Genomic DNA, 116809 nt, shown 5'->3' on the forward strand with positions numbered 1-116809 from the left:
AACATCAGAAATCTAGCTGGGCAGTGGTGGTGCACACCTTTATTCCCAGTGCTTGGAGGCAGAGGCAGGCGGATCTCTGTGAGTTTGAGGCCAGCCTGGTCTACAGAGTGAGTTTAGGACAGCGGGGCTACACAGAGAAACCCTGTCTCAAATAAAAAAGAAACCTGGCAGCCACAATGCTCTGACCTCAGGCACCTTTGAGAGTTGGAGGCCAGGTCCACTGTACCTGGGCCACACCGCCTCTAGCACCAATGCTGTGTGTGGTTTGTTTTTATTCATAGGGAAAAGGATCCCATCAGCCAAGTCGAGGCCCATCAGACAGGGATCCAAGAAGCCCTTCCTGGAGGATGGCCTGCAGGCTTTGGGGGCCTCGTCGGAGCCTGTGTCTGGAGACAGTAAGAGCTGCTGGGCTGGGTGGAGGCAGGGCCAGGCTGCTCCGCTCCCAGATGTGGCCTCTTGGCTCTTTGACCTGGGTACGAAAGAATAGAGTGAGTTTGAAGGGGATTTTCCAGTTTGAAGGGGTTTGAACCTCTGGAACTGGAAAGCTTCCTAAACATCCACCCAACTCTAAACTGGGCAGAATCTCTCCAGCCAGTGTCCTGGCTCCAGCTTCCTCCCCCGCCTCTTAACTACCCACATGCTCACTAAGGTGGGTGACAGGTTGGTAGGTGCAGGTTTCTGGCACAGTCTTCCTGGCTGGGGTATGCCTCGGGCCTTTTTTTTTTTTTTTTCCTTTTTCTAAACTTTTACTCATGTATATTGGGATTGCTCAAGTGAACCACAGCATACATGGAGCCGTCAGAGGACAGTCTACAGGAGTTGGTTCTCTCCCCGATATGGGTCTCAGGGATCAACCTCAGGTTGTCAGCTTGGCTTCAAGTGCCGTTATCTGTGCCTTTATCACTGGCTATGCCTGTAATCTTGGGCCTTTTCTCTTGCTGCTTCTGGGAGAGTGAGTGGGAGAGTGAAGGCCGTCACTCTGGCTCTCTGCTCCCCGCTAGGTCCCCTGCCCAGGGAAGCCAGCTCCCTGACTAGCCTGTCGTCTACCCCAGGCTATCACACCTTCACATACTCATCCTCTGCTCCCCACTGTTCTCCTCCTCAAGTTATTGCTGTGTGTGTGAAGGAGGAGCACCAAGACCTCTCTTCGCCTGACCAGTCACCTAGTCCACAGCTGCCTCTCCCCATCGAGCGCATCAAGCAGGAGAAGGACAACTGAGCCTCTTCCCTGGTGTCCTCCTGGACCCTTGCTGAAGCCAGGCCTGGCCATGGAGCAGAGAGGAGGCCCGGCTTTACTGCTGTGCAGTGAATGGACAGCCTGGGCTTCTAGGGCCCACCTCTGTGCACTGGCCAGGCTTACAGACTGGGCAGCTTGAGTTCTAAGCTGGCAGACTCACTGCACCCTCAGCACACTGGAAAACTGGACTGATCCACATGTGTCTACCCAGGCAAGTGGTGGAAGTGAAGCTATGGAGCAGCTGTGAGTGGGCAGCCCTGGTGGTCTGCCTAAATCAGATTGAGGGCCTTGTGCCTCCTGGGGGGCATCCCGCACTGCCCACTGCCCTAGGGCCCCACTGTGGCCAGTAATTGAGAAGTGACTGTGGTAGTAGGTTTGGGTGACTTGTGAGTGGCCTTGACCTCAGGGTCAGTGGGAATACGACTCACATTCTTAAAGGAACAGTTGGGATTACTTGCAGGGACCTGTGCTCCCAGGCCAGGCTACTTGCTGCAGGTATAGGCTCAGACAGCAGCTTGGCCCTGAGTTATGGGGATCCTGCCTGAGTTACGCTTCTCGAGAGCCTAGCTTGGACCCAACATTTCCATGTAACTGCCCAGCTTGCTGTCTTAACATCAAGTTTGATCTTTTGTTTTTCCCAGTCACACACTTTTTGTTGTAGGTTTTTTTGTTTTTGTTTTTGGAGACAGGGTCTTTCTATGTAGACCAGGCAGGTCTCAAACTCACAGAGATCCACTTACCTCTGTCTCCTGAGTGTACACCTGGCACTAGTTAGACACTCTTGAATCTGGTCATCTAACCCCCCGGTAATATCCGGGAAACTGGAGTGGCTCCTGCAGGCTGCCCTTTCTGTTTCTCTGTGTTTTGGAGAAGCAGCGTGGCCCGTGGCTCCATGTCCAGTAGTGGCTTTGCTCAGGACCCAGGCTGGGTACATCCCTGAGTGATCAGGCTACATAGACTGGTCGGGTTCAGAGAGAACTCAGTCCTGACTCATCTGCTAAAGACAGACCACCCTATGCAGAGCCTATGCCATGAAAGAGGCCTTAGTCACAGCCTGATGTCCTCAAAGGTAAAATAGGTTCAGAAGTAGATGGAAGTCCACAGCAAAACGCAGGTTTGAGTCCCAGCACCCACTCATAGGCACCTATAACTTGAACTCCAGGGGGAGCCTGCGCCTCTGGTTTCTGTGGGTACAAATGTGCACATAAACATGTAATTAAAAATAAAATCTTAAAAAAAGAAAAGAAAAGAAAAGAAAGAAAGAATCAGGTGAGTGGACATCAACCCCAGGTGAGGATTCTGGAAGGAAGATGGCCTGAGTGTGCCTGTAGGTGTCTGGAGCGTGAGATCCCGACAGGAGAGTGGATGTTTGGCCTTCATTCTAGGCCTGACCTGGCCTTCCTAGATTCCCTGTCCTTTTCACAGATGAGCAAATTGAGCTATGGTGATCATTTGGTGAAGCATCAGAGCCTGGGCTGCCTAGACCTTAGGTTTGCTTGACTCCAGATTACTGCTGTTCTATCAAGACAACAAAAAAGGTCTCCTGTAGCCCAGGCTGACTTCATTCTGACCTGTCACCTCCTGAGTGCTAGCCCTGCATGTGTGCACCACACCTGTATGAGAGAAGGCCCTTGCTGCAGCCCAGCCTGCAGAGTCTGTTCTTAAGTGTGAAGACAGTTACCACACAAGGGACAACAAACAAGACTGCCCTCTGTCTCCACAGCAACCATAGCTGTCTTGTCATTGGTGCTTCTGGGATCTCACCTGTCCCTAGTTCCAACCCTGGCACAAATCTGGAGCATTAGTGTTAGTGAAATGAAGAAATGCACGTAACGTAACGTCGCTGTTTACAATGGGTCAGATCTTTGGTCTCACTATATTGCTCAGGCTGGCCTTGAACTTAACCATGCCTGGGTTCTCAAAGTTATGGGACAAGGTCTGTGTCTCCCCCCCCCCCCCCCCCCGGGGTTTCTCTGTGTAACGGTCCTAGCTGTCCTGGAATTCACTTTGTAGACCAGGCTGGCCTTGAACTTGCAGAGATCACCTGTCTCTGACTCCTAAGTGCTGGGACTGAAGGAAGGATTAAAGTTCCTTCTACACACCCCACTTCATCCACTGGAGGCTTTGCAGGGACCATTAGACCAAATCTCAACCCTTCACGAGGCATCCTCTGCTCAACCTTCCTGGAGACCCAGTCTTCAATCCTTGGAGGGAAGGCGGGCCTTTAGATGCTAGGCTACACATTGAGAATAGCTAATTCATTCTGTGGCTGCCCTTGTGAGGTGCATCCTGGTTTCATTTACAGCCGGGAGAAAGGAAGGCTCATGAGATATACATATGAAGGGTAAATATCAGCAGTGGGAGTGAGCCTAGGTTGGTTTGCAAAGTTACCATCGTTACTGGGACACTCCTTGGTAACCCTTCATATACCACCAAGCTTGATGGGCTTCCTGCCAAGCGCAAGAGCACAGCAGGTGTGGTCCAGCCTTTCTCAAGGCACTGGAGCCCCAGGGGGCATACAGACAGTTGGACTCAGGATTATGACCTCCCAAGAGTCCCCCTCCAGCCAGCATGTACTGGGAAGGGGTGTGGTATGGACCAGCAGGACAGTTAAAGGCACTTGCCACAAAGCTAAGGACCTGAGTGATCCTGGAATCCACATAGGTGAAGAAAATACTCCCTTGGATTGTCTCAGACCTTCTTGTGCACACCATGGCACATGTACCTGCACACATGTAAATAAACATAGAAAGCATGTGTAACTAAGGGATGGCCTCCAGAGGAGTGTGGGGACCTCTTAGGCTCTTTTTTCCATTTTGATTTTATGGAGATAATCTCATGTAGCCCAGGGTGACCTTCAGTTTATCCCCCTGCCTCCTCCCAAGTCCTAGGGTTACAACCACTTGTGGGTACCTCACTGTTTATTCATCCACTTCTAGTGCTGGCGCCTGGGTTCTAGGCTACTTTGATGTAACTGTTGACCAACACAAGCCTGGAGGAAGGGTGTTGCCAGTGAGGGTCAAGAGTGTAATTTTGCCACTGTCCCTAGAACTAGCTCCAAGTCTGGCTCCTGAGGAGGATTTTGTTTCCTGCAGCTTGAGATCTTGCCTTTGTTTGTGCACACGCTTACATGTGTGTAAATCAGAGGGCAGCCTCGGGTGCCAGTCCCTGCCTTCCACCTAGAGAGAATGCCTGCCTGCTTCCCATCACCTCACCTCTGTCTCACACATACCCATCTCGTTTGAATGCTGGTGGAAGCCAGAGCAGTGTTAGGTCCCCTGGAGCTGAGATTGCAAACCTTTGTGAGCCAGTCCTCATGGGTAATGGGAACCAAACTCGGGGGCTCCACAAGAGCAGTACATGCACTTAGCATCTCTCTAGGGTCTCTGCTGTTTGCCGTGAGCCCAGGCTAGCTGGCTCCAGTTTCTCCCTCAGGAGCGCTGGGATTACAGATGTTTATGCTGTGTGTCTGAGAAATCAAGCCTGGGCCCTCAGGCTTGTGTGGTGAGTACTTTACCTACTGAGGCAGAAGTGAACCCCAGCCGCATAGTGAGGTGTTCCTTCCTCATTCTAAACCTGCCTCCACAAAGAACAGTCTGTGCTCTAAATTGTGTTTCCTGGAAGATAATTGAACTCCCAGTAGCTCAGAATCTGACCACTTGGAATTAAGGTTTTCATAGAGGTAATAAAATTGAAAGGTTATATGTTGAGCTGCTCTCCTTAGGAAGAGAGAGATGTGTACAAAATGATAAACGGAGGGAAGAAAAATAGTGCCATACTGGAAGAGGCAGATTGGGATTAGAAAACGTCACAGACCACCTCTGGCCAAAAGCAACAAGACGGGAGCCTTGATTTCCAACCTCAGAGCTCCAGAACAGGCACATTTCTACCCAGTTTGTGGTCCATTCTCATGGCAACCTCGGGGAACTAATGTAAACGCCATGTAATTGCCTCAAGTCTTCAGACTCAGAGCCGGGGAGACACAGCTTTCTCCCTGCCTTCCCAGCACCTGATTTCCCTTTGTGACACAGTCTCCTCCCTTTGGACTCCACACTTGGCCTCACCTGTCTGCATCGGGGCTCCTACATGTAGGTGCTCACCTTGCAGCTGCCTGCCAGCCTGCTCAGGCTTCCTTCACTGAAACATCAAGACAGCTACAGGTGGAGAGGGTAAGGTAAGCCTTCTGCAGGCCAGAGATGGGAACGAGATGCGGAGTTGGCGAGAAAAACATCCATACTTCTTTACTGAGGGATAAAAGTGTCTTCAGTCTTCTTGCCCTTATTCCATTCTGGTCTTTTTTGGTCTGTGCTTTCCTGATGACTTCCCTCTACCCTACTTCCTGGTGTCTTCCTTTTACATCCTTCCTGGTGTTTTCCTCCTCTGTTTTTTCCCTTACAGCTTATATACCTCAGCAAAACCTCCCAAGAAGTATAAAAATTACTATGTGGTTACATTCTTTTGTTTTTGTTTTTTTGGTTTTGGGGTGGTGGTGGTTGTGGTGGTCGTGGTGGTCGTGGTTTTTCAAGACAGTGTTTTCTCTGTAGCTTTGGCGCCTGCCCTGGAATTTGCTCTGTCGACCAGGCTGACCTCGAACTCACTGAGTGCTGGGATTGAAAGGTGTGTGCCACCACCGCCCAGCTTTATGTTCTATTTTTTAAATGAATGATTGACTACAAGTAAACATGTTTTCCATGTTCCTACAGGATTAAACATTTTACATACTACAAGTGAAAACAATTTGTCCTAAGAACACACATACATTCATGTCCAAGCAACAGAGTGTGAGCAGGCAAGGTATTTTTCTCAGCCAGTTCTTTTACTGGCTGGCTGCATTTTGCAGTTACAAAGAAAAGATCATTTATTGTTTATTTAAGACTATTTTAGTCTTGAATCACAAACCTAAACTTTTATATATGAAAACCAGTCAGCTCTACTTAACTCCTAGGGTGCAGACTCATTCATCAACAGTTTTTTTATATCAGAAAGCTGAGGGCAGAAATGGGCATGAGGAACCACCACCATCGATCACCAACTCATCCTAACTAGAAAGGCACATCAGCTAATAATTACCGGGCTGCTTTATTCTTGTTCCCTGACCTTAACGAGTGCCTCCCTCAACTATGTGCCTTTCTAAACTTTGGGTTGTTTCTTCAGGTTTTTCACCTCAAAGCTATGAACAAAAACATCTCAACCTAATTCTTATTAACAATTGGACATCTCTAAATTCTCTCTAAGGGTGGTGGTTGAATCATTAATCTGCTCCAGCAGCAATGCTTGGAAAAGTCAATGACTATTATAAGTACCAGTAGCACTGCCTGGTGAGGGGTTAGAGCCCCCAGAGAGTTTTCATACAACCCATAGATGACGAGGGACGGGATGTGATGGTCACTAACAGCACGAGGTCCTCAGGACACATAGTCCTGGGGCTTTGCCTCTCCAAGGCTCACTCGGGTGTGGCTTTGCCAGCTGCCCAGCTGTGCTCCATGAGTTCCAATGGTGCCTGTTGGTCCCCTCACATGACCCCCAACATTCAAGGACCTGACTGTCACATCAGGTGATATCTCAGCCTGTGACTGGCAGGTGCTGGGAGGCAGAGCCAGCACCTGAACTTCCATTCTCCTGCCAGGTCTATGAGGTTGAGGTGGCAAAGGGTGGAGTCAGCACCTGTGAAAACAGGACTGGGAGAAATATGCTTGGTGTCCAGTGAGGAGAGGGACATTACTGTTTAGATGAACAGTCTTGTTAAATAAGAAACAGAGCCAATGCAGAGTTAATAGCCAAGAGGTCAGAGCAGTAGCTAAGAGCTGAAAACCTTATAAACCCTTCACTGCCCCTGCTGTCCTTCCCTCAGCAAGAGACCTACCTCCTGTGTGTCTGTCTTTTTATTGTCTTTCTGTTCTGCCTTCTCATTGGTTGCAAACTCAACCACATGACCTCCTCATCACTGCCTGTCTGTACAGACCTCCAGGTCGTCTATGGTTGGTATTGAGATTAAAGGCGTGTGTCCCCATGCTGGCTGTGGTGTGTCCTTGAACTCACAGAGATCCACCTGCCTCTGCCTCCCAAGTGCTGGGATTAAAGACGTGCACCACCACCGACCAGCTTCTGCTATTAGCTCTGACCCCCGGGCAACTTTATTTATTAACATACAAATAAAATCACATTTCAGTACATATAAAATATCACCATATGACTGTATCATGCAGCAGGACCATGGGTCATTACCCAGTTCAGGAATCACAAGTCAGGACCAAGAAAAATCAGGGCTGTGTCTTCCCAGCAGCTTTGGGACCCAGCCCCCCTCCCACTAAGGGCCAACCTTGTCTGCTCCTCAGTGTCTTCTGCTGATAGGGTTTCTCCTGGCACTGAACCTGGAGGTTGGTGTCCTCTTGGCCTTCCTGGCAGTCCAGCCTGGGCAAGCTTCAAAGACAGTAGCTGCAGCCTTCACCTTCTGGCCACGGACACTGGGAGGGGTGGTACAAGTGGCCCCCACCCGCAGGTTCAGCCCAGTGAGCCACCTGAGGAGGAGAGAGATGGAGAGCTCACTATGGGCACGCATTGGGTGAGAGATTTCCTGAGGGGTATGAAGGGGTCTAGAGAAAGTGTACAAAAGAGGAACAGTTTCTACTGAGTTCTGCCTGGGTGGCTCGCCTCCAAGTCACTTCTGCATAAAAAAGGGGAATAATAAAACAGTAGCAGTGCTTACCACGTACCAGACACTAGATCATCAATTTGTAACTGCTAACATTAATTATCCAGCAGCCACAATGATGTGGATTAGATTGCTCATCCTTTTCACAAATGAGCAAAGAGAGCTGTGGTGGTCGTTTGGTGAAGTGTCAGAGCCTGGGCTGCCTAGATTTAGGCTCGCTTAACTCCAGATTCCTGCTATTAAGACATCAAAACCAGGCAAACAGGGTCTCATGTAGCCCAGGTGGACCTCAACTTCTGATCTTCCAGGCTCCACCTCCTGAGTGCTGAGTTACAGATGTGTGCACCACACCCGGTACTTAGAAGCACTAGAAACTGAACCCCGGGCTTCGGGCTAGGCAAGCACTCTACCAGCTGAGCTATGTCCCCAGTTTGTTTTCCTTTAGCCCAGGCTGACCTCAAAGTCCTGATCCTCCTGACTCCACTTCCCAGGTGCTGGGATTACAGGCATGGTCACCATGTCCAGCTTTTTGTTGTTTTATGTAATTGTGCCAAATGTACATGTGTATTTCTTAGGTCCCAGCACACCAATCGAGGACAACATCCCAACTTTATGAAGGTTTGGTCAAAGCTCGGTCCACCTGTGCCACTGAGTTCTCTTCAGCCTGACTTAGATTGGACCCATCTGGGAAGATGGGACCTCAGTTGGAATTGCCTCCACCAGATTGGCCTGTGGGCATGTCTCCATGGCCTTATCTTGATTAATGATTGATGTGGGAGGCCCAGTTCACTGTAGGCAGTGCTAACGGAGGTAGGTGGTCCTGGGCTGTGTGGGAAAGCCAACTGAACAAGCCAGTAAGCAGTGCTCTCCCCTTGTTTCCCCCCAGTGCGGTTCCTGCCTTGAGCTCCTGCCCTGGCCTTTCTTAATGAACTGTAATCTGTAAGCTAAACCCATGCCAAGTTGCTTTTTTTGTTTGGTTTTGGTTTTTCAAGGCAGGGTTTTTCTGTTTAGCCCTGGCTGTCCTCTTGCTCTGTAGCCCAGGCTGGCCTCCAGCTCAGATTTACCTGCCTCCCAATTGCTGGGATTTAAGGCTTGCACCACCACAGCCTGGCTGATTGTTTTGAGATAGGATTTCACTATGTAGCCCTGGCTGGCCTGGTCTATATAAACCAGGCTGGCCCTCCATCTCACAGAGGTCTGCCCGCTTCTGCCTCTTGAGTGCTGGGATTAAAGGCTGTGGTCAGCATGCCCAGCTCCCCTGTTGCTTTTTGGTCATGGTGTTTACCACAGCAACAGAGATGCTAACATCATTAGGTACTCAGGAATAGTAATGACCTGGCAAGGGCGCATTCATGCTTGGCTCTGAGAAACCTCACAGCCACCCAAAGCTGGCTAGTGGTGCGCAGCCACGGTTCCTCCAGGGAGATAGCTGGACTTGATGGCAGCAGTTGGTATACCTCTGGTGGGGGTGACTACCTGTACAGTGGGAGCAGCTGGCAGTCACAGTGGAAGGGATTACCACTGAGGTCGATGAGCTCCAGCCCGCTGAGCCACAGCAGCGCAGGCAGGGACTGGAGTCGGTTCTTCTGCAGGTACAGGTTCCGGAGCCCTGTTCCCAGGCCTGAGAAGGCCCTGGGAGAAATCTGCAAGGAAGGTGCCAAGCCTTGTTGTGAGTCCCTGCCAGGTGGGCTGCCCCCCTCCAGCAGAGAAGACGGAAGGCCCAAGGTGGTCCACACTGGAAGGGTAGTTCTTTGGTTAAAACCCAAGTTGACAAGTTGATCCTATCCCAAGTCACACAATGCCCAGCCGCTTTCAGTTAGGCCTGAACCCCACCTTATCATTGCTATGCCTCTTAGGCAGGCCTCTAGTGCACCTGGCCTGACACCCACACCTGAATTCCCTAAGGTTTGAGGGGAATTTTTGGTCTATCTTGGGGTTCTCATGCCCTGCCTAAAATGGCTTGCCGAAGGAATGTGGACTGTGCTTCCTGCCTGCCCCTCACCCAGCACCCACCTGCTCCAGGCCACTGCTATTCAGGAAAAGCTGCTGCAGGGAGCGCCCCACGGGCTGAAAGGCCCCATCTTGCAGAGCCCTGAGCGGGTTCCCCGAGAGCTGCAGCTCTGTGAGCGCAGGCAACCCCTCCAAGGCTCCTGTGGGCACCTCTCGCAGCTGATTCCTGTCAAGATGCAGCTTCTCCAGCTCCCGAGCCGGCCCCAGCGCCCCAGGCGAGACCTGGGTGATGAGATTTCCGCTCAGGTAAAGGCAGCGCAAAGCCCGCGCCCCCGCCAGGTCCCCAGGTGCCAGGCGCTCCACCGCGTTGTCCTGGAGGTGTAGCGAGAAGAGGCTGGGCAGGGCACGCAGAGCAGCCCCGGGGACCCTGGGGAAGCGGTTGTGCTCCAGGTACAGGTAGGCGAGGCGGGGGGCCCCTTCGAGGGCTGCCGCGCTCAGGCCCGCGAGCTGGTTGTCGGAGAGGTAGAGGTAGAGCAGGCGGTCCAGGCCCGCCAGGGCGCCGGGCTCCAGCTCCGCGATGGCGCAGTGCTGCAGGTGCAGCGACACCAGCTGGCGCAGGCCCGGGAAGGCCGCGCGGGGCACCGAGGGGAAGTGGTTGCGCCTCAGGTCCAGGAGCTGGGTGTCGTTGGGGAAGCCGCGGGGCACGGCCTGCAGGCCGCGGCCGTCGCAGGCGCTGTGCCGCGTCTCCCCGACGCACACACAGGCCGGAGGGCAGGGCGCGGCCCTCGCGGCGGCGGCGGCGGCCTCCGGGTGCGGGGAGCGAGGAGGGACTCGGGGCCCGGCCGGCCGCTCCTCGTCCTCGTCCTCCTCCTCCGCCGCCGCCGCCGCGTCTCCCGGGCAGCGCAGGTCTGAAGGCCGCAGCGCGTCCAGGGCCTCGCCTCGCAGCCTCCGCGGGCCCCGGCACGCGCCGTCCGAGCGCACGCGAGCCCGCACCAGCCACTCGAGCAGGGGCCGCGCGTGGCAGGCGCACCACAGCGGGTTGCCCTGCAGCCGCAGGCGGCGCAGCTGGCCCGGGCCCTGCAGCGGGGGCAGGGTGGTGAGCTGGTTCCCGCGGAGGTCGAGGGTGTGCAGGCGCGGGCAGTGGGCGAAGGCCCGGGGGCCGAGCGCTTGCAGGGCCCCGTGGTCCAGGGCCAGCTCCCGCAGGCCGGGCAGCGCCAGGCCGTCCTCCTCACCCGTGTAGGTGAGCGGGTTGTGGCCCAGCTCCAGCCGCGCCAGGCTGCGGGCCTGGGACAGGGCGGCCCCGGGCAGGGCCTGCAGCTCGTTGTGGTGCAGGCTGAGGCGGCGCAGAGCCGGCAGGCCGGCCAGGGCCTCGGGGGCCAGCACGCTGAGCGCGTTGTGAGACAGTTGCAGCCAGCGAGTGCGCAGCAGCCCCTGGAAGGCCATGGCGGGCAGGTAGACCAAGGCGTTGTTGGCCAAGTTGAGCGTGGCCAGCGAGCCAAGGGCACCGAAGGCCCCCGGCCGCAGCTCCTCCAGCATGTTCCCCTCCAGCTCCAGCCGCCTCAGGGAGCCTAGCCCGTCCAGAGCCTCCTGGGGCAGCATGCTCAGGCGGTTGGAAGCCAGGTTGAGGAGGAGCAGGCGGCCCAGGCCTCGAAAGGCACCCTCGGCCACCAGCTCCACCTGGCAGTGCTGCAGGTCCAGATGTGTGAGGTGAGGCAGGTCCTGGAAGGCGGCTGGAGGGATGACCTTCAGCATGTTGCCCTGGAGGTCCAGCCTCTGGGTCAGCTGGGGACAGGAGCCCGAAAGGAGGCTGAGTTGCACAGGGCCCCCAGCCTTGGCCTCTCTCCCTCACCTCTGGGGTTCGCTTCAGCCCCCACCCTCACTATGCTCTTTCCATTTGTCACTGCTCTTGGCTTTCTCGCCCGTGGATTCGGAACCCCGTAGGGCAGAAGAAGCGTCTTATCCCGGCACACCCCGGGTTCACCCCAGGACCTGTCATGAACGCAACATTTATAGCCACTCAGATAGCTTAGCCAACACAAAATGGATTTTAAATAAATTATGTCGTTATTGGCTTGCTTGGTTTTGTTTTTGAGACACGGTTCTGCCTGGCCTGGAACTCACCTATGATGACCAGGCTGGCCTAGAACTTCAATGAGACCCACCTGCCTCTGCCTTCTGGGTACTGGGATTAAAGGTGTGCTCCATTGGACTTGGCTGTTACTGAGGTGTTTCCCTTCCCATTGTAGATGTGGATACCGAGGCTCAAGGTAGCGGGGACTTGACAAAGCAGAACCACTGGTGTGAGCCCCGGCTCCTGCCACCCTTATCCTCTCACTACACTGCTAACCCATGCCGGTATTACCCCTCTTCTGACCTCAGGGATGGTGTTCGGCACCTCGGTGAGGTTCTGGTGCCGGCAGGTCACATGCCGCCTGGAGTTATCACAGACACAGGTCTGTGGGCATCGCTGGGCAGCTACGTGCCAAGCTGGACCCAGCGGCAACACCAAAAGCAGCAGCAGCAGCAGCCTGAAAGCAGGGGTGGAGCTCTGGGGACTGGCAAGAGAAGGAGAGCTGATGTCCATGGGGCCTCAGCCCTGGTGGGCACTGAACCCCCAATACAGAGAGGAGACAGGGCGGCTCCTGCCTCAGGACTCCTCCAGGCCTTCATTCTCTGTGGGGCAGCTTCTGTTGTCAGCTTTGGTTTACTGGGGGAAGATGCAGAAAATCAACCCGCTCCGACCTGACTCTGGACTTGACAGTGGCAGCAGGAGGGGAGAGCCCCGGCCTTGCCCGGGTCTTAGGCTCAACTGGGAGGTCCAGATGTTGAAGGGCCTGAGGTCCCCGAGTCTGTCTGCTGCTCAGAGACAAGCTGTCTTGGTAAGCAGGCAGCTCAGGCCTGTTAACGTCCCCTTGTCCTCGTGTTACCTGAGTACCACATGGCTGACTGGCCTGATACAGGGGAGGGGAATGGAGGGCCTGGGGCTTGGACTGCCCCACCACCCACCTTTCCATCCCTCCACCTCACACTACAGCCACTGCAATGATTGTTGCCACCGTGGCTCTCCTGGCCTCCCCTGTGCTCCACCGAGCAGCCAAAGGGAATTTTCCAGAATACAGATAGAATCCTGATACCTCCGAGGGAAACCTCCTAGCCCCTTTATCAGAAAACCCTGATTCTCGGTGCCCCGGGGACAATGTATCCGTTCTCCATGGCATACTCAAGAGGCTCTGGCACCATCGCACATTCCAGCATCAGCTAATTCTCTCAGCTCCTTTCTATATACCCGGGTCACGGTGTGAATTCTGAGCTGCCTTCTCTGATGCTGGGCTGAAACCTCACCCATGGGCCTCCTCGTAACTACTCCTAGGATTGTTACTGTCTGCCCTTTCTTGGTGTTGGTGGCTTTCTCTAGACTCTGGCTTGAGAGGTAGGGCAGGAAGGGGACCCATTAGCCTGATTCCTGAAGAGACGAAGTTCCAGAGCATAGAAGGCTACCATAGGTATCTCTTCATCTGGCCCCAAAAGACTAACCCACAGGAGTGTACTGGAACAGCTACGTCCCCTATTCTTCCTTAGAGCCACCTCTGGAGAACCTCAGGTACAAGGAATATCCCGTGGCCTCTGCAGTCAACTTCCCAGAGGCACAAAAAAGGTGGCCACCTAGGTCATCCATGGCTCCCTTGCACCCTCAGGGCCCCAAAACTCACCCCTCCATGCCGCCTGGAACTGCCAGTCCTGTCTTGGAGGCCCTGCACAAGGGAAAGACCAGGGACAGTCCCCGACTGGATGCTGGCAGTACCCCCCTCCCTGCCCATAGGCTTGGCAGCAGGGGCAGAGCTGAATGGGAGGCATTGTCGGCAGTGCAGCCGAGCTGGGGCTTCCCCAGGCTGCGGGCAGGGGGCGGGAGCAGCGGCTGGAGTTACAGGCTGCCTGCCTGTCCAGCCCAGGCTTAACAACCCGATCCAGGCCTGAGTCCTTGGACTGGTGGGAGTGGATGGGGGCGTGGAGGAGCCCTCGGGTGGGTCAGCATCTCCGAGCTCTTGCAGGCTCTGTGGGCCCCTAGGAAGAACCCGGCAACTGGGAGTTAGAAACTAGCTCACTGTGTTGCTGCAGGAGTTAAGGTAGGAACCCCAGGCAGGCGCTCGCTCAGACCTTAACTCCTTCCTTTCTACCCCTGCACTCACGCCCACACAGAAGCTGCTGCCCACACTTTCCCTTTTCACTTTCACAGCGGGTTACTGAGGATCATCCGAATCGATGCCTAGTCATATCCGTATTTTTAAACTGTTATATGCTATTCTATAAACGGACCTAAGACCTAAAGCGGTCGGTGGGGTGCACCAATAGTCCCAGCACTCAGGAGGCCCAGAAGGATGGTAACTTCCAGGCCAGCAGGAGCTACACAGGAAGACTGTTCCCCCAAAGAAGTAACAGACTTACTGATGTCAGTTTTTGTTTTTTTACTTTTTGTTTGTGCCTACCCTGTGTGTGTAGTGCACTGTGTGCATGCCTGGCACCCACAGAGGTCAGAAGAGAGCACCAGATCCCCGAAAGTGGAGACCTCCATGTGTTCACTGGGGACCAAAGCTAGGTCCTCTACAAGAGCAGCTGGTGCTCTCAATCCATGAGCCACCTGTCCAGCCCAGTCTTTTTTTTGGGGTGGGGGAGGGGTTGTATTTCAAGGCAGGGTTTCTCTGTGTAGTTTTGGTGCCTGTCCTGGAACTCACTCCGTAGATCAGGCTGGCCTTGAACTCAAAGCTCCGCCTGGCTCTGCCTCCCGAGTGCTGGGATTAAAGGCGTGGACCACCACAGCCCAGCAAGTTGTTGTTGGGTTTTTGTTTTGTCCAAGGTTTCTCTAACCTCAGGGTTTCCCTTGACCTGGGCTGTTCTGGAACTCACTCTGTAGACCAGGCTGGCCTTGAACTTGAATTATCACACATTCAAGCTTGTGTGTGATGTGCAAACAAGGAGAGTTTGATATTTTATTCAGATACCTTTATTTCTTGTCTGACTATTCTAGCTGGGACTTGTACTCCATTGTTGAGCATAGTGGCTTTTTTTTGTTTTTTGGAGACAGGGTTTCTTTGTAGCTTTGGAATCTGTCCTGGGACTCACTCTGTAGACTGGGCTGGCCTTGAACTCAGAGATCCACCTGTGTCTGCCTCCTGAGTGCTGGGATTCATAGCACACAGCCTGTACTTCCTCAAGCTGGTAGAATCCTTCTTGCCTAATTCATCCATGTAGACTACCATGCCTAGCAGCTGTTTTTCCTCGTTAGGATGAGCTGTGGGCCTCCTATGGCTTTTACATTAAGATGATTTCATTCTTTTCCTAACTTGTGGTTTTTATCATGAAAGGCTTCTAAATTGTCAAATGCCTTGTGTGCATCTATTGAGATAATCTTTTTTTTAAATTTTTTTATTTTATGTGTAAGTGTCTGAGTATGTGCAGACCATGTGCGTTCAGGAACCCATGGAGTTCAGAAGAGGGTGCTGAATGCCCTGGAACTGTAGTTAGGGGCTGTTATGAGCCCTAAGTGGGTGCTGAACCTGGGCCCTGTGCAAGAGCAGCATATTCTTAACTACTGACTCATCTCTAACTCTCCAGTCACAATTTTATGATTGGTTTTAGTTTGGGGGCTGTAGGAGCCACAGAAGTTTTGTACTCACGGATAATCACTAGAGCACCCTGGAATGTTGAAGGAATGCATAACCTGTTATCGACCCAGAAGGCTGGGAGCTGATGCCTAGTGACACGCTGTCTGTGTGGCTCTGACCACAGGGCTCCTCCCCCAGACCCTCATTATAGGCCTGTTTTCTTCAACCTCTAGAACCTATCTTTTTTTTTTTTTTTTTTAGATTTATTATGTATACAGAAGAGGGCGCCAGATCTCATTACAGGTGGTTGTGAGCCACCATGTGGTTGCTGGGAATTGAACTCAGGACCTCTGGAAGAGCAGCCAGTGCTCTTAACCTCTGAACCATCTCTCCAGCCCTCTAGAATCTATATCTTAATGGAAGGTGTCTCATGTACTTTAAATAGTTTCCATAGGCTGATCTTTATTTTGTTCCTCAAGATTTATGTGTGCTTTATTGTACACATGGAGTTGAGTTTATTATCACCAGGAAAGTTTTCACCAAACTGTGTTGTGCTTGAAAATGCTTAAAATAGCCGGGTGGTGGCGGCACACACCTTTAGTCCCAGCACTTGGCAGAGGCAGGCAGATCTCTGTGAGTTCCAGGCTATCTGGGCTACAGTGAATTCCAGGATAGGCTCCAAAGCTACACAGAAAAACCCTGTCTCGAAAAACAAAACAAAAATGCTTCAGATAAATTTGAGATGAGACTCCCTGAGTTTGAACCAAACTGCCTTCCTGCCTCATGTGGTTTGTTTCTCTGCTGGCCATGGTGGCCAGAGACCACGTGGTGCTGGCAGCTGAACTCGGGCCCTTTGCAGGGATGTCTGTAGCATGAATCCTAAAGGTAGTTATTAATGAAATCAAACCTGAGTTATTAATGAAATCAAACGCTGGAAGATCAGAGAAGCAGAACAAGCCACAGCTACCTCACCTTGCCAGTTCTTCAGCTGGTCTTGTTTCCTCAGACTGCAAGCTTCTGTGTCCTCATCCCAATGGCTCTCAGCTGAACTGTGCTGCTCCAAAGCCTGAAAGCTTAACCAGCCAAATGCTTAACCAGCCAAATGCTGCTAGTTTCTGGTCTTAACGCCGTATATATCTTTCTACTTTCTGCTGTCACTCCCTGGGATTAAAGGTGTGTGTCACATTGCCTGGCTGTTTCTAATGTATTTCTGTCTCTGGAATGGTAGGATTAAAGGCATGAGCTACCACTGCCTGTCCTCATGTTTAATATTGTGGCCGTCCTGCTCTCTGACCCCAGATAAGTTTATTTCGGGGAACACAATACCACCACAGATGTCAACCTCTGAGCCATCTCTCCAGCCCCCTTTTTGTTTTTTGATACCGGGTTTCTCTGTGTAGCCCTGGCTGTCCTGGAACTCCCTCAGTAGACAAGGCTGGCCTTAACACCGGGATCTGCCTGATGGATTAAAGGTTTGCCACCACCCCCTTAATATGCGGCCTATTATCTTTTTATTTCAAATCATGTTGTGTGTGGTGGGTATATGTTATATATGAATGATGATTCCCTCAGAGGCCAGAGGTATTAGATCCTGAGTTGGAGCTACAGGCAGCTGTGAGCCACCCAGCGTGGGTACTGAGAACTGAACTCAGGGCTGCTGGTAAAAGCGGCATACACTTAACCATCTTTCAGCTCGTTTTGAGAAGAGTTTAAAATGCAGCCCTGGCTGGCCTGGACCTTTCTGCCTCTGCCTTCTACATATTTTTGAGATAGAATCTATGTAGTTTGGTGCCAAGTTTTTAGATTTATGTACTTTATTGTTTTCATGTGTGCCTGGTCTCTGCAGGTTAGATGAGGTCACCGGATTCCCTAGGACAGGAATTACAGATGGTTGTGAACTGCCATGTGGGTGCAAAGAACTGAACCAAGTCCTTTGCAAGAACAGCAAGTGCTCTTAACCACTGAGCCAACTCTCCAGCCCTGGCTTCATGTTTTCAACCCTCCTGCCTCAGTTTCCTTAGTGTTAGAGTACTTTGAATTCTCTCATGTGCCAGTGACAAATCTTACTTTGGTCATGGCTGTATGACCCTTCTGGCTTTCACTTTTGTTTGGGCTATTTGAGATAGGGTCTAGTGTAGCTCAGGCTTGCCTTGAACAATATGCAACTGAGAAAAGCTTTTTTTTTTTTTTTTAAAGATTTATTTATTTATATGCATACACATGTTTGACCTCAGGCCAGAAGAGGGCGCCAGATCTCATTACAGATGGTTGTGAGCCACCATGTGGTTGCTGGGAATTGAACTCAGGACCTCTGGGAGAGCAGTCAGTGCTCCTAACCTCTGAGCCATCTCTCCAGCCCTTAACTTTTAACTCATTATCCTCCGGCCTTCACCTGAGGTTAAAATGCTGCAGATACAGGCTTCAAGCATAAGAGGCAAACCTCTAACAAACGACACCCTTGTTCCCTTTGGCCTCTGCTCTTATGGGACAGCATGTGCTGTTGGATATCATCTTTTCCTTTTCTTTCTTTTTTTTTTTGGGGGGGGGGGGAACACACCAGGGTTTCTCTGTGTAACCCTGGCTGTCCTGGAACCTGCTCTGTAGATCACACTGGTCTCAAACTCAGATCTGCCTGCCTCCGCCTCCTGAGTGCTGAGATTAGAGGCATGTGCCACCACCTGCCCTGGCTTATCTTTAAGTTTAAAAATGTATTGGAGAGTGTGTGTGCATAGGAACATGCACACCACAGCATGCCTGTGAAGCCGAGAAGACAATTTGCAGGGATAACTTTTCTCCTCCCACTACACGGGTCTCAAGGATAGAATTCAGGAGTCAGGTTTGCAGGTAAGTGTCTTTACCCACTGAGCCACCTCACCAGCTCTTTAACTGTAATGTATGTATATTAAAATGCTAGTGCAGGGTTGGGGATTTAGCTCATGGGTAGAGTGCTTGCCTAGCAAGTGCAAGGCCCGGGGTTCGATCCTCAGCTCAAAATAAATAAATAAATAAACAAATAAACAAACAAACAAATAAATAAATAAAAATAAAAAATGCTAGTGCATATTTTTCATACTTGGGGTGGTGTGTGCAAAGGTACCACAGCATATGTAGAGGTCAGAGGTAACATGGGGGAGTCAGTTCTTTCGAGCATGTTAAGTCCTCACGATTAAACTCCGGATGTCAGGTTTGGCGGTGGCCACCTTTACCTACAGCACCATCTTGCTAGCCACTCTTTTTAAAGATTTATTTTTTGCTTTTTAACATTTTTTTGAGACAGGGTTTCTCTGTGTAGTTTTGGTGCCTGTCCTGGAACTCACTCTATAGACCAGGCTGGCCCTGAACTCAGAGATCCACCTGCCTCTGCCTCCCGAGTGCTGGGATTAAAGGCGTGTGCCACCACTGCCCGGCCAAGATTTATTTTTTGGGTGCTAAGAGTTGCTCTTCCAGAAGACCTGGGTTCAATTCCCAGCATCCACATGGTTGCTCACAACTATGTAACTCCAGTTCCAGGGGACTAGACATACATGCACATAAAATAAAAATAAATTAAAAACTGCTGTTTAACAATACAAATGTCAGCTGAGTGGTGGTGGTGCATGCCTTTTATCAATCCCAGCACTTGAGGCAAAGACAGGCACATTTCCATGAGTTCCAGGACAGCTAGTGCTGTTAGAGAGATACCCTGTCTCAAAAAAAAAAAAAAAAAAAAAAAAAAAAAAAAAAAAAAAAAAAAAAACCCACAAAACAAAACAAAACAAAAAACCCTAGCTGGGTGGTGGTGGCACACGCCTTTAATCCCAGTACTCAGGAAAGATTACTGAGTACTGTACTCAAAGCTACACAGAGAAACTCTGTCTACAAAACAAAACAAAACTCCCCAAAAACCCAACCAATCAAGCATACAACACAAATGTCTAATACAGGTTCCGTAACTAAAAATGTTTATTGCAGCCGAGTGGTGGTACACGCCTTTAATCTCAGCAGTGGGGAGGCAGAGGCAGGTGGATCTCTGAGTTCAGGGCCAGCCTGGTCTACAGAGTGAGTTCCAGGACAGCCAGGGCTACACAGAGAAACCCTGTCTTGAAAAACCAAAACACCATGTCCACTTGCGGAGGACAATAGTTCAAGTTCCAGCACCCACATGGAAGCTCACAAAAGCCTGTAACTCCTGTTTTTCAAGGGATTCAACTTCCTGGAACTGGAATTATGGACAGTTGTAAGCTGCCATGTGGGTGCTGAAAACGGAACTGTGCATCACCCCGAACAGCAAGTGCACTCAACTGCTGCGTCGTCTCGCTGTCCCCAGAGACCAGCTGACCAGCACCCAGGTTGGGTGCTGATGGCCTGCTGTGAGGGAAGATGAAGGTTTTATATACATTATATAGGAAATTCAGCCTCATGTCATCTACTGGAAAGTAACCAGGCCTCTCAGCCCATCTTCCTGTCACATGCTGCCACCCTCCTGCCCTCCCACCTGACCCTCTAGACGGACTGAGTACTAGAAGGGAGTCCCTCTCCTTCCTGCTCACTGCTCACATCCCAGGCAGACAGAGAGTCCAAGGGCAGGCAGGCAGAAGAGCCAACTCAGCACCATGGCTCACCGCCCTGGAGCGGAGGGGGCAGCATCGAGGGTCCAGGAGGAGACCCAGGCCGCCGGCCCTCGACCGAGATGGGACATTGCACTGGGGCGGAGCTCCATGTGCTGCACTTTTTCATGTGTACGTACGTGCATGCACATGGCCCAACCCAGCTTTTTACATGGGTCTTGGAGATCTGAACTCAGGTCCTCATGCTTGCTCAGCAAGTTGTCTTAACCACTGAACCACCACCCCAGTCCAGTGATATACCCACTTTTGATGAAAAAAGCTTCTGGGTCTCTGCAGCTACCACAGGTGACTTTTATTTGTGAAGCTCCCAGGCACAGCCCAGACACACAACACAAAGGAAAGCAGGAGGTGGCCACACAGCCACTAAGGGAAGGCGCAGGGCATCTTCTACCCAGCACAATCCCCAACACACTATCCTGCCTCAGAAAAACCTCAAAGAGCAACCCAACATGTAGCTCTGGCATTAGGGAGACCTGCCCTTCCCTCCCCAGGATGAACAACGGGTCTGGGCCAGCCAAGGTGCTTCCTTTGGGTATAAGAGCCAGGGCACCCCAGGCCATTCCCACTCCTGGGCTATTTGGGGTTGGCCCTCGACTCCTCCTTTTGGCCAGATGGCTGAGGCCCGAGTTTGACTTTCCTATGACAGCCCCACCTCTGACAGTTCCTTAGGCATGGTAGAGACAGCAGGACACAGTAACTCCCCAGGCTTTGGTGGGACAGAAAGGCAGGGTAGGCAGGTCAGCCAACAGGGCCTATAGCTAAGCTGGCGGTAAGTTTAATAACAAAGCAGCTTTCAGCCCTTTCCCCTGGGTATCAATCCCCCACAGTGGACCTGGGTTAGTCCAGCAGGGAGAGATGAACATCTGCAATCCAGACAGGAAGTACATACCTACACACACCACACCGACACACGAGACAAAGACCCTCCCCTGCCTCTGGTCCAAGTCCTATCCAATGGAGACGTTGGCTGAGCTCAGTCCATCCAGGCCCCTCAGTCACTGGTGAGAGCAGGGTGAGGGACAAGAAGACGGGTTTAAGCCTCTACGTTGTGCAGTGTCTGCAGCAGATTGTGGCGGGCAAGGGAGCAGGGTTCCAGTGCGCCATTGGGCCTGCAGAGAAGACAGCTCAGTGAGGGTCCTGGCAGCATCATGCTTAGAAAAGACGGTTTCCCAACAGGTGGGAAGGGGTGGGGGTGGGGTACATGTGCCAGCCTCTGCAAGGACAATGTCAGTAACTCTGGCCTTTACCCAGCATCCGGTCCGGGAGCTTAGGCAGAACAGTAAGGTCACACTCACTTTGTCACAAAGGCCAACAGCAGGGGTGCAAGAGCCTTGGGGAAGTAGTCCTGTTGTACCACATGGTTCAGCACCATCAGGGGGCCATGCAGGCTGGGGATGGCCTTGATCTTGTCTTCGCTCTGCAAAATATGTGGGCAAGCTCCACAGTCACCTGAGACCCACATCTTCCCCCAGTGACCCACTGGGAGTGACCGGGAACTGCCTTCTCCAGACCCGCCACTCCCTGAAGCCTCACCTTGAGCAGACCCATGTGGATGAGCAGCCTGGTGAGGAAGGTGTTGGAATTGAAAGATGAGGAGCTGAAGGCCTTCTTCATGAGGGCATCTACAGGGGCAGAAATGGAGCGTGGCAGGATGCAGGCAGCAGGGGAGGGTTTGGCAGAACTCAAGGGTATCTATCCTAAGCCCTTGAGTTCTGCCCTGTCAACAGGTAGACATGGGAGGGATGACAGACAGGTATAGTTGACTGGGGGCAGAGGGGGGCGGCATGAACTAATGAAAGGCTCAATTTACCCACTGGAAGGCCCTGTCCACCTGGTAGCTTATAAAATGGGTGTGGTGACAGTATCCATTCTGTCTACCTTGCCCATGGGGCCAGGGAAACCTCCAAGCGAGGTTTTAGATATCAGGAAAAAAATGAGACCTGATGGAGCCGTGCAAAAGAATTTGGCCACTTGCATCTGAAGATGTTCACGGTTCCTGGAGAGCAGCCATAGAGCTGCGTCTTTGTGAGGCTCCCTTCTCACTGAACAGCCAGCCTCCCTCCCTCTGCAGAGCAGCCCAGCCCAAGAGGCATGTGTTTCTGCTCCTGCTCTTGCAGTGAGCTAGCCCTTCCTGGGACTTCCTCTCTTCTCTGCCTGGCCAAATCCGACACACCTGGAGGTTCTAACAGATGTGACGAGGTACAAGGTGACAAGGTTGGACTGGATGCAAACAATGATAGACAGAGCTTGGAATGTAATCCAGGAAATGTTATGTAGGTGAGAGAAGGTAAGGTGTCTTCAGTGTGGGCGACCACATGTGCAGAATCTCCCACACGGCACAAAGGCTTCTGACAGGATTAATTCATGGAGCCCTGCAGATTTGACTCTCTGCCCCGACCCTACTTGGCTGAAGTTTCTAACTCCATACAACCACATGCAGAACACAGGAAACCATCCGGGGTCTACCAGCCCCACCCAGCTCACATTACCGACGGCATCTAGGACTGCTGTCTTCACTGAGGCTTCGTCTCGAAACACAGACGCCACTTTCAGGAAGGCGGAGACAACCTTCTCAGGGTCAGAGGTATCAGTCTGAGGACAGATAATGGCTAGTTAGGGGCACAGCCCCCTGGCTCTGACTTCGTGGAAGGTAACTGCAAAAGGCTTTAGCACTCTGGGGGGCAAGGAGGGGCCCCGACTCATCCCAGATTATCCCCTGGAGTCTGGCGAAAAGCCAGTCCCCAACAGGAGCAGTAAACCAGTTAATGCACTAAGTGCCACTATCCCCAGGGAATGGCCACCAGCATCTGACTAACACTAGAAATCCGCCAGAGGGAGCCAACGTTCACACAGGAAGGCTGGCTCTATCCTGTTAACAATGAAGAAATGTAAAAAGTCAATTTCCTAAAATAGTGGCTCAGTTTCAAGTGTTAGATCCACTTACTGGAAACCTCTGAGAATTCCACTGAGCCAAGAAAATGTAGAATAGCGTGAAATGAAAATGTTTACACCATACAATCTCATGTCATGAAAACAACAGTTCACAGGTAAGTTTCTGGTTGCAGTCAGCTGAACTCCAATTTTCTCATGTGTACTAGAAGTAGAGCTAGCAAGACAATTCAGCACATAAGGAATTTGCCACCATGCCTGAAAACCTAAGTCTGACCTTTGGTAGGAGAGAACCAACTTCTGTGAGCTGTCCTCTGACCTCCACACACATACAAAATAAAATGCTTTTTAAAAAACTGACAGGTGTGTATTCTTGGTGAAAGGCAGTGCTTTTTACAACTAAGAGGACACTGAAATGGAGCACTACAATGGTAAGGGGCTGCTCCGAATGGATGAACGGCCATCACCGGAGGCTGGTGGGCAACTGAGTTGCACAGATGCTCCAGAAAGGGATTGGCTCTAGAAACAGCTAGACAGGCAGAAGCCCATGGACCATAAATGTGGGCATGCACGAGTGTGAGTCTGGAAAAATTCAAATTCCCTAACTGGAGTATTTGCTGGGACACGGCAGGGACTCTTATGACAAATCTATTTAAGGACTGTGGGTCCTGGAGCTGAGCGTGTTCTTACCTGCTGGACTATCAGCACGGAGACCTTGGGCCCAAGCCGCAGCAGCTTCTCTGGGGAGGGGAATGACAGGAAGGTGGAGAGGTCTGTGGGAGACGGGGAGGACAGCACGGGAGCCGGCTCCTGAGAAACAGGCGACATGGGCTCTGTAGATTCCAAACCCCAGATTCCTCCACCCGGCTGTGCCCAATCCCGCTGCAAGAACACTACTACTCCAGAGTCTAGGCCTACAGTTAGCTTGCTCGCTCGCTCTCACTCACAGGTCCCCAAGCACACGGGTTCTACAGGTGCTGACCCCAGTGTTCCTGAAGCCTTGGGGTATAACAGGATACCGCCACCTGAGCACTCCAAATGGAGCTCTGCCATGTGAACGAGGTCAGTGCCTGTGTCAGGTCAGTGCAAGGACCGGGTGCCCAGGGAAACCCAACCCTGAGAGGTACTTTGTCAGGTAACTGCTCCCAGAGCCCAGGAAAGCAACCCCATTCTGCAGTGGTGTGGGCAGTCTAATGGCGCCACCCAGACTCCCTGGGAACTTTATCTTGGAACCTAGGAGACACAGATGAACAGATTGCCAGTGGGGTCAGGCAAACTCAAGTCTCGGTCAACCCCAAGTCTCTAGACTGCCCCTAGGAGCCCATTGTGTGGGATATTTGTACAGCTGCTGTGACTGGTGTAATAAAACGCTGAACGGCCAATAGCTAGGCAGGATATATAGGCGGGATTTCTGGGGAAAGAAAGAGGAGATGAATCTAGTTGCTGGTGAGGGGTGCCAAGAGACGTGAAGAAGTAGGATGGGCAGTACGTGACAGGACATAGATTAATTCATAAAAAGCTAGCTAAGCCGGGCTGCCATGGCACACACCTTTAATCCCAGCACTCGGGAGACAGAGCTAGGCGGATCTCTGAGTTTGAGGCCAGCCTGGTCTACGGACCAAGATCCAGGACAGGCACCAAAGCTACACAGAGAAATCCTGTCTCAAAAAACAAAACAAAAATCTAGCTAAAAAGAAGCCTAAACAGCCGGGCGGTGGTGGCGCACACCTTTAGTCCCAGCACTCAGGAGGCAGAGCCAGGTGGAGCTCCATGAGTTCGAGGCCAGCCTGGGCTACAAAGTGAGTTCCAGGAAAGGCGTAAAGCTCCACAGAGAAACCCTGTCTCGAAAAAAACAAAACAAAAAACAAAACCCAAAAAGAAAGAAGCCTAGACTAAGGACAAGCTTTCATAATAAGTCTCCAGGTCATTATTTGAGGGCTGGCTGGGATAGAGGTATAGCAGCCACCAGGATAACCCGCAGGCGTAAGGAGCAAAGACTGAATTGTGTAGCTTTTCAGCAATCGCCTACATCAGTCTTCTAAGTGCTGGGATACAGGCATTAGTCATCATGCCCAGCTATGCTTAAGTTTTGCTGGTCTTCTGTTGTTGTTTAAAAAAAAAAAAAAAATGTACCAATAGTACTGTATGTTCTAAACACAGGCACACACGTGCACTTACTCACATTCTGGTAGAACACTCAGACACATACAGAAAGGTCTCTCGTAGCTATACACCGCAAACAGGCTTTCAGGGACCAGGGCTCTGCTCTATCCCAGCAAATGACAACAAACTTACCCCACTGTTAGGGTCCAGAATCTTCCGTGGGGGTGTAGCTGACTCCTCTCCTTGCCCTCGCTGCTGTGGCTCTTCCTCTTCATCCTCCTCCTCCTCCTCTTCCTCCTCGTCATCCTCCTCTTCCTCCTCCTCCTCCTCCTCTTCACCTTCCTCATCTTCCTCCTCATCATCCTCTCCCTCATCATCACTACAAAGAGAAGCCAGCTGAAGCCCAGCAGCCCCTGCTGCCTCGTAGACCTAACTGTCCCAGGCTCTGGCCAGGCCCAGACTGCTCACAGACTGGCACTCAAGGGTCAGCAGGGGGTCATCTTTCATTCCCCAGGGATACTACCCATGCTATTATAGACACAGAAGAAAAGAAATGGTCTCTGCCCCAAAGGAGCCTGAGGATCTGCCCAGGCTGGGATGCCTGGGGCAGTGCCAACTACACGTCATGTGACCCCAGGAGGCTATGGAGGTGGAAGAGCAATGGGCCTCTAGTTCCCCTGGATCCTGAAGCTCTGGAGATCTGGCCTGTACCAGAGTCCCCAGCCCTGAGAACACGTTTCTGACACATGAATGAAGCCTCCATCTTCCCTAGGGAGACCTCCTACTGCTGCCCACCTGGGCATCTCCTTCTTGTCTCAACCTCTCCCATTCCTACCAGTCAGAGAACTTCTTGCAGAAGACCAGAGTTCAATTCCCAGCATCCACACAGTGGCTCACAGCTGCCTCTAACTCCTGATCTAGATCTGATACCTTCTTCTGACCTCCACAGGGACTAGGTACACACAAAGACACATACATGCAAGGCAAAAACATTCATCCACTTAAAGATTAAAAAAAAAAAAATGAGACAGCAGCCCTTTAGGGGACTTCCAACATGCAGGTCTGTATGGTTCTCTGCTGAACACACGAAAGCTTTCCATCCTTTTCTCTCCAACACCTAGCACAGGTGCCAGCTACCAGACTAGCAGATAGAGAGAAACTACTGGAAGCAAGTCAAGAGCAGGCCTGACCCCTGGCCTCTGGGGCCGCCTTCCCAGAGTTCCCTACCTGAGGGATGCCAGCACCTTGGCCATATTGAAGCTGCCCAGTACCTCCTGAAGTTGCTCACAGCCCTCTTCTCCCAAGGCATTGCCTGAACCAGGAAGGAAATGAAGGTCAGGGAGGTCAGTGCTGGGGGCCAGCAGCCAGGGCTGAGCCAAGGCCGATGCTCCAGCCCCACAGCCTACTCACCATTGAGGTCCAGCTTTTCCAGCTCAGCCTTGTCGGCCACGGCCTCGGCAACCACCAGGGCAGCATCTCTCTTGATTTCACAGAAGGACAGGTTCAGCTCCTAGGAGCAAGAGGAAGGAGTAGAGAGGCATGCCAAGCCTGGGCTAGGAGACAAGCCCTGCCCTCCCAGCTTCCCCACCAACAGTAGCAGCAGGCTTGGTCTCCCAGCATGGGCACGGGGGTATGAAGAACAACAATGAAAACAATGCTATGAACCCGGCACGAAGTACTTGAGCTGTTTACACAAAAGTGAGAAGGCCAAGACCTGGCCCAGGCCTTCACACCAGACCACCCCCTTCACACCAAACCCTTTGGACTCATACCCTACCACCCCGATGCAGGAAGCCCTGAGCATGGGGACAATTGGCACCTTCAGCTTGGGCAGGCCCCCACGGACAGCATCTGCGATGGCAATGGCCCCCCTAGAGCGCACGAGGCAGTCCCCGAAATTGATCACCTCCACTTGCCGCAAGGTCTTCAGGGTCTGACGGGAGGAAGTAAGGGTTGATGGTGATGCTACCAGCCCTACACTGGCCTGACCACCTCACCAGTTCTTGTTATCACTGGCATCTGAGGCCAACCAAACCTCAACCACACTACTACTCCCCACACTACAGACAGATTTCTTCCTGAGGCATGAGTCAAATCTAATTGCATCCCATCACATCAGGGCTTAAGACTCTCCATGGCTCCCTATTACGTACAGATAGTCTCACAGAGCTGGAACACGACAAGGTCTCCAATCCTTCTTTTCCCTTCATTGCCCGTCTCGACACCCATTGAGCCTCAGGCATTTCAAATTAGGAGCAGCTTAGGAAGGCTCTCGTTGGTCTGTAGACCCTTCCATTAATCACTGTGCCTGAACCCCGCCCCTCACCATTAGTCAGGTGACCAGTCTTTATCCTTAGCCGAAAAAGGCAAGCTACCACAGAAGCCTCAAGCCCAATTTGACCTTCCATCTGATGCTAATACCTGCATTTGTGACATTTATAACTCATCTTCCACGGGTCCACCCGCCCAGAGGCCATAGTTCTGAGGTAACTACCACTGTGCTCAGAGCCTGTACAAAACTGGTCAGCAGTTCCTTCCCGCCTTGTACAGGATCGATCTCCCTGAAGTAGGGACCCTGCTTGCCACAGCTCCACCTAGCACATACGGCACAGACACAGGCTCAGTATGCCAGTACTGAACACATCAAAACAAGGAAGGGGGGGGGGCTGCCCAAGGCAGCTTCTTTCTGCCTTTGTAGCTTGAACAGAACCAGCGCTGGGGAGGAGCCAGAGGTCACTCAGCATCAGGGACTTGTAACTATAACCCTGCTCTGTACAAATGGGCAGGGCTGTGAGGTATTGAACATGGAAGGACAGAAAGGGGGGTGAAGAGCTATGCTTGCCAATGAACTTCCTGAGACCCACGAGCCCCTGCCACACCCTCACCTCAGCCATGGCCACTGCACCCTTCTCAGTGAAGGTGTTATCATTTAGGTTGATGGCTCGCAGCAGTGGGTTGATGGCAAATGCCTGGGCCAGGGCTGTGACACCGGGGTGGTTAATTCCATTCTGCGGCATGTGGACCTCTTCCAGAGTGCCAATGATCTGCAGGGGGAAGAGAGTTGGCAGTGCGACCTGGCGCTATAGCAACATGCAGCAGGAGGAGGGTAAGGAGGTGCTGCCATCAGCATCAACCAAAGGCTGGCTGACTTCCCAGGGCACAGATCACGTAGGGGCATCTCGAGCCCACAGCTCTCCTTCAGAACTCCAGATCCCAGGGAATAGTTTCATTTCTGTTGCAGTAAAAAACGCTTTGACCAAAAGCCACTTAAGAAAGGAAAGGTGGCAGGCATGGTGGCATGGTGACATGGCTTGCTGGGTGGCTGACCCCCGAAGCCCTCCTCCTCCTCCTCTCGATCTTCCTTTTTCCAGATTTCTCCTTCTATAGATCCTCTCTGCATGCCAGCCCCCCCCCCCCCATCCTTTCTTCTGCCTCGCTATTGGCCAGCTCCTTATTAGACCATCAGGTTTTTAGACAGGCCCAGTCACACAGCTTCACTGAGTTAAACAAAAGTAACGCCCCTGAAAAGAATATTCTGCTACAAGGTTTTATTATTGGCTGTTGTTTTGGGTTTTGTGAAACAGGACTTCCTTTTGTGTGACAACAGCCCTGGCTGTCCTGGAACTGATTTTGTAGACCAGGCTCAAACTCACGGAGACCTGCCTGCCTCTGTCTCCCGAGTGCTGGGATTAAAGGGTGTACCACCTCTGCCCGGCTGAAAGGGCTTTTTTTTTTTTTTTTTTTGCTGGAGCTGAGGACCACCGAGCTAAATCCCCAGCCCCCACCCCCCCACCCCCGCTGGCCTCAAACTCACGGAGATCCACCTGGCTCTGCCTCCCGAGTGCTGCAACTAAAGACATGCGCCACCACCGCCCGGCTTGGGCTTTTTTAAAGACACATTTTAAGTGAAGGTACTGAGGTCTGTTAAGTCCAACCAAATAGTCAATATCCCTTTTTTCCTTAGTCCATCATCTTCAAACACTCTCCTTTCTCAACTAGGAAAGATGGTAGAGCTGTAGGGAGAAGCCCTGAGGCAAATGGAAGACAACCTGTCTAGATGGGCTAGCCTCTGCTCATGGTGTAGCACCGTCTGTCCCCAGACTAGCACCAAGCACTAGCAGGAATGGGAGATTCAAGTGTGGGAAAGCGAGGTTTTTATTCTGTTTCTGTTTATAGCTCTGAATCAAAGTCCTTATTTCAGGGGTATCAAAGGCAGCCACTGAAGAGCATGCCCGCTGCATCACCTCCATGGTGAGCAGAGAGAACAGCCTCGCTACTTGCTCTTGCCAGCTGCTCTTCACTCACACAGTAGGGCACAGCCCATGAGCAGTGCTGCCCCCATTCAAACTAGGTCTTTCCACCTCAATTACAACCAAGATAGATCTGCAGACACGTCCACAGGCCAACCTGATCTAGACTAACTCCTCACTAGGACTCTCTCTTCCTGGGGCTAGAGAAATGGCCCAGGTCTGGTTCCCACAATCCACATTGTGGCCTCACTGGCACACGCATACACATGCAGCTGAAACACTCACACACAAAATACAAATAAAGATCCTCTTTTCAGGGACTGGAGAAATGGCTCAGTGGTTACAAACACACACTGCTCTTGCAGAGGACCTGAGTTCAGTTTCTAGCATCCATCTAAGTAGCTCACAACGGCCTATATCTCCAGTGCCAGTGATCCAAAGCCTCTGGTCTCTGTGGGCATCTGCACTCACATGTACAAACTCACATATAGACACTCTCCCCACGTAATTCTAAGGTATTAAGCTGATAATAAAAACTAATTTGCACACCTGGGAAGACTTTCTGGCTCCTGCTAGCCAGGAAACCTGTGTCCTCAGAGTCCCAGCCGGTCCGATCACTGGGGCAGTACCTTGTTAGTCCCAAACTTTCAAGGAGAGGCGCCATCTCCAGGCAGAGCAAAGCACTTCACACAGCTGGGATAGCACTGTCTCAGGGCATGAAGCCTGGGTTAAAACCCAGCATCCACAAAATCCAAAATGTGGGCTCAGTCAAGTGCGGGCCTTGCTGTTAAATAGGAGGACCTGAGTTCAGTCCCCAGAATCCACATGCAGATGCTGGCTGTGGTGCTGGAGGGGTCAGGCCCTGGAGCCCTGACCTGCAGCCGCTGAGACCCTGCCCCAGGAGCTGGATGGGCACGATTGAGGATGATACCTGACTTTGTTCTCTGATGTACACACCAGAGAAAGGAATCCAAACCAAAACACCCAAGAGGTTCGTATGGGCTTGAAACTGCCCATGGCAAGAGCCCCCACAGCCCACAGTCCAAGCGAGACTGGTTAGCTGCATGAGGATGAACCGTTTTCTCATCTACATTGAAAGATCACCCACAGACTCGGGGTGGGAAACGGTGGGTGGAGAAGGTGGGTGGAGAAGCCCATTCTTAGCAGAGCAGAGGAGTGAAGGCTGCAGGCTGAGGAAAGAGTAGTTACCCTCCAGCCCAGAACTCTGTAAGGGCCAATGCTACCAGCATGGAGGAGGAGTCCTTACTGGCAGCTCACAGGCAGGGCCTTCAGGGCTGCTGCTCTGGCAGTCTGGATAATGCTGGTGAAATGGTGTTTGTTGGGAAAAGGGGGGAATGGAGACCCCAGTTTCAGTCCTCACCATGTACACCAGAACCTACAGTGTCCTAGAATATGGGGACAGGAGAAAGGAGACAGGGGACAAGCTGGTAAAGTGTGCTGCAGGGGCCAGTGAGATGGTGCAGTGGGTAAAGACACTTGGTGTGCAGCCTGAAGACCTGAGAGATCATGTGCAGTAGAAGGCGAGTGTACCAACTCTGCCAAGTCACCCTCTGACCTCCACATCTGCACTATGGCGCGGGCACCCACACATCCACAACAAATACTTCCTTGAAAAATTAAGCCAGGTACGGTGGTATACGCCTTTAATCCCAGCACTCAGGAGGTAGAGGCAAGCAGATCTCTAAATTTGCAGCGAGCCTGGTCTACATACAGAGTTCCAGCCCTGGCTACAGAGAGATAGACTATCTCAACTACCAAACAGCAGCTTGTCAACCTGTTATGACCCCTGTGTAGGGCATCGTAGGGTAACAAGAAACAACTCACCCCAAAAGCTTCTGCCAATGCAGTGGCTCCATCATTCTCCAGGCGGTTTCTGCCAGCCACAAAAACCTTCAGGGCCAGTGGCTTGCCCTGGGCACTAGACTTGCGGTGACACTCAGTCAGAGCTGCTGCCAGGATCTGTAGGGAAAGGCATGGGGTTGTGTGCAGATCTTGACCAGGTCCTCACTCCACCTGCCTCTCAAGTGTTCTCCAGTGAGTTAAAGGTTACATCTACACCACCTCGTCCAGTGGTGGATCAGGGGACATTGCTGCAGCACAGTGGACACAGCACTTCAGTTTACACAGGACCTTTATACTTTCTAGCCAGAATCTTTCACGGAGACAGGGTCTCATTATGTAGTTGAGGCTGGTCTGGAACTCATATTGCTATATATAACTCAGACTTCCGAGATCCTCCACAGTCTTGCCATGTTGTCCAGGCTGGTGATCCTCCTGCCTCAACCTCCAGAGTAATTGGACTACCAGCATGTGCCACAGCAACCAGTTAGATGCTGCTTCTCATGGTCACTAAACCAGAAGGCTGACCAGAACCCGGAACCTCAAGATTCTCCCCCATATTCTGTATGGGAAGGAGCTTCCTGTCAGGCCATGGTCCCCCGCCACCACCTGACGACAGCACTTGTTGTGCTTAGGCAACTTTTATTTTCCTGAAGAAGAGCCACAGCTTTGATCCCACACGCCTTTAATCCCAGCACTGGGGAGGCAGAGGCAGGTGGATCTCTGTGAGTTCAAGGCCAGCCTGGGCTACAGAGTGAGTTCCAGGACAGCCAGGGATACACAGAGAAACCCTGTCTTAAAACAAAAAGCAAGGAGTAAAAAAATTACAAGTGGGGCCAGAGAAAAGTCCAAAAGTGATAAAATAGATGACGAAGCCAGCCCGGGCTACAGAGCGAGATCCAGGACAGGCACCAAAACTACAGAGAAACCCTGTCTCGGAACCCCCCTTCCCCCCAAAAAAACAAAGCCCTGGGTTCAATCCCCAACAACAAAATGGGCATCATACGGCATGCCTGTAATCCCAGCATTTAGGAGGCAGAGGCAGAAGGACTTAAGTTCAAGGCCATGCTCAACTAGATACTGAGTCTGAGGCAAGACTGTGCTATAAGATACCTTGTCTCAAAAACAAAATACAAATAAAAAGCAGCTCCTTTTAAGTTACTAGATCAGGGAAGAAGGCACTTAGGGAAGGATTGGAACCGGCCCCCCACTCTCCTTTATAGAATCTATGGTGAAGACTATAATTCTGTATGTCCCAAACTACCACTACCACGTGAATGACAGACATATGCCACACCTCCAAACCTGTTTATGCCAATAGAAAAATGGAGAGATGGGGCTGGAGAGATGGCTCAGCTGTTAAGAGCACTGACTGCTCTTCCAGAGGTCCTGAGTTCAATTCCCAGCAACCACATGGTGGCTCACAACCACCTGTAATGAGATCTGGTGCCCTCTTCTGGCCTGCAGTCATACATGTTGTATACATAATAAATAATCTTAAGAAAATAAAAAGTTTAAAAAAAAATAATAAAGAAAAATGGAGGTAGTACCAGCAATGTACACAGAGGCTTCTTCACAAGCACACCCCATCCCTGTTAGTGTTCTGTTACCCAGCTCAGTGTGATGGAGCCTCAGAAAGAGGGAAACAGGAGGGCCAGACTCCCTCACTGCATGGCTGGTAGCCATAGGGTGAACCTGAGTGAGGTACAGTCCTGTCCAAAAATAAAAGTGAGCCATGACTGCGGGAGCAGTTACCATGGCTCTTTCCTCTCTGGGGCTGTTCCAGATGTTGTGAGTAATAAGAGGTTTGGTACAGGGATATCCCAACCCCAAATTCTGCACAGCAAGCAGGTCAGGGCAGGTTAGGCAGCAGCACTGCCTCTGTGTTGCCAAGGCAACCCAGGACCGGTGGAATGGTTGCTTAGCAACCCAACCCTCTGGCCTGCTTTCCTCACTGGTTGCAGGCTGCTGTCTTTGAGACATTGCTTTCTCCTCTGAAGTGAGACCACAGTCCCCATGGTGGGGGCCTAAGGGCTGGACCACACTGCCCAGTGTGGATGCAGGGGGATCAAGGGCTGGCAACCCACCTTGCCACCTCCGATGCCCATGCCACAGTTGTTAAGCTTGAGTTCATGCAGGGTGAAGCAGGCGGGGCTCTTGAGGAGGGCCTCGAAGCCGCGCACTCCATCAGGCCCAAATGCGTTATCACTGAGGTCAAGTTCCACCAGCTGGGCTCCTGCAGTGATGAGCCCCTCCCCGAGTGAGATCTGGACACACAGAGAACTCAGTCAGCTTCCCAGACACCTACCAGATGCCTCTTCTGGGCAGGGTCATGGCCAAGCCAGTGAGAATGGGGCACAATGGATTAAAAATTGTAGACTACTGTTGTTGTGTGTTGGGGTCTAGGCACATGTGTACTAAGTGTACTGTACAGAGGTCAGAGAATAACTTCTGAGTCAGTGCTCTTCTTCCACCATGGCATTTATTACCCGAAGGAAGCCTGAACTGAGGTGTGCACCCCAAGTATCTTTGTCCACTGAGCCATCAAGCTGGCCCAGAACCGGCTTTTACAGCAGACTGTTTATTACTACGTTCCTACACTGGAATGGGAGTGAGCGGCACCTGGGGACAGGAAGATCTGGGAAGACTGTAGGTGGCGGCATTGAGCTCACTGAGGATGAGTGCCAGCCAGTCAACACAGAAGGATTCCAGATAGCAATACAAACCAGAGCAGAGAGATAAAGACGGGGGCCTGCCTAAGCTGGGGTTCCTTGGATATGCAAGAAGGCCTATAAACACCTCAAGTTTCAGGATAGTAGGAGCTGGATGCTGCTGGAAACCTGGGGGTGGATGGACAGGCATAAGAGCGGACAATGGCCGGAACTCAAGAGTGGACACCTTGCCTTTGCCCATGCCATGCACAAAGTTTCCTATGATCCTCCCGCCACTCACCAAACCAACCAGTGGCTGCCCTGCCACCTGAAGGTCTAGTCCTCCTCCCCACGCTGACCTCCAGCCCTCTGGTGGCCACACTGTGCACTGCATCTCCTTCAACAGGTTCTCTTACTTTCCTGCCTGAAGAGTCATTCTCAGAACTTGGACCATGGAGACAAAACATGCCTTCAATGCTGGAGCAAACTACTCAGGAGGGGCTCAAGAAAGCTGCTCCACCCAAGAGTTCAGTCTGCTCTCTGAATCCCAGACTGCTTATCCTCCAAGGGTTGACAGCAACTCCACCATCTCAGGAGCTGGCCCCGCACAGTGGGCCCTCTCTGGGACCCTTTGAGAGTCCCCGTACCCCCCACTGTTGTGTTGTAGTGAGGGCCTGAGGAGAAGGTAGGACCAGGGCAGCCAGCCACCCCAAACACCTTCATCCTGAGGCCCCGTGCTAGGCAAACAGACCCAGGGTAATATCCTAGGCCGCCGCCCCCAAACTTGGCCCTAGGAACTGGAGCCACTGTGGAGTAACTATTGAGTATCACAGCAAATGAGTGACAGAGAAGAGCAGCCACAAGGGACAGTGCAGACTGGGTCCTCCTGAGGAAACAGGCCAAGAGGAAGCAGGTCCCTGGGGGCACAGGGACCATGATACCAGGAGAAGATGGTCACAGCCTGGTTTTCACCTGTGGGGCTAACCTGATTCTCCAGAGAAAAGATGTGTGAGGGGGTATCTGACAGGGTTCCTGTGCCTGCAGGGAATGACTACCTGGTCCTTACCAGAGCCGGTGGGATCTCAGACCGAAGCCTTCCGGTGAACATATCACTCCAGTGGCATCGCTGTGTGGGAAGAAGGGAAGTGTTAACTGGGGAACCCAGGAGCAGCCTCACGTGAAGTCTCACACCACCAATGCCTCCCTAAGAGCCTGGGCACCCAAGAGGACTACGAGATTCCCTAGTTTTGGCTTTTTTCTCAGCATTGAATTGGACCAATTCTGTCTGTTAGGTAGAGGGACCTGGAAACAAAGGGTGTTCTCTCTGATCTGTCCAACCCTTTGGTGGAACATGGGACAATTCTGGGTGACAGAACAGCACAAAAGTAGACAGGGGCCTTAACATGGGGAAGCAGTACCTCCCAGCAGCCCTTCAGACCGCCTCCATCTGGGACTTGTTCCTACCCACCTCCATTGCTTGCCTTTTCCTTTTTGTTGGCTTCCAGACAAGAGTCTCACGTAGCCCAAGCTAGCCTCAGACTATGTAACTGAGGTGGGCCTTGATTTTCTAAGCCTCCTTCCCCACTTCCCAAGTACTAGGACTCCAGGTCTGCACCACCACACCCACCCACTACCTCCTTTAACAAAGGGAGGACAAGGCTCAGACTTAGAGCCCTTAGGTGGCAATAGTGTCACACTAAAACTCACGCTACCCAGTTTTCTTTCCTTTCGTATTGCACCTGATAACTTCCCATTTAGAGGAGTGGGGCTTGCCTTCGATTACTTTAAGAGCTAGTTCAGGGCTGCAGAGATGGCTCAGCATTTAAGCGCACTGGCTGCTCTTCCAGACCCTGGTTCAGTTCTCTGCACCCACAGAAGCTCACAACCACCCGAGGCTTCCGTTCCAGGGGATCCTATGTCCTCTTCTGCCAAGCCCCAGGCACATACATGGTGCACACACACACATGCAGGCAAAATACCCATACACTTAAAAATTTTTCAAATACATAAAAAGCACTACATTTCACATTTAGTGAAAAATGATCAGATAAATGTCACAAAGGTAGTAGCCATTTCCACTTTGGTTACAGAAGCCATATCCCTAGCTCTGACTGCTACAGGAGGGTCTGTTAGAAGCATTGCTGGCTAATTTTCATGCTTCTGGGGGGGATGGGGGGGAGACTCCCCTAGTTTGTCTTTCACGACACGGGTCCAACAGGCTCTGGACGGAGGCAGTAGCTGTAGCAGTCTGCGGGCGGCTCTTGTCCTCATGTGGCACAGACCCCCCCACCCCCCCCCCGTCTGTCTCTCACCTTCAGCTCCGACTTCTTCTCCAAGGCCTTGGCGATGACTTTGGCCGCTTCCACACCCACCGTGTTACCCTCCAATCGTAGAGCCTCCAGGCCGTCAAATTCCTCAATCTCCTTAATTACGTCTTTAGCTGTGTGAACAGAGCATCTTAGGCTTTGGCAGTTTCAAACCACTGGGCAGGGGCAACTCAAGAATCACCTTACCTCATTTCCTTCAAGGCTATGAACTGTGCACCCCCAGAGACAGGAGAACGGGACAGGCTCCCAGCTAGGCAGGGCAGGGATGTGCAGACTATTCGTCCATGCTCAAGCGAGCACAGGCATTCACTGTGGTGCTTAGCACTAGTGACATTATGAATAGTTTCTTTTTTCATTTGGTGGCTTTTAAAGATAGGGTCTCACCTAGCACAGTCAGGCTTTGAAGTTTACTATGTAGTCAAGAAAGACCTTGATTCTCTTGCTGCCATGCTTGGGACTAGAACTTCCTCTACAGCTGTCCTTAGCACAATGTCCTTGCCTTTTCAAGACTTGCTCCAAAAGGTGGTCCCCTCTAATGCCAGGAGACTGGCCTTCTCAGATGGCTGTTCAAGAAAACACTTATTCAAGCCTTAAAAGAAAAAGGTCAGGGCTAGGCCTGGTGACACACACCTTTAGTCCAGTACTTAGGAGGCAGTGGCAAGAGGATCTCTGAGTTCGAGGCCAGCCGGGTCTACAAAGATAATTCTAGGGCAGTCAGGGGTACGCAGAGAAACCGTCTCACCAAATAAATAAATAAAATCAAAGATAAAGTGACCATCACTTCTCAGGTCCTTTTGTTCAGATCTCTCAAAGATGCTCACATTCTGCCTCCAAGTACCTCGTTCCCACTCAAAGTTTTAGGAGCTCCTTCTCAGAGGCTGGGGTAAGGGGGGGGGGGGGCGCGTTCCTAGAGACCTAAGAGAATGCTGGCAAGGTGGAAAAATAACCACCTGAATTTCAAAGGCAAATCCAAGGCCTTTGTCTCCTTTCTCCAGTGCTAGGCATCAGATCCAGGGCCTAGTACACTCAACTGCATCCTCAGCCCAAAACCTGAATTCTAATTCTATCTCTACTACTATGCCCTTAGCAGAGTTATATCACCTCCTCAGTCAGTTTTCAAATCTGCAAAATGGGGATAAAGCCTTCTAAAGGGAAAAAAATCATACGTTATTTATTGTGTTAGTGTGAGTGCACACAAATGTGGGGTCAGAGAACAACTTGCGGTGGTCAGTTCTCTCCTACCACATGGGTTCCAGCAACTAAACTCAGGTCATCAGGGTATAAAAGTGCCTTTAACCACTGAGCCGCCTCTCCGGCCCAACAAACAGCAGCGTTTTCAGATTTGTATTACTGAATTAAGCTCAGTGTCTATTCAGAAGCACGGGAGCAGGGAATTCAGCTGAACCCCATTAATCTTGCTATTTGTGAAATTTGTGATCTTGAGGGCTGGAGACGGCTCAGAGGTTAAGAGCACTGACTGCTCTTCCCGAGGTCCTGAGTTCAATTCCCAGCACCCACATGGTGGCTCACAACATCTGTAGTGAGATCTGGTGCCCTCTTCTGGCCTGCAGGTGTATATGCAGACAGAACATGGCACATAATAAACAAATAAAGAACTGTGTGACCTTGAATGAGTGACTTAGTCTCCCCTGTAGAACAGCAGCACTTCTACCCTCCCCCACAGAGACGACAGCACAAACCCCAGCAGAGCGCAGAGGCAGGAGGGTCAGGAGAAGGTCAAGGCCATCCTCTATAGCTAGTTTGAGGCCAGCCTGGACACATGAGACCCTATCTCAGAAAAACAAAAGCTGTTGGGGGCCAGCCTGGTCTGCAGAGCAAGTTCCAGAACAGCCAAGTTTACATAGAGAAACCCTGTCTCAGAAAAACAACAGGTCAGATCTAGTGGTGAGTGATTTTAATAATCTCAGCAAGAGAGGTAGAAAGGTGGGGGAATCTTTGAGTTCAAGGCTAGCCTCATCCACTTAGAGACCCTGCCTCAACTAAACAAAATAAAAAACCCACAATAATAATAAGGAACCAAAACAAAGCAGGTGAAGTTGGGGGTCAGGTATCCATCCAGGAATCTGTACATTTCAAGGTACAGTGAAGTTGTGAGGGACAGACATCCACACCCTCCTCTCAAAGTTCACAAAATCCCCTGGAGCAAGTTTAGTGGTACATGAGACAATCTGACAAGTCCAAACCAGTTTCCCTGGTTGGGTCAGAACTCCAAGAGGTCTCTCTCACAAGGTCTGAAGGCAGATACCTTCATTTCTAGGCAGCGAGGGATTCAGGGTTGTCTGTGCTGCCTGAACTTTGGTCACGGATAGTAAGGCAGGAACCCTTTCCCTCTCCCAGTGATGGAATTTCCCATGAGGACCCAACACAGTCTTTTAACACAACTCCCTCAGGGCCTCCGCCATAAGGAAGGCAGCTAGCTTGGGGTGGTGAGGGGACAGATAGGGGTGGGAAGAAGCTGGCCCTGAAGTCAGGGGCAAGGCTAGATGGACAAGTTTGAGACGAGTCTGAGCTATACATTGATGAGACCCTGTCAAAAGAAAAACACACACACAGACAGACACAGTAACAGAAGAAGCCTCACTGTTAGAATGGACCAGTGGCATTGGCCTCACCTCCCAGGCTGCCAGGACAAATGGTAAGGAGATGCTCAGGAAGCCCAAGCAAGCACACACTAACACCCCTCCCTCCCTCACACAGCTAGCCCAGGAACTCACCATCTTCCGCGGTATTCAACTTGAGACTCTTGCCCTTAAAACTCAGCTGTCCTCCAGCCACCTGGGTTTTGGCCAGGGTCTCTGCCAGTTTGGCAATGTCTTCAGAAGCCATGCTGGGGAAAATGGTGGGCTGCCCTGGAGATCTGCCAACTGAAGATAGAAACTACATTTAAAAAAGAATCTTGGGTTGGGGATTTAGCTCAGTGGTAGAGCGCTTGCTAGGCCCTGGGTTCGATCCTCAGCTCCAAAAATAAAAAAGAATCTTGTGAGGCTGGAGAGATGGCTCAGTGCTTAGACAGACACACTGACTGCTCTTCCAGAGGACCAGGTTCAATTCTTAGCACTCACATGGCAGCCCTCGGCTATATGTGACTCAGTTCCAGGGAACCTGACACCCCCACACAGACATACATGCAGGCAAAACACAAATGCACATAAAATAAAAATAAATTTAGAAAAGAGAGAACAAAGAATCTTGGATCTCTGGTCCACCCGTTCCAGAGACAGACGCACCTCCTTGAGCAATGCAGCTCGTCCTAAGACATGATGGCAAAGGTCGGAGATCTAGGCAGCGAGGGATTCAGGGTTGTCTGTGCTGCCTAAACTTTGGTCATGGATAGTAAGGCAAGAACCCTTTCCATCTCCCAGTGATGCCTGGTTGCAAGGACTGGAAACCAGGCATCATGTCTGACAAAGTGGATGTTGCGGCCATCAATGATCCCTTCACTGACCTCAACTACACGTTCTACATGTTCCAGTGACTCCAGTGTAACTCCACCCATGGCAACTTCACTGCCACAGTCAAGGCTGAGGAAAGAAGCTTGTTATCAACATCGCCTTCTTCCACAAGGTAGACCCCCCAACATAAAATGGGGTGATGCTGGTGCTGAGTATGCTGGAGTCTACTGGTGTCTTCACCACCATGGAGAAGGCCGGGGTCCATTAAAAGGACCATCATCTCTGCCCCTTCTGCTGATGCCCCATGTTTGTGATGAGTGTGAACCATGAGAAGCATGAATATTCATTCAAGATTGTCAGCCATGCTTCCTGCACCAACAATTGCTTAGCCCCCCAGCCAAGGTCATCCATGATTACTCTGGCACTGTAGAAGGACTCATGGCCACAGTCCATGCCATCATTGCCACCCAGAACATCATCACTGCATCCGCTGGTTGCTGCCAAGGCTGTGGGCAAGGTCATCCCAGAGCTGAACGGGAAGCTCAGGGCATGGCCTTTTGTGTTTCTACACAGATCAATGTGTCCACTATGGATATGACATGTTGCATCCTGGAGAAAGTTGCCAAGTATAATGACATCAAGAAGGTGATGAAGCAGGCATCAGAGGGCCCGCTAAAGGGCATCCTGGGCCACACCAAGGACCAGGTTGTGTCCTGTGACTTTAACAGTGATCCCCCCACTCTTTCACCTTTGATGCTGGGGCTGGCATGGCTCCCAATGACGACCTTGTAAAGCTCATTTCCTGGTATGACAATGAATTCAGCTACAGCAGCAAGGTGGTGGACCTAATGGCCTACATGGCCTCCAAGAAGTAAAAAGTCCTAGACAGACCACCCACCCCAGCAAGGACAGGAGAGCAAGGGAGAGGCCTCAGCTGCTGAGGAGGGCTGAGCATCCCCCTCAGTTTCCATCCCAGACCCCCAGAAGATGGGGCGGGGCTTAGGGAGCCCTACCCTTTGAATTCCATCAATAAAGTTCACTGCACCTATAAAAAAAATCTTGTGAAAGGGGACTGGAGAGACGGCTCATCAATTATGAGTACTTGCTGCTCTTATAGAGAACCCATATTTGATTCCCATCACCCATACCGGACAGCTCACAACTACCCATTAGTTCAACTCCAGATCAGACATCTCTGACCTCTCAGGGTACCCACATTCACATGCATATATTCACACTCGTACACACATTAAAAACTTGTCTTTTGATACCTGCCCCCCCAGCACTCACACATACACCATAAATATACAGTGAATTAAAATTTTAAAACATTTTTTTAAAGGGGCTAGGGCAGCAGTTATCAAGCTGGGGTTACCTAAGGCTGTCAGAAAACACAGATATTTACATTACAACTCATAACAGCAACAAAATTATTACTTTAATTATGAAGTAGCAACGAAAATGATTTTATGGTTGGGAGTCCCCACAACACAAAGAGCTGTATTAAAGGGTTGCAAAATTAAGAAAGTGAGAACCACGGGGCTAGGGAGACGGCTCAGTGCTGAAAAGGCTGCTCTTCCAGAGAACCGGAGTCAACTCCTGGCATCTACATGGTGCCTATGGCCTCTGTGGGCATTGCCAGTATACCATACAGACATATGCAGGCAATATACCCAACATGTTAAAAAAAAAAAAAAAAATCACCTATCAAACCAGGCATAGTGACACAGGCCTTTAATCCCAGCACATGGGAAGCAGAGGCAGATGAATCTCTGAGTTCAAGGACAGCCTGATCTACAGAGTGAGTTCCAGGATGGCCAGGGCTGCACAGAGAAACCCTGTCTCAAAAAACAAAAACAAAACAAAAATTTAAAAAATAAAAATAAACAAACAAACAAATAAAAAATATCTTTTAAAAAGTATTCTTTTGGGGGGCTGGAGAGATAGCTCAGAGGTTAAGAGCACTGACTGTTCTACCGGAGGTCCTAAGTTCAATTCCCAGCAACCACATGGTGGCTCACAACCATCTGTAATGAGATCTGACGCCCTCTTCTGGCCTGCAGGGATACATGTAGACAGAATACAGCAGACACAATAATCTTTAAAAATAAGCTTTTGAGAAGCTTAAGGCCCTGGGTGTGATCCCTAGAACAACCCCAAAGTGTGTGTTGGAGGGTGTCCCTTGAGATCTCTGGCGGAGGTGGGGTGGGTGGATTAGCCCTCTCCCTACCCTGGAGAATCCAAAAGCTAAAGCACCAGGAGAAGTGAACATGGGATTAGAAAGACCAGTCTGGAAAGGAGGAAGTGATGACTCCCTCAAGTCGCTCTCCAGACTGCCCCAGCAGGACACCCAGTGCAGGGCAGTCAAGTCCCAAAGCCAGGGCTGCAACGGTCACACACCTGCCTGATCATCTTGGGAGCACTCTGCCTGAGGGTCCTGCTCCTCAAAGAGGACACAGATGGCTATGGGATCCAGGTCATCCATCCCAGGGAATGCCCCACTGCCCATGCTGGCATGACTCGGCGTGGCACACAAGGCTAAGGCATGTCTGGTTTCAACCCTGGTTTCAATGCCACAGTAGCCTCTCAGAGGTTCCTAGGAGACCAGAGGTACCTACATCACAAGGGTTGCCATGACAATAGATGAGTGTGAGGAACAAACTCAAGCTTCTCCACAGGGTTTCAGACACACAGTGCACACTCAAACAAGCAAGCACCACAGGGCACTAGCTCCAACCTGTCCTCTACTTCAGTCCCTGACATTCTCAGATCCCAGGGGCTGAGGGCTCAGTCTACGAGGTTGCCCCAACCGGGATGCTAACAGGAACCCCAGGCTGTTTACCTGTGTTTCTAATCTGCTGGCTATGAATTAGGGTTGCCATGACCCTCCCCTTGGGGGCCAATTAATTTCCTAGAACAGCTCACAGAACTCAGGGAAAACACAGTATCTACTGATTTATTATAAAGGATATGTATGTGTGTGTGTTGGGGGTTACCCCAGACCTCTACCATCATACTTCAAACCCCAACAAATGACTTAATCATTTATTTATTTATTTAGAGACAGGGTCTCAATGTGTATCTCTGGCTGGCTTGAACTCAATCTGTAGATGATGGCCTCAAAGTCAGAGATCTGCCTGTTTCTGCCTACCCAGTGCTGGGATTAAAGGTGTGCACCATCATACTGAGCCAGGCAGTGGTGGTGCGCCTTTACTCCCAGCACTCAGGAGGCAGAGCCAGGCAGATCTCTGTGAGTTCGGAGGCCAGCCTGGTCTACAAAGTGAGTTCCAGGACAGGCTCCAAAGCTACACAGAGAAACCCTGTCTCGAGAAAGAAAAAAAAAAAGAAGAAGAATGTATAGGGAAGGTATGAGAAAAGGGGCCAGGGCTCCCATGCAATCTTAAGGCCTGTCATCCTCCAAGAATTTTGTGTTCAGATGTCTGGAAGCCTTCCAAGCTTGTCCTTTTTGGAGGTTTATAGAGAATTTGTTATGTAAGCATGACGGTTATATCATAGGTGTCGCTGACAAATCAGCTTAGGATACAGGACAAGAGTAAGAGCCCCAACCCTGTAATTGTTTAGATTATTCTAATGACTACCCTCCCTATCCAAGCACTACCTAAGGGCCTGAGAGCCAGCAGTCAGCATTAGAATACAAAGACTTGAGAATTTTAGTTTTCTATGCCAGGAAGCAGAACCAAATACGTATTTCATAATCTGACCACCAGCAACAAAGCTGCCCACAGATGGGAGCTTAACAGATTGGCAGAATGGAAAAGTGGGTTATAGCTAAGTGAAGGGGACCTGTCTACCATGCAGGAGGCTCTATGTTTAACCTCCAGCACTACTCACAGAGAATGGGTAACTCCATGCCCCAAGAGGATGTGGCAGGTAACTAAAGGGGGTTTGAATAAGAATGGCCTCCGAGGAGGGCAGAGGTGGCCCATGCCTTAAATCCCAGCACTCAGGAGGTAGAGACAGGCAGATCTCTGTGAGTTCAAGGCCAGACTGGTCTACTAGGGTTTCCATGACCCTCCCCTTGGGGGTCAATTAATTACAGGGAAAACACAGTATCTACTGATTTATTATCAAGGATGTGTATATGTCTGTGTTTAAGGGTATGTATGTGTGTGTTGGGGTGGCTGGTACCCCAGACCTCTACCAGGACAGGCTCCAAAGCTACACAGAGAAACCTTGTCTCGAAAAACCAAAATAAGTAAATAAGAATGTCCCCCACAGGCTCATATATTAGAATTCTCTCTCTGCCTTCAGATCAGGTTGTAATCTCAGGTACTGCTCTAGCCCATGTGGACCATCATGCTCCCCAACATGATAATGGATTAAACCTTTGAAACTATAAGCTCCCCCCCAAATTAAATACTTTTTTATTTTTTAATTTTTTGGTTTTTCAAGACAGGGTTTCTCTGTGTAGCTTTGCGCCTTTCCTGGAACTCACTTTGTAGACCAGGCTGGCCTCACAGAGATCCGCCTGGCTCTGCCTCCCGAGTGCTGGGACTAAAGGTGTGCGCCACCACCTCCCAGCTTACTTTTTTATTTTAAATAAAAGTAGCCTTGGTCATGGTGTCTCTTCACAGCAATAGAACACTGATTAAAATATGGGGACTAAACAGTCACCTTCTGAATGCTAGGTCACATGCAGACAGTGATCCTGGTAAACACAGGTCAAAGCCTGATTCTCAACAAACTAGGCATTAGGCAAAAGCCCCACTAACCTCCTGGTCCTTAGATATCCTGCCCCATACCAGGGTTCCTCTGGGTTCGTCCTGCCTCCCATCACTTTCCTTATCGTATCCCTGAGCACCCTGATTTATCTAGTTTATCAATAAGCATAAATTACTACTCAGAATAAAACATCAGAACATTCAACAAAACACTGTATTGAACACTATGTACTGACACTGTTCCAAATACCAGGAGATCTGCAGTAAATCACATACCCTTTGAAGCTTATATTCTAAACAAAGTATTTTGCATGCCAATGAAAAGGTACATGGAATTGAGGAAGGGGCAGTTCAGTGGCAGAAGTCTTGCTCAGTATTTGTTGAAGTCCTGGTTTCAATCTCTATCACCCCCAAAAGACCAGGTGGTGGGTGCACACCTCTGATCTAGTACTTAGGAGATGAGGCAAGAGGATCAGGAGTTCAAGGCCATTCTCAGCTACTGAGGGAGTTGAGACCAGCCTGGACTACAGGAGACCCTGTCTGAAGAATACAAAGAAAAAGTCCACATAAACCAACCAAGAAAGGGGCAAGGAAGGTGGTTTTGGTTTTTGTTGGATTTCTTTTTGCGGGCTGAGGGTTCCGATTTACAGTGGAAAAATTAAAGGTGTTTTCTGCAAAGAAACTAAAGATATCACAGATAGAGCCATGCAAAAGCCGAGGGAAGAGCATTCCTTCCTATAAAGGGAGCAGAATATGCACAGGCTCGTGGGAGGAGGGACCTGCAAGGCCAGTGGGGCTGTGGCTAGAGCAGAGAGGCGAAAATGGAAACGTTAGCGAGAAAAGATAAAAGGGCTTCCAGTCACCAAGGCCATTTTAAAGACTGTGTATCAGTATGGGGGTCCCGGGGGAGTTTCCAGCAGATAACAATGCATCAAGCTGCTCTGACAGAACAGTGTCCCGCTATAGGGTCTGATATTTAAGGGCTCAAAAAAAAAAAAAAAAAGACAATAGGAAGAGGAATCACTCGGCAACCTCTTATAGTTCTTAGATGAGACAATGAGGTTAAAAATGTGGCGGCGATGGTGGTGGTGGTGGTGGTCCACGCTCCAGGTGGACGGGAGGCACATGCTCAGTCCATGCGACGGGGACACCCAGGCACACACAGGCCCTCTCCCACTCCCCTTAAAGAATGACTAACCAAAGCACAGAGGGATGGAACTCATCTATCCAAGGTCAGCAACCGGCCTGCGAGGGCGCAGACACAAACGGTCAATACACAAACGCCCTCTCCTCCTGGGCGGGCGGCCGCGTGGGAGACGACGTCCTCCAGGGGCACATCCATCCATCGACCCGGCAAAGCGTCAGCAGTGACTCACGCCGGGCTTCCCGCGCGGGCGTGGGCCGACTCGGGTAGGCGGCGATGGCCGGTGGGGCCCCACCCGGAACGCCAGGCCGGCCTCGCACCGCCTCCAGGTGAGATGGAGGCCACCGCGGGCAGCTGTCCCCTCTGGGCCTCCGTTTCCCCAAATGTGAGAGGGTCAGCGCCGCCCAGCGCCCCACCCCACCACGCGGGGCCGCGGTGGGCGCAGCGAGGTCAGATGGTAGGCTGGAGGCGATCGCTTCGCCCCACCCAGGCCCTGGTGGCTCAGGCAGGTGACAGGACAGCATGAGGGCCCCCGACTCACCGCAAACAGGCGGCGGCGCCGCGTGGGGCGACGGCACGCGCGCGTCGGACACGGCTCGAGAGCTCGCGTGGGGGCCGGGCCGGTCACTGCGCCTCCGTACGCCGGTCCCAGTGCCCAGTCGGCCCGAGTGTCCTCGCTGCAGCGGCTGCTCGGCTAGCTTGTGCACACCACCTGCTCCACGAACCCCAGCGATGATGGCGGCGGAGGAGGATTTTTGAAAGCCGGCAGTTTCTTTCCTTCGATTTGATTTGTTCAAGTCGGAGCGGGGTTTTGCCGGGCCCGCGTGCGGGGCCTACCGGGAAGGGAAGTCCTGCCCGCCGGGCCGGCTATGACTGGACTCGCCTTATGAACTACAATTCCTATGAAGCACCGCGCTCTGAATTCGCAACTCTCTTTCCGCCCTGGCTTCTGGCTTCTTCTCAGATGGCTAACATAGGACGGTGTTGGAAGGGAGCACCGGCAGACTACAAATCCCAGCAGACCATGCGGCAAAGCGGCGCGCCCTTCCGTAGAGGTTTGCGCTCTCATTCACGCAACTTTATTGACAAAGGCGATGACGAGAAAGGCGTGCGGCTGGATGTGCGGCTATTTTTTTTAAATTTAATTTAATTTATTTTTTTTTTAATTCCAAGGAAATTGAAAGAAAACTCCGCCAGGCGGTGGTGGCGCACGCCTTTAATCCCAGTACTCACTCGGGAGGCAGAACCAGGCGGATTTCTGGACTACAGAGAGTTCCTGGAAAGGCACAAAGCTATAAAGAGAAACCCTGTCTCGAAAAACCAAACCAAAAAAAAAAAAAAAAAAAGGAAAAAAGAAACAAAAGAAAACTCCAAGGATTCCAAGATAGTTACAAAAAAAAAAAAAAAAGCCATTTTGTAGTAGAGACAACCTGCAGGCATCACCTTAAGCACCTGGTCCATAGTAACATCAACAACAGAACAAACACAACCGTCATAGCATCACACCGTGGCACACTGAGGACGTGGCATCGTTGCCCATTCCTCAAATTCATAAAATTAATAAAATCATGGGGAAAAACGAAACAAAGGAACAAACCCAAGGTCGTCTTCCAGAAAACTAACTGGTCTGTACTGTTCCAAAATTCTGTGTGCCTTGCAAATTGAAGAACATTACTGATTAAGAGAGATGGAAGGCCGGGCAGTGGTGGCACGTGCCTTTAATCCTAACACTTGGGAGAAAAAGAAAGAGAGAGAGAGACACGAGACACGGAAGATGGTTTATAACTCAACCTTAAGTGTACGCACAAGGCCCTGGTTTCATCCCCAGCACTGATAAATATATAAATACATAAATAAACAACAAACAAATAAATAAATGAGAAAAAGACATGTTTATTAAGTGAAATACCTGGGCCTGGATTTCATCGTCCACTTGGAGAGATTTGCTAGAAAGGACAATACCGAGATAATTAGCAAAATTTGTCTGTATACTAAGTGCAAGTACCAATACTAAATTTAATTTTTTTGATTGTACTGTGGGTTAATGTGATATTGTGAAATAAAATAACAATAGCAGTCTTCTAATCCTCTTGCTAGCACTTATTCCTAAAGTCCTAAGAGAACACCTAACCATTATCTGCTGCAGAGATAACTGTATGCTGGGCGAGTGGGGAAAAAGTGTATGGAATCACAGTGGTTTGTGCTGATTGTTGAAGGAGAGATTGGGGCACCAGGTGTTTCCCTCTCTGTTTTCAAAGACTGTCGTTCTTCTTGGAGAAAACTGCTCAAATGATTAGAGATAAAGGAGCATGATGTCTACAGCTCACTCTTTTTTTTTTTTTTTTCTTGTTTTTCAAGACAGGGTTTCTCTGTTTAGTCCTGGCTGCCCTGGAGCTCACTCTGTGGACCAGGCTTGCCTCAAACTCACAGAGATCCACCTGCCTCTGCCTCCCAAGTGCTGGGAATAAAGGCGTGTGCCACTACTGCCCTTCCTACAACTTACTTTTTTTTTTTTTTTTTTTTTTAGCCAGAGCTGAGGACCAAACTCAGGGCCTTGTGCTTGCTAGGCAAGTGCTCTACCACTGAGCTAAATCCCCAACCCCCTACAACTTACTCTTAAAGAGTGTTTTTCAAAATGTGTGAAGTAGGGCTCAGCAGGTAAGAGCACTGGCTCATTCAGAAGACTCTGGTTCAATTCCCAGAACCCACATGGTGGTTCACAGCAGTTTGCAGCTACAGTTCCAGGGCACATAAAACCTTCTTCTGGCCCCTGCATGAATTGCATGCATGTGGTATACAAACATACTTGCCAGCCAAACACCTATATACTGTTAAAAAAAGGTAACTTTTTGTTTGGTTTCTGTTTCTGTTTTTGTTTTTCAAGACAGGGTTTCTGGGCTGGAGACATGGCTCAGAGGTTAAGAGCACTGGCTGTTCTTCTAGAGGTCCTGAGTTCTATTCCCAGCAACCACATGGTGGCTCACAGCCATCTACAATGAGATCTGGTGCCCTCTTCTGGCTGCAGGGTGCAGCAGGCTGCAGAACACTGTATAAATAATAAATAAATATTTAAAAAAAAAAAAAAAAAAAAAGACAGGGTTTCTCTGTGTAACAGCTATGGTTGTCCTGGAACTCATTCTGCAGACCAGGCTGACCTCTGCCTGGTCCCAAGTGCTGGGATTAAAGGTATGCGTCGCCACCACCTGGTTGGCCTTCTTTAGCTTGTTTTTAATATAACTCTCCCAGTTGAGATTCTGAATTCAAGGGACCTTGAACTCCTGATCTTCCTGTCCCTATTCGAAAGTACTGGAATTATACAGACATGCCCTATCATGCCTGGCCTATTTATTTGAGATAGGATCTCACTGCATTAGTTACTTTTTGGTCATTGTGATTAAAAAAAAAAAAAAAAAAAACCAAAGCAACTTGTAGAAGAAAGAGCTCACTTGGGCTCACAGTTCTAGAGGGACAAATCTGTCATGTCAGGGTGGAGTGGCAGCAAGAAACAGGCATAACTTCAGGAATTGGGTGTTGAAAGCTCGTGTCTTTACCTACAAGCTCACAGAACAGAGAGTGAACTAGAAATGACAGGAGTTTTTAAACACTCTGATATTGGTGAAATTATTAAGGCCACTCCACGTGGTTAAAAGGGAGGTTTATTTTGTGGGGTAACTTACAAGTGAAGGGATAGTTTACAGGGTCTGGGAAAGGTATGGCGCAGTCCAGCGGTGTTCTCTGGAGAACTCTGCTCAGTCTACCTCCAGCGTCCAGGATCCAGGAACCAAGAGAGCCAGCATATCTGGATCTCGGGTCTTCAGGGGTTCTGTCTCGGCTCTACCTTGTAGGTGTGACAGTTACCAAAGCCTCAATGGGGGTGGCACTTCCGGGTCAAAGCTGGAATGGCCACTCACTACATCTCCTGCTTTTGTCTAAATCAGAAGGTTCTAACTTAATACAAGACTATATACAATAGAAATGATCATCAAATATTGTCCAGGAGTAATAAGGGATAATATCCTAGATAAGATGGAACTACAACCAACATGAACAATGTCAAACAAGAGACACGTACTAAAATCCAGAGAAGTCTGGAGCATAGGTAAATGACATGTTACAAAGATCATTCCAAAAGGTGTCCTATCCTAAAGAACCTAAATCTAATACTTAATATGTTCTAGCTAAGATATTATATATATACTAAGTTGTAACTATAACTGCTAGTCTTCAATCTCATCAAAGACCAGAGAAGGAATAAAATGATACCTGAGAAATGGAAGATGGATGCAAGCTACTTTCAGGAGTCTTGCAAGAGTAGACAGAGACAGCTGGCAGCCTGGACAGTCAGTTAATGTTTCTCAGCATTGTTGGTGCATTCAAACTGGCTACAGGCCTAGAGTATCTGACAGACCATTTTCAGAAGCAGGGATTCTGAAAGACCATCTTACCCTGTCTTGGCAGAGTATAGTGGTCGCTTTCCTTGTGTCCCACTTGTCCAGAAGGACAGCACTCGTACTGTCAGCAGTTGAGGCAAGGGCAGTTCTTTGCCCAGTAGGCCATTTTGTGCCAAGAAGACAAACTTCCAAATGGAAATGTCTTAGAAGCCCAACATTCTCTCGGGATCAAATTGGTGCTGCCAGGAGCAATTGTGTCTCATGTCAACAGAATTCTAAGTTATTTAAATGCCATATTCTCTAGGTCCATGAAGTGTTTGAAGATTACCTGTCCATCCGACCTATGTATTTATAAATCTGGATAACCTAACTAACATAATTATGGAGATGACAAGCATAGGTGACTATAAATCTATGTCTTATCTACCTAAATAACCTAAGGACTAAGGCTTCATGTAAACAAGGTAAACAGTCTATAAGTGAATGTATGGTAAAGGACGATGTCAAAATTGTGACAATACACAAGATATTATAACAGAAGTAGGAATGTATAGTGCAATATGAAATATGACAATAATCCTAAATATATATCAATATACAAAATAGCCTAAACAGAAGTAGAACAGATATAATTTTACATTTGTATCAATATACAAATATTTCAAATGAGATTAGAAATATATGTGCATTACAATAAATATAGTTCTGTATTCATATCAACATAGAAATTATCTTATTTTATTTTTATTGTTATTTTTATTATTTTATTTATTTATTTATATTTTTTTATTTTTTTAAGATTTATTTACTTATTATGTATACAATGTTCTGTCTGCATGTATTCCTGCAGGCCAGAAGAAGGAGCCAGATCTCATTACAAATGGTTGTGAGCCACCATGTGGTTGCTGGGAATTGAACTTAGGACCTCTGGAAGAACAACCAGTGCTTTTAACCACTGAGCCATCTCTCCAGCCCCCATAGAAATTATCTTAAACAGAGCCGCGTGGTGGTGACACATGCCTTTAGTCCCAGCACTCAGGAGGCAGATGCTACAACCTGTATGGTCTTGCCCTTCTGCTGATTAGGTCCCTTGTCATGTTTACTGAGAGTTTCCTCCAGGGCTTGTAAATGAGCACCAAGGGTCTGTTCTAGGGAATGAAACACTGCTCTTACAAAGGACTCCAGATTTCTCATGGATTCATGGAACTTTTTATGTTCTTCTGAAACACATGATTCCACAGACCTTATCATCAGTTAATGATAATCTTTCTTTCTTATATAGTGTCTGGGTAGTTACTTCACTCTGGAGAGTTATTGTTCTATCCATTAAATATTTATATTAATTATCAATAAAATCAATTTTGGCTATACATTTATTATTAATGGACTGAAGTTCTTGTATTAAGTTAGATTCCAAAACTAAGAAGCCTGTTTTGTAAATCCTGGTTAGCAGATTCCAGAGAAAGAATCTTTTTATGTAAGCCTTCATTGCTATCTTTTTTTCTTTTTTCTTTTCTTTTTTTTTTTTTTTTAGCTGAGGATCGAACCCAGGGCCTTGTGCTTGCTAGGCAAGCGCTCTACCACTGAGCTAAATCCCCAACCCTCATTGCTATCTTTTAAAGCCTGTATCAGTCCCAATAACGCCTCATCTTTGTTCTTATCATTAAACTAGTATTTGAACACTGTGTGAATTATTACGGTAAACACTAAAAACGGTACAGGCCAGACATGCCTTAGGAAGGTCATATATTTCCAGGAAAATGTCATTCATCATACATGCAAAAAAGTTTTTAAACTCTTGTGAGGTAATGTTGTCGGCCATATACAAGAATTACTCAAAATTTGGTAGTCAGTTTTAAGGTGTAAAATTATCAAGTACTCTTACTTGAAATAAAACACAGGCTTGCCTGTCTTACCTTCCCTTCAGTGGTTTTGGGGGTGTAGTAGCGCTTCTCAGCCAGCAGGAGACGCTGGCATAGCTCCAAAGCAGGTTCTGTTGAAGGTCCTGGCTGGTGGCAGCTGCAGGCAGGAGCCGGGTGAGCACAGGCAGGAGGCAGTGGCAGGCAGTGTTTTTATTTTATTTTATTTTTGTGACTCCCTGGAGCTTCAGGGCTCGTTGAGCTCCAGGCCGCTCCAAGCCCCTCTCTGCCTCTGCAGGCAGGAGGTCTGCTGGCAGGCACGGCTCCAGGTCCCTCTCAGCGCCTCTGCAGGGTGCCACAGGGAACAGCGAGGTGTCTATTTTAACCAGGTGGAACTGTGGAAGCCTCGGGCACTCAGGGAAGAGGGGGAACGCCTCACTCACAGCAGATTTTCGCTGGTCCGTGGGCTAAGCTTGCAGGAGAACTGAGACCAGACTTAGCTGCTCCCTTTTTCGGGAATGGAACTCTGCAGGCGGTTCAGGTGCCCACCAGCCAGGGAGGAGGAAGCAAGGGAAGGGAAGAAACAGTTGGTCCCCAGGAGTGTGTGTGTATGGGTGTGGGGGGGATTTTACAGGAAAGAAGAGACAGGGAAGTGTCCTAAGTGTGGAAAGTGCCACAGCAGCCACGGAGGAGGCTGAGGGTGGAAGCCACCCAGGCCTTTGGAATTTGCCTCACATGAGCGACAAATATTGGTTGAAATATTAAGGCCACTCCACATAGTTAAAAGGGAGGTTTATTTTGAGGGGTAACTTACAAATGAAGGGATAGGTTACAGGGTCTGGCAAAGGTGTGGCGCAGTCCGGCGGTGTTCTCTGGAGAACTCTGCTCAGTCTACCTCCAGAGTCCAGGGTCCAGGAACCAAGAGAGCTGGCCCATCCGGATCTTGGGTCTTCAGGGGTCTTGTTGGCGTGACAGTTACCGAAGACTCAATGTGGGTAGTACTTCCAGGTCATGCTTCAAAGTCACACCTCTTTTTTTTTTTTTTTTGAGCTGAGGATCGAACCCAGGGCCTTGCGCTTGCTAGGCAAGCACTCTACCACTGAGCTAAATCCCCAACCCATAAAGTCACACCTCTTAAACCGCTCCAAACAGCACCGCCAGTTGAGGACCCAAGACTATGAAGGCCAACAGAGGTCAGAACAGGAATTCAGATTCCCTGGAAGTGAAGTTAATGATGGTCGTGAGCCACTGTGTGGGTGCTGGGGATTGAACCAGGGTCCTCTGGCAGAGCGGCCGTGCAATCAACTGCCGGGGCCTCTCTCTCCAGCCCTGACTTCTGATACCTCACCTCCAAAGGTCTTAGACAGCTCGGCTCCTCCAGCTTTGCTACCTGCTGTAGTGGATAGCCATCCCAGCATTGGCCTGGGAGTTCCAACCCCCATTGAGGCTTTGGTAATGGTCACGCCCACAAGGCGGGGCGGAGGAGGAAGTTGAAGACCCAGGATCAAGAGGAGAGGTCTCTCTTGGTTCGGGGACCCTGGATGCTGGAGGTAGACCGGGCAGAGTTCTCCAGAGAACACCGCTGGACTGCACTATACCTTTGCAACCTATCCCTTCATTTGTAAGTTTACCCCACAAAATAAACCTCCCTTTAACTCCGTGGAGTGGCCTTAATAATTTCACCAATAACCTGCAGTATACCACTCTCCCTCTCTTGGATCGTTCCGCTTGCTGTGTGTATCTCTTCTCGACAGATGTCCCACGGCTCTAGCATCTGCAGCATCTTGGGGTCTCCAATGCAACCCAGGCTTCACTTTCACAGCTTCTTTTAACGGCTGTTAACGGAGGCAGAGCAATTTCTGTCCCAATTGCTCAGTCCCAAATCAACACACAAAAGCTTATATTAATTACAAAATGGTTGGCCAATAGCTCAGGCTTATTATTAACTAGCTCTTATTTTTAAATTAACTCATTTCTATGTATTGCCAGGTGGTCTGTGGCTTTACCGATCCTCTGGCATCTTGCTTCTTGGGCTGCTCACTCAAATCTCTCCCATCTTTCTTCATCCCAGTCCTCAGTTTGATTGTCCCGCCTAAATGTATCTGCTTTGCTATAGGCCTAACAACTTAATTATTAACCAATGAGAGTAATACATATTCACAGCGTACAGAAGGATCATCCCGCAGCAAATGGCCTTCCAGGACTTTCTGTCTTCTCAGGGCCTTCCTGCAGAGACTCCTCTGTCACATGCTGCCTGACCTCAACGGCCCTTTGAAGCCACAGAGGAAGATTTACACTTTCACCCTTACATCCTTCATGCCTCTAAACCCAGCACCCTGTGGGCTGCCAAGGTCGGCAGACAGTTTGGGAGGAGACCCCCTTGAACTACCGTAGCAGGTAGCAGCAGCATTTGTTTGAAGTTGCTTTAGAAGAGCAACCCCCCCCCCCCCCCACCCCCACCCCCCCCACCCCCCAGGTCTTTTCCTTTCATAAATTGGAAGCTTAGCAGAGTGAGGGAGGTCTTACCCTGAGGGCATCCAGGCCTCTCCTTAACCATCTTGATCTCATCTCAGCACCAGCTATGATGCTCCTTTTTTTTTTCCCCTTAGGCCAGAAGGGGGCACCAGATCTCACTACAGATGGTTGTGAGCCACCATGTGGGTGCTGGGAATTGAACTCAGGACCTCTGGAAGAACAACCAGTGCTCTTAACCTCTGAGCCATCTCTCCAGCCCTCCTTTTTTTTTTTTTAAACAACATTCTAACTTTTTTTTAAAAAATGATTTATTTATTACATATACAGTGTTCTGTCTGCATGTCTGCCTTTATGCCAGAAGAGGGCGCCAGATCTCACTACAGACGGTTGTGAACCACCATGTGGGTGCTGGGAATTGAACTCAGGACCTTAGGAAGAACAGCCAGTGTTCTTAACCCCTGAGCCACCTCTCCAGCCCCCTCTTTCCTTTTTAAATTGTATATTTTGTATTTTTTCTGCCCAGCTTGTTCTTTTCCACTGTAGACCTGTCTAACAAGTCATCAATAAGAACCATGCACCAGGCATGGTGGCTCATGCCTGCCTTTAATCCTGGTGTCTGTCCTGGAGTCAGAGGCAGAAGGATCTCTTTGAGTTTAAGAACACTCTCCACTACATAGCAAGTTCTGGGCGAGCTGGAGCTACACCATGAGACCCTGTCTCAACAAAACCAAACATGCTATTGATTGAATATTAAGTCGTCTTGAAATTGTCTCTGCCCAAAGAATGAGTCCACTGCTTTTTAAGCAAATTCTTAGGTCAAGGGCAAAAAAGAAGCCAGAATATCACAGGAATGGCCTCTAGCCGTGGGGGGAGTATTTTTCTCTTCTGAAATCTCCTGAGCCTGCCCTCCACCGTGCACATTGCTCTCAGCACTAGACTTTCAGGCCCTACGACAGCACCCCATTAAGTTCTGCTAACAGTGTTCCACCACTTTCCTAGTCCAAAGTTCCACAGTCTTCCACATCCCTCCAAGAAACAGCATGACCAGGTTCTTTAAAACAATAGCCGACTTTTTTGTTTGTTTTAAGACAGAGTTTCTCTGCGTGGCTTTGGAGCCTGTCCTAGATCTCGTTCTGTAGACCAGGCTGGCCTCGAACTCACAGAGGTCCACCTGCCTCTGCCTCCCGAGTGCTGGGATTAACCAAGCGCACCACCACGGCCCAGCTAATAGCCGACTTTGTAGTATCAACTTGTGTACTAACTGCTTTTCTGATGTTGTGATAAATCACCATGACCAAGGAAACTTAACGAAAAACCCTTTATTTGGGCTTATTGTGCTTATAGTTCGAGAGGGCTATGAGTCTGTCCTGGCAGGAAAGCACGTCAGCACACACAGGTTAGCATGGCAATCTGAACTGACTGCTGGTGGCTCACATCTTGAACCACAAGCATGAAAGACGGAGAGTAAATTAGAAGTGGTGAGACTCCTTAAACTCACCGCCCACCCCCAGTGGCATACTTCCTTCAGCAAGGGCCCCCTAGCCCCCCCACATAGCATAGCCCCACCACCGAGAGGAAAGCAAGGATTCACATGAGACTGTGAGGGACATCTCATTGAAACCACTACACTCACTCACCATGTAACTCTAGCTGGCCTGGAATTCATATGGAGACTGGTTGGCCTGGAACTCACAGTGATCTGCGGGCCCCTGCCTCCTTAGTACTAGGGCTACAGACATGCACCACGATACCTGGTTCCATTTTTAAAAAATTTTTAAAAAATTATTATTATTATTATTATTATTATTATTATCATTATTATTTTGAGACAGGGTTTCTCTGTGTAGCTTTTGCGCCTTTCCTGGGACTCACTTGGTAGCCCAGAATGGCCTTGAACTCACAGAGATCCGCCTGCCTCTGCCTCCATTTTTAAAATTTTTAAATCAGCAATTACACAGACATTAGTGCCTTACCTATCCTTGCACTGGCCCTGCATAAGGCTTCTCCGGTGAAATGGAACTAATTAATGGAAGGATGGATTTGTTTGTAAGGGATTGGTTCACAGGAGTATGGAGACTGACAATCCCCACTATATCCTGGATGCTCTGATGGGGATCAAGCCCAGGACCCTGTAAATACTCTACTTTAAGCTCCGTACCCAACCCTGTGACAAGTCCTGAGATTTGCATTTAGCAAGTTGGAGACTCAAGAAAGTTGACATCACTGCAGTGTCGTGAGTAGGCTCAGGGAAGAGGTAATGTTTCAACTGGAGACCAAAGGCAGGAAACAAAATCCAGTGTCCCAGCGCGAAGATGCAGAGAGGCCTTGATGTACTGTTTAGACCTCCCACTGATTGGGGGCCTCTCCCAGGCTGGCCTCTCTCCCTTACACAGGGCAATCTGCTTTCCTCAGGCTGTCAAATGAAATGCTAACCTCATCTAGAAAACGTGCTCACAGAAATACCCAGAATGATGGTTGACGTTATTTTTTTGTCAGCTGTCTGGGCACTCTACAGCCCGTTCATGTTACACCTAAAATTCACCTTCACAGAGACAGAGTGTAGTTCAGTGATGGTGTATGACTCACATGCATAAGGCCTTATTTTGTTTTTGTTTTTGTTTTCCGAGACAGGGTTTCTCTGTGTAGCTTTGCACCTTTCCTGGATCTCACTCTGTAGACCAGGCTGGCCTCAAACTCACAAAGATCCACCTCCCTCTGCCTCCCGAGTGCTGGGATTAAAGGCGTGCACCACCAGCGCCCAGCTTTGTTCTGTTTTTTAATCCCCCAAACTACAACAACAACAACAACAACAACAACAATATATATATATATAAAAGTCATCATCAAGCTGGGTGTGGTGGTACATGCCTTTAATTGCAGCACTTAGGTATAAGTTCGAGGCTAGCCAAGGTTATATAGTGTGACCCTGCTCCCCCCCAAAATTAGTCATCATAGGCCCTATAGGACCAGAAGAGTCACCATAATGAGGTTTCCAGTGACAAGGAACAACATACGAGACAGCATATACCATGTAGTCTCTGTATGCTGTAGGCTCTGTCGTCTAGGTTTGTGTAAGTACACTTTACAATGTTTGCACAATGATAAAAATCACCTAACAATGTGTTTCTCAAAATGTGTCCCCATTGCTAAGCCATGCATGACTATGTGTTATCTTATGCGCCCCCACTCCGTGTTAACTCAAGTTGTATTAACAAGTACCATAGCGTGGAGGACTTTAGTGACAGAAAGCATTTATTCAGATCTGGATGCTGAAAGGCCAGGATCAGGTGCCACAGGGTCAGGCTTTTGGCGTACAGACAGCCCTTTTCCTAGCTTAGAGATGACCTCTTCCGGATGCACCCTCACCTGCAATCTTCTCTGGTGTCTTTTCTTATAAGGGCACTAATCCTGTTCGTGAGAACTCCACCCACATGGCCTGGCTATCGCCCAAAGGTCTCACCTCATGCTACCATCGCATTGAGGTTTCGATGTATGGACACATTCAGTCCACCACACACCCGGTTTATAGAGGAGGAGGAAGAAGGCTAACTCTGTGAACAGATCCTGATCCTTCCCTAAGTGTCACCAAGTTAAGATGTTTAGTGGGAGGGCTGCACCCTGGGACTGTGCTAGAATTGTGGGTACTGGTAATGAATGCTTGTTGAATGAGTAAATGAACCTGAACACAGCTTCAACTAAGGTTGCCATGTGCTCAGACTCTCCTAGGGTTAACAGGGTCTAAGTCTGATACAGAGGTGCTCACTGAAAAAATACATGAATGATATACTTGTCAGCTCCTCAAGGTTGAGAGCATGAGCCTTGGATTCCCCACCTCTCGTGGCTCACTCAACTCCTGGAGAGTAATGAGTGACAGATCTAGAATTAAGATGTCCCCATCATAGTACAGTGGTCATGGCTTATAGGAGAGGTAACAAGTCTGAAACTGGATCATGCCTCTGCCTCTCCCTTAGATGTACGTGACCTTGATCTAGTCATTAACTGCTTGTGTCTATTCCTCGCCTGAAAGTGGGAAAAACAACCTCTTGCTCACAGGGCTTTTAAAATGGTGAGACTCAATATATGCGCATCTTTGCTCAGGATAAATAGGTAGTGGCTACTAATGTTACTTCAGCTTTGACATGAGGACATACAGGCTCACAGCTGAACATCAGGACTCCTCAGAAAACAATCTCCTGGTGTGAGATGCTTGCCATTCTTCTTAAAAGCACCCCACCTCTGAGGGGGGGGTGTATCTGGCAGTTCAGTCTAACAAACTGATGTTTTATTGAAAACTTTAGAAGCTTGCATCCGGCCAAATCTCCCTTAATTGACAGACACTCCTCCTTGAAGGATATCTGGTATTTCACCAGTAGCTTGGGATGGCAGAATCTTCAGGCCTCTTGCCAGCTAATTCATCTGAGGTAGGATGTCGTAATCCAACTGGCTTCAGTAGCCTTATCCCTGAAATGAGCGTGCAATTAACAATGGTGCCTGATGTGGTGAGCTGGCAGGAATCCGTCCTTGTAAACTGCACAGGAGGTTTGGGAGTTGACACTGTTCGGTCTTTATTGTGGGCTAGAATTGGGGCTAGCTGAAGCTGGCCTTACATGCCTGGGTCCCTTGCTTCCTGCCTCCATCACAGGTATATGCCACACTCCCTAGCTAGTTCCGTTTTTTCAAATATTGATTCTAGATATGAGGTAATGGATACTGGAAGATTGCTTGAGGTCAGTCAACAAATGGCAGGTAAGCCAGGTGAGTCTCATCACGTTACCGTTACCCAGAATCCCCCACCTCCCACGCACACACTCAAGCTACCAGGCTCAAGATGGTCACTGGTTTTGAGCCCATAATCTTCAGTCTATCCCAAGTGACCCAGGGCTTGTTTTCACATAAACATCAGTGACATCTGAGAGCCACCGGACTACGCCTTTGCTTCTGAGATTGCCCCTCCTCCTCATCCCAGAGTCTGGTTTTTTGCTTGCTAATCTCAAGGTAGTGGGGAGGGGGAAGGCAGCCACACAGAGAAGAGCTGAAGATCTTTTAAACTGTAGGAGCAGGCAGGGCATGGTGGCACACTTTCAATCCCAGCACTCAGGAGGCAGGCGGATCTCTGTGAGTTGGAAGCCAGGCTGGTCTACATAGCAAGTTCCAGGACAGCCAGTGCTATATAGAGAAAACCCTGTCTCAAAAAGAAAAGAAAAAGAAAGAAAAGAAAAAGGGAAGCATATGAGCATTTGTTCCCTTTCCAACTTGCCCTAAAAAGACAGTTATTAGATTACCAGAGGTATCATGCATGATACCCAAAGTCTGGTGTCAGAGGTGCCCCCTCAGACAGCTTAACCTCAGCTTTAGTTACCCATCTACAAGATGGGCATGCTAAAAGCCACGTTCCGGGCTTCTTTTCTGAATTGAATAAGAAGACACAGCCCTAGATTCTTGTCCGTCTTGGGCACCTGTTCATGGCGTATTTTAATGTTTAAAAACCGTCTCCCTGTTATAACCGTAGCTCCCAAGGGTATGTCTGGTGCAAGTGTTTGTTGAAGAGATAACATTCGTAAAGATGAAGTCTGCCAGGCTCACGGCTGATCCGCAATAAATTAAATATACATCCACCTGCGTGTGCAGAAAATGAAGAGGAGGAAAGAGAGCGGCCGCTTACTGGGGCGGGTCCTTCAGGAATCAACAGGCCAGGTGCTCACTGTGCAGGAGAAACAGGATCTGGAACCAAAGCACCTGGACTCAAATCCAGCCCGGCTATTACCAGTTCTGAGGCAGGACCACGGATACTTACACAAGATCTGCTTGGTTGAACTCTCCTTTACCTCGGTCCTCTTGGCAACTTTTTTTTTTTTTTTAAGCTGAGGATCGATCGAACCCAGGGCCTTGCGCTTGCTAGTCAAGTGCTCTACCACTGAGCTAAATCCCCAACCCGGTCTGTTGAGGTCAGAGCTGGATCTTATCAGTCTTCAGTCTTGGCAACTTTAAGTCCCTTCTAGGAAGATCCCCAACAACAAAGAGACTTTTTTTTTTTTTCTTTCCTGGAACTCACTTGGTAGCCCAGGCTGGCCTTGTACTCACAGAGAGATCCACCTGCCTCTGCCTCCCGAGTGCTGGGACTAAAGGCATGTGCCGCCACCACCGGCAACAAAAAGACTTTCTATGATAGAATCCTACTTAGGCCTCCCTGAACTTTTCAACGAGGCCTGGACTTTTGGGCTTCTGTATTTATCTCTGAATTGTCTGAATTTTATTTTACTTAAAAAAATTATTATCATTATTTTTTGAGATAGCATCTCTCTATGTAGTCCTGACTATCTTGGAACTTGCTAAAATCACGCTGGCCTCAAACTCACCGAGATCCTCCTGCCTCTGCTTCTTTGAGTGCTGGGATTAAAGGCGGGTGCTACCATGTCTGGCCCAACTGTCTAAATTTTAGCAAGAATCTTGATAAACTAGAATAGGGATTTCTACCTCTCATCTCTGAATACCATGACTATCTATCTCTCAGGGTCCTCAGCTTCTCCTGTTCCTCAAGGTGACGGTCCAGTACCTGACCAATTTCTAAGAGGAGACAGCTCAGCTGTTACGAGCACTGGCTGCTCTTGCGGAGGCCCATCTTAGATTCCCAGCACCCACACAGCTACTTGCTCAGTGTTTCTAACTCCAGTTTCAGGAAGTCGAGGCCCTCTTCTGGCCTGTGCCAGGCACCAGGGACACGTATGGTACATCCGCCTACCTGCAGCCCAAACACCCATACATACAAAATCAAAAAACCAAAACACCTGAATTTAAAAATATTCAAAAAGAACCCTGTTAGGTGGGGCCAGCCAAAATCACATCTTGCCTAACTTCTTAGATTTATGTCTGCTGATCCTGCCTTGCTCCTTACCTATGAATTCCTACATGTTGAATTCACCCACCACAATGGTCCCTAAACCCACCATGATGGCCCTTCCTTGAATAAAATCAGTCTCGCTTTCTTAAACAAGTGTCCTTGTTTTGTTTTTTTTTTCCCTTTAACTTTTCATACAAGAAACCCCAGCCAAATGAGACTGACTGAATCCTTACCAACGAAAAGGGCACACCACCACCGGGGGCTTGGAGAAGCACCTGGAAAGCCGAGTGTGGCTTTTCCCTCGGATTAGGGGGGTGGTGATGGTGGTAATGGGAGGGTGGGGGAGACACACAGAGGCTCTGGGTTGGTCCAGCATCCGCCCAGAAATGCAGAACTGTCAGAAGGAAAGCCCAGAAAAGGAAGGGCATTTTGAAAAGAAAATCAAGGTGAATTCCAGGCATGAACCGTCCGCGGGGAAGGGGGGCTTCCCGACTCCCCACCCCTTCCCCCCCCCAGGTGCGCAGCCCGCGCCGCCCACCCCGGGCACGACTCGGCGAGGAGGAGCTGCGCTCTCTAGGACCCGAGGAGGGAGAGCTGCAGAGAGACGGAGCCTCCAGCGGGTGCTGCCGCGAGCGGCCGGCCGAGGGGGCTGGAAATGAAAGTAAAGCGCTCCGGAGCCACATGGACCGAGCTGCCCGGGCGGCGGCGCCGGGAGCAGGATGCGGCCGCCCGTAATTAAATAGCATTTACTCTTATTATTACTAATAATAATAACGTAATCATACCTCTAGTCATAGCATACCATTTATCGGGCTCGGCGCAGGCCCGCGGGGAGCGCAGCCCGGCCGAGGTGAGTGCTTTGGCGCGGCGGAGCCCCGCGGGGCAGAGGCCGAGCCTCCGCGTCCCCGGTGGCGCGCGAGGTTGGGGCGCGCGAGGCTGGGGCGCCCGGGCAGGGCAGGGCAGGGCCGCGCGCGGAGGAGGCGCGGGAAGTCGGGGCCCGGCCACCTGGAAAGGCGGCTTTGCAAGAATAAAGCAATAGCACCCCCATTACCATGAACTGTTTTTTTTGGGGGGGATCTCTCTGCAGATCCCCGTACCCCTACCCCAAAGTTTCAAAGTTATTGTGTGGCCGGGCACCTGCCGCCTGGGAGATTTGGGTCCCCACTGCAGCCCCCAGGGGATGTCTTGGGGTTTTCTTCCGTCGTGGAGGTGGGGAGCAGTCTCCCCTGGGTCTGGAGCTTTGGAGGTGCACGGATGCTTTGCGAATCCCACTGCAAAGGGGGTGGTCCGAGGCTGGCAGTGGGGAATCCCCCTTTCCTTTTTGTATTCGCTTTGGTTCCGCAATGTCTAGAGGTGGAGGGGCCGCGGCGAGGGCCAGGGACAATGGCCGGCTGATGGGTCGCCCCAGTCGGTTACAGCGGCCACGCGAGTCCGGGGATCCAGGGCCTGCGGGCCTAGCCCTGGGGGAGGGGGCGGCAGGAAAGGGGGGCGCGGTCTGGGTCCGCTGAGCAGGAGGGCATTTCCGGTCGTGGCATCCGTCACTGGCCTCCGAGGCCTCCGGGGTGGGCAGTTACCAGGCAGGGAATTCACGAGGAATGCAGGGTGCCTGGACCCTGGCGACCGAGGGGCGCCCTGGCAGGTCTGGGACCCTGAAGAAGCAGAGCCGACTCTCCCCCACCCCACACACACCCCACTGCCTTCAGCGGGCGGAAGGTCCCCTCTGCCACTCAGAACTCTTTTTCTTTCCCGCTGAAACCTTCAGGTTCAGGTGTTTGTAAAGTGCCTGGGTTGGAGGGGGGTCCTGCACAGAGACAAAGCACCCCCCCATACCCCAGGAGTGGGAAAGAGTTCGTTCTTGACAGAACAGGATGGCTGAGGTGCCAACAGGACATTGATAGGGAAGATTGGGGCCTGGAGGGCAGAGGCTTTAAGTCCGGGGGTGTTGGGGGCCCACAGCAAAGTGATGGGGGATTCTGTTTTTTTCAGTTGTTAGCCAGGACTTCGGTGTTTGGGCACAAGAATCAGAACAACCCCCCCCCCCCCCCCCCCCCCCCGACTTCTTGCCATTTTTCCGAGTGCCTGCATTTCATCCAGTTTGATGAAAATAGCAGAATGCAGATCCTTGAATTTTTACACAAATGCGATAATTATAGTACACTTAGCAACTATGTTGGACATGAAATTCCAGCAGAATCTTTCTCTTCTACTACCAGACTTCCCCACCACAGATACAACCTTACCCTCCCTGATGTCTTGGCAATTCTTTTTCCCATGGAAGTCTCCTGCAAGCTAGAAATGACTGCCAGGCCCAAACCTGGGTGAAACAGGTTCTAGACGGTGTGTGTGTGTGTGTGTGTCCTGAGCTGGGCATATGTGGGCTCATCTGCCCTTCATGGCAGTTATGCCTGGTAGACATTTTTCCGTCGGAGGAACTGAGGGCTTAGAGAATTGGGTATCTTGCTGGAAATTTCCAGCTAGGATTCCTAACTAGTTATCAGACTCGGAATCTCCATTTTCAGGAGGGAGGAAATCTGAGGATGAGAGCGGGCCTTTGTGATTCCTAGATTGCCATGTCTGTTTAATGGTCACTGTGAGCTGTAACCAACTTAGAGGACTGTTTAAAATGTGGCTTGTTGAATTTTTCGGGGGAGGCCAGTTTGATAGGATGAGTTCATCTCTTGATTCTTAGGTATCAGACAGTGCAGTCATTGGTAGGTTCGAGACCCTTAAAATGATAGTCTGTTTATAGCATTTTGTACATGTGTGTCTGTGTGTGTGTGTGCATGCATGTGTGCACATACACACCAGGATTTCTGTTACACACCTCCCAGCATTCAGGAGTTGGAGGCAAGAGAATTATGACTTACAGGTCAAGCTCAAGCTGGGCTACGTAGTGAGACCTTCTCTCTCTCTTTCTTTTCTGTTGTTGTTGTTCAGGGTTTCTCTGTGTAGACCAAGCTGGCCTTGAACTCGGAGATCTGCCAGCGACGTGACTTGAGACCTTTTCTTAAAGAAAAAGAAGGGTGATAGTGGCAATTGAGGTGGCTCAGTGGTTAAGTGCTCTTGCAGAGGACCTGAGTTGAGTTCCCAGCACCCGTATCACGCAGCTCAGGACTGCATGTGACTCCAGCTCCAAAGGATGGGACACCCTCTTCTGCCTCCACCCACACTTGTGTTCGTGTGTACATACCCACACATACACACACATAATTAAAAAATAAAATCTTAAGCCGGGCAGTGGTGGCGCACGCCTTTAATCCCAGTACTCAGGAGGCAGAGACATGAGGATCTCTGTGAGTTCGAAGCTAGTCTGGTCTACAGAGCTAGTCCAGGACAGGTTCCAAAGCTACAGAGAAACCCTGTCTCCAAAAACCAAAAATACAAAACAAAACAACAGCAAAAAATTTATAGCCAAGGTCAGCCTGATTTATAGAGCTAGTTCCAGGACTGCCAGGGCTACAGAGAGAAACTGTCTCAAAAAAAATAAAACCAAAACCAAAACTAAAAAGGAAAAAAGAAAGAAAGAAAAAAGTATGTGTATATGTGTAGTGCTTTTTCTTTAGTTTATAACAAAAGGCTTTTCACGTATCTGTCCTTCCTAGCAATTACGATAGATTTTTCTTTTCTTTTCTTTTCTTTCTTTCTTTCTTTCTTTCTTCCTTCCTTTCTTCCTTCCTTCCTTCCTTCCTTCCTTCCTTTCTTTCTTTTTTTAATATATCAGGCTGGGAGATGTCTCAGTGATTAAGAGCACTGTTGTTCTTCCAGAATACTGAGGTTTGATTTCCCGAACCTATAGGGTGACTCACAACAGTCCTTAACTCCAGTTTCAGGGCATCTAGACCAAACCCTGTAGGTATCAGGCACACACATGATACACAAATATATATGCAAGCAAAACACCCACACACATAAAATTTAAAAAGTAAACATTTTATACCCATTTACGTACTGGGAGAGGGTGCGCATGTGTTGTGGTGTGTGTATGGCCACCAGAAGACAGCTTGTGTGAGTCCTAGGTGTCAGACTCAGGTTGTCAGACTTGGCAAGCATCTTTACCCACCGAACCATCTTGCCCGTCACGGGGTAGACATTTCAATACGTCTTTTCTAGATGAAGAATCTGAGGCTTGGCGATTTGGGTGTTTTGCTAGAAATTTACAGAAGAGAGCTAGGACTCCTCAGTAGGTCTCTGCCTCCAGATATTCATCCTTTCCCAGAGTTCTGTGCAACCTAGCAAGTTAAAAGCATCTCCAGTAAGCTACTGTGAGGTCTGTGACTGAGCTCCTTGTAGACTGGCAGGAAATAGAAAGAAAGAGAAAATTCGGTAAGAAAACGGGCTGGAATGGTTAAGAGCCTAGCCTATATATGAGTGCCAGGTTCAGGGAGAGACCCTGCCTCAAAGGAATAGGTGGAGAGTGAAAGAGGAGGACCCTTGGCACTCTCTTCTGGAGTCTGTGCTTGCTCACAGGTGTGGGCATCCTGTGCGCATGCATGTACACACACAATACGTCTTTTAAAAATGAAACTGAGTCTGGGTGGTGGTGGCACCCACGCCTGTAATCCCAGCTCTCGGGAAGCAGAGTGGGCAGATCTCTTGTGAGTTTAAGGACAGCCTGGTCAACAGTGCCAGTTCTAGGATAGTTCCAGGACAGCCAGGGATACACAGAGAAACCCTGTCACAAAAAACAAAACCAGACAAATAGAAACTGAGAACTTAGAAAGAAAGAAAAGAACTCTGGCGTCAGCACACTGAGAGAAGATAAGGTAGCAGCCTAAAAATGCATAGGAAGGCTTCCTGGAGGAGGTGGAGCTCAGGCTGAAAGAGCAGGATGCTCGGCCAAGGAAGGAAATCCCCAGTTAACTTCTATTATTTCTGTGCTGGGAGGTTGATGTAGTGTATCTTTTTAAAATTTCCTTAACTTTTTTTGTTTGTTTGTTTTGGTTTTTCGAGACAGGGTTTCTCTGTGTAGCCCTGGCTGTCCTGGAACTTGTAGACCAGGCTGGCCTTGAACTCACAGAGATCGGCCTGCCTCTGGCTCCCGAGTGCTGGGAATAAAGGCGTGCATTACTGCCGTCTGGGTTTTTTTTTTAAATATTTTTTTTTTAAAACTTAATTTTCTCTAATTGTAGTTCGTGGAGGGTCAGTACTTGTGTCTGCATTTGGTTGAAGAAATTGGGGGACTCAAGGTTTGTGTGGCCACCCCAAAGTTACCTTACTGCGTTTGAGCCCAAGCCATTCTGACTCTTTAGTGTGTTCCTGTAGCACTGTGTTCTCCGTCACCATGGAGACAAGAGCAAAGACCAGGGAAGTAGCCATAGGGTTCACCAGCAAAGGTTAGCAGGCTCCTTAAGGCCAGAGTTCTACTGAAGTATCTGAGTTCTCACACCTCACAGAAAAGACAGGGCTGTAGAGAGAGCATAGTCCTGAGTGTGGAAATGTGAGTAGTTCCCATTCTTTAGGGGCTTCTAGGGGCTTGGCTTACCACCCTGGAAGAGCGTGGAGCTTGGGCACAAGACAGATGCGGACCATTAACCTGCGCTCCCGTGGACAGGAACTGGCTCTGATTCAGCCCTGTGGACGTGCCAGGAGGACACACTCAGCCATTATGTCGTCAAATTGAATTACACCCCAGTGTGGAGGAGGCAGGCTTATTTCACCCGGGGTGGAAGGTCTTCCTAGAAGAATTTCTACGTGAATGCTTGAAAGATAGGATAAGAAAGGCCAGAGAGAGGCCACGCGGAGCAGAGACAGAGATGGACAGGAACAGGGACAGATAAAGCCTGAGGAATAAGTCACCAGGTACAGCCACAGTGTAGGAGCAACATGAGTTCCAGCTGAAGTCCGACACTGTTGCTGTCTACCCTTGGAGTCTCTGCACTGGAGTTTCCGTTTCTGAAATGAGCCCTGAAGATGTTTTTTTTTTTTTTTTTTAACTTTTTTTTTATTGCAACACACACACACACACAAAACACTTGACTAAGTATGTATTAACATTTGAGACTCGAAGTCAGTAGATTTACAAAATGCCTACATTATGTTTGTCTTTTTTCTAAACTTTTTTTTTTAAAAGATTTATTTATTTATTTTGTTTTTCGAGACAGGCTTTCTCTGTGTAGCTTTGCGCCTTTCCTGGATCTCGCTCTGTAGACCAGGCTAGCCTGGAACTCATAAAGATCCGCCTGGCTCTGCCTCCTGAGTGCTGGGATTAAAGACCTGTGCCACCGCCACCCCCCCCCCACGTCCCCACCCCCCTGCATAAGATTTATTTATTTATTATGTATACACTGTTGTGCCTGAATGTACACCTGCATGTCAGAAGAGGACACCAGATCTCATTACAGATGGTTGTGAGCCACAATGTGGTGCTGGGAATTGAATTCAGCATCTCTGGGAGAGCAGCCAGTGCTCTTGACCTCTGAGCCATCTCTCCAGCCCTCTTCTAAACATTTAAATTTATTTTATTTTGATTACCATTGTCCTTTCGTGAATTTTGAGATAGGGTCTCACTAAGTAGCTCTGGCACTGGCTATAGAGATGAAGTTGGCATCAGGTTTGCGTTGACCTTATGCCCCAGCCTCTCAAGTGCTGGGATCACAGGCAAGCAACAACGTGTTCTGATGAGGCCTTGAGGTGTTTGATAGTAATCCAGGAGAGTTAAATGAAAGACACTAGAAGGTCAGGGCTGGAGAGATGGCTCAGTTGTTAGAGCATTTGCTGCCCTTCTAGAGGACCCAAGTTCGGTTCCCACTGCCCATGTTGGGTGGCTCACAACCCCATGTAACCTGAGTTCCAGGAGATCCAACATCCTCTTCTGGCCTCTGTGGGCACTAGCACTCAGGTGCACATACCCCAACACGGACAGACACATATATACATAATTTAAAGTGAAACTTTAAAGAAAATAGAGAAAAGGTACCAGCAAGCACCTTTAACCCCGGCATTTTGGAGGCAGAAGCAGGCAGATTTTACCCTGGTCTACGGAGGGAGACTGTTTAAAAAAAAAAAAAAAAAAAAAAAAGTGGAGTTGGAGAGATGGCTAAGTGGTTAAAAATATATACTGTTCCCAGAGATCTGAGTTCAAATCCCAGCGTCCATGTCAGGTGACTTACAGCTCCCTGTAACTTAGCTCCAGGATCCAGTGCCCTCTTCTGTCCTCCACAGGAATCTGCTCTCATGTACACGACCTTCACACGGATACACACGTAATTAAGAATAAAATTAGTCTTTTAAATGTTTATTTATATTAATATGTATTGGTGTTTTGCCTGCATGTGTTGTGTCTCTGTAAGGGCATCAGGTCCCCAAGAACTGGAGTTACAGATGGTTGTGAGCTGCCATGTGGGTGCTGGGACTCGAACTCAGGTTCTGGGGAAGAGTAGCCAGCTCTCTTCACCAGTGAGCTCTCTCTCCAGTCCCCAGATAAAACAAATCTTAAAAAAACAAAACAAAAAACGGATCTAGAGGGACTTTTAAGACTTTTACTAATTTAGCACCACCCAGTAATTCATTCATTCCACGATGGCCAAACCCAGCTGACCAGTTTATTTAATCCCCCAAACCATCCTATAGGTATTTGACATGATTGTCCCCATTTTACTGATAGAAGAGAGGTCAAATGCAGAGTTTAGATGACTCTGTTAAAAAAAGGAAGGGTGGGGGCTGAGAGATGGCTCAGTGGTTAAGGGCACTGACTGCTCTTCCAGAGGTCCTGAGTTCAATTCCCAGCACCCACATGGTGGTTCATCTGTAATGAGATCTGGTGCCCTCTTCTGGCCAGCAGGCATACATGCTGTATACATAATAAATAAATAAGTCTTTAAAAAAAGGGGGTGGGGTGGGGCAGGTGCTGCAAAGGAAGTCCTGCCTGTCTCCAGTAAGGAAACACAAAGGGTGAGTGGAGAAGCTGGTCAGGCCAGCAGTGCAGACCTACAGGAGGTGGGGTCCACTGAGGAAGGCCGGCTGTAGCCTGCTGCTGGAGACTACTACGCCAGCTCCAGGAGCCAGCACAGAAGCCAGCTCTTTTCACCGTATTTAATGGTCCGTAGCAAAGAGGTTCATATTCTCTCCTCTGCCAGCACGGGCCACATAGCTCTTTCCTACCTTATTTATTTCCTTGGTGAGTGTTCCTGTGCAGGCACCTAATGGCTACCGCAGGCGGTTGGTAGCACCTGCTTCCCCAGCAAGCTGAGAACACCCTGGGGATGGAATACAGCATCTCTGTTTTCGGAACCCATCTTCTCTTCCGAACCATCTCGGTGACTTCTTCGGGAACAATTCCTGAGCCTTTATTGGAAGTTGAGATGGAAATAAAGGGGACCGCCACTACCACAGATTTACACAGTGCTTGGCACTTCCTGTGGCCTTTGTTATCAGATCCACTTACCACTCCCCGAAGCAAAACAGTGATTATTGCCAGCACCACTTTGCCGATGAGGATCCTGAGGCCCAGAGAGACAAGGAACACCCCTACAACCCTAAGACAGCTGTCTAAGAGCCGGGGTCAGAGGCAAGCCTATACGACTCCAGAACCCAAAGTGTTTTGTAGGGTGCTGTATAAACCAGGCTGGTCTCAAACTCACTGTGTAGCTGAGGATAGACCAGAATTCCTAATTCTCCTGCCTCCATCACTCAAGCGCTGGGGAGACGGCTCAGTTAGTAGGGTGTTTGCTGCACACGCATGAGGATCAGCACCCATGTTAAAGAAGCTGGGTGCAGGAGCTGGAGGGGGCGTGGTTAAGAGCAATTGTTGCACAATCCTGAGGAGTTTGTAACGCAGCACCCTTGTAGCAAACTCCTGTAACCCCAGATTCGAGGAGGGTGGAGACAGGAGAATCACTGGCACGTACTAGAATCCAGCTTAGCCAAGAAAATTCAAGCCCAGGTTATTCTTTGTTTGTTTTTGGTTTTTCCAGACAAGGTTTCTCTGGGTAGTTTTGGTGCCTGTCCTGGATCTTGCTCTGTAGACCAGGCTGGCCTCGAACTCACAGAGATCCGCCTGCCTGTGCCTCCCCAGTGCTGGGATTCAAGGCGTGTGCCATCACTGCCCGGCTTTCAAGCCCAGGTTTAGAGAGAGACCCTGCCTCAAAGAAGCAAAGAGTGATAAAGGACATCAGACAAGTGTGTATCATACACACGCGCACACACACACACATCTAAGAAGCTGGGCACAGTCGTGCACCCCTGGGGAGCAGGAGACAGAAGGATCCCTGGAACTTTCTGGTGAGCCAGTCAAGAGCTGAGTTTACAGATGTGTGCGTCACACCCTTTGAGAGCCTGAAGTCTTCAATTGCCACAAACAAGATGCCATCTGATTACTTAGTCTCTTTTATTTTGGGGAGGTGTCCAAGGATGGACCCCAGAACCTCACACATGCAAGGAGGATCTGCCACTGAACTAAATCTCCAATCCCCAGCCCAATTCTTTATTTTATTTTATTTATTTTTTCTTAAAGGCAGGATCACATACTATAGCCCAGGCTGGCCCGAACTTACTGTGTAGCCCAGGTTGGCCTCAGATTCTTGGTTCTCCTCCTGCTTCAGCCTTCCCAGCGCAGTATGAGCCACCACACCTGCCCGGGCCATTTCATTTCTTATCTGTCTGGGCAAATAACATTTTTCTATCACCAACATGCAGTTAGTCAATTATTAATTTATTTACAACAGGGTCTGATGTCTTATCACTAACAGTATCATGCTTGTGCCACAGTCAATAATTTCATGGCAGTCCTTCAAAAGAGGATGTGTCCCTGATTTTCAGAAGAAAGTGGAGGCTGTCGCTCTCCCTTTAAACTGTGGCTCTGAAGGGACATCAGGGTATCTCTGAGGTCCTTTGAGGTCAACAGCTGAATCCTCTCGCCAGCTTGAGTTTCTCAAGTACCAGTGTTGGCCAGGAACCATTCACTGCCTGTGAGCCCCAGGCTGTGACCAACCCTGGGGTTTTCAGAAGTTGTCCTGGAGCAGATATTTTCTTGCACCGTCCCATAATGCCCTTCCCTGCCACAGGTGGAGGGACACAGCAGGGTGGGACATTCAGACTCTCGCTTTTCGCTCCCTGATCACACACACACACACACACACACACACACACACTGTCACTGTCCTTGGCCTCTGTCTCTTTTTCTGTGGCCCAGTCACATTTGTCCCATGTTTGGTGTGAGGGTCCAGTGATAGATTTTGAATGCTGTAAAGACCGTCCAGTGTGAGGTAATGTCAAGAGTGCTTTGTAAGCTCCAGAATGTTCCTCAATCTTCGCCATTCTGGACTGTTGTGTAGTAAGCCTCCTTATGTTCTGGCATTCTTCTTGACGTCCACTTTTCATGTCACAGCCCAAGAGAGCTTCTTGAGATTTGAATGACCCTGTCATTCCTGCTGGTAACCTTCTAGAATTTTCTGGATACAGGCACAACCTAGGCCTGTTTCTGGAGTGGTGTTTATAGCTCCCTGTTCAAGCCTCAGCCTGCCCCCTGTACCTTGTTTTCCCCTTGCCCTGTGTTTTCTTTGAACCTGTTCAGCTTGTTCTACCTCAGGTCCATTGCCTTCTGCTGGGTGCAAGCTTGTCGTCTCTTCTGCATCTCAAAGGCCACGTCTTCTCACTCAGCTCCACTCCGCCACCTACCACGTTTCCCATCTGTTCCTCACTCTTACTTCGCTCTCTGCCTCCTCAGTCTTGTGTGTATAACGCTGACCTACTATGTGAGTCTGTGCGTTCATGTGTTTGCAGATATACATCTGTGTACAAGCGTGTGTGCGGATGTGTGCATGTGCGTGTGATGTTACTCCTCAGGAGCCGTTCTCTATTGAGATAGGATCTATCACTGACCCAGAGCTCGCTTAGGAGGCCAGAGTGGCTGGCCAGTGGGTTTCAGGAACCCAGCTGTGTCTGCCTGCCCTGCATTGGGATGATAAGCATTCATCACTGTGCCCAGCTCTTTTTTTTTTTTTTTTAATTTATTTATTTTATGTGTATGAATGTTTTGCTTATATGTATGTATGTAAGTGCATCACATGCATGCATCAGATCCCCTGGGACTGTAGTTACAGACTGTTGTGAGCCATCCTGTGATGCTGGGGATTGAACTTGATTTTCTTTTTTTTTTTAAGATTTATTTTATTTATTATGTATACAGAAGAGGGCACCAGATCTCATTACAGATGGTTGTGAGCCACCATGTGCTTGCTGGGAATTGAACCCGGGTCCTCTGGAAGAGCAGTCAGTGCTCTTAACCTCTGAGCCATCTCTCCAGCCCCCGAACTTGATTTTCTACAAGAGCAGTAGGTCTTTTTAACTGCTAAGCTCTCCAGGGCCTGTGACCAGCTCTTTTTTTCTTCTTTTCTCCTCTCTGTCTCTCCCTCCCTCCCTCCTCTCTTTTTCTCCCCCTTCCCCCACCCCAGACAGGGTGTCTCCGTGTAGCCTTAGCTGCCTGGATCTTGCTCTGTAGACCAGGCTGGTCTCGAACTCACAGAGATCCACCTGCCTCTGCCTCCCAAGTGCTGGGATTACAGGCGTGCGCCACCACTGCCCGGCTTAAAATATAGTGATCATTTTTTTTTTTTTTTTTTTTTTTTTGAGCTGAGGATCAAACCCAGGGCCTTTCACTTTCTAGGCAAGCACTCTACCCCAACTATGACCAGTTTTTTAATGTGGGTTCTGGGAGTCAAGCTCTGGTCCTTGCGCCTTTTTTTAAATTACTGAGCCATCTTCCCAGACCAACATGTGACCTGTTTTTGTGCCTGCTCACCCATGATCAAGACCTGTGAGGTCTAGGGGCTGGAGATAGGACTCAGTGGTTAAGAGCACATGCTGCTCTTGCAGAGGACCTGGACTAGATTCCCATCACCCACATGGTGGCTCACAACCATCCATGGCTTCAGTTCCAGGGGATCCAACAGGCATACATACATGCATGCAAGTAAAAGTTTCATCCACATAAAGTAAAATAAATCTTAAAAAAGAATCTACGAGGGCTGGGATTTATTAACTGTGATCCCCAGTACTGGTGACAGTCCCGTTTAGGTGTTTATGTGTTGCATAAGAACAGCAAGTTGGCCACAGAATAGCCAGAAAGAGGTGGCCCAGACAAAACCTGCAAAAATCAGGGTTGATCGGAGCACTCAGCACACGCGGTAGAAAATACATTCTGAGCTGCTCAGACCAGCTCCATCTTGCAAATAGCAAAACGGAAGCTCAGAGAGGTCCCCTGAAAGCAGTATGGGACGGCGCTGGGATTTGATCCCAGGGCTGATGGCCACCACCGCCTTCCCATTGTCGCTGGGCACCAGAGTAGGCGGTGCACTACAGTGCCTCAGGGATCTGCCTGAGCAGGAGTGCTAACTAGCTCACTGCCTAGGGCACGAGAAGACACCGTGTGGTGTTGGGCTGTTGCTCTGAGTGGTGACGTCTATTTGTTTTGCTCCTCTTAAGCCTGCTTACAATTCCCAAGGGTGACCTTCCGCTCCTCGTCCTTCATTTCCTCTGCCATTGTGTGGCCTTGGGCCAGCCCCCATCCAGTCCAAGCCTTACTGTTCTGTGAACCGTGGGATGGATGGTAAATCCTACTTTTGAGATGGTTATGGACACAATGATTCTTGAGGACTTCGGTTTCTCTTACTCTTTTGTTTAAGACCCTCCTCAGCTCACTGTATTTAAAGGCGCCAAGTAAAATCTATGGGCTTGCTAGGAAAAGTAGTTCTGTTCTACTGATGGATTTGTGAGTGTGTGTGTTCACTTATGGGTAGTGTGTGTGCACGTGTGTTTGTGTATATGTGTGGATGTATAGAGGCCAGGGGAAAACCTCAGGTGACATTCCTCAGGAGCCAGCTACTTTTATTCTTTAAGATTTGTTGTTATTGCCGGGTGGTGGTGGTGGATGCCTTTAATCCCAGCCCAGAGAGCCAGGAGGATCTCTGTGAGTTCGAGACCAGCCTGGTCTACAGAGCAAGATCCAGGACAGGCACCAAAACTACACAGAGAAACCCTGTCTCAAAAAAAAGAAAAAAAAAAATTGTTTTTATTTTATTGTATGAGTGTTTGCCTGCGTGTGTGTATGTGTGTGTGTGTGTACCATGTGTGTGCCTGGTGACCGCAGAGGCCAGAAAAGTGCATCAAATCCCCCAAATGGAGTTACAGTCGTTGTGAGCTGTCCTGTGGGTGCTGGGAGCTGAACCTAGATCCTCTGCTAGAGTGGCAAGTGCTCTTAACCCCTGAGCTCTAGCTCTTGTTTTCTGAGACAGAGTCTCATTGGTCTGGAGCTCACTGAGTAGGCTCGGCTGGCTGACTAGGGAGTCCCAGGAACCTGTCTCCACTTCCCCATCACTGGGATGTAAGTGTGTGCCAATATGTCCGACTTTTTCTCCGTGGTAAGGCAGGCACTTACTGGCCAAGTTGTCTTCCCCGTCCTAGACCTCTTTCTGTTCATTCAACAAGATCTCCCGGCGTGTCTAAAATGTAGCTACTGTAATTTCAAAGTTGAGATAAGCAGGAACTCTTCATTACCCGCAGTATCTGAAACTCGATAAGAAAAGCATGCAGTGGTGCTGGCCCCGTGTAACTCAAGGACATGTCTACAGTGTCTTGCTTATGTTCACAGTGGGAGAGGATGCTAGCTCTCAGGAGGGGTTTTCTCATCTAAACTTACAAGCCTGAAATCCCTCTGTTCACAGCCCCTGCCATAGATCATATTTAACATGTTCAGATGATCTGTGGAAATAAAATAGGACCCTCCCTGGCGTCCATGGAACAGGAGTCCAGGAGTGGGCGGACATACTTACAAGGGCTGTGGGGAAGAGATAAGTGTCAACCCAGGACGCTGGCCGGTAGGGCTGAGGATGGGGCAATGAAGCCTTTCCTGCTCTGACTGAGGAAGCCATCGAGCTTCACCTGGTGCCAGTTTTCCTCAGAGATGACGAGAGCTCTGGTGGTGAGTACGCGGTATGTAGCTGGCCTGCATTCTGAAGGAACTGCTGCTCCTTCGTTAGACTTGAGGCCATCCTTGCATGAGGGCAGGGTGTTGATGGTGGAAGAGAGAAGAGTGGAGCCCCAGAGCAAGTGCCAGGGTGCGAATCCCAACTCTGTCATTTCTCACAGTGGGACCTGGGCAGTCTACCCCCCTCTCTCTCTCTCTCTCTCTCTCTCTCTCTCTCTCTCTCACACACACACACACACACACACACACACACACACACACACACACACGCCTGTTTCCTCAAGGAAATATAATTGTTCCGTATTACAGAGTACTCTAGAGACTAAGGTGATGTTTCAGGCTTTCTGTGGTAGGAGAAAATGTGTGTTCTTGATGATTGCCATCAGCCTCCTCAGTGTTGTTCTCAGGTTCCTGGGCTTCTGATAGGTCCTTTTTTTTTTCCCTTTGGTTTTTTTGAGATGGGGTTTCTTTGTGTACCCCTGGCTGTCCTAGATCTCACTCTGTAGACCAGGCCTAGAACGCACAGAGATCTGTCTGCCTCTGCCTCCCGAGTGTTGGGATTAAAGGTGTGCGCCACCACTGCCGGGCTCCTGATGGGTTCCTAAGCACTGTTTCTCTGGGCTGCTCAGAGATGGATCAGATGCAGCTCTACCTTCAGGAGCTCATAACTGGGGACTCAAGTACATGCACATAATTGCAGTCAGCTAGGACATGCACAGTGGTTATTGTGGGCAGAGGGTGCTGAGCTTGGGTGGGGTTGGGAGAAGGGCTTCCTGGTGGAGAGGACACACCATGGTTGAGCTTTAAAGATGCATGGGGTATGGAGGATGCTCCATGCAGAGGAGGCAACCTGATAGTCTACCATTCCAGGCCTTGCCACGGGACCAAGGGAGGCCAGGCATGCCATGCTACGCTGCAGACATCAGCTAAAGAATGTGGACTTTGTCCTCTTGGTAATGGTGTCACGAGAAGTTTTGTTTGTTTGAACTTTTTTGTTGTTGTTGTTGTTGTTGTTTTTCAAGAACAAGTTCCTCCGTGTAGCCTCGCTGTCATGGAACTCACTTTGTAGATGAGGATTTAAGGGATTTAAGGCATGTGCCACCACTGCCCGGCTTTATTTTAACTTTTTATTCACAAGCTGCAAAAACTGTACAAAGAGTCCCCTTTATGGAGCTTCCCCAACAGTGACATCTGTGAGCTGATGTATATAATTAAAACCGGAGAACCGGCCTTGGTACATTACCAGACTAGACAACTTATTCAGGGTTCACTATTTTTTTTTTCATTTTTATTTTTTAGAATGTGTGTGTGAGTGTGTCCACCACACACATACACACTTCTGAGAGGTTTTGAGAAGGAGAATGACCTTGGCATTTGTATTAATCAGATGCCCCGGGCCCCCGGGATGGGAGCACATTGGAGGGGTTCATTGGAGGTTGTTGGTGAGAGGAAATGATGGTCTGTGATTTGCCTGTGGTTGTAGAGAGGGAAGCTGTGGAGTCAGGTTAAAGGTGGCAGGAACTGGGAGCTGAGACCAGATGACAGTCAGAGCTCTGGCTAGGGCAGAGGGCAGGGATGGGGAAGGCAGAGGTGAGGGGAGGAGAGGCTGAGTTCAGTTTGCAATGTGGTCAGTGGGAGGAGGCTGAGTCTAGCTGGAATGGGCATCTGAGAAGACTTGGTGGACACAGAAGTAAGTCTTCTTTATTTTAATCTAATGTTATGTGTATGAGTGTTTTCCCTGCTTGTAGTTCTGTCCACTACATGTGTGTGGTGCCCTGGTGTTGGAGTTACAGGTAATTATGAACCACCATGTATGTGCTGGGAATTGAACCCCGGTCCGCTGGAAGAGCTGCCAGTGCTCTTACCTGCTAAGCCATCTCCCCAGCTCCACAGGCATGGGTCTTTTTTTCTTAAAACAACTTATTTATTTTTATTTTATGTGCATTAGTGTTTTGCCTGCATGTGTGTCTGCATGAGGGTGTCGGATCCCCTGGAACTGGAGTTACAGACAGTTGAGAGCTGCCATGTGGGTGCTGGGAATTGAACCCGGGTCCTCTGGAAGAGCAGTGCTTTTAACGGCTGAGCCATCTCTCCAGCCCCAGGCATGGGTCTGAAAAGATGAATAGGAATTGTCTGGATGTGGATCGTGGGGTTCTAGTTAGAGGGCCAATGATTAGGAAAAGTGTGGAGGTCCCAGACAGCCTGGGCAGTGGATGTCCAGGTACCACTATCCAGAAGGTGAGAGATGAAAATCTGAAATGCTGAGGAGGGGGTAGGCTTGGCATGAGGGTGGATTCATGAGTCATTGGCATGATTCATGAGATCATGAAATGCAGGAGCTCCTCTGGGTACAGCATAGAGAACAGGAGCACCGTCCCTTCCATGGACTCTCAGGGACATTGGTTTTGAGGCCTGGGCAGAGAAGAGCCACCACAGAGGCAGCGGGAAGGATCCTGGAGGTGGGAGGACAAGGCAGATGCAGCCTGGAGTCCAGGAAGAGGCGAGTCCAAGACTGCCACCTAGCAGCCAGGAGCTTCCCTGGGTTAGAGGGCCACTTGGCTAAGGGCACCGTGGAATGGCAGGGTGAGAGCTGGTCGCTGTGTTAGGGAGTTGAGTGTCGGTGAAGATGTGTCCAATCAATTGTTGCTTTAACTGCAACAAGGCGGGGTGGGGGGGGGGTGGGAGGGATGGGCAGCGTATATTGTGCCTAAGGGAATCAGAAGCAGGAGTTACTGTGAACCAGGGAAGACTTGAACATGATGGGAGATGATGGGCCCTGGAGCTGGGTCTGCTTGATTGACAGCAAAGGTGATGGTGATGTTTGTAGGCTCTGGGGCCGGCTGTTGGGGTTGGAATTCCAGATACCAACCCTGTCACTGTGGGTGAGGCGGTTAACTATTCTGTACCTCCAATGTCCTCTTGTCCTCTGCAAAATGGGGAATGTTAACAGTGTCTATCTCATGAAGCTGTTGTGGAGCTTTAAGGATGTGCCGTGATCATGACAGCCCCTGCCACATGATAACCACTCAGCGGGTGCAACTCTATTGTGAGCGGTCGTTTCTTCTGGTGTACGTTTTATTTTCTCAGTATTTTTATTTTTTTTAAGCTGGGGATCGAACCCAGGGCCTTGTGCTTGCTAGGCAAGTGCTCTACTACTGAGCTAAATCTCCAACCCCATTTTCTCAGTATTTTTTTTAAGGATTTATTTATTTATTATGTGTACAGTACTCTGCCTACAAGCCAGAAGAGGGCACCAGATCGCATTACAGATGGTTGTGAACCACCATGTGGTTGCTGGGAATTGAACTCAGGACCTCTGGAAGAGCATTCAGTGCTCTTAACCTCTGAGCCATCTCTCCAGCCCCCATTATTTTCTCAGTATTCTTATCTATAAAATAGTTGGGTTGAATGAGTTGATGTTTGTTCATTCATTCATTCTACATTCATTAATCTACTCTGTGCCAAGCACAGGACCATTGAGATCTTCGGGAGGCCAGCACAACTCCTCTGGGACTCATGCCGAACCGTATCCGGTTACTCTGGCTACTCTCTCGTTCATTCTCATCTCCGCCCCCCCCCCCCCCCCATCTCAGTGCTAGGGTCGGGACCCAGGACTTTGAACACTGGAGTCCTCAGGCTGCTGGTTCCCACCTGGTACCTGCCCTGCTGAGTTGGTCCCAAGTCAGTCTTATTTTGCATCTCAGATGTTTGCCTTTGGAAAAAAAAATCCAAGTCCTTCTGCGGAACCTCTTCTGTGCCCCCTGCTGTCTGTCAGATTCTGGTCCCTAGAGAAAATGAGACACTGGAGCACAGTCTTTCCAAGTCCTCCTCTGCACGTCAACACACATCACACAGGAGATCATACCCCACAAAGCAGTCTGGGATCTTCTCCTGTCCCACGGCTGTGCATGGAGGCATTGCCGTAATTCCAGGTATAGATTCGGTAGCTCTGTTGTATCCCATGGCTACAATTTAATTACTTAGGTGGATTCTTTATGGAAAAGCACTAAGGCCGCTTCATGTGCTTCTAAAAAAGTTTTTCAGGTGTTCTTTAAAAAAAAAAAAAAAAAAAAAGACAAAGCCATCTGTTTGTCTATCTAATGTTTTGGAGACACAGTCTCACTGTGTAGCCCAGGCTGGCCTGGAACTCACCGAACTCCCCCTACTCTGCACCATCATGCCTGGCATCATACAGTTTTGTCTCTTTGTTTTTGTTTTAGTTTTTCAAGACAGGGTATGGTATCTCTGTGTAGCCCTGGCTGTCCTAGAACTCACTTTGTAAACCAGGCTGGCCTTGAACTGGAAGACCCACCTGCCTCTGCCTCCCAAGCACTGGGACTAAAGGCGTGTGTCACCACCTCCCTGCATCTAGCATACATTTTTAGTAACAATACATTCAATTAGAATTGCCCAGTGCTAAGTATCTAAATTCTAAGTTGTATTAGACTTTGGGTCTATTTAATTTTGGTGTGTGATATTTATAAGTTTCTTTTTTGTTATAATAATGTTTTTTTAAAAAATAATACAGGCGGTGGTGGCGCATGCCTTTAATCCCAGCACTCGGGAGGCAGAGGCAGGAGGATCTCTGTGAGTTGAGTTCGAGGCCAGCCTGGGCTACCAAGTGAGTTCCAGGAAAGGTGCAAAGCTACAGGGAAACACTGTCTCGAAAAACAAACAAACAAACAAACAAACAAAATAATAATGATAATGATAATAATGATAATAATAATAATAATAATACATTGGCAAGATGGCTCAATGGGTAAAGCACTTGCTGCTAAGCTTGACTATCTGAGTGTGATCCCTGGATCCCACAGAGGAAAGAGAACTGACCCTAAACGTTGCCCTCTGACCTCCACACAACTGCTGTGGCACATGCATTCTGTACTTATATATACTCATGCTCACATCGTACACATACAATAGTAATAACTAAAAATTAAAAAACAATATATTCCATGCCAGGTGTGGTGGCACATGCCTCTAATCCCAGCACTTGGGAAGTAGAGGAGGAAGATCAGGAGTTTGAGTCTCAACTATACAGTGAGTCTGAGTCTAGGCTGGACTTCCGTTCCAGATCTTGTCTAAAATAAAACAAATAAAACCACCAGCAGCAACAGCAACAAAAAAGCATGGGGCTGAGGCTGGAGAGATGGCTGGACCGTTGAGGGCACTGGCTGCTCTTCCAGAGGACCCAGGTTCAATTCCCAGAAACCATATGGCCGTTCCCGGCAGTCTGCCACTCTAGCCTCAGTGGAATCTGACACCCTCTTCCTGCCTTCGAGGGCACTGCACACTCGTGGTACATAGACATAAATGCAGACAAGACGGAAGAGGTGTCATATTCCCTGGGACTGGAGTTAGAGATAGTTCCGAGCCATGATGTAGATACTGGAAACTGAACTCGGCCAGTGCTCTTAACTGCTGAGCCATCTCTCCCGCCCGGAACCACTGTGAATGTGTACATGTTTTGAGCCTTGTGTCTGTGGTGGTGGCTGTGTGCTGTGGGATGGCAGAGCCTTTGCTTTGGCCCACTCTGCCTTCCTGAGTCCTCACTTGAATCACCTTCAATATTTGTATTTCTCCCTCTAGTCCCCCAACAGCAATCTAGGTTTTTAAATCTGTGTATTACTTATTTACTCTGTGTGTGTGTGTGTGTGTGTGTGTGTGTGTGTGCGCGCCACAGCACACTTGTGAGTGGATTCTCTCCCTCCACCATGTGGGGCCCGGTGATTGAACTCAGGCCTTCCAGGCTTGGCAGCAAGTGCCTTTACCCACTGAGCCACGTCACCAGCCTCTTTTCTAGCAGTGCCCTGCTTTCTAATACAAAATCTGAGTCAGCCTGCCCAGGCTGCCATGACCAGATGCCCGTTAGGACCCCACCTTCATGACATTTCACTCCCAATCCTCTCTAGGCCCGGTCCCTGTGTGTAAATAGGAGCTGATCGTTCAGCATAGACTCTTGGGGGAGACGCAAACATTTGGTGCATAATAATTGCCTGTGAGGATTTTCTTCCTTGAGGAGGGAAGAGGTAGGTGTGGGTTCAAGAGCCACTGGGGCTGGGAGGTGCTCCCCTGACACGCAACATCGAGGCTCTCTGCTGCCTGTCTCCCAGTCTTTTTTAACTTGGGCCACTGTGTGGCCTTGCCAGCCTTCCTAGCCTCATGGAGTACTGCCTTCCTGTCCAACTAGCTAATCCGGAGATGTAAATAAGTCAGGTATTTAATGGCAACTCAACAGTTGCTCATGGAGCAAAGCGTGTCATGGAGCGGCCTTCTTTGTTCAAAGTGCACCTTAGAGTGGAAGCCGTAGGCAACCCTTGCTGCGCCTACAAACCCTCAGGGTAGGGTCTTTGTGTGTGTGTGTGTGTGTGTGTGTGTGTGTGTGTGTGTGTGTGTTTAGCATTAGAGGCACACAAGGACACACCCATGCATGCGCGCGCGCGTGTGCACACACACAGCTGCTTTATAGACCAGGCTGGCCTTGAACTGGGGGCTCAGAGGACATGGGTCATGGTTATGCCATGTGGTGCCTGTGGTTGGACCCACAGAGGCTGCTTCCCCTGTGTGGGACTGGGCCCCATTACATGGTATCTGGCATGGCCTTGTCTTTCCTGCTCAATTATATGTCCAGGACAGGCCTGTCCCTGACCCACCAAAGCTACCCAGGTTCCTGGCCCACACTGGATGAGTGAGGGGGGGGTGGGGCTGTTTCAAGGACTGAGAGAGTGGTGCAGTGAGGCCGGCAAGGGTGTAGGGAACTGTGAAAGCAGGGTGCAGGGTTGGGTGACAAGGGGCAGGGTGGGGTGCAGGAACGAGGGGCTCATTGTGCAGACAGAGAAGCTGAGGACAAAGACCGAGAAGCCGGGGTTATCATGGCTGACCTTCTGCTGTGACACTGGACTGCAGTCAGGGATCTGACCACGATGTAGAGTGCCTTGCAAGAGAGAGGGGCAATGTGGGACCACACATTTTCCTGTGATGTCTGCACCATTATCTGTGCCAGGGACTCAGCACCTGTCATCTTCCAAGCCCTCATGATAGCCAGTGTGGCAGGATCTGCCATCAGCCCTATTACCCGCTTGGGACAAGGAAGCCCAAAGTTGTAGAAAGTGTGAATGTCGAGCTCACACCCAAGTCTGAGTCCAGAGCCTTCTCCAAGTCACTTGAGACCAAACAGACTGGGAGTGGTTGGTCCCCCCAACACACACACTGGTTTCTCTGCATATGGAGGGCTCCCTGGGGTGACAATTATGTCCCCAAACCTCCCTCACTGCCTGGTGAAGATGGATAGCTACAGGTGTGCTGTGGAGAGAGAAGGAAGGCCTTCCTGGGCTGAACTCCACGCCCTGGCCCAGGCCCAGGCCCAGGCAAGAGGTATGCACACCATCTTTCCTCCTAGGTAGCCATCCCCGGGGCTCCTTAGTGGCCTGACGTGACTGCTGGTAGACATGAAAGAAAACACAAGCCCCCCCAGCTTACAGCCACAGTGGAGTTTGCCTTCTTGTATCAGGGTGAATGGGCTCTGGCCTCTCGCTGCTGCGTGACCAGAGCCTAATGGAGCTAAGTGCAGGCGCTGCGCCAGATGCCCCTCGCATCTCCAGTTGGCAGCTAGCCTTTGCGCGTGCTGGGTCCCTTCTCCTTGGTGGCCCTAGCTACGCCCCTAGACCCTGGTAGCACAGGGCCTGAGTCTAATGGTAAAACAAGGCTTTTCCTTTGAACTTGAGGTGGGCCCAGGCCATCTCTTACCTAAGCCATTGTGTGGTGAAGGGCCAGTGGCCCTCACATAACCTTTGACCTTCAAGTTCACCACACACTGGAGTCCAGCAGGTCATGGGTCTGCAAGACAGCAGCATGGCCTGTGGTCTGTGTAGTACCAGAGATTGCTCTCATGACCCCTTCAGTAAGGTGGTAGTGTTGCACACGCCTTTAATCCCAGCACTCAAGAGGCAGAGGCAGGTGGATGTCTAAGTTCGAGGCCAGCCTGGTCTGTAGAGCAAGTCCAGGACAGCCAGGGCTACACAGAGAAACTCTGTCTTGAAAAACCAACAAACAAATAAAAGCCCTTCAAACCTCTACGGTGGGATGAGTAGGAGGGAAGGAACCTTCTGACAGCCGCGGGCTAGGGTGGGGATCTCCCCACCCCCACTCCGCCCCACCCCCGTTGTCTGATTGCCGTGCTTGCTCTCCCTGCAGACACTGATGGAGAGACAGAAACGGAAGGCGGACATCGAGAAGGGGCTGCAGTTCATTCAGTAAGTGGGCAGTGGACAGTGGGCAGGAGGTCTGGCTCTCCTTTTCCTCCTGGCTGAACCCTGCTCAGGGTGCACAGGGATGTGGAGAGGTGGGGTGAGTGGGCTAGGAAAGGGGCCCGCCAGGCGGAAGTTGTGGATCGCACAAGTGCACGTGCCTGTACTGCCTGGCCCTGGCTGCCTCTGGGTCTCATCCAGTCTATCATTTTCCTCTCCCCCTCTGCGTCTTCTGCTCCCCCCAGCATCCGTTCTCCCGTCTGTGAGGGACCAGGAGACAAGCCTCACCCTTCCTCCAGCCTGACAACTGCAAGCCCTCCTGAGCCAGTGCTCTCTTCCACACGGGGTTGTTGTTTTGTAGTTTTAGCCACAGGAGAGGAAGTGACTTGTTGGTGTCTGGCCTGAGGGATTGACACCTGTCAGTTATTGGTGAAATTATGAAGGCCACTCCACGTAGTTAAAAGGGAGGTTTATTTTGTAGGGTAACTTACAAATGAAGGGGTAGGTTGCAGGGTCTGGCAAAGGTATAGCGCAGTCCGGTGGTGTTCTCTGGAGAACTCTGCTTGGTCTACCTCCTGTGTCCAGGGTCCCCGAACCAAGAGAGCGACCTCCTCTTGATCCTCGGTCTTCCGCTCCCTCCTCTGCCCCGCCTTGTGGGCGTGATCATTACTGAAGCCTCAATGGGGGTTGGAACTCCCAGGCCAATGCTGGGATGGCTACCCACTACAGTCAGTGGGCCTGGCACTGAGTGGTTTTGTTTTGTTTTGTTTTTAAATTTTTTATTTTAGTTTAGTTTTTAAATTTTATATGCATTAGTGTTTTGCCTACATGTATATCTGTGTGAGGGTGTCAGATCTTCTGGAACTAGAGTTACAGACAGTTGTGAGCTGCCATGTGGGTGCTGGGAATTGAACCTGGGTCCTCTGGAAGAGAAGCCAGTGCTCTTAACCACTGAGCCATCTCTCCAGCCCTGGCACTGACTGTTTTGAGTTAGATCAGGGGAAGGGCAAAGCCTCTCAGACCGAGGGCACCTGAGGTGGACTCTGAGTCTCCCTTGGGCCTGAGGTACAGATTAAGTTTGATGAGGTCGTAGTTGCAGAGTAGAGGTTAATTTCCTAGCAGCATCCCGTCCCCATTCAAGTCACCTTTGGCTTTGCGTTGGCCAGAATCTGATTATTCTTCTCTCTTGACCTTTCCCAGGCCTGGGGGCTTCCTAGACCTAGCCATGGCTACTCTGCCTTTGTAAGTTAGGGACACCTGGAGTCTCGCTCTCCTGAGGCGAGGGCTGAACTTGTAGGCAGAGGACAGCTGGCGAGCCTGGGAAAATGCAAGTTCTTCCATCAGAACTGAGTGGTCTCATGCAGTCCTCTCTCCTCTTACCTCGGCCACACTGCTGGAGTTCTGAGTGGGAGAAGCCGATCCTGGCACCACCTCAGGCCTGAAGCGCCAGCCCTGGGGCTCCGCATGGGACCCATGAGCTTATACCTTCCTATGTCTTTTTTTTTCCTACTAGGTCAACACTACCCCTAAAGCAAGAAGAGTATGAGGTGAGTGTCACGTTGGTGGGTGGTGAAGGGGAGCGCTTTGCGCTCAGGGCAGAGGGTTGTAACCGAGCTAGTCTGGATGGAGACCCGCTGAGTGCCCACGGGCCTTCCCTGCACAGGCCTTCCTGCTCAAGCTTGTGCAGAACCTGTTTGCCGAGGGCAATGACCTGTTCCGGGAGAAGGACTACAAGCAGGCTCTGGTGCAGTACGTGGAAGGGCTGAACGTGGCTGACTACGCCGCCTCCGACCAGGTGGCTCTGCCCCGGGAGCTGCTGTGCAAGCTGCATGTCAACAGAGCGGCCTGCTACTTCACCATGGTGAGCCTGGCCCTCCCCGGCCCTCACCCTGTCCCTGCCTGCTCCTCTCCTAGGCTAGATCCCTCCACTTCTTCCTATCTGTCTCTCCTTTTTTTTTTTCTTTGAGAGTGTCTCATTCTGTAGCTGTGGCTAGCCTGGAACTCTCTGTGTAGACGAGCCTGGCCTACAGCTCCCTACAACTCATAAACACCTGCCTCTACCTCCTAAATGCTCAGATTAAAGGTGTGTGTCACCATGACTGGTCTTTTTCGGTTTTGTTTTGTTTTGTTTTGTTTTGTTTTGTTTGTTTGTTTGTTTGTTTTGGTTTTGGTTTTGGTTTTTCGAGACAGGGTTTCTCTCTGTAGCTTTGGAGCCTGTCCTGGACTAGCTTTGTAGACCAGGCTGGCCTCGAACTCACAGAGATCCACCTGCCTCTGCCTCCCAAGTGCTGGGATTAAGGGCATATACCACCTCTGCCTGTCGTACCATGACCTGTTTTTTAAAATAATAATAATATTTTTTGTTTGATTTTGTTTTTTGAGACAGGGTATATCTGTGTAGCCCCCGCTTCCACGTTCTGATGGAAGGACTTGCATTTTCCCAGGCTCGCCAGCTGTCCTCTGCCTACGAGTTCCACCTGGAACTCACTCTGTAAACAAGATTAGCCTCAAACTCAGAGATCCACCTGCCTCTGCCTTCCAAGTGTTAGGATTACAGGCGTGTGCCAGCACCACCTGGCTAAAAAAGATTGTATAGTAACTTTTTTTTTCTGTGTATGGGCGTTTTGCCTGCCTGTATGTCTGTGCACCATGTGCATGCCTGCTGCCCGCAGAGGTGGCTCTGTGAGTGAAGTATTTGCCTCTCTTGCTTTGCAAGCACAAGGGACCTGAGTTCAATGATTGATTCTCAGAACACGCACACATACTCACACACACATGTACATACATACACACAAATATACATAGAGACATGCTCTTATACACACATACATACATATGGACACATATGTACACACGTGCACACACACATATTAACCCCCCTCACACCCATTTTCTTATATATAACATCAGTTGGAGTTTGCTGTCTAGCCTAGAGGTTCTCTACCTTCCTAATGCTGTGACCCTTTAATACAGTTCCTCATGTTGTGGTGACCCCCAACCATGAAATTATTTTTCATTTTTTAATTAATTAACTAATTAATTAACTTTTATGTATGAGTGCTCTGTCTACATGCCTGCAGGCCAGAAGAGGGCATCGGATCTCATTATAGATGATTATGAGCCACCATGTGGTTGTGGGGAATTGAACTCAGGACCTCTGGAAGAACAGGCAGTGCTCTTAACCTCTGAGCCATCGCTCCAGCCCCCATAAAATTATTTTTCATAACTGTAATTTTGCTACTGTTGTGAATCATAATGCAGATATCTGTGTTTTCCTGATGGTCTTGGGTGACTCCTGCAAAAAGATCAGTCGACGTGGGGTTGCGACCCACATGTTGAGAATCACCAGTCTAGCCAGTTTCTTTCTTTCTTACTTTTTTTTTTTTTTTTTTTTTTTTTTAATGTGGAGCTGAGGATGGAACCCAGGGCCTTGGGCTTGCTAGGCAAGCACTCTACCACTGAGCTAAATCCCCAACCCCTAGCCAGTTTCTTTAACCAGTGAAACCAGGTCCAGTGAGAGATCATGTCTCAGAAAATAAGATGGAGGTCTCTGGCTCCTACATGAGCACCCCTGGGCACACACATCTGCAAGCATGTTCACAACAAAAACAACATCAGAAAAACATACCCAGCCACAGCCCCACCCCAGATGCACTGAGTTAGAGTCTCAGGGGTGACCCTTTCTTCCTGACTGCACCCCTGGGAGGTGCTCCCGGCTCTCTTAGCCCGTGGTGCTCCAAGCCAAGAGCAGACAAGTCAACAGATGTGTCACCCAGCAGGCTCACTGCTGTAGAACCTGCAGCCCTCCCCACTGCGGCCCTCCAGTACCTGCTGCAGCCTGTCATCCTTATGTCAGAGTCGCTGCTACCCTCTGGCCCTTACCGCTGCCCTGAAGCTCCTCAGCCTGGTCCCTGAGGCCGTCCGTCTTGCTGTTCTTCTGCCGGAAAGTGAGGATGCTTTCCGTCCCAAGGGTCAAAGGTGCTGACCAGTGGGCCGCCTGATTGTCTCCCATAGGGCCTGTATGAGAAGGCGCTGGAGGACAGTGAGAAGGCACTGGGCCTGGACAGCGAGAGTATCAGGGCACTGTTCCGCAAGGCGCGTGCCCTCAACGAGCTGGGGCGCCACAAGGAGGCCTATGAATGCAGCAGCCGGTGCTCCCTCGCCCTTCCCCACGTGAGTTCCGTCCCCCATGCGTCTGTCCTGGCCCTCCCGTGCTCCATCCTCTGTGCCTTCCTCCTCTGCCGTAGGAGGTTGGGGATGCTGGCTATAGTTTCTGAGCTGGGATTGTGTATCCCCCTTGCTAAAACTGCCTTGGACAGCCCTGTGTCGTGAAACTGGTGCTCTTATCCCCGTTCTCAAGATGAAGAGACGGTGGCGTCGGGGCTGACAGTGGGTGGGGAAGTGACAAAGAGAAATGACCAACAGAGAGCTTGCTCGACACTCACATGCATGTCATCCCCGCCCACCAGCATCTGTTCACTGGAACTGACATGTGCCTCACTCTGCCATTTGGGCACCTTATAAGTATTTACTATATGGAATCCACACCGGCACAGATCAAGACCTGCCGCCCTCTGGTGACTCTGAAACAACCCTGGAGTCTAGGTCTGTTTCCATCCCGAGCTCCAGTGTGACCTTGAACAAAGCACTTGCTTTTTTTCACACATCAGCTCATGTCCATAAAATGACCTTCCTGGGCCGGGCAGTGGTGGCGCACACCTTTAATCCCCGCACTCGGGAGGCAGAGGCAGGCGGATCTCTGTGAGTTCGAGGCCAGTCTGGTCTACAGAGCGAGTTCCAGGAAAGGTGCAAAGCTACACAGAGAAACCCTGTCTCGAAAAACAAAAATGACCTTCCTGCTTGATCTCTGGCCTGGTGGCTCTCCTCTGCTTTCCAAGGTTGGCCTTTCTAGAAAAGATCTGAAGAGAAGCACCAGACCAGCAGCATGGTTCTCCCCCCTCCCCAACACACACACACCAAGGAGGGGCTGAGAGTAAGCACAGTCACTCTACAAAGAAAAAGAGATTAATAAACAGTATTAGCGGGTCGTGGTGACCAAGGTCTTTAATCCCAGCATTTAGGAGGCAGAGGCAGGCAGAGCTCTGTGAGTTGGAGGCCAACGTGGTCTACAGAGCGAGTTCCAGGATAGCCAGGGCTGCACAGAGAAACCCTATCTCGGAAAAAAAACTAAAAGAAAACAAAAAACAACAGAAAACAACATCGTTTGACTCCCAGCATCACTAGAAAATAAATAAAAATCGCAGACAGCCCAGCATAGTGGGTTGTACCCATAATCCCAGGAGTTCAAGACCAGGCCGAGCAACACAGTGAGTCCCTGTCTCAGAGATAAGCTGAGATAAGCTGGAAAAGGATAAAAACATCTATTCCTTAAACCCCCCCCAACACCAGTGTTCCAAGCATGTGACTTGGAAAGCCAATGTCACCTCCCAGGGCCACACAAAGATGTCCAGGAGCCCAGCTCTGTGCCCCAGGGCTGCCTAACCCACCTGTTGTATCTAACTAACCCCGTGACCTGCCTTCTGCAGGATGAAAATGTCACTCAGCTGGGTCAGGAGCTGGCGCAGAAGCTTGGGCTGCGGGTGCGGAAGGCATATAAGAGACCCCAGGTAGGTGGGAGCTGGGGTGGGCATACAGAAGAGGGGTGTGATGGGAGGGCCCCAGCACTGGAGGGTCCCTGAGTGAGGTAGCCAGAGCCTGGTAAGGACAGAGGGAATGGCAGCAGGTGACCTTTCTTCCTGCTGGCTGGAAGCCCTGCAATGAGCAGCAGGACCTTGGGGAAGAGGAAAGAACAGCCAAAGTTCCCAGCTCACCTTAGACACCAGCTGTTAAAACACCTCCCTCTAACACCCTGGAGACGGCCCGAGTCGACCCTGGCGTCCTTCAGTTTCGGGTTCTCAAGCGCTCTCCTCACGGTGCCTGTCTGAATGTGCGTGCCTGCTGGCCTCCTTCACATCCACATATGTCACCTGCCGTGTGTCTGGAAACTGCACGTCCCAGAACATATTATATAGCTTAAGTTTTTCTGGCCTGACCTTGAACACATTAGTGCGTTTCCACCAGTTTCCACATCCGGAAGACAGATAATTTCGTCCACCTAAGGAGGCGCATGGGAGGACTAAAAAGATAACATAGGAGATGGCACCTGGCACGGTGCCTGGCGAGTCGCAGGAATGTGTGTGTTTAGATCCTCTGCCCAGGTCACAATTGGAACTAAAAAAAAATTCCCAATGTGACCCTGGGAGCCAGAGCAGGTGGCAGGCAGCGGCAGTCCCGCAGGTAGGGGGCATTGGTGGCACCGAGGACCCCATAGCTGGTGTCAGGGTCTCTGTGTTGTCCTGGCGGGGTGGGATGCTTTGCCTGTGTCCACGTCTTGATCTCTGTCCGCCTCTCCCCAATCTCTGGCAGGAATTGGAAACATTTTCTCTGCTTAGTAACGGCACCCCGGCTGGCCTGACAGATCAGGTAGGATGTGGCCTAGGACCCCAAATGTTTCCTCAGCTTCGTACCAACCTGTCTCTCTTCACCCAATCCCAAGAGCTCTGGAGTCACCCATCGGGGTGACCCCAGGCAGCGGACCACGAAGGCCCCCGGCCCCTACCACACTTTCCACCAACCTCTGCCTCCTTACCAGTACATTGAACCACAGACACCAAGGTCAGGACTGGTCACAGTTGTGGAGGTCTGTGAGAAGCCCAAGCAGAGTGGAATGCCCGGTGGAGAGATAAGGCGAGGTCTGCCTCGGCACGAGAGATGCCTGAGAACTTAGACGCAAGCACCAGGTGGTGTCTAAGCCAAGCCCCTGGGGCCTTGTAGAATCTTCAGGACAGTCACACGTGAGATTTGGTTGCTGCGTTCCCTGTGGGCTTCTCCAGCACGGGAGTCATTTCTCTGGCCTGTTGGTCACTCTCCACGTGTGCCTAGAAGTGGGTGGCCTGGGCTCTGCTCACAAGCAGATCTCAGAGTTTACAAGGTGCTAGAGCTCAGAAAGCAAGATGAAGGAAGGCTGTGAGCTCATTGAGTAGGAACGACAGGCAGCCTTGTTAGGAAGAGGTTTGGCCTAGCTGGGGGAACAGCTTCAGCCTGGTACGGAGGGAACGGGATTCATAGGTCAGGGAGCAGCCTGAGCAGAGGCCTGTAGTCAGGAGAGGAAGAGATACCCTCTTGACCACTGGGATAGTTCCTCAGGGTTCAGGAGAGTCTGAGCATGCGCTCTGAGAGCATCCTGTCTCTGAGGGAGCCCCTCCACCCCTCCCCTCAGGGCTTTGGCTATCTGAGGCCTTTATTGCAAAGTGCATGTTACTAGTAGGGGTTCTGCAAAAGGGCATGGAGAGAGAAGCCTGGACAGTGTGGGCAGCAGGAGGGTGGGAGGTCACTTTGTCCTCCAGGGCCTAGGCAGCACTGACCGGGAGAACCACAGCTCTCTGGAGAGGCATTCATCCTGGCCTCCTTTGTCTCCCCCTCAATTACTTCCCATACACACTGTGGGAAAAGCAGCTCCTTGCTCAGCACGGTAGCCTTGGTCTGTGCAACTTATCTGTGGTGTACAAAAATCCTGGGGAACAGATGTACACGTACTCACTGTGTGATCAGTGGACAGGCTCAGGTGTGGGGCTGGGAGAATGCCTGGTCCCAAGGAACGATAGACCGGACAGGGTCAAGGCAGGCCTTGGTCAGACAGCCCTACTCTGCTGGCTGAAACAGAAGGTGAGGCAGGGTGCTGGATGGATTGTGCAGTAATTACTTCGACTACTGACCTTAGAGAGGGTGGCTAATGCTGAGTGTCTGGGCCTTCTCCACAGGAACATGAAGGACACAGGTCATCCTGGGCCTCACAAGGTTCTGCTGGATGGTGGAGGCATCAGGGAAAAGAGGGAGTGTGTTCAGGGTTGAGGAGTGACTTGTGTCCCTCATGGCTGAAACAAGGCAGAGTTCACTGGGGACCAAGAAGGGAGGCCGGTAAACATCTCAAGCCGACCTCCTGACGCACACATTACACCCATGATAAGTACAGAGAACTGCTTGTGTGGCAGCCCCCGCTCTGTGCTTTTTCTCTGCAATAGCTCTACGCAGTGAGGCCCTGTATCCTTATTTTACAAACAAGGAAATAAGTCCAGATCGGGGAGTGACGGCCAAGCCAGAGAGCAAGCTCCAGCCCTCCCCCCAGCCCAGAGGTGCTCTCAGAATCTGACCCCAACAGGCGCAGCTGCCAAGTTCAGACTCTTCTGAACCCTCTGAGGAGGAACTAGGCCTCTGGCCTAGGGAATGGCTCTTCTGATTACTGGTCAGGTTGCTCCCTGACCATCTATGCAATGGGGATTGGATCCCACCTCCGACAATGCTCTCCTTGGAGGGAGGGAGGCTGGGGTCTGAATCTGGGAGAGGGTACACCCTTGTCTTTGAATTAGAAACTGTCTGTGAGGTGGAGGGCTTGATAAATCCTTATCACAACCAGAGGCAGAGACAGGTGGATCTCTGAGTTCAAGGCCAGCTTCATCTCCATAGTGAATTTCAGGACAGCCAGGGTTACCTAGTGAGACCCTTTCTCAAAGACAAAAAACAAACAAAAAACAAAACAAAACAAAAAAATGCCCAAAACCCTTGCCTCAGGGCATGGATAGAACTCCAGGTAAGGAAATGGAGACTCAGAGGTATACCCCTTCTCTGGGGCCCTGCTCCCCGGAAGTCCATCTACCAGACTACTTTACTCTACACCTCTCCCAGCCCAGCCTGCCCAGACTCTGGCTGAAAAGCCCAGCTGCAAGTGTGGGAGGCGTTCATTCCTCAGTGAGTGGCCACTGGCTTAGCCACGTGGGAATGCGCGGGGCCCTGTGGCCATGCCTTCCTACATCTTTCTCCTGACCTTCCTCTCCACAGGGAACTTCTAACGGATTGGGATCCATAGATGACATCGAAACAGGTACTGTCTCAGCTCTGGAGAGTGGGACACCTAAGGGGCTTCCTTGAGGCAGGACAGGAAGGGGTACTTCTTCAGCTGGTCCATTTCCTTCAGCCCTGCCTGCCCCTGTCGAGTACGACATCTCAGAGTCCTTTCCTTTCCTCTAATTAAAGTGCTCGAAGAAGGCACTGCTAGCCCAAGAGAAAGGAGACACTGGGGGTATCCGAGTGGAGCCGGGGCCATCAGGACTCCCCAGCTCCAAGCTGTCTTCCTTGACTACTTCTGGGCCACCGCCACTGGGGCAGGGAGTAGGAAAAGCGGGTGCCCGTGGAACTGGGGAAGAAGGGAAGCTGTTGGCTTAGTGACTGGGTAACACTCCCACCACACAGGGCCCTTTCAGCTACTGAGCCCACCCCCTCCACAGACTGCTACGTGGACCTACGAGGCCCCCTGGCCCTGCTCCCCTCCCCTCCCACAATGCCCCTGTTCCCTCATGTCCTGGACCTACTGGCCCCCCTGGACGGCAGCAGCAGGACACTCCCCAGCACTGAGGGCCTGGACGACTTCTCAGATGCGGATGTGTTTGGTCCGGAGTTAGACACCCTCCTGGACTCTCTGGTGAGCCACGTTCTTTGTTCTGTCCCTGTAAGCCTGTCCCTCACTTAGAACCCCGTGGTCCTGTGAAGAGGCGAGGGAAGGCCCCATGTTGACATCACAGTTGGGAAAACGAGGGTCTTGCCAGAGTCTTCAGAACAGATCCCAGGAGGGACTGAGCAGAGCTGCAGTTCCTCGGCATTTAAGGCCAGGCTGTGGAGGAAAAACTGGCTCCTGGAGTCCCCACCCCCACAGGGTTGGCTGGTCACGTTCTCTTCTGACCCCTGGCTCTGTCCCCACTTTGCAGTCTCTGGTCCAGGGCGGCCTGCCTGGCAGTGGCGTGCCTAGTGAGTTGCCTCAGCTGATCCCTGTGTTTCCTGGTGGGACCCCACTGTTACCACCTGTGGTGGGTGGCTCCATCCCCGTGTCCAGCCCACTGCCTCCTGCCTCCTTTGGCCTTGTCATGGACCCCTCCAGGAAGCTGGCTGCTTCTGTGCTGGATGCCCTTGACCCTCCAGGGCCCACGCTGGACCCCCTGGATCTGTTACCGTACTCCGAGGCTCGGCTAGATGCCCTTGACAGCTTTGGGTCAGCCCGAGGCTCCCTGGACAAGCCTGACTCCTTCATAGGTGAGGCCTTGGTGGGTCTACTCTCCCTCTACTCCCGTGACAGTGCTTCTCGGTCTCTGATCTCTGCAGCTCTGTGCCTCCAAAGCCAAAGCGCATGCCCTTGTCCCCATCACAGTCCAGAGCAGTACATACTGTCTTATCCCTGCTATGCTCAGCACTGTTGGAGACTGAGTCTCGGGCTGAGTGTCTTCATTCTAGATCAAACAGTAGAGCTGTGTTAGTGACTCCTTCTGGTGCTCTGCCCAGCCCTCCAGAGTCCTAACCCTCCAGACTCAGGTCCCACGGAGATAATCCTGATGTAAGGTCATGAGCTCCCTTAGCACTTCTCTGAGCTGGGAGCCAGAGACGTACAAAATTGACCAGGCCTTGATAGGGTTGGCTTTTGGAGGTCAGAGATTGTCTAGGGCACTCAAGACTGCGGGGCCCATGGGATGGCAGCGGTAGAGAGGAGTCTGGGATTCCTTCTGGAGGACCTGATGGCTCGGAAGCATAGGATCTGTATGGTGGAGGATCGGGCTGGCTGAGGGCCAGAACAGAGGTCTTGAGGGAAATATGTGTGAGCCGTGGTCTCAGTATGAGCTAAGCTATAAGTGTGGACTTTCTCCCATGGGCAACAGGAAACCTCAGGAAGGCATAAGCAAGGGTGGACATGTTGGAGCCTCTTTGCTCCAACGCTCATGAAAGTAGGAGGGTGGGCCCATGGAGCTTCTCTGAGGCAGAATTATATGGGGCATCCTAGCAAGGCCCCTCATGCTCTCTGTCCTCGGGCACGTGACTCCGGTATCTTCTTTCTTAGAAGAGACCAGCTCACAGGACCACCGTCCCTCAAGCAGTACTCAGAAGCCAGCCCCCTCGGTGAGTAACTTGAGTGGGACTCCTAGACCAGGCCTCTGGTTCATCCTGGGATTATGAGCCCCAGATCAGGGGTGAGGTGAGCCCTCTGCATCGGTGAGATGCTATGTCCTCCAAGAGGAGTGCCCCCAGAACAGACCAGCCCCAAGTGATCCTGGCCCATCCTCCACTTCCTTATGCTAGAGCGCACACATAGGGCGCTCTTTACCCTCTAGTGTTAGAATAAGGCTCAGCAGCCATCAGTGAGGTCCCTAGTGTCAATGATGTGTCTGATCTCCAGGCTTAGCCTCCCCTGGGTTCAGAAGAGCACTGGACCATGAGTGAGCAGCACGCACGCCCACTTCGGCTTAGATGCCAGCTGTGTGGCCCTAGAAAAACCACTGACTCTCCCCGGGTCTGCTTTTCCTGTCTTGATTTCTGGGACCCTGCAGGGAGAGCAGGGGCAGAGGCCTTAAATTAGCCTGCTGCCATTTCTCTGCTTTCATGTTGACCTTTAGTTCAAGGAAACGCTCTGGGGCCAAGATGGTATCTTCTCATTGTTCCCCATTAGCCCAGAGGCTTTCGAGGCTGGTCCTGGTGTTTTGGGCTCTTGTAGTATAATACAGGGCCTGGGAAGATGTGGAAGAGGGTCCTAGGCTACAGTTCTGATACTGGGTAGAACAGATTGGAGGAAGGGATCAAAAAACATACCTATTGGGGTTGGGGATATAGCTCAGTGGTAGAGCGCTTGCCTAGCAATCACAAGGCCCTGGGTTTATCCTCAGCTCAAAAACAAACAAACAAACCATACCTATCCCCTACTGCATTGGCTGGCCCTGGTGGTCCAGGTACCACTCAGGGCCCAAGATGGCCGACATCCTCCCATTATAGCCGGAGCCCTCCATGCCCAACACCGCCTTGCTCATCAAGAACCCTCTGGCTGCTACCCATGAATTCAAGCAGGCCTGCCAGCTATGCTACCCTAAAACAGGTAATCTCACATAAGGAGCAGCACCCCTCTGCCCTGGGGATGCTGGGAATCCCAGGAATGTGGAAGCCAGGCCCCAAAGTACCTTGTGTATCCATGGGAGATTCATCTAGGAGAGCAAGGCCCTCCCCTGCAGGAAAGGAAGGGGTGGGCCCTGATTAGGACCTGCCCTCTGAGAAGCACTGTCTTCACAAGTCTAGAGAGGCACTGGGATGGGCAGACTCACCATTAGGTCCAGGCCCGTTAGGGCATGTGGTGGGTTCCTTGGAGGGCTTCCCAAGTCCTCTCTCTTCCTGTAAGGACATAACCAGGGGAGATACAGTGGGAGCTGCAGAGACCCAGATGTGGGTGTGTGGGTTTTTCTGGAGTTGCATCTCTGTGTACCCTGCCCACAGGCCCCAGGGCCGGTGACTACACCTATCGCGAGGGCCTTGAACACAAGTGCAAAAGAGATGTCCTTCTCGGCCGACTCCGGAGCTCTGAGGACCAGATCTGGAAGCGCATCCGGCCCCGGCCTACCAAAACCAGTTTTGTGGGCTCCTACTACCTGTGCAAAGGTGGGTGGAGCGACGTGGGGCCCGGCCAGGTCTAGCTCCTCCCAAGCCTACAACAGAGTAACCACAGGAGAGATGAGGGAGCTCAGATAAAGCCAAGACCACTGAGAGCAAGCATCTCCTCTCTTGACCTTGTCCAAAGACACAGGTCATTCAGGATATCCTGTGGACCCGGAGCCGAGCTGTGTGGTAGCCTGTACCATCCGCATGTGAGATTCCCACAGTCCATAGACAGCCAGATTCATACCCTGCAGGATTCCAGGGATGGGAAGAGTCCACAGAAAGCACATGGGAAAGGCTTGCAAATATCAGCTTTTTTTGTTGTTGTTTTTTGTTTTTCGAGACAGGGTTTCTCGGTGTAGCTTTGAAGCCTGTCCTGGAACTTACTCTGTAGACCAGGCTGGCCTTGAACTCACAGAGATCTGCCTGGCTCTGCCTCCCGAGTGCTGGGATTACAGGCGTGCGCCACCACTGCCCGGCCCAAATATCATCTTTTTAATGATCTCCTTATTTTCCTTGTCCTCACCACTGGCTCATAGGAATTTGGTCAGCAACGAATAGACCTTATTTGCTTTTTTTCAGTTTCCCTGAACAGCCACAAGATTAAGCACATCTGTACTGCAGCATTTTTGCACTCAACACCACACATCTGCATACAGCCCTTCTGCCTACACCACACATCTGCATACAGCCCTTCTGTCAACACCACACATCTGCATACAGCCCTTCTGCCTACACCACACATCTGCATACAGCCCTTCTGTCAACACCACACATCTGCATACAGCCCTTCTGTCAACACGACACATCTGCATACAGCCCTTCTGTCAACACCACACATCTGCATACAGCATACAGCCCTTCTGCCTACACCACACATCTGCATACAGCCCTTCTGTCAACACCACACATCTGCATACAGCATACAGCCCTTCTGTCATGCCCACATCCCCATTCCCACCCTATCTGTTCCTCAAACACACTCGCACCCCCCACCGCACCCCTGTGGCACATGCTCTGCCCTTTGAGCCTGATGGCCCAGATCTTGGAAGCCATTCCCTGTACTACTTCTCTGTCCCTCTGCAGCTGAGGCTACAGCCCACTTCTTCAGATATGTGGCCCATGTTCCTGACCCGAATCAGTTATTCACCTCCCTGATGAATAATCCTAACCCCCTCCTCGTTATGCAGATGTGCGTACTCTACAAATCCCTTTCCATGTTTTGTCTTGCTTGACCTGCACAGACACTGTGGGTGTGTGTGGAGGCGCTGAGCACAGAGGTCCTGGGGGCTGGTATTTGGAAAAGCATCCTCTCGAGAGGCCAGCAGCCACCAGTGCTCTGTCCTGGTGGGTCTGAGTCCTGCTGCCCACAGTGAGATCACAGGGTGCTATGGGCTGCCTCCCCCACCTGGCAGACGTGTGTCCTGTTGTCTCTCTGCAGACATGATTAACAAGCAAGACTGTAAGTACGGGGATAACTGCACCTTCGCCTACCATCAGGAGGAGATCGACGTGTGGACAGAGGAACGGAAGGGCACCCTCAACCGTGACCTGCTCTTTGACCCTCTAGGGGGTGTCAAGCGTGGTAGCCTCACCATTGCCAAGCTCCTCAAGGAGCACCAGGGAATCTTCACCTTCCTCTGTGAGGTACCCGCCTGCCCAGCCATTTCACCAGTCCCCCATAGTCCCAGGCACACTCAAGGCTGGCCGGCCATTGTGGGAGTTGTTAGCCCTGGAGTCTGGGTGTGGTGAGGCGTGGCCCTAAAGTCACTAGATCCAGAGACTGTCAGAAAGTTAGGTCCTGGGGATCCTGTTAGAACCCAGATCCTGTCTGGCTTCTCATTCTTCAAAGGTGAAAACTGAGGCCAGGAAGCAACAGTAATCACCCATCTGTTCTTCCCTAGGAACCCACAGTGTGCCAGGATCTGATCTTTAGTCATACTTTCTGGGCAGCTCCAGGGCACAGATACTGTTCTCATTTATTGGTTTGAGGTCAGGTGGAGCCTGAGGGCCATATGGCCAAGTCAACCTGAGCTCCAAGCCCCAGAGCCCAGGCCCACCTCCCAGGACCAGCTACCACTGGCAGTCTTTAGGGCCATGCTTCCTGGGGCCAGGTAGACCTAGAATCTTGTCCAGTGTTGTCCCCCAAATGGGTATAGTGAATTTAGCCTTAGCTTAGCTATCTAGAGCAAGGTGTCCATGGCCTGCCTTTCCACATTTTCCTCCGCTCTGCTTCCTTCCAGTGACCCAGCTGTCCCATCCCTCCCAAATTTCTGCATTTTTCCCAAGGCCAGCTCTGATCCCAGTAGCTCCATTGAGCTTTCCAAGTGTTAAGGTTTTTTTTGGGGGGGGGGTTGTTTGTTTGTTTGTTTTTTGAGGGGGTATTGAGACAAGGTTTCATTAGCCCTGGCTGGCCTGGAATTTGCTATGTAGACCATGTTAGTATTGAACTCACAGAGATCCACTTCCGAGCACTGGGATTAAAGGTATGTACCACCATGACCACCAGCCTTTCCCAGTCTCGAGAGTACACTTGGTTCTGTAGCTCGCTGAAGGTGGAGACAGTGTCATGTTCATCTTTGAGAAGTAAGGGCCTGGGTGGAGGGGTTTGGTGGGGCCCAGCCCAGCCTGATCTGCTGACCTTTTGAGCAGATAGACTTGTGCTGTCTTTCCTTAGGGAAGAGCTGACTTGGGAATCGTAGCTCACGGCCATAAGACAGGAGCTCCTGAACCCATGTCTGGCGTTTTGTGACCTGCACAGTGAGCCTGTGGGATAAAGCAGGTTAATTATTCACAGTTACAGTTGAGAAAACTGAGGTTCAAGGGCATGGAGTAACCCCTGCCCAGGCACTGGAGCTGTGTGAGCAGAGGGATGAAAAGGAGAGCTGAGGTCCAGGGCACCTTTGGGCCAGAGACCTGAGGTTCACAGGCCCGGGTTATCTTCCACATTCCCCCTACCTAAGACAGGGCCTACAGGAACCAGTTGTCTTTGCCCAGATGCCCATGTGGAGTTCTAGCCCGTCCCCTCCCCAAGTGGCCTTGTGAAGGCCCCAGCCCATCCCCCTCCCTGTGCAGATCTGCTTCGACAGTAAGCCCCGGATCATCAGCAAAGGCACCAAGGACTCTCCATCAGTGTGCTCCAACCTGGCTGCCAAGCACAGCTTCTACAATAACAAGTGAGTCCTGCAGCTGGGCGGTGGGCCAGACAAGGCTGGGGAGGTTCCTCGACAGATAAGGAAAGGCCTGGGCCAAAAAGGGACAGAGAACGGCGACACCCCCACCCATAAAGGGCAGGAACCGCGTGTGTCCAACACTTACCGTCTTCCAGTCATTGTCTTGGGTAGCTATGGTCTCAGCAGCCCTTTGGGGAGGGAGTTACTGCTCCCTTTGTACAGAAAAAGAAAGCTGAGGCTTGGGAACAGCTTGGTCAGCAGGCAGATGTGACCCGATGATTGTTGACTCCAACCAGCACCTTGTGTTGTCATGGTTTCAGTGTCAGACGGGATGGGAGGAGCTGGGTCAGGAGGCCGCCATTGCCTTTTCTCTTTCCGGTTCTCTGCTCTGCCCATCGTTAGTGATGGAGTCAGGCCCCGGCGTCAGGCAGACCCGGGTTTATATCCCAGCCTGGCCACGGATGGTTGTGGGTTAGAGAGAGCACCAGCCCCTGCCGCCTTGGGTTTCCTCTTCTCTGAGAGTAACGATGTTCCCATCTTGTTGGGTTTCACTGACGCCCATTGAGTTTCCCCACCCTGAGAAAGTGCCTCGTATTATCCTCCTGGGTATAATTTCCCCTTCTACTCCTGGGTGCCCCCTTCCCCCAACCTGGTGATAGGTGGGGTCAAGACACCTGTATCTGGGGGCAGTTGCAAGCTGAGCTGGCCCCAGAGGTCTGTGATGGGGTACAAGTGAAACAGAGCTGGACTAGAGCCTTGAGTGTAGGATCCCCTTTTCTCCTGTGCCGCCCACATTCCGAGATGGGCTACTAGGGCAGGAGGTGCCCAGGAGCAGGCACTGGAGAGGTAGCCCCACTGCAGAGATGGAGGGCAGAGGGTGTTGGGGACCGTGGTCGGCATCACGCGCGTCCCGTATGCCCACCAGGTGCCTGGTGCACATCGTCCGTTCCACCTCTCTCAAGTACTCCAAGATCCGCCAGTTCCAAGAGCACTTCCAGTTCGACGTGTGCCGTCATGAGGTGCGTTACGGTTGCCTGCGAGAGGACAGCTGCCACTTCGCCCATAGCTTCATTGAGCTCAAGGTCTGGCTGCTGCAGCAGTACTCAGGTGAGGGCCAGGCAGAGCAGGGGACATCACAGGCTTGGGATTGGCTGGGATTGAACAGGCCAGGGCCTAATGGCCAGTGGTCAGGACCTCAGGTGAGTTCACAAGCAGGTGGCTCCCTAGGGCTTCCTGGAGGACACTACAGGGGAGACAGAGCTCTGCTCACAGGGTGCTGTGGGGTCTCTCCCTATCCAGACCCTGCCTAGGAACATGCCAAGACAGAGATGGAAAAGCAAGAGTGAGTGAGGTTCAGAGCCTGGTAGGCTCCGACCTTGAACCCTCACCCTGCTCTAGCAACTCCGCCTGCTGCCCGGGGAATGGCCAGTGTGGCATCTCTGTGTCCAGCAGGGGGATTTTCAGATGTTCACATATCCATCAGTCTAACTCTTTACACCCTCTGTGTCAGGGTATCCAGCCATGAACTGATCAAGCCCTCCCTCTTGAGGACTTACATGGAGCCAGACCGGCAGTGCACAAGCCAGAACTAACTCCTAGGCTCCATGGCGCCTAGGATGCATGTTCTTTTCACTGCCTGTCATACTTCTGTTAGCATTATTTGGTGCCATGACGGAGCATATAGATATTGTACACAGACAATCAGTGTCCACTTAGACTCCAAGGCTTCTCTGGAGTCAATTGTGGTTTTTTGGGTTTTGGTTGCTGTGTTTTGTTTGTTTTGTCTCTCTCTTTTTTTTTTTTTTTTTTCCTCCCATGACAGGGTTTCTCTGTGTAGCCCTGGCTGGCCTGGAACTCACTCTGTAGCCCAGGCTGGCCTTGAACTCAGAGATCTGCCTGCCTCTGCCTCCCTAGTGCTGGGATTAAAGGCATGCGCCACCACCGCCCAGCAGAGTCAATGGTGTTTTGACTTGAGTTGTGCTCCATTGATGTGTGGAAGCCAAGCCATGGGAGAGGGATGGAGAAGAGCGTTTCCAGTGAGGCGGTGAGAACCGGCCTGTCTAGGGAAATGCAGGGAATGCTCCAGGTAGCAAAGGACCTGAGGCAAAAGACTATGCCAGAGATAAAGCAGTGAATGGAGGTGGGATAGAGTTAAGACGCAGGGCTCCCAGTGTGTGAGAATCTCTTGGCCGTAAGTAGGAATATAACCACATGCTGCATCCATGTTTTAGTCAATGGTGGGCCAAAGGACAGTGGTCCCACAATGTTATAATGGGGATGAAGAGTACAATGAATTATAATGTTCCTAGTTTGTGGGTTTGCTATTTCATAATTGTTAGAGTGTATTCCTAGTTGAAATTAAAAAACAAGGGCTGGGGATTTAGCTCAGTGGTAGAGCGCTCGCCTAGCAAGCGCAAGGCCCTGGGTTCGATCCTCAGCTCAAAAAAAAAAAAAGAAAGAAAGAAATTAAAAAACAAAATTAATGCTGACTGTGTAGCCAAGAGATGACTCACAGGATGAGATGCGTGCCATCAAGTATGACCTGAGTGCAAACCCCGGACCCACATGGTAGAAAGAAAAAACCAACTCCTGCAAGGTGTCCTCTGATGCCCACACAACCCGCCTGCACCACATACACAGAAAATACATAAATGTAGTAAGATGATTGCTTTTAAAAGCCTGCCCTGTGATGCTGATGCAGCCTCATCCTGTTTAAAGCATCTCCAAATACTGCACATCTCCGAAAAGCCCATCGTTAATAGGACACGTGACTGCAGTTGGCATTGCTCTAAATTTGCTGTGCAATGCCAGGAGGGGTTTTAGGTGAAACAGAGTTTCAGAATCTGATCAGCAGTTTCTAAGCCATGCTAGCTGCTTGGTGGAGAATAGAGGACCTAAGGCCTCAGTGCAGACACCAGGGAGGATGTGCCTCACACCAGGTGGGGGGGGGGTGGCGCGGAGGTGGCTGGAGGGGTCGGATTCTGAGTATACTTTGAGGTGGAGCCAGCAAGATTTGTTGAGGGACTGGATGTGAAGTGTCAAACAGAAGGTTATATCAAGGTCAATGCTGCAGTCATGGTACCTAGTAGACTAGGGTTTCATATTCTGAGAAGAGGGAGTATGTAGGAGGAGCATGTTTGGGGGGGCTAATATCAGGGTTCTGTGTGGGATGTGGGTTCCAAACTGTCTTCTTGGACCTCAAGTAGGGATGCTGAATGGGCAGCCAGATGTGGCAGGCTGTAAGTCCAAAGGACGAGTGGGCTGTGGGTTTGCATTTGGGGGTCAGCAGGAAGAAGCTGGTGTCAAGTGTGGTATGTGGCCCGGGTCAGCAGAGAATGGAGAGTGGCAGCAGAATGATGAGACAGATGATTGCAGGGCTGCAGGGGGAGAGGCTTGAGGGAGGCAAGTAAGGATCTATTGGTACTTTGGGCATCACGCTGGGACATTTGCCCTTTGGGGATTGGCAGTGAAGAGCCACATACTTTGTGCTTTGGTGAGCCCTAAAGACCAGCGGCCTTGGGGCTGCCAAGCAGGATTCGCTTGAGCCCCCATGAGAAAGGCAGGGGCTTCAGGAAGAGCTGAGCAGCTGATCTAGGAATGGGACACTGGCCTGGGAGTCAGGGGACTTCCTTCCTATGATACAGACGAACAAACAGGCCCAGAGAAGATGAGCTTTTTCCCGGGGTCCTGAGCCTATGTGGCCCAACTGGCTGGGTGGGATCCTCTGCTTGGACCTCATCTCAGCATCCCCAGAGTGTTGTGTCTCATCCTTTGCCAAGTCCCGTGTTTTCTTCCACCCTCCACAGGCATGACCCATGAAGACATCGTTCAGGAATCCAAGAAATACTGGCAACAGATGGAAGCCCACGCAGGGAAGGCCAGCAGCAGCTTGGTAAGGCCTTGGGATTGGCATGGGGGTAAGGTTGGGCACCATGGGAGTTGTCCATTTTCTTTTCCTGTGATATGTGACCTAGCAAGATGCACTCTTTTCTGTATTTGCAGAGTTCACATTTTATTACTTGCTTTGTTATCTGTGTGTGTGTGTGTGTGTGTGTGTGTGTGTGTGTGTGTGTCATTTTTCTATATGCAGGAATGCATTTTCATATACATATACATTTATATACATAAATATGCACATTGTTTCTGGGGGTTTCTGTTTTGAACCTTCTGGGAATAAGTGCAGATAGTTATCCTGTTACCTCTGACCACTTTTAAAAGGTATTCTGGGGCTCAGCAGTTAAGAGAACTTGCTGCTTTTCCAGAGGTTCTGAGTTCAATTCCCAACACCCACATGATGGCTCACAATATCTCTAACTCTAGTGCCCTGGAATCTAATACCCTCCTCTGGCCCCTGTGGGCACTACACACAAATGGTGCACAGACACACACACAGGCAAAACACCCATACACATAAAATAATAACAAAAAAAAAATTGTAGAGGGCTGGAGAGATGGCTCAGTGGTTAAGAGCACTGGCTGCTCTTCCAGAGGAACTGAGTTCAATTCCCAGCAACCACATAGTGGCTCACAACCATCTGTAATGAGATCTGGTGCCCTCTTCTGGCCTGTAGGTATACATGCAAACAGAACACTGTATAGGTAGTTTTAAAAAATTATGAGGGTACCTTTTTATAGCCATAGTACTCATGTAACACCAGAAGATTAATAGATAGAACACTGCCATTCAGATTCTGTCCCTAAATCCTTTGACACCCTGTTCCATTGGCATGTCTTTTTCATGCCCTTTAATTTAGAATGCCTCCTTCATGGGTCTTTGTCTTCGTGACAGACATTTTCAAAACCTCTGGTTTTACAGATAATCCTTCCTGTGGGGTGGGGCGCCTGTTTCCTCTTGCTGCACAGGACAAGCCATGGGCTCAGCTTACACATCAGGGGGCCTGTCATCGCAAGCTATCCCATTAGTGGTGGTAACTGTTGAGAGTTTGACTAAGGTTCCCCTGCTGTGATGATTCCTGCAACTACAAAGTGATTTTTTTCTCTACTGTAATCAGTTACAACTTCCTGGATCAATAGGGCATGGTGGCACATGCCTATCATGCCAGCACTTGCAAAGTGAGGCAGGAGAAAGGAATTGAAGGCACGCCTCGGCTACTTAGTGAGTTTGAGGTTAGCTTGGGCTGTGTGAGAGACTATCTAACCTGCCCCCCTGCTCCTCAAAAAAGCCTCCTGGAGATGCCTTGAGTCCATGTGAATGTCTGTGTCAGTTCAGGGTGGTTGGTACCCACGGATGGTGGTGTTGCTTCTCTCCTGGTCTTCACTGTGGCCTGGCTGTATGAGCCCCTGACACAGTACCCCACTCGTACCATCCCACCATCCAATCCCCCTTGGATTCTTCATCATAAAGCCCTGCCCACCATCTCCTGCATGGGTGTGAGGCTTACAGCTGTCCCCAGCTTCAGTATGTTGAGGGATGGTTCTGTGGCTCACTCATGAGGGATGAGCCTGTCTCTTGTCAACTTGAAGGAAAGCTGGGCTTCTGAACTCCTTATGGGGCCAGGCTGGAGTAGGGGTTGGGGGAGGATCCAAGCTGAGTGGGGGAGCCATTAGGGCTACCTGCTCCCTGGGTCTTCCCTTTCTAGCCTTTGTATCACCCCCCTCTTCCTCCCTCCCTCTCTCTCTCTCTCTCAATGAGCTCAACCTGGACTATAGGAGGATTTCTGGAGGTTAGATGAAGGCCAGCATTCCTCAGGAACTTGTGAAGCCGGTTCCCCTCCACCAAAAGGAGTCATTCCCTTACCTCTGGCAGAAGGGACACATGGCTACCTGTGGCACCTATCAGCATATCAAAGCACATGCTGGGCTCCAGGCTCCTTCAGTATCACATTTCAAAGTCTATACTAGTATACTAACCCTTCTCACCTCCTCCCCCACCCTACACTCCCTCCAGCTCATGACTTCCCTCCCCCAGCTGCTCATTCTCCTTAGAACTCTGTATTCTCTTTCCTCTCCCCTTCTCTCTCTCCTCTCTTCTCTCTCTCTCTCTCCCTCCCCCTCTCTATTTCTCTCTGTCTTGCTGCCTCTGTCTCTTAGTTTTATTTCTTTGAGACGGGTCTTGCTACAGCCAGAGCTGGCCTTGAACTCACAACTCCACTGCCTCAGCCTCTGAAGTGTGGAGATTATACCCGGCTGCCTGTTTTTCTTTCTCTTCCAACCCCCTGCATCACTCTTGTTCTTTTTGCTCCTGGCCAGGAGTCCAGCAGGGACACCGGGATGGGCTCGGGTGGGTCCTTGTGGGTAGTCTTCTAAAGAAAGTCCTGGCCCCCTCCATTCTTCCTCGTCCTCTTCTGACCAATGGTCAGTCCTTCCAGGGCCACCCAGGGCCAGCCGAGGTGTGCCTCTCTGGCTGATGGTACTCCACCCTGCCTATTCAGGACACCATTCAGGCCTAGCTCAGGAACAAGACACCCGTGTCCAACTCAGCTGGCCCAGGCATCAGCTCTTGCCTGCTTGCCATCTAGGAGTAAAGGCAGAAGGCCTGTGAAGCCAGGGGGCCACCAGGGCAGGCGCTGCTTGGGCCCGGTGCCTCTTTTCTGTCATGCCATCCCTTGAAGAAGCACAAAAGCGCTTACTTGAGACGGGGTGAGGAGTTGCTCTGAGCTGCCCCTTCTCGGTCAGATGTGAATGATCCCTGCACTGGGCAGTGCTGGTCACTACTCCGAGGGAACCAGCAGGGGACATATCCACCTGCTATCCTGGAGAAACCAAGGGCTGCCCAGACAGGCGGTCCCACACCCAAGGCCCCTGGACAGATGAGGAATCTCTAGCAACAGAGGGAACAGAAGACAGCTGTAACAAGGTAGCCAAGGCTACCTCTCATTCCCCACTCTGTCCTGGGCACAGAAGAGTATCTCCTGCCTACAGAGAAAAGACTAGGACAAAAGATCAGATCGGGAAGAATTGTGGGAAAGGAGCCTCAGAGACTAGGTAGACACTGCCCTGGAGGAGGGACCTGAATCCAAGACTGTCTGTCCTGCCCAAGGCCAACTTCCCCCTCTGAACTCCTGCTCTCTACAGACGGGGCACTCAGAACTGGTTGGTCAGGCAAGGTACTTGAGCCATGGAGAGGGCAGCTTTGTCACAGGAAAGCTCTAGGGGCCCTGCAGCCTGGGCTGAGTATGTGGGCGATGCACACATGCATGTGCAGGTGAGCACACCAGTGTGTACAGGCCAAAGGAGGGACCAGACATCCTCTGTCACTCTGCCTTACCCTTCAGGCAAAGTCTCTTGCTGACCCTGGGGCTTCCACTCTTTGGCTAGCCTAGTCCCCAGCTACATCGTGTCTCTGCACCACTCAGAGCTGGGGTTCCAGGCATGTGCAGGACCTCACCTGGATTTTACCTAGGTGCTGGGAACCAAACTGGTCTTCATGCTTATGCAGTGAACACTGTTGCGTGCTGAGCCATCCCTCCAGCACTTGAGCTGACTTTTGAAAGCCGATTTTTAGAATAGGTTGCATGAAAACCAGAGGAAGGCATTCCAGGTAGAGGACAGCATGTGGCACAGCATGCGTCCCAGGGACGGTCACACTTTCTCTTTTTGGCTTCTTTTCCCGCGAGTAGTTTTTATGCAACACAGATATTGGGTATGTAAGAGGGGCAAAGAAGTCAAACTTTTTGTTGTTTGGAGAAAGAGTGTTCCCTGGGACTTACTGTGTAACCCATGCAAAGTCTCCTAACTTGTAGCAATCCTCCTGCCTTAGCTTCCTAATGATATGATTGCCAGCATAAGCTACCACACCTGGCTGTAAACTAAACATTTACTAAGACTAGGTCATAAAGGAATTTCTTTTAAAATGATTTTTTGGTATTTATATAATTTTATTGTTTATTAAATTGAAAGAAAATATTAAGCCAGGCGGTGGTGGTGCACACCTTTAATCCCAGCACTCGGGAAGCAGAGCCAGGCAGATCTCTGTGAGTGTGAGGCCAGCCTGGTCTACAGAGTGAGATCCAGGACAGGCACCAAAAGTTACACAGAGAAACCCTGTCTCAAAAAAAAAAAAAAAAAAAAAAAAAGAAGAAGAAAAGAAAATACTAATGAGATGGACATGCTTGTTTAATTTACATAAAGAAGCAAGTATTGGCTGAAGAGTTGGAACTACAGGATGTGGATACAGCCCTTCTTGGAACTGATCAATATTTTCTTTTTGTAGTTGTCAATGCTGAGAACATCACTATGCATAAATATATAGTACACAATGGCAGGAGTCTGTTTAGAACCATGTCAGAACTGTTGGAAATTCAATACTAACCCACAACAAAATTCATTCAGTAATTTAAAAAAATCTCAAATGAGACCTGGAAACTCAAATGATTCAGCTTGTTAAGAGTGCTTGCTGATAGCCAGGCAGTGGCGGCACATGCCTTTAATCCCAGCACTCCGGAGGCAGAGGCAGGCGGATCTCTGTGAGTTCGAGGCCAGCCTGGTCTACAGAGTGAGATCCAGGACAGCACACAGAGAAACCCTGTGGTAATAACAACAACAACGACAAAATAGAGTGTTTGCTGCTTTTGCAGACGACCCAGGTTTGGACCCCAATACTCACATCAGGCAGCTCACAGTTGCCTATAACAAGAGTTCCAGGCTATCTAATACTCTCTGACCTCCATGGGCACCTGCATTACATGGGCACGAAGTACATAAACTCCCAAAGGCGCACGCGCGCGCGCGCACACACACACACACACACACATACACACACACACACACACACATACACACACACAACTTTTAAAAAATGAAGCTCAAGTGAGCAACTCAACAGCAATAGTTTTAAATCTCTCTGTGTGTCTCTGTTTGTCTGTCCCTCTTTCTCTCATTGCTTTGATGAAACACCACAACCAAAAGCAGCTTGGGGAGGAAAGGGCTTATTTGGCTTACACATCCTGAATCACAGTCCACTGGGGAAAGCCGAGGCAGGAACCCAAGCAGAACAGGAACCTGGAGGCAGGAACCCAAGCAGAACAGGAACCTGGAGGCAGAAGCCGATGCAGAGGCCATGGAGGGTGCTGATTACTGCCTTGTTCCCCATGGTTTTCTCAGTCTGCTTTCTTATAGAACCCAGGGCCACCAGCCCAAAGATGGTACCACCCACCATGAGCTAAGCCCTCCCCCATCAATCACTAGTTAAGAAAATGCCCTTGGGCTGGAGAGATGGCTCAGAGGTTAAGAGCACTGCTTACTCTTCCAGAGGTCCTGAGTTCAATTCCCAGCAACCACATGGTGGCTCACAACCATCTGTAATGAGATCTGGCGCCCTCTTCTGGCCTGCAGGGATATGTGTATTATGTATACACTGTATACATAATAATAAATAAATAAATCTTTAAAAAAAGAAAAAAGAAAATGCCCTCCAGGCTTACCTACAACCCAATCTTTTATTTTTTTTCCTTTACTTTTTTCCCAGAGCTGAGGACCGAACCCAGGGCCTTAGCAAGCGCTCTACCCCTGAGCTAAATCTCCAACCCCTCTATAGCCCAATCTTACAAAGACATTTCCTCAGTTGAGGTTCCCTCCTCTCCCATGACTACAGCTTGTGTCAAGGTGACAGAAAACCAGCCAGCACAGCCTCAAACTCACAATGATTCCCCTGCCTCTACTACCTCAATGCTGGGATATGCCACCATTGCTGGCAATTAAAAAAGATTTATGTTTATTGTGTATGAGTGTTTTGCCTGCATGGATGTATATATTGTACACCACATGCATGCCTGTTGTCCACAAAGGTCAGAAGAGGGGAACTAAAGGTATGGATGGTTGTAAGCCATGTGTGGGTGCTGGGAACCAAACTCAGGTCTTCTCTAAGAACAGGTACTCTCAACCACAGAGCCATCTCTCTAGCCCCAACAGCAATTTTTAAAAATCAGACATTGGAACAATGTAACTCAAAGATAGATGAATTTAGTACTTAAATGCTATAGGAAAATATTAAAAGCCTTTGTTTTCTGTGGACCATTATTTTCCTAAAGAGGAGAAGTTTGTGTGTACAGTAGGAACACTGTGGTTCATGACATATAGTAGTCTGGAATCCGCACCGAGGCCAGGCAGTGTTTCTGGGTGTTACAAGGTGTGACACCATGCACAGTACAGTTTGTTCATAGCAGGTACTTAGAATCAAGGGTTTGGTAAAGTGGCATGATGGAACAAGAGTACGTGCTGCCAGACACACCCCAAATTCCTTGCACGTTTGATGTGGAATTAATTTCTGGTGGTGGTGTATTCCAGTTTATGATAGGTTTCAGTATTGCCAAATTTTCCAGAGCTCTCAAATCTAGTTCTCTGACCCTGTATGGGTTCTGACCACGTGTTAAGGAGCTATAGTGATTAAGAGCACATGCTGCTCTTGCAAAGGACCTGAGTTTGCTTCCTAGCCCCCATGTCGGCAGCTTACACTACCTGTAATTCTAGTTCCAGGGGTATAAATCAATGCCTCTGGCCTCCAAGGGCACCCACATACACATGCACAAACCCATGCATATATACTTAGTTTAAAAATAAAATAGGGAGCCGGGCGGTGGTGGTGCACGCCTGTAATCCCAGCACTCAGGAGGCAGAGGCAGGTGGACCTCTGTGAGTTCGAGGCCAGCCTGGTCTACAAAGCGAGTTCCAGGACAGCCTCCAAAGCTACAGAGAAACCCTGTCTCGAAAAACCAAAATTAATTAATTAATTAATTAATTAATTAAAAAATAGGCTGGGAAGCCGGACGTGGTGGCACACACCTTTAGTCCCAGCACTTAGGAGGAAGAAGCAAGTGGATCTCTGTAAGTTTGAAGCCAACCTTGTCTGCAGCGCTAGTTCCAGGACAGCCAGGGCTACACAGAGAAATCCTGTCTTGAAATCCCCCCCACCAAAAAAAAAAAAAAAATAGGCTGGGATGATAGCATGTGCCTTGAATCCCAACACTCATGAAACAGGCTGATGGGGCTCTGTGAGTTCAACTCCAGTTTGATCTCCACAGCAAGTTCCAGAACAGCCAGCCAGGGATACATAGTGAGACCCTGTCTAAAAATAATGAATGAATGAATGAATGAATGAATGAATTTAAAATAAATCTTTTAAAGGAGAAGCTATTCTATGCAGTGGTTGCATAAAACAGGCTTCTAAAAAGTAAAGCTCAGTAAAGGCCAGCTGGGGAGGGCAGGAAGGCGACCTGGCTCAGGATCCCTACCACATCAGGCTCCTCTACTCAGAACTCAGAGGGCCTGCAGCCGAGAGGGCCCTGTCTGTCAGCAGAACTGGGCAGTTGACTAGCTGATTTAAGACTCGGTGGTCTTAGACTCCACCAGGCCTAGGGTCTGGTGGCTCTAGCTTCTCCCATCTTCCATAGGGTGCCCCAAGGACACATGGGCCCAGCACCTTTGACTTGCAGATGAAGTTTGTGTGTGGTCAGTGCTGGAGGAACGGGCAGGTGGTGGAGCCCGACAAGGACCTCAAATACTGCAGTGCCAAGGCCCGGCATTGGTGAGCAGGCATGGGACAAGACGGGGCACTGCTAGCGTGCCATGGGGGAGGAGGCCAAGACTTGGGAGACCAGGGCTCTGAGGAAGGAAAGAAGGTCTCTTAACCCTGAGGCTTCCTGTCTGATTCTCCCCAATGACTCCCATCTTTGACCTACAGCTGGACCAAGGAGAGGCGGGTCCTTCTGGTGATGTCCAAAGCCAAGAGGAAATGGGTATCAGTGAGGCCACTGCCATCCATTCGAAACTTTCCACAGCAATACGATGTGAGCACTCGAGGGGTGGGCAATATAAGAAGTTGTTGGCCTTGGAAGGCTCCAGCTGGCCAATGATATAGCCTTGTGGGACTCAGCAGGCTTTCCTTTGCCCGCCCACAGCTCTGCATCCATGCCCAGAATGGCCGCAAGTGCCAGTATGTGGGGAACTGCTCCTTCGCACACAGCCCCGAGGAGAGAGACATGTGGACCTTCATGAAGGAGAACAAGAGTAAGTGGCACACTTGTCCTGCATTACCTCATTTCCAACACCTCCTGAATACCTGCTGGGGCCTTCCCAGACTCAGCAGGCCCTGCCCAACTCCAGGCTTCCTGTGAGCAACTAGTCTCTCAGGCCAGGCTGCACCGCAGCAGGCCTAAGATGTTTGTGCCTCTCAAGTCCAGAAGGGATCATGGGGAGAGTGGGTGGGGAAGCCCCCTCACCAGGCACTCTGTCCCCTGCCCAGTCCTGGATATGCAACAGACCTATGACATGTGGCTGAAGAAACATAACCCGGGGAAGCCAGGAGAAGGGACACCCATCAGCTCTCGGGAAGGGGAGAAGCAGATCCAGATGCCCACAGACTATGCTGACATCATGGTAAGCCTTGCCCATATGCTGGGCCGGGGCCAGCTGGGAGGGCAGCCTGGAGGGGCTGAGTGAGGCAGAGATGTGGAAGGTGGCACCCACAAAACTGTGCTCGCAGATGGGTTACCACTGCTGGCTCTGTGGTAAGAACAGCAACAGCAAGAAGCAGTGGCAACAACATATCCAGTCCGAGAAGCACAAGGAGAAGGTCTTCACCTCCGACAGTGATGCCAGCGGCTGGGCCTACCGCTTCCCTATGGGCGAGTTCCGACTCTGTGACAGGTGCTGAGGGCGGCATGATGGGGCAGCATGGGGGGGCAGGTAGGAAGGAGGTGGGCCTGAGGGCAGGGGTGATGTGACCAGCCCCATCCCTTGACTTGGTGTATCTTGGCTACGAGTACAGGATGGAGGGGTGGGTTCAGGCCCATCGACCCCTCCTTCACAGCACGGATCAGATCCTAGAGGGTGCTACTGTGTGGGGGCTCCCTGAGCTGGGACCAGGGCTGTCTGGGGAGTGGCACACCTTAGAGAGGTTGAGTGGCCCCAGGTGGGAAGGCAGAGAGCTCAGGCAGTGAGACTTCTGCCACTCACAGGCTCCAGAAGGGCAAGACCTGCCCAGACGGGGACAAATGCCGCTGTGCCCATGGACAAGAGGAACTCAGTGAGTGGCTGGACCGGCGTGAGGTGCTGAAGCAAAAGCTGGCCAAGGCCCGCAAGGACATGCTTCTGTGTCCGCGAGATGATGACTTCGGCAAATACAACTTTCTGCTGCAAGAGGATGGGGACCCCGCTGCTGCCTCCCCAGGAGCCCTCACTGCTGCAACTGCTACCACCACCACCACCGGGGAGTAGGGCCGGATCTCAACTGTGGGCAAAGTTCTGGGGTCGGGGTGGGTTGGGGACAGAAAGCCTGACAGCATGGCCAGGGCAGGTTAGTTGGGGGCAGGGGACCACCCATCCGGCAGCTTCCAGTCCCCTGGGTCCCTGTCCATCCTTTCCACCCCCAACACCCCAGGTGTGTGTACCCAGGTCATGTACTGCAACCCCAAGTCGTCCCAGGGTCCTTGTCTTGTCAAAATGGGGGCAGCCCCTCCCCAAGTCTAGTTCTCCTGGTTGGAGAGGGAGGGGCCTGGCTGACCTCTCCAGCTTCAGCCTATAGCTTCAACTTCTCTCTGCTCCTGAAGGGCTGGGGAGCCTAGGGTCCCCACTTGAATCTGCAGCAGGAGGGTCCTGTTCCCTTCTACCTTCCCCTTCTCCCCTTCCCTGGGACCAGATCAGAACACAGCAGAGGGCAGGCAGCACTGGTTAGCTTAAAATACAGTTGTGAGATGGAGTTGGAGACACTGTACTGGCCACTTACCACCTGGGGCCTTAGTTTTCCTGCTCTATGAAAGGGGCGAAGGTAGATGATATCTGAGGCTAGACCAAGGGGTCCAGGTGCTCCTAACAACCATCCTATACCCAGCCATCTTTGTGAGCCACTATTGTAGACGCAGCCCAAACCCTATTTTGCAGAAAGGAAAACTGAGGTCTAGCAGAAGAGTGGTTTGCCCAGGGTCTCTAGCCCTCAGTTTGGTGCAGATCTGGGATGTAAACATTGGTCAAAAGACCCTACCTATTAGCAGCTGGAGCCTCTGGGCTCCTCAGCCCCATGCAGCATTACCTGGGAATTAGGAGAAGGTTGCTGAGACCAGAGCTGGTCCTGTTAGCACCCTGTGGGGGATGTTGTTGGGTAAGCAGCAGAAGTTATATTTCCAAGAGCTTTCACAGAGAGGTGGGAGAATACAGGCACCATGAGCTCAGGTTGTGCACAAGGTACAAAGCATGGGGAGGGCCCGGGTAATATTGAGAGCAGGGAGGTGACCTGGGATCCATGGGCCACTATGGGACATAGCCTCTCTTTCCTGGGGACCTACTATAGTCTTCTCCAAAAGACCCAAATATACTGTTATGCCTATCTATCCCAGCCCCAGCCTATGCCTAACCCTGCCAGCTGCCTAGGACCCTAGCTGACCCCCAGCCCATGCCCCCACCTACCAAGGTCTCTTATCGTCTGAAGTGTGTGTATACCCCTTTATCCCACTCCCCATGAGTAGACACAGCCTCCCCTGGCTCCCCCCAAACATTCCAGAACGCTCCACACCATTGGCATAAGAAGTGGGGCACCCCCAGAAGGAACCAGAGACTAGGGCTAGCGAGGAGTGGGATGCAATGAACACTCTTATTTTCCTGCAGCCAGGGTTGCTGGTACTCAGTGGTGTAATGATGGGCACCTGGGGCATAAAGGACCCATTCCTCATGGTGCCACTGCCCAGCCTCCTCCAATAACCATGGCATGCACCTTTTCCTCTCCCCTGCCCCCTTTCCCTGCCCTCAGCTGGCCAGCACTGCAGTTTGGGTGCTGGCAGGTGGCTGGAAGGGAGGGCAGACCATATCCAAGGTGGGGGCCGTGGCCATGAATGTTGATGATACTTGTTCTCCCGACCTGTGGTGTTGCAGTCCGTCGTCACCAGCCTTGTTTCTAGTGTGTATATATGTCGCCCCTGTGATGCATATATACACAGGTATTAAATATATCGCTCTATATAATATTATATATGTGTGTGGTATCCAAGGAATCTCTTCTAATGAGGGCTAAAGATAAAGAATTTGGGGAAAAAATGCAGACACCCTTGTGAGTTTTGGGGCACTGATGAGGTCATCTGGCTATTTAGGGACTGGAACTGAAGCCATGGCTCAGAGATGATTTGGGCAGAAGGGTCAAGATGGCCCACACCTGGCCCTGCCTGTTCTGGCTGCTCGTTTCTCACACATCCATGCCTAGAGGGGAGTACCAGTGTGCTCAGGAAAAGGACATGATTAGTGTTTGTTTACCACCAGAGAAGGATGAGTCTGGAGTTTTCCTGTTCGTGTGTCCAGGGGTCCTTGAGATCTGGGCTCCCCAACTCCCCCAGGGAGGAGAAAAGAGACAGGGATGACCTGGGGTGGGAGACAACAAAACATTTTAAATGATGATTGTATTTAATGGAAGGCTCAGAGTTAAATCGGTACCAAGGAGGCAAGAATGAGACCATTCAGTAGACATGAAGTTGGGGCAGTAGGAGGGATGCTGCATTTCTCAGCTGGGCAGTAATCAATCTAATGGTCCTTTAAAAATGTCTGTATTAAAATTTAAGAATACCACACTTTAATATTAAATATCATAAGGTCTAGTATCTTGATAATAATGTAGATGTTTTAATAACAATTTTTGTCCTTAAAATAAAACGAGAGAGAAACTTGCTTCTTTTCGCCTTTGTTCTAGAAGACACACGTGTGCACTTTGACTCTTGTCCCCCAGGTGCCGCTCCTGGTCCTCCCCACCGACTCCTGGGACAGGGCTGGCCCCAGCTGGCTGTGCCTGGAGCAGACATTCCAAGGGGTGAGGGGCAGTGTCCCTGTGTACACATGGAGACCCAGCTGACCCAGTTCAGGAGCACCTTGTTAGCAGGGACAAGCTGTGCTCTGTACAAGTGGTCCTAGGAGCCACGCTTTGCCAGTTTTCTTGCGGCCTGCCTGCTCATAGCCCTTCCTGTGGGACTGCCTGTGCCTCTTGCTTTTGTCATGTGCCACTCTGGATTCTGTGCCCTTTTCGGGTGCAGCCTGTCCAGGAAGGTAAAGGGTCATGCCATGCTTTACAATGTGATCCAGACTGCAACCCTGATCCTCTGCCCAAGAAAGACCCAAGGTTACATGGGCAAGTTTCTTCATCTCTTTTAAAATCTTTGAGACAGAGGATTAATATGTAGCATGGATGGTATGAGCCTGAGCATTTGGCCTGCCCTCTGCTTTCCTGAATGCTGGGGTTATAGGCCTGTGTTACCACGCCCAACAGTTTCCTCAGTTTTCAAAGACTGGGCATGACTCTGATCTCATGGGGGTGTTTTTCAAATTTCCTGAAGTGTGCTCAGCCTAGAGTGAGTGCTCACCAGACAGTCTCACTATAGAGCCCCTGGCTGGCCTGGGATTCTTTTTTTGTTTTCCCCCTCAAGACAGGGTTTTTCTGTGTAGCTGTAGTCCTGGAATTCACTCTGTGGACGAGGTTCGCCTCAAACTCAGAGATCCACCTGCCTCTGCCTCCCCAAGTGCTGGGATTAAAGGTGTGTGCCACAATGCCTGGCTGGAATTCTTATTGTAGACCAGGCTAGACTCAAACCTGCATGGATGACCCTGCCTCTGCCTCTAGAGTGCTAAGATATAAGTGTACCCCCCTAGGCCTGGCTTGCCAGTTAACTTTAAAGTACTGGATAGAGTGACCGGGGAGCAAAGGTCCTGGACCTATGAATTCCCTGAAGACAGATGATGCTCAGGCCAGGTGTGCAGGTGGTACTCCAACTAACAAATGATGGCATGAAAAAAGGAAGACTTAATCTCAGCACTCAGGAGGCAGAGGCAGGCAGATCTCTGAGTTCAAGGCCAGCCTGGTCTACAGAGTGAGTTCCAGGCTGGCCAGGGCTACACAGAGAAACACTGTCTTGAAAAACAAAACTAAAAACACAAGCCTGTCCTTGGGCTGGAGGGCAGATACATGAGCTTGCATTGGGACGTTCCTTAAATCCAGGAAATTGAAGAGAGTGAGCAGTAAACCCAAGGGGTTGAATGAGCCCAACTTGAAATTCCTTTTAGTTCTCTTCTGAAGGAATGCAGATCCTTGGGATACTAGACCAACTACCAGAGAGACTAGTTTCCCTTGGGTCTGCATTCTGATTTTTACATCATAATCAGTGGGGACTTACTGGTCTGCATTTTTCCCTTTTCATCTTATTTCACATCTGTAGTTCCATGCACCGTTGAAACTGCATGTGCAGAGCATCTGATAGTCATGCTGTGGGTGAGGACCCTGCTGGAACATGGGTCTGCTTCTGCTCTGGCCTGTGTGACACTGCAGAGGAGCACTGATGGAGCACCAGCTCCTGCACTCTCTCTCAGGTTGCTCCTTGGAGCAGATGCCAGGCTCACCAAGGACCTGGGGGCAGCTTTGTCCCTCTCCAGGGAAGACCTTTGTGGATTCTGCTGAAACATCTAGTATTCCTTAACCAGGGGAGCCTGTGCAGTCTGCTGGGGAAACACCCAGGCCTCAGAAAGGCTGGCCTGAGCCACTGGACCTGACTAATGAGCAGTAAGTTTGTACTGGCCCCTTCTGACATCGGTTTCGCACCTGGAAGTTAAATATACCCTGCTGGCCAAGGAGAGAGCAGAAGACCATCGAAGTTCTTAACCAAGTCCTTGGAAGGGACCTCCAGGTGGAGGTCGCCGCTTGCCTCCAAACAGACATAGCTATTGTCACATAAAAACATCTTGTTAGTGAACTGGGGACAAAAACAGCCGGCGAAAGATGAAGGGTACAGTACAGGGAGTCGGGACATTGATTAAAAACTTAACAGACCTAGACCATCTGCCGAGGGCTTGGACCTCTAAGTCCAGAAACCCTGGACATGTGGACAATCCAAACCCTTGTACACAGCCCTCCCAAATGTCTCCAGGTGCAATTCAGCCATACTTTCTCCCCACTGCTGCCCTCCTCAGCCACCCTGGTCCAGTAGTCTGCTTGTCATTCATGACGATGCCAGCTGAACCCCTTGAGTACAAGGTAAGGGTGTCGGTATGGACTTTGAGCAACATAACAATTTTCTAGAGTTAAGGCCTCACAAAGTCTGTTAAGCTA

General features: G+C 50.4%; 4 protein-coding genes and 1 non-coding gene across 7 annotated transcripts in view; 2 read left to right on the forward strand and 3 right to left on the reverse strand.

The window, feature by feature from the left end:
• L3mbtl2 (L3MBTL histone methyl-lysine binding protein 2) overlaps nt 1-1881 on the forward strand; it is a 20569-nt gene extending 18688 nt beyond the window's left edge. Inside the window, exons 16-17 of the mRNA XM_036208670.1 lie at nt 282-395; nt 1107-1881. Coding sequence (XP_036064563.1) covers nt 282-395; nt 1107-1219 — 227 coding nt within the window. The 3' untranslated portion in view covers nt 1220-1881. The remainder of the gene's footprint in view (nt 1-281; nt 396-1106) is intronic.
• Nucleotides 1882-7378: 5497 nt separating this feature from the next.
• Chadl (chondroadherin like) lies at nt 7379-13907 on the reverse strand. 2 transcript variants are annotated; one of them, XM_036208778.1, is made up of 5 exons: nt 13550-13906; nt 12214-12394; nt 9903-11621; nt 9366-9532; nt 7379-7755 (listed from the first exon to the last, which is right to left on the reverse strand). In XM_036208778.1, the coding sequence occupies exons 1-5, from the start codon at nt 13555-13557 to the stop codon at nt 7569-7571; spliced, it is 2262 nt and encodes a 753-aa protein (XP_036064671.1). In that variant the 5' UTR covers nt 13558-13906; the 3' UTR covers nt 7379-7568. The 2 variants fall into 2 exon arrangements, with proteins under 2 accessions (XP_036064671.1, XP_036064672.1); XM_036208779.1 differs by having other exon boundaries at nt 7705-7755; nt 9347-9532; nt 13550-13907.
• Nucleotides 13908-20317: 6410 nt separating this feature from the next.
• On the reverse strand, nt 20318-46205 carry Rangap1 (Ran GTPase activating protein 1). Of its 2 annotated transcripts, none has more exons than XM_036208289.1 (16): nt 45907-46205; nt 38862-39011; nt 36112-36239; nt 34866-34925; nt 33236-33415; nt 31134-31268; nt 27924-28082; nt 26858-26971; nt 26449-26548; nt 26266-26350; nt 25231-25417; nt 23626-23745; nt 22536-22638; nt 21580-21668; nt 21342-21463; nt 20318-21155 (listed from the first exon to the last, which is right to left on the reverse strand). In XM_036208289.1, the coding sequence occupies exons 2-16, from the start codon at nt 38971-38973 to the stop codon at nt 21080-21082; spliced, it is 1770 nt and encodes a 589-aa protein (XP_036064182.1). In that variant the 5' UTR covers nt 38974-39011; nt 45907-46205; the 3' UTR covers nt 20318-21079. The 2 variants fall into 2 exon arrangements, with proteins under 2 accessions (XP_036064182.1, XP_036064181.1); XM_036208288.1 differs by lacking the exon at nt 45907-46205 and adding an exon at nt 45420-45899.
• Nucleotides 29039-29178, reverse strand: LOC118597525. The gene has a single exon (XR_004946831.1). It is a non-coding gene; the product is annotated as a small nucleolar RNA SNORA55 (small nucleolar RNA).
• Nucleotides 46206-61536: 15331 nt separating the features above from the next.
• Nucleotides 61537-114387, forward strand: Zc3h7b (zinc finger CCCH-type containing 7B). The gene is made up of 23 exons (XM_036207992.1): nt 61537-61778; nt 83046-83104; nt 84612-84645; nt 84762-84959; nt 87113-87271; nt 88645-88725; nt 89525-89581; nt 91994-92036; nt 92440-92633; nt 92917-93238; nt 94035-94093; nt 94961-95060; nt 95453-95614; nt 97053-97258; nt 98687-98787; nt 99710-99891; nt 102591-102676; nt 110133-110266; nt 110423-110528; nt 110640-110748; nt 110984-111117; nt 111224-111387; nt 111699-114387. The coding sequence occupies exons 2-23, from the start codon at nt 83052-83054 to the stop codon at nt 111955-111957; spliced, it is 2943 nt and encodes a 980-aa protein (XP_036063885.1). The 5' UTR covers nt 61537-61778; nt 83046-83051; the 3' UTR covers nt 111958-114387.
• Nucleotides 114388-116809: the final 2422 nt, after the last annotated feature.

Source organism: Onychomys torridus, chromosome 16, assembly GCF_903995425.1.
Source record: "Onychomys torridus chromosome 16, mOncTor1.1, whole genome shotgun sequence".
Lineage (NCBI taxonomy): Eukaryota > Metazoa > Chordata > Mammalia > Rodentia > Cricetidae > Onychomys > Onychomys torridus.

Excerpts from the sequence above, each read along its gene's own strand:
- Chadl (XM_036208778.1), bottom strand. Across the intron at positions 9,533-9,902 it reads ATAGCAGTGGCCTGGAGCAG|ATTTCTCCCAGGGCCTTCTC; the intron begins GTGGGTGCTGGG and ends CCTTCCTTGCAG. Across the intron at positions 7,756-9,365 it reads CAGCTGCTCCCACTGTACAG|GTGGCTCACTGGGCTGAACC; the intron begins GTAGTCACCCCC and ends TCTCCTCCTCAG.
- Rangap1 (XM_036208288.1), bottom strand. The coding sequence starts at position 45,444 with ATGAGTTCCATCCCTCTGTGCTTTG. Across the intron at positions 26,549-26,857 it reads GGGGCCTGCCCAAGCTGAAG|GAGCTGAACCTGTCCTTCTG; the intron begins GTGCCAATTGTC and ends TCTTGCTCCTAG. Across the intron at positions 23,746-25,230 it reads TTCTGGACCCTAACAGTGGG|GAGCCGGCTCCCGTGCTGTC; the intron begins GTAAGTTTGTTG and ends CCTGTTTCTCAG.
- Zc3h7b (XM_036207992.1), top strand. The coding sequence starts at position 83,052 with ATGGAGAGACAGAAACGGAAGGCGGACATCGAGAAGGGGCTGCAGTTC. Across the intron at positions 98,788-99,709 it reads CACAGCTTCTACAATAACAA|GTGCCTGGTGCACATCGTCC; the intron begins GTGAGTCCTGCA and ends TATGCCCACCAG. Across the intron at positions 99,892-102,590 it reads GCTGCTGCAGCAGTACTCAG|GCATGACCCATGAAGACATC; the intron begins GTGAGGGCCAGG and ends CACCCTCCACAG.